The sequence below is a fragment of the Brienomyrus brachyistius genome, chromosome 3 (assembly GCF_023856365.1).
Source record: "Brienomyrus brachyistius isolate T26 chromosome 3, BBRACH_0.4, whole genome shotgun sequence".
In the NCBI taxonomy this organism is placed as follows: Eukaryota; Metazoa; Chordata; class Actinopteri; order Osteoglossiformes; family Mormyridae; genus Brienomyrus; species Brienomyrus brachyistius.
The window spans coordinates 20,695,576-20,839,754 of NC_064535.1; the positions used below are offsets into that span (position 1 = coordinate 20,695,576).

Sequence of the window (144,179 nt, forward strand, 5' to 3'; positions counted from 1 at the left end):
CTGTGTGTGTGTGTTTGTCTCAGTGGGGGGGGGGGCAGTGGTCAATGTCAAAGGACACCATAAGCCACGGCTGTTAATCCAGCAGTCATTCATATGCAGTCGTCCAGCACACCCAACCGAACCACCTCGTAACACGGATGGACAAACAACAGCACGTCTGTGAAAAGAAATGCCCCGAAGTACACACCCCCCCCCCCATCCGAACCTGACGGGTCGAGCTCAAGTCGGCTGACAAATTGCTACACTTACTGAGAATTCAGGTGTCCCAAAATCCACATGTAAAATTAATAACAGAAGATGGGAAAAAATGAAGGGAAATGAATCACAGGGAAACATCATCTGAATGGGTCCCTTCAGGATCACCTACAGGATCACCTGCAGGCTGTACAGATACTGAAATTGATTTAAATATAACAATGACTGTATTAAGTCAATTATGGTTGGAAATATTTCTTACTACTCACATCGAGAGTACATAAAAAAATGGCACTATGCTCTAATGGTCATATAAATCTTTTGTTCCTGGATTTAATCTGATAAGATAACTGAATATGATCACTGAACATCCGTCTGCAGAGCCCAAATTACCGAAACCACATCTTTTTTGGTCGGGACTCAGGTGTGACTGGGATACACAAAGGGAGCGAGGGGACAGGGCGGAGGGGTCACAGTAAATTTCTCACTGCTCTTTTTTTAACCGCGGTAACCTGTTTTGGTTCTCTTTACATAAGCCCACTTTATGAACGAGTCAGATCCCGTTACTACTGGAAAGGCAGACAATCCTCATCCGCCGCTGCTGTAAATACCATGCGACACTGACAGGCACATACAGCAGGACGGGGGAGGATTGATGCGCTGGATCCGTTTGTACGAAATTAGCCCAATAAGCGAGCATCGACCGTCATGTCACTGACAGCGCATGTTGTAGCTGAAGCCAGAGGCGTTTCAGCACCTCGCACATAAACGGTAAGGTTACAATGGGCTCTCAAGCTATTCTCTCATAAATCGGTTCTGCATAAAAATACACACGATTGCGTGCATGTCATATAACCAGAGCCACGCAACACACAAAATGAATATTCCCCTAACATGGAGACTTCGACTTCTGTCGAGTGTTGCAACACCAGGTGAACAAAAATGGTAAATTTGTATTTTTTTTTCCGGGGGGGCTCGTGCAGTTGCGCGTCGGCGTGCATGTCGGCGCTGCAGTCAAACTCGGCCGGCAGGGCCGTGGAAGGACGAGTAGATTCAGTCACCATAAACATCATCCACAGTCGCCATTCTCCCCACAGTCTCTGCCCGGCGACACGGACTGCGCGACCGCCGGACGCCGCCGTCGGATGAGGAAACGACGCTCAAACACGGAGTGAATTTCTGTCGCCGCGGTGTGCGACTGTTTCATGGGAGAAACGCCGGGAAATAAAGGCGAGTTTCGGACCCCCCGGGTCGGTGTTCAAATCTTATCTCCGCGGTTGCAGTGTTGTTGCCCTTGGTAAATAGGAATGGGGAGCGGATCGGCTCGACCACAGCTGACGGCTCTAGGTGTGAGGTTGTTACCCGCTTTAAATAAAACCGGATGAGCGCTACGGCGACTCGACTCCATGTGCATATTGAGCCGCATTAATCAGGAGGCTTATGCCGATCGTCCAGGACCACCGACAATGCATCTGGCGAGTTCAGATAAACCACAAGCCAGTGCCTTTGTATGACTGCGTAAACGCCTTATTATGATCCTTATTGTCATTTGGTAGCGTGCATGTATATTGTTATATATTGTAACAACAGGGATCTGTGGTGAGAATATTGTACCAATCCTCTCCCCTCCCCCTACATTTGCAGTACAGTCATATAACTCGCTCGATCTTCTTCAATCCAGGGAAGGTATTTTATGTATGAAAAGGTGGGGTGTCCATGATTGTAGAGGCTGATCACAAACCAGCGTGAAACGGGCGGATGCCACAGCCTTAACGTCTTCCTCCAGCGCAGTTTCGTTATTTCTTGTTTCGAAGAAGAAATGCCTCTCTATAAAAAGGGACGACCATTATCCCCCTCCTCTAAAAAAAGAGTTTTTTCCCGAACTAACGAAACAGACGGCTCCACGCTACGTAAACAGCAGACCTGCTGTTTGATACCAACGCCAGTCACCTCCTCAACACCTGACCGACATACTAATCATACTAATCACATTTCCGACCTGCAGCTAAACCTAAAACCAGGTGAGGAGACGTCAGTCAGCAGGCAGTCACCCCAGGCAGGTCGTCACTCTGAGGTGATGCACTACTTTTTACCTCTTAAAACCACACAGAGCAATGGGTAGTTAAAAGTGAACCCGATCGCAGGATGTCAGTTTATTAGTGGGGGGTTTTTTGAGGGGGGATCAAACTTAAGACCCATGGCTAATTGGGCACACACAGACATCCCACAAGCGTCCGTGTCCTAACAGGTTTCCCAACTCGCAGAGCTGTCACGTCGCCCGGGAATGAGGGGGCACTAGAGCCCGCCTGCCTTTCTGGGGACCCCAGGGCAGCAGCTCGAGCCGGCGGCTGCTGCAAGACTCACTTAAATATATGAAAAGCCGAAAGGCGTTCACTTTAGCGGGGACAGACAGCGGGCTACATAGCGAGCCAGGGGAAAACACTAGAATGTAATTTGATTAGGTTTCCTATTAACAACGTGGCATTAGGAAAAAGAAATAAGGCCGAATTAATAGAGTGTGTATGAAGGAAAGGTACTCACCGGTATGTCCAGGGTAGATGCTGCGGATACAGGACCAAGGGAGCCGGCTAAGACCCCCGCCGCTTGAACACAATCAAAACAATACTACTGTTTCCACTGCGAGGGTACAAGGAGGGAAGACACTCAGCCTAAGTCCTACTCCGCGGAAAAAATAAAACACCCCCCGACGTTCACACTGCCTTCTGCACGTCACCCTGATGTGGCTACTCTGTGTTTTTTATGAGAACATCAGAACCGTTTAATTCCCCTCCGTCCTATCCGTGATGAGTGTTAGAAACTAGATTCCCTCACCCCCGTCTCTTTTCCCTTTGCAAAAATGGCGGCTCTCTGGCAGGGCCGCTGTGGCTCCGCCTCCCCCCGCTGGCCCCTCCCCCACGCCCTGCGGGGTTCACGAACCCACATCTACAGGGGTGGCTTTTTTTCCTTTTTTTAAGCAGAGCGAGTTCATTGGTGGCGGGAGCGCGAACGGGGAAGCGGAGGCATGTTGCGTTACGACCAGGGCTTCGCTCGCAGCTGCTTTTCGCTTAGGATGTATTGGATCAAACGGAAAAACTGAGTACTCGTGGCCAAAATTGTTTCTTGGCCGAGTGTTGCCAGGGTTTCTTTTTTTACGAAAAGCCTAATAAAAAAAACAAGAGGAATATATTAAACTGTTCAGTGAGACTAAATTAATCTAGCGAAATCTGCAAACAGAAAACAAGTTATTCGAGTAACGTTACTCGAATTGGCAACTTCCATATACTGCTACGTATATGCACGTACAAACAAACAGCCTTAAGATAGGTGAAGGGAAAATCACGCGATCGCCGAAGGACCGAGAACGTTTCACTGCAAATAGAGTGGACGGGCGCATCTTTAAATATCCTTCACTTGTTCTTTGTTGTGGGCAGTATTTACATATTTAAACCCAAGTATTAGAAGCAGAAAAGACAGACGGTTTGCATCGAGTAAATCAAGTTAGTTTTATTTATGTGCTTCGCAGGCACGGTTGTCTGGCGCAATCTCAGCTTACAAAACTCCTTGACACTTACCAGACTCGGGGAACTGGTGTTTCTACGTAAACAGCGCATTTCCTGCCTACGGTGTGCAAAGCCAGCTTTAGTTTATTTCATTCGGCTTATAAATTTGTACAGCTGCATTAACACTGATTGGTGCAACAGAGGCAGGACACACTAAAGCCTCAAATCACTTTATTGCAATTTCAAATTTATTACACACGGGTTAACATAAAAGCTACTGGACCTTTTGCTTAAAAAATGTTTATATCTGTTCATTTATCCAAAGCTTGTTCACCTCGAAAGACACGTGAAGCAGATAATACAGCAGAAGCAGAAGGCGGCACACATCACAAACAGCAATTCGTGACAAGGCTGAACGAACTGAATAAAAATACTGTATAAACATCTGAGTCTAATGCTATTAATACCGAATAGACTGGATTATTTTTGCAAGTCAAAATAGCTAATGCATGCTCAGACGCTTATTTCCTTTTGCGTGTTTTTTAAGTAAATAATGAACTAACAGGTATGTACCTGCCATGTATTGTTGATGCATGAATGCGAGGAACTCGCTGGATTGTCTGCCCTTTCCGTCCAGTCTCACGTGACTTTTTTGAGAAAAAAAGTGTTCTAGTTATTTTACTCTAAAAAATCATTGGTTTGTGGCCAAGTTAACTACAAGAGCAATGCTAAGCGTCACACATTTAGTATTCTAATGTTAGACCAATGTAGTGCCCATTATATAATAAAGATATGTATATTTCGTGCCATTTATTTTCCATCCGTGACCTAAGCACTCATCCTGGATATGGTTTAAGGGGCACAAGGTTGGGGTATTTCCTCGAACGGCTTTTACATATTCATATCACGGGAGATTTATGATTCCTAGACACCCCCAATGCCCGTGGTGTGTGATAGTGACACCCACGGAGCCACAATATCCCAAATCTACTACTTAAATATCCTTTTTAAAATCATTTGTATGCTTTCACCCTTGGCCTAAAAACGGATCTTTCTGGATTTTACCAAGGTTATAGTGAACTGTGCAACACACACACACTGACTAAGCTGTACAAGCTGAATGTTAGTCTTCTGCTCAGCCTTACATAACTGTCTTATACAAGGGAGCATTCTTCCTCAATAGGAGGGGGCTCGGAGCTCCGTAACACTGACTGACCATCATACAAACACCAGCCTTCTGCACACGCAGATACGGAGAAACTGAAAAAGACACAAAAACCAAAGTACTTTAAATCTGAAACCTATCTAAAACGCAAGTATAAATTCGTTAAATGTGTATAGTGACGGTATACAGTGTACCGGAAAGAAAACGCCAAAAAAGGTACTAAAAGCCTTCACCTGGAAGACCACCAACCTGCACTGACTGGTTAATGTCGGTACACTTCCATAAATTGCTGTACGATAATATACAACCAATGTAAATATTTATGTAATATCTTGTAAAATGCATGGAAGCAGTTATCGCACACAGAGCAGTGTTTGACTTACGCATAAGTAATGCACATTACGAGCATATTTAAAGGATTTCTGAACTGCTTGCCCTATGAACACACTCCACTCCAGCCCCATCCCCCACAGCCATCGATCAGGCCGAGCCGCAGTCGCTGGCGCATGCGCTCTCTGCAACGCTGTATAAAGTCTCTAGGTTGCCCGATTTTCCTCGTCGATGGGCAAACAAGCTGTCCGGGGGAAAAGGAAAAAGATCAAGACGAATTCTGTTGGCGTGCCGTTTTTCATACCGGATTTCTTCTGCCGTTCGGAAGCAAAAATTATACCGTCTGCGTTTCATTAAGAAGTGCTACTAGTTAATCGACGTTTTCTTAACTGATCGACTATAAAACTAGGTGACTTTTCCCCCTGCAATGTTACTAATAAAATACGGTTCGTGGAACCTGAGTGTTGGATTATTCGAAAGTGAGAAGTCTGGGGATGCAAAGCTATCGTTGGAGAGTCTTCTAATTTTGCAAGATGACGCTTCAATGTCGGCAGTTTCTTTTTGTCTCCGTAGTGTCTGGCTTTAGAGATTGACGAAACGCCCTACCAATAATATATTCGCATTTCTGCTCGCCGAGCATTGATTGGTTGTTAATGCCGTCATCAGATGGATAGGCGGGCTCTGAGCTGCGAGGGGAAAGTGGTACGAGAGGTGTAACATACCTATTTGAGCGGCGTATAACGTACCTATTGTGAATATAGTTCAGACTTTATAAGCGTGTATCTGTAACTTCCATAGCTGACGTAATTAAAAAGGTTAAAGAACCGTGTAACTCCGACGTGGTTCTAGTTAGGGAAGGGACATAAAAGTCATAAGATGGCGTTTGATGTCAGCCTTCAGTGAGTGTCGGGAGCGTGCATTTATTACTGGGCGGCGCGCTCCCGACATTGGGAGCGCGCTTACTGTTTTGCTTGTATATTAAAATCAGGATACAAGTCATTTTAATCAAGGACTCGTCCAGTTTGCCCATAGTGTTTTTGTTAAACAGAAACGAAGCCCCATTTGTTAGTGTGAGAAGCGAATGGCGCTGGGTCTAAGTATGTACAGTCGAACTGGCTGACAGATGGACTCCGATGAAGTGTTTAACCAAGCATTCGAAGAAAACTTGGTCGGAGTCTTGAAAATCACTAACTCCAAGGTTGCATTGAAATTTGTGAGTTTTACTGTGGGTTAGAGCTTTGTGTGTTTCTGGTTAATTGGCGTGTGCACCCATAAGCGACTAGGTCCGCCATGTTGTCAGTGGCGAACGGGTGGAGGCTCTTCTGTCTGCGAGTGTTTTTTTTTCTCCATTATTTATATTTGGGGTAAATGTGACGACTGATTGCGTTATATTTTATATTAGTACACCCCTGTTTGCTGGGCGATGCGCTTTCCATGTGTTGATGCTGTAGTTGCATCGGAGTATCAGCACTTGGGGGAAAAAATGCATAAGATATATAATCAAAATTTTAACCTTAGGCTGCAATGCTGCGCATTGTCCCGGTTTAATTCATAGTGACAGAATTGCTGTGCATTTGTTTCCATTCAGCCGAATGGATTTTAAAAGATAAACGACCATCCAGTTCAGGTGCAGTGGGGGTGCTGTTGTCTTAGCAATGAGGTTTGACGTGTAAGTTTTTAGAAACAGCATAGAAGGCATGCAGGGAATACATGCAAGGTTATCGGGCACATACATTCGTAGGAGCTCTCTGCTACTGGGCTGGTAAACCTTAGCGAGCTGATGCAGATAGTAGCTGACGTTGATGCCCTGGGTGCAGAACCCCCCCCATCTGAATGGTAGGTGGGGCCTGTCAGTTAATGGGGATGCAGGTCCTTCTTGCATGATGCAACTGCAGGGACAGGACTGTCAGTGCAGCAAACAGGGTCTTTTCAGAGATGTTTACTTTACATGTGTTATATATTTAAAAAGTTGTGAATAGGATGAATGTACTGAGCAAGCAGGTTTTGACCTAAACTAACCTGTTTCTCCAGTTTAAATGACCTCGACTGTTTTGCTGGGATGGTCACTGTAGCTGTGCTGATTAGCTAGCTGCCACGAATCTGGCAAGACAGGCTGTCATGCGCTTGATTATTCCGGCAGATATTAGAAGTCTCACGCATGCATGCTATTTGATAGAATAAGTGACAGATGATGCCACAGCATTCAGTTGTAACCTAAAGGCACTGGGTCTTAGTCACAGAGAGCAGCTACTGAATGAAAGAGATCACCTTCATAACCATTAAGACAAAATAGACATTTTCCTGTACTCGTTCTACCTGTTCCAGCTGTTTGTCAGATTATGGAGCTTTCTTCTCAGCTCAGGTTGTTTTGTTGCATGATCCTGGAAAGCTTGCATTGCTCCGAATAACTCGATCTCCCTCTAGTGGTGAGACAGGAGCTTTTATCTGTTTGCATGGTGGCTGCACTTACAACCTGAGTCATTAATCCACTTGAATGCTCACAGTTTATAAACTATCAAAGACTGAATAAATGGGAGGTGTTATGTTTCACGACAGTCAAGAGAACACAACTGGAAACAGAGGTACTAAGATTTTTTTTTTTAATATGTACAGGCCATTATTGACTGCAGAAATTCAAAATATTCAAAAAATGCACTGCAGTGGATAAAGTCACAAGGTCTAAGCTTTTTATGTTTAAATCAAGTATGAAAATATCTTTTACGTCAAAACAATTCCAGGATTCAAGAAAAAAAGTACGACCATCAAAAACAGACCACAATTGCAAATAGATTTTTTTTTTTTAAATGCAAAAGCAAAATAAATACTGTACAATTAATAGTACTACAGGAAATCTCCCCTGCCTGTGGGCCAGCCATGAACACACATGTGGTGGAAGTTAATTTAATGCAAATATTTGAAAAATGTTAGTGTTACAGGAACATAGCTAAAGAGAAGCAATGTGTCTTTCAAGCACTCTGATGCACCACATTTGTGTAGGAGGACATAGAGACGTTTGGTTCGTTTTTGATCGGGTTTCGGTTTGTGTGAACCAGAAGCTCAAAAACAATCTCACTCTAAAGATGTTTTTAAAAAACATCTAACTGGCCAAGCAAATAGCCCTTTGATGCATTCAGAGCTTTATAGAGGTCATGTGACCAAGCTACAAATTGGATGCAGTTAGTGCAATGCAGCTCAGCAAGCCGCAGACCTCTGACTTCGAACCATCCCGACATTGGAGGCCCTCCTTTCCTGCCATGGAGATTTTTCTGCTCACTGCTACAAGCTCTGATTTAACTCTCATTGGTTTGCTTTATGCTGGTAAGGCAAGTGCAGTACCAGAAAGGTATAAGGAAGATTTTTTTTTTTCCCCCAGTTAAATCAAAAATTTCAAACAGCCTGAACTGTTCAGCTTATAAGGAAGCAAAAGGAACCAAAGAACTACAGAAGGTCAGAAGTCAACATTTCGGGGGGGTTCGTGGGCTTTCTATGGTAATGACAACTGAGAATGTTCCGGGGAAGTCCTACATCTGAATGTGTGTGAGGGTGGGTAAAATGTCATAAAATTAAAGCACATTTAGCAAGTTCAAACAACGTGGTTTCCCCCACGACTCTGACCAGGAGAAACGATTAGAAGATGGATGGATAGAACGTGGTTCCCATTTCCCAGTCATAAAACCTTAAGAGAAGCGCTGAAAAAACACAGAGGTTGACCAAATAAACGTCCCAAATACTATATGTGAAGAATGAAAGTTTGAAAACACATTTATAGATAGATGCCTCACTGCATGTTGCTAGTGGTGAAATAAGAAAGGATTTTGTTGATGACAGTGGCAATAATCCCTGAGAGACTGCCCCCCACACCGGTCCCAAGTCACAGTTTTGGCAATCACCAAGGGGGGGGGGGGGAGTTGTTTCCCTTATTTTTGCACCAGGAATTCTGATGCACCTGAGGTCTGAAGCCAAAATAGGGCAAAATCCTTAGCAAATTAAGGGAGATTATATATAAATAAACGTATACACAATCCCAAAGAGCTGGACTCCTCTGGAAGATGGAATGACATCCTGTTTGAATTTCATCTACGGTGGCTGTCATTGATGCTACTGGGCCTGCAAGGTCCCTATTCTGTTAATGCAGTTTCATGTGTAGTGCCTAGAAATAACATGCATTGTATCTGTGGATCTAATCAGACATTTAACCAGAGAAGCCACTTTGCCTATGCTATAACTTAAGAAATTGTTTTGCCTTGTATTGCCTATGCAATCATTTCTACTAATGTGTCCAGAACCAGCCTTGTGTCTTTAATACGAGGGAAAATCTCTATATTCAAATAGTATTAAACCCATTTAGCAAATACATCGCAGACACAGGCCGACACTGAGTTAATACGTAACAATATACTGCCGAGAACATGTGACCATGGAAGGTTAGTAATGTAAACAAGCACAGGCATGCTAGTGCTTTGTGCTGCCATCGCTACCGTCAACAGCTAACGCACCTCCTCTGCATTTACATGCCAGAACGCGAGTGCTGTGGGAGCCCTGGCAACATGACCATTTTCAACTACAAATCATTCATGCCCACAGGCCGGAAAATAAGTACAATTACCTTTTCATAAATAATCAAAATGTGTCTTACAAAGAAATAAAAACAAACGACTACAAAGGGGATTGAATGATGAAATAAAGCAGAGAAAATGTCTCAATACATTACATAATGCTTTAAAGTAAATTGTCATAGAAAACATTACGCTCTTGAAGTCATCTCGTGTCCTGTAGGTGGCGCCAAATGAGCTCATTCCAAACAGTCGTCCTGATTGGTCACGATCCGGCCTCCTCCTCTGCACTATTTAACCCTGATTTGGTTTCATCTGACCCTCGAAAATATACAAAGAAAACACACAGAGACAGAGCACTGGCTCCTTAAAGCACTGTCATGGAAATATGGCTTCCCGGTGCATATGGCTTTTCCTCACCGAAAACAACAAATCAAGGTTTCTGACGTGCGACTGCTCCTCGCTCATAGCCAGAGGGATGCGAGTGGACGAGCAGGCTGCACTGCGGCGCACTAGGCAAACACGAGTGACGACAGCTTCCCGGCTGGGTGAGGTGGTCAGGCTAATGGCTCCAGCCCATCTACATCCCTTCCCTACACCTGTTCCAGAGCGATACAAACTATGGGAGTAACAGGACACTCTGCACCTCCATCGACACTGCATATCAAAGTCTCCTGTATTACATGATATTGCTGGTGTGATTGTGATGGAGCGGCAGGCAAAGATAAAGTTTCAAGCACCTTCTTTAAGATTAGTTCAACACCATAGCACCCTTCTTCGTCTAAAGCCAGATATGTTCAAGAAGGACAGTCTTAGATACTTAGTACTGCAATCCTGGACCATCCATAACACTGTGTGTGCCCACACCGGCTTGGTAATGGAGTAATTATGCTGAGAGAACTGGGCAGGAGCGGTAAGTAGTTTCAGCCGTAGAAGCCTGCAACCAAAGTATGAACATCGTGGCATGAAAATACGGATTGGCTGGTTGCTTGTCATAATGCTCCTTGTACACTCCTATGACAGCACCAGCAGATGGCGCTCTTACGCAGAAGCAGCTGGATTCTCCGGAGCTCTGCTTAAAGCCTTCAGCTTCCACTGACCTGGGATTTCGATCCGGCGCGAAAACCGGCCACCACCGCAGTCAACTCCCTGAAGGGTTTCCACCGTTGAGGTGTCTTGCGTCTGTCTTTGCGCGTGTGTGCGTGCGTGCGTGCGTGTATGTGTCTGCGCGTGCGTGCATGCACCTGCAGGATTAAGACTGATACCCTGACATTTAAACTTGTGGCATGGGCTTCCAGGCAGAGGTCAACAAAGCACGAGCATCTCAAGACAGAGCGAAGTCCAGCTCTTCCCAGCCCTGCCTTCTCCTTCCGCTACACAAAGAAGCGATTGTGCCGGTTCAGCTTGAGGATCTTGCCCAGGCGCTGCTTAGCGGTGGCCATGCCTTTCTTAGGTCGCTTTCCTGCGGAAACAGCCACAAGAAACATAGACATCAAACATTACAAATCGAAACCATTACAAACGTGAATCTCGCTTCCATAATGGAGATTGGCAGCTGTCACACTGCAGGGCACGAAGACCGGGACGACCAAAACAGGCGGATTCTCGCAGACCTTTGGTGGCCTGGTTGCTGATTGGTGGTGGGTTTGAGGGAGGCCGCTTGGAGGGGTGAAGCGGCGGCGACAGTGAGGTCTCTCTGTACTGGAAGTCCGTCTCCAGGTGCAGGGGGCTGCCAGGGTCCAAGGATAGGTGCTGGTTGACCCAGGCCTCGCTTCTGCCGCCTCCGCTGTCCATGAAGTTCTTATTCTCCTGGATCCGCTGCCGGAGTTGGGCCTGACACTCCTTTAGCAGGTGCCTTGGAGCCCGCTGTTTGTCCTGGGGCATGAACACAGAGATTAGGGCTCAGAGTAAACCCCTACTCCTTTCCCAGAGCCCCAGGGCACCAGATACAGTGACTGAGCACAAGAGTTCCAGACATGGCCAGACTCAGCGGGCAGAGGCTGACTGTTACCTGATGACCCAGGCTGGAGCTGCAGTCCGAGTCTCCCTGGCTGTCCTCTCCTGAAGAATGTTCCCTGCCACCTGTGGGCAGAGGAAGGTCATGTGCTCGTTCACGGTCATTCACTCGCATGCCCACGCACACTTTTCAGCTTGTGTAAATACCGCAGTCAGGAGATGGATGGGCTGGGCTGGACCACCAGGGGTCTTGCGAGCCGGAGGTCTCTCCTTCGGGAAACTGCGGGTCCAGCAGCCCTGCCATGGACAGCATTCCCTGGATGGCCGCTTCAGTGCTGGGCGAGGTGGGACGTTCTCTGATGAGACACACGCATGTGTATTTGACAGAGATCAAATGGAATGTCAGTCTGACAATGACCGTGTGACTGAATCGAACACTACTCCTCCCTCATCACACAAATTAGTGGATCACTTGTTACTACTTCCTCACTGTTACATAATAAGCCATGACTCAATATTATGGTGGACGCATTTTTATGGAATTACACACTGTCAGCATCTCACCGTACAAGATCATTTTGTACAAGTAAATTCGTAGTTGGAATAATTGGGAATTTATAACAAATGAATAATACAAGTCAAATTTACTTGTTACTTAGTTATCATCTTTATGATTTGAATATCCGAGGATGGGTATTTTGTCATGAAACTGCTGAGCATCCAGAGATGCTGCAAGAACAGGGGACTAGATGGAACATGGTGACTTCAGAGAAGTCTACACGTCTACTGTACTCCTCCATCCATTTCCGCTTGTGCTAATCAGGGTCACCGGGGGTCTATAGCCCATTCTGGAGACTATGGGCGCAAGGCAGAGAACAATCCAAGATGGGGCGCCAACCCATTGCAGGGCACACTCACACCATTCACGTACACATGCACACGTATGGGCAATTTGGTAACTCCAATTAACCCTAGCATATTTTTTTATTTTGTGGGGAAACTAGAGTACAGTAGGAAACCCCAGGAACACACAGGGAGAACATGCCAGCTCCACACACATGGATCCATGGTAGACACTTCTACCCTGGTCCTAGAGGTGTTAGGCAACAGTGCTAACCACTGCACCATCGTGCCGCCCCAATATTTTGCACAAAACCTCTAGTTCAGGAAGATTTCCAACAGCAGTAGACTTAACACTTGGCCACCCACCTTTTTAGAGATATATCCTGCTGCCTGGACTCTGATCCTGGCTGCTGAAGGCTCATGAAGCCCACTGAGCCTCTTTGGGTTTGGTTCTGGGAGGAAACCTTCATCCCTGTGTCCTCCTCCTCCTCTTCCTCCTCAGAGCTCCTTGAGTCTTCCTCTGAAGAGTCTCTCTGCTGGAAAAAGACCTTAGTTAAAGCCCTACAGTCACACACAGCAGAATGGTCCTCCTCATTACTGAAGGACGTGAAGCTGCGTACCGGTGTACTGCAACTCTCCTCTGAGCTGGAGTCTGACGTGTCTGAGTGCGCCGAGACTCCATTCCTGAGTTCAGATTTCATGCCTTCGAAAAACCCTTCAAAAGGTAAAATTAACGACAAAATAAATGAACACAAACCACATCCCCTTTTATTGTGGTGTCCTATAAAGACAAGTGGAAACAAAACAGCATGATGCTTATAATCTGCTATTAGAATGTAACTTAATTCATCCCCATGGGGAACATTTTCACAAATCCTAACTTGCAGCTGGGGTTACGTGCCTTGCCCAAGGATTAAACAATCATTTGATCACTCTACCAGCCACAGGATTAGAATCCATGACCTTCAGGACACTCGCATTAACCCCTAACCAGCTAAGCCCCACACCTCCCACATGATTGGGGTCAGAGAGCAGACCACTCTGCAAGTGGTTCCCATTCCACGTCCCTCATGATTTCATGGGCGCAGCGTGACCTACCGTTGAGTGCTCTGGCCTTTTCCCCTGGCTCTCCGCACTCCAGCTTGACCTTGACTGCCTCCTTCTGGTGGGTGTCCGCTCTCTGGCCCGGCAATTCCCCAGTCCCAATCATTTTGATCCGTGGCCTCTCGTCTCTACATACGCACAGGAGCAAAAATCAGAATCCAACGCTCAGTTTCAGTCCTGCACAGGAGCATCACAGTGTCGCCCATGCAAACCTACTGTAGGAGCGGAGATGGCAAAAAGGAAGGGGAATTATTTTAATTTTGTCATTTGTTGCTACGAGTCCTTCAGAATCTCTGTTTGCAGGATGTCAAGCGTTGGACACAAACAAGGTCTGCCAGGCCCCAGAGACACACACACAGAAACACACACGCACGGTCCCAGACTGACCGAACTATTCTGCCATTGCACAAAACCAAGCGCAGGTTGTTGTCCAGAACTCGCTCCACTGCATCCGCTGATGCTGTGGATGCCTTGTTGAATTTCCCGTTGAACTGGCAGCTGAAAGAGGCATCCAGCTATACAAAAAAAAAAAGGTGTGGGGGAGGTGGGGTCATTAACCAAAAAGGGGCGACTGATTTGCTGCCCACCCTCCCTTCAGGAAGCCGATTGGCTGTGTGACCCACCTCCTGGAAGGGCACCACCTCCAGCCTCCGCAGCACCTCCCGTGTGTGCAGCTCCAGCACGTCCAAGTTGGATGGCGTCCTGGAGGCCTGCTGTTCTCGGAGATGCCGTGCCTTCCGCCGCACCCGGCAGCCTCGCTCCATTGTGGAACGGCTCGTGAGACAAGCCCCGCCTCCCGGAGGTCTGACCACCTTGCCACTCTGCTCCTCCTGGCAGGAAAAGCAGGAGATCAAAGGTGGGAGCCTGGGATGGCCAGGTTCTTCTGTGAAAACTGCACATTGGGCACTGGGCAAAAGTCTTCGCCAGTCAAATGAAAATGCTGAAGGCTGTTTATCTGGGTGGTAAATGTACATTTATGCAGGAAAAAAAATTGTAAATTCTATTTCCAAGAAAAGTCACTGATATCTCATTAGATGGCTAGAACAACATATCTTCAGGTGTCAAATCACTCCTTCGGGGTACCTCAGCCAATCCATGGATTCGGTAAATTTCACCGCTAGCCCAGTTAATTAATTAACATAATTAGTTAAATAACTGAGTGAGGTATTGATTAGCCAAACCAGTTAGGGCTGGGTAGTTAAATTTTAATTTCAATTTTGGCTTCCAACGATTATCAAAATAAAAGTAGAGATAAAATGATTACATTTCACAATGATGCTCCTGTTTTTAGCTTGTGTCATAAGTCCGGAGCCCCCTTCCCAGCCCCCTTTTTATTTGTTTCTCAATTGAATTTTACTTAGGTTTAAAGGAAATCTGCTGTGAAAAGTCTTCCCCCCCCCCCACAAAGCTCAATAAATGCATGATATTTCCAAAGTAAACGAGTGATCATATTAAATAATCGTGATCTCAATACTGACCAAATTAATCGTCCTTGTGATTTTTGTCATAATCAAAAATTGATGTATCGCTGAAAATACCCACAGCCCCTGGTTTAAGAATGTCTGACTCATGCACAATTCACGCACTACTTTGTGAGGAGTGTGAAACACTGCACTGCACGTCTTCCGCGCTACACCAGCGAGATACAGTACAGTACAATACTGCATGTAGTTACTGTTGATATTATTATTACTGTAAAATTCTGCCCGTACTGAGGAGACCAACATAAAGATCATTTAAACATTTTTTTTTGACTGCCTAAGAGTCTTGCACAGTACTCAACGTCAAAGTGCAGGAATCTGAAGAGGTAAAGAGAGGTAAAGGGTACATAATCAGCTCCTCACTCCCCCCCCCCCCCCCCCCGAGCTGTCTGAGCTTACCTCCTGGTACCGGATCTCCTTTGTGAGCTCCTTAATAAGATGGTTGGGCCTGATATTATCTGGAACCTCGCTGGTGGGTTCAGTGACCTGGGGAGACAGTGAGGGGTCTGTGTGCTGGCGTTCATTATGGGCAAAAACCAGTGTGCGCGCTGACATCTGCTGGCCACCAGGTGCCTCACCTCCCTCTTTAACCACCTCTTAAGCGCGGGGATTAAAGCTTTAACTCCCCCCAGCAGATAAGCGGGGGGTTGGCATTTGTCCTCTCGGGATTCTGGTTTAAAAAAAAAAAAAAAAAAAACACATTTAGGTTCAAGCAATGCCAACAACCCAGAGATGTGCGCCCGACTTGCTCCTGTGGTTCCTCCTCACCTTTAAGGGTTTCCAGCAAATTCTTGCCCACGTACCAGCAGATGGCCTCGAAATAGGGAAATTTGAAGAGGTCGGGAGTCTTCAGCCGTCGCTCCATCTCATAACACCTGGCGTGAGGAGGAAGTGAGGTCACACTGGGAGGAGGCGGGGCTGCGCTGCATGGAGCTGACTGGCTAGCAAGGAGGATCCCTACCTGAGCTGCATGCCTATGTTAAGGTTGTGCAGGAAGTTCCCGCCAAACGCCATGCAATCCTGAGAGGTGAGGACAGCGTGGATCCACCCTGCAGACAGCGACATCACGTCATCACCCTCTGACGCTCAGAAACGCATGCAGGGGCTGTGCTACACCCCCGACCACAGGGTAGAGGGGCTGGCCATTTGGGAATGCCGAAGACCATAACCAGCCACAAGCTGGGGGGTGGCACCAATACCACAGGAAATCAATGACAGCTTCCAAATGGTCGAAACCTCTTCTTCTACACAGGTGCCCCTGAAGGAGAAACAGCCAAGAATCTTGATGGTAGGGCACGAAATTCTGAATACAGCCCCTCCAGGGGCTATATCTTTTACTGTTAGCCCGAGGTAAGGACTTGAATTCCTGGACACGAGCAGCAGGTGCAGGACCTCTGCGGTGACCCTGAGCAGGGGGAACCATGTCAGAGCGGGGTTTCCTAGCGGGGGTGCTCGGGCCTGAATGCTCCAGCTCTACCAGCAGCAGCTGAGGAATGCAGAATCCATAGAAAGGCACATAAATCTCAGATACCGGCACGCTAACGCTGGTGTGTTAATCGCAGCAGGTGCCCAGACCGTCCTGTTCCACCAAACTGGCTGATGACAGGGCTTTCAAATCAGCCAGGAATAATTTATGGCTCAGTGTCAAAAATGAACCGGGAGAGCTGGAATGGCGACGGCGTGCCATTGGACTGGATTTCAGAGGCGGAGGCGGTTCTTGTTTAATGACAGGATGGAAGAATGTGTGTTTTTTGCCACTGATCCACACAGGGAAGAGTTCAACCAGACCTTCCCACGCTAATTCAAAGAAAGCCATTCCACACGTGGAAAACTACCTTTGTACAAAGTGTCCCAACACCCCTCCTCCGAAAAAGGCAGAGTACATGCCAAGACAACAGAAGCAGAAGTGAGTAGGCAATTTGCTGGTCTGCAGTAAAATATTCAGTTGTATAAACAGGTACTTGTCAGTTCAGCAGAACAGTAACACAACAGAAAGGGAGTTTCTGATCATAGGCATAGGCGGAAGCATTCAGGGGCGGGGCCACAGAGCCACAGTTCAAAGCCGATTGGTCCCTATGTGTCCCCTCCCCTGTCACTCACCAATAGAAAACAAGTCATTGGCTAATGATAAGTTTGAGTCATCTGTATGTATTATGGCCCTTGGGACTGCCCCTTCCTGTGGCCGGCACCCCCTACCTGTGGGAATCAGAAGGGTGGTGCCCTGCCGCACGACGCACTTGTAGCACCTGTCCACCTTTTCACCAAAGAACACCTCGCTCTGGTTGGGGGACGAGCTCCACTCCTCGTACAGTGCAAGGTTCGCCTGGGTCGGCTTGATCAAGTAAAAAATCTTTTCACCCTGTGGAAGAAGACAGAAGGAGAGATGAGCGCTAGAAGGGGAACTGCCCCACGGCAGGCATCGTTAGGGTTAGGGTTAGTACCAAGGCAGAGCTCGGGATCACCAACAATCGCATGTTGGATGTGGATTAGTGCTCGGACCGGAACTGGGTCACCACATCACACCTCTACTGTTAACTGTTCATTGGGCACCAAGCAGAGCCCTTACCCAGAGTACGTGGTACCACACGGACGTGCCCCCGAAGTCAATGTGGAAGTCAGTGTAGCTGTCCTTCACCCCCATCAGGCAGTACTTCTGCACAAAGGGCTTGGGGAAGTAGGAGTCGTCAGGCCAATAATTCTCCACCCAGGACATCTTCTGAGCAATGTGGGGCACCTCCACCAGCTCTGCCATCCTGCCCAAGATGGAAAAGCGCAACTGAAGGTTAACTGACCGGAAGCTACCTTCTACTTGCCTGTACCTGATGGCCATTTAATATGCCACCATCTAAATCCCACAGTCTGTGTACCAGGCTTCCACATTACATCATATATTAGATCAGTCTTTGTGTCAAAACTCTGAGCCCAATACTGTGTGACACGAGTTTCATTTTTGTACAACTCATACTGAATCAATCCAAAGCCAGTAAGATCCCTGTGGCGATGGTGGTGAAGACGTGTCAGGCCTGGGGGAGCCAGCCCCGCACTCACTTTGTGTCGGAGAATTCGAGGCTGATGACATTTAACACTTTCGGCCGATGCGGTTTGTAGTAATACTTGACGAACTCGCCAAGTTTTATTTTACTGTCCGCCTGTCTGGCCACATCGATTACATCAATGATTTTATCACTTCCTGAGGAGAGAGGAGGGGGAAAAAAAACAAACACACATAATTAGCTCATTGTCAACTACGCCAACTACGGCAACACACACACACACCCACTAATTATGTCCAATTAGGCAAGGTGGAGCACACAGGCATGGTGAAGTACACACACGCACACACGCACACACGCAAGCCTCACAACTGCAGCTGCTTACTCCATTTACTGCATGGCTCCCGTGACCCTCCCCCCATGTCAAACATCAGGGCGGGGATCAAACACCCCAGGTAAACTAAACGCTACACCAGGCCCATCATCTGACAAGTGCCATGTGGGAAACCCGCTGAAATTCTCACCAATTCCCATCAAGTGTTTCCATTAATCTATCACATCTTCTTCAACATATAAACCGGTTCCCAAACTGTTCCCCAGAGAACTGGAAGTGGCGCTCGATATTTCAGTTTGAAGACGGTAAGTGAACAAAGCTGCCTATTAAGAGACCATATGTATACCTATGAGGCAAATGAGGACATGGTGGACCTGGGGTGATCGCTGCCCACCAGCACTGGAGAGGAAACCACTGCAGTAGGATGCATGAATCCACAGATCCCCCCCCCCCTTCCACTGTGTGTTCACTGCCTTCTCACACACCGATGCAGGGTCACAAGCGAGGCTCCCCCAGGAAACACAAGAGGTATTGTGTGTACTGCATATTTTTCATGAAACAGGGGTCAAGTCTGCATTCTGCTCCCCAGCTGAGTACGCATATAGCTGGGGGGCAGGGTAGTGTGACACTATTCATTTACACGTCAAGGCAAAGAAAAGCCTGGACTTCTTAAGTTGTCTGGGGGCTGCAGAACCCATGGACAACATCGTGACAAAGCATCCTTCAGACTGGCAGAACGCCATCACAGTAAGTACTGACGGTCCTGATTCTGGAGGGAGTCACATTTAGAAACAGCTGTTGGTAAACTCTTAAGGAACGGTCACATCTGAGGTTATTCTGTAAGGTGGATGACCGGTTAGGGGACAGGTGGATTGGTGTGACTTCCTGTGATGATTGGCGTGACTTCCTGTGATGACTGGTCGGAGTCACACAGTGGTGTTGCAGCAGTGGCAGGAAACGTCCTTCTTTGTCCAGTCAAAACTTTGTCCCCCCCATGCCCCCAGACAGCCACGCCCCGTCAGAGCTGATCTGTCTGCCACAAGACCAGCCATAGTGGAAAGACCAGTAATTTGACCCGAGGGGACATACTAAATGCTCAGAACACGAGACACACGCAAACTGGCCTGTAACAGGACCCTGTAAGTACCAGACTCTCAGCGGTGGAAGCGAGCGTGCCCTGTAAGCAAATCTGTTCTTGTCGTTTACTTATTGCTCGATTAAAGTTGGTTAAACAGGTGGATCCAGTGAGTCTGGCAGCTTGGTCACCCGACACAGCCCCTGGCCCCATTCAGAGCCGTAACGGAGATCCGGAATGAGGAGATAAAGCTGAATGAAACGCTGATAGGGCCCCTTAGCCAACAAAGGGCTGAGGCACAAAACAAAGTAAATACTCCCCGATTAGGATCTGCTCCTCTCATTTACAGAGCATCAACGGAGCGAGGATTCTCCGGTACACCGACCCACTTATTGTGATTGTGGTGGGAATTCGCTGGCAGCAACAGCGGCAGGTATGCAGGTCACACAGGGCCCTCACCGACATACTGCTCCACGTCCTGGACAGAGAAGGAGGGGGGTGGCAGCTCGAGTCCCAGCCCATCCAGTTTGGCCACCGCAATGGGGTGCTGGAAGCCGTGCTTCTCCAGGTAATGCTGTGTCACCTGGTGCCCCTGCATCTTGACCAGGATCTCGTCGGCACTGAAACACAAGCAGTCAGACAGGAGGGATGATGAGGGGGAAAGATAGTACAGATATTCATGACACATTTTTAAGCAACAGTGATAACTACCTTCATATTTTATCCTCTATTCTCTTTGACCAGGGTGCGGAGAACAACCTTAAGACTGAAGGGTAAGAGTGTGCAGGCATCTCATTGACCGAGGGAGGTCACATGACGTCATGTGACTTATTACAATAATACTGGTTCAGGCATCAATAAACGGAATGGATCCTTTACAAGAAGAGTAAGCCTGTAAGCCTTTTGAGAAAGCATCAGCCTCACTGTCAGAAGGCGTGGTAGACGTCACCGAGGGTCGCTGCATGTACCACCCAGGCACCCATCACCTACCTGGGAAAGGTGCGAGCCTGCAGCTGTCGCACAAACACGCAGGTGCCAGCCTGTACTGGCTTGGTGCCGTCGTCGGGCTCCGTGTAGTCATGCCTGTGCCAGTTATTCCGCTTCTTCACTGAGAACGGAGGGAGAGAGCAGAGGGATCGGACCAAAGCCACTTAAAAATAAGATCTGGGTTCCATGACATTTACTCGCTTAGAATGATCGTCCCATGAATTAACATGGACTTTATGCCGCAGATTATCCCCAGCCTGGTTCAGAAGCTCATAAAAGCCACCCCACCTTCCCAAGGAGGACAGAACCCGACCTAAATGTGATGTTTAAGCTACAATTTTATTAACCTGCTAATACACCTGCAGTACTTACTCAGGGAGGGTCCGTGTACAACATCACAGTTAGGGCAGTGGTAGACATCAATGTCCACTGCATGGTGCTCCTCAACTTGGACACAACTAAAAGGGACACAGATGGCAGAGTAGATATAACGAGACCAATGGAGAAGATATGCTGCATTCTATTTACCTCAGAGGTGGGAAGACCAAGCTGGGAATGATGTCACGCTTGAGTTAACCGTACTCCAGTATAACTACTCGACCTGAAAGCCATTTAGCGATACCACTTCTAGCCAGGCTCAGTATTAGCCACTGTCAGCAATACTAGTTGATAGCAATGCATTACATGGTATTTTGTGCACACAAACACCATAGCAATGTGTCCACAGATAAAGGTTGGACAGTACTGTGCATACGAACGATTTAATAAGTCATAAATAAGACAGAAGTGCGAATAAACAGTATATAAGTACAGCTTTCACTTCTCTTTATGAAGGGCACAGCCATCATGAATTCTGAGGTGGGACTTGCAGAGGTTCCTCCGACTTTCCCAGTCAAAACTCCGACTTTCAACTGGTATGCCGGCTGAAAATTTCGACTTGGAATTTGGAAATTCTGCCTTCTGAGGTGAAATGGAATGCACCAGTAGCATGCTTCACAATAAGAAAATGGCCAGTGTGACAGGGATCATGGCAGCCAGCGGGACATCGGAGGCATCGGAAATGTGCGACGAGAAGCCAAGGACCCCAGCATCAGCAACACACACACGCACCCTTTTCTTGACACACAAACGAAGACTAACCAGGATACATGACAACTGTAACAAGCACAGAGTGATGTGGTAACCATCACTTCACCTGCAGACCTGTCCACAGGCTTCCGGAAACCACAACGCCTGCACCGTCACTGGCAAATGGTTGTACACAAGGGACACCACATGACAGGCTGGATGACAGATAGCAAGAAACTGACATTTAGCGTGCCTTACACACAGCTTATGTACAAAGAAATCTAGTGTGCGGTGCCCTACACATCAAGTCTTCCCCCAATTCCATAATGCTGCACTCTTAATGCCTTCACACAAAGCGCATCCACTCCTGTGCATTTTCGGAGGGACCTGCATTTATGCGCCTCTGATGACAGCTGAGGCATGAGTGAGGTCCATGGCAAAGAGAGAGAGGGCTTCAATTACAAGGCTGCTAATCCTCCACACACACATTCCAGCACAGCAGTGCACGCTACGCATGTGCTAAAAACCTAAAATTTGTGTAGTAGGTCTAATGGCACTTTAATAGACAGTTGGCAGAGTGAGTGTCTAAACAGGACGAATCCAGTAGGGTCCTTCAAGCCACGGATCTGCTGAGAGAGGCGATCAGCAGGCATGACAAGTGTCCCGTGATTAAGATTGACGCTGGGGAGTGTCATTAGTCCTGCCACAGCTGGGGGGGGGGGTATCCATGAAGTGCTGAGAGAAGCCGTTGTGTTGACCACAAGGCAAGAGCATCCACATTAAAAGGTGCTACCCCTCCGCCCCCAGCCAGTAGGGGTGGGGGGAAGGGCAATGCTATGGTTTACACAGCAGGAGCAACTTTCTGAAAAACAGCCCCATTCTTTTTCCTCATGGAGTGACTCCCAGGAGGAGGTGCTGAGGAATCTATTGCCCGTTACAGGCTTTGATCTTAGCATAATTGCAGGAAATAGCTGGGAGACCGTAAACAAAACAAAGCAATTAACTCATTGGGGAATACGCTGCACTCTGTGTGACGGACAGCCACCAGCGCAGACAGACCCTCCGGAAAGCCGTCTGCAGTCGGCCCTGTCCCAGTCCCCGATGCCACAATGCCATTGTGCTGGTTAGTCAGCACAGGATGATGAAAACACACGTCGTATTTGGCTCACACGGAGTCTGGTTACACGGAAGTGTCCGGAACAGACAGCACTCCCGCCTCCTCACGCTGAGCTAATTATCTCGCCGCCGAGACATGTCATACGGATGCGCAGGGCTCATACGACGCCGTCTGCCAATGGCACCTTCCAGGTACCTGGGCTGTAACCCCATTAATAATAACTCTCTTACTAAGACACAGGCTGAAAAGTGTACAGGAAATAAGCCACTGGTCACAACAGACAAAGCCCAGAGCAAGCCGCTTACAGACGGCCGGGCTGGACAGTAAAACGGGCAGCATGTGAGGCTCGATCAGGATAAGGGAAGGCGAGGCTTTGAGTCTCAGGAACAGTTAATGAGTTTAAAACCACCACCTGAACAGGAAAGCGGACCCATTTGCCCCCGGCATGTGGGGTGGGGGGCAGGTGGTTGTGGGGTCGGCTTTAACCAAAAGGGTGAATGATGGGGCCCCATCAGCATTTACACCCTCTTTCACAGCCCCCCCCTCCCCGTCATGGCCCATACAGAAGACATTCAGTACACGTTCTCTACCTCACGTCGTCTGCGCTGCTGGACATGCCCCGATGCAGCTCGATGCCGCCGCACCACAGCCGTGTTACTCTGCTCGCAATTCCACAGCTGACCGGAGAGGCGGAAGCCACACCGACAAAAAACACCATACTGTGTATGCACACATTTAAATGATATGCAGATTTAACTGGATTGCATACAGTATGTACAAGCGGGGGCACAGGATTTATATAACAGCTTTATGTGGCAGCCACAGGAAGCTAAATGTAAAAGCAGGAGAATCTGTGGGAGGCTTATGGCTCCTATTCAAGCAGAGCAGATCGTGCCAAACGGAGAACGGCGTCCCAAAGAGAGCCACCCCTCCCCCCGCCCGATGAACTGAAGTCTCTCTGTGCCTCTCACTCCAGGGGTCTCAGCTGCTCTCCCCACCGACTCGTTTATTTTTAGACCATCTTTCTGTTGAGGAGTTACTCCGGGCATGAGCACCCTGCCGCAGGAGTTAATGACGTCTGTTTGGGTCTGGAGGGGGCTCGGTAGCATTGCATGTGTATTGCATTCTCCTGCAGGCCTCAGACAGAGTATTGCACTCCGATTGCACCTCAGAGGGAGAGACCTTCCCAGCATAAGCAGGATAAGCCTCGTTTTGCCAACATCCACATCTGAGCTCAGAATATTGAAACTGCGTCAGAAAAAAAAAAAAATCAGCTTTCTCCCTCGCTTGTTAGAGAGGATAAGCCCAAAGCCCACTGCCCCATTGTTCTCAGATTTGAGGCAGAAGGATGAGCTTCTCCACCCAGGATAACAAAATATAACAGGAAGACATGTCTCGATCGTCTTGGCCTCTGGCATCTCCAGGCAGTAAGAGGCTTAATTCTCAGGAATGACAGACTGCTTGTGTCTAAAAGTCCCACGTGCAGGGGAGAGAAAGGAAGGCGAACTGCCAAGAGGCAAACACACGAGGACTAAAAGCGGCCCGTTTCCAGACAAGGGAAGGCTGACTAGCTGGAGGGGGGCGGCGGTGGATACTCTCTTCACATAACCCACCGGCACATTGAGCTCGTTCTCCTGTGTCTGTCCTTTCAGACTTGCTATCTGCCTTAAGTGGGGCTATTCATTAATCAGCGGGCCTGTAAAGGAGCATTGTGATGGAACAGGAATGGCAAAGGCAAATGATGCGACTGCTGGAGGGGGGGGGTCCAACAAGAAATCCTCAGAACCAAAAACGGGAGCCTGAACATTTCTGATGACCTCAATGATACTTCGGCAGTGTCACAGTAAGACACATACCCCCCTCCACTGCCGTAACCGTGACGCACCAGTGGATCAGTGGGGCCCCCGTTAGGCGGGCCCCGGTTAACCGAAGGCAATCGGGCAATAAAGCCAACGCTGTGGCAACTGCAGAAACCGCAGTGGAGGCGACAAATCGCCGCCCATGCAATTTCCAACCCACGTCTTGCCATCTACATCCACTAGAGCTGTACTGCATTCCAAAAACAAACACAGAAAACATTCCTCCATTCGCACAGATGCCATTTACTCTATTGTTACCGTGTAACTTCAAGTGTCAGGTCCATCGGTACCACGTTCTCGTTGCTCTCATCCTCAGAACCACTGCCTGCAGTTTTAGCCACCGATGAACTGAGCGAATGAGTCTCATCTCATAAAGCAAACAAGGCGCAAAGCCTTCCAGAGCCTAGAGAGGTTTCAAAGCATCCACATGGCAACCACTCTTAAGGTGCCCATAATAGTCCGATATAATTCAAAAGTACAACCAAAGCGGCAATTCCAGACGACAGCAGCAAAACCACAAGCTTGACAGAGAATTCTCGGCATGGAAGGCATTTCACGCCACGAAAGGTCAGAACACACAGAGCTGTAAAAACAAAGGGGCAGCAACCCAAAAGTTGACGCTACTGCTTCACAGTTACATTCTGCCTTAAAACGCTTCGAATGACTAAACACGTTTTCTGTACTGATCGCATAAAAACAAAACGGGCTGCTTGGGAGGCACCGTAATGGGCTGAGGTTTCATCTGAGACTGTTCAACAGCATCGCAAATCCGAAACGAAACATTCACATTCACAGAAAACACAAAGCACCCAATGGAAGAATGAAGCTGGTCAAAACCAGATATCCCCAAAAATGAAGGTCCACGACAAACTGGCCTGAGCTGAAAATAGAAACCGAGAATGCAAGCATTCCCAGTCTGCTTTTCAGGCACACACAGGACCAAGAAAACAGTGACCCTCAATGTGTCTATTTTAAAAGCCTGTGAAGACAGACTGCCAAGAGGGTCACTTCTCATGGGCCGGCAGAAGCCTGGAAGCGCACTGCTGAGGAGCAACGGGAATATGGCTTCCTGTTCCCCCTTCCCCCAGCCCCCACCATCTTAGCAGCTTGTGGTGGTCAAACACTTGAGAAAAGGAAGAGGAAATGTACCCTTCTCCACCCCCAGAGGAGGAAATCACACAGCCCTTTGCTGTGCCCATAGCCCTCAAGGCCTATGACTGTCTGTCCTCACAGTGTCAGCTTCCTGGTACAGCATCCATCAAGTAAAAATGGCTGGGAATGTGAGAAGACAGTCAAGGGGGCTGCCAGGATCCCCATGCTAAAGTCAGGGCAAAACAGAAATGTCAATATTTTCACACAGCCGTTTTTGTTTTTTAACAGAGCATTTCTCACTAAGTACTCAGTATGCACTCACTAAATACAACTGAGTACAACTGGGAGATGCATCCATAATGTCAGTATTCTACTTTATTATTCTTTATTTTATTCATTGTATTGTTTGGATTTTATCCCTATGCTATTGTTGCCTCTACAGCAGACCCGAGTACCTCAATTCATTCCCTTCATGTACAGTATGTTTTGGAATGAGAAGAAAACATCTTTATCCTCAAGTACCTTCCCTCAGTATCTGAATAAAAGAATATTTTGCTTATTTAATTAACAGTTCTGTAAACGAGTCTTTATAAAATTCTTAAAACCAAGCCAAGCTACAGTCAGTCATTCACCAACCACAAGACCACAAAAAGAATTTACAAGGACAACCTTACTATTGAATTTAAAATTAAAGACGTATACTTTACAACTAGTAGCAACTGGGAGGTGAATCCATAAATGTTACTGGGCTAATGCATATGAAACCAGACACTGGATCACAAGCATCTGGACTGAGAAATGGATCAACACAAAGCACATGGAAATGCAGACAGTGAATCCACAAAGTTGGAATCACTCAGCAAATGAATGAGGACAAAACAACGATTAGGAATTACTCAGCCACCAGACGAATCCCACTTAAAACTTTAGGGTGATGACGAAAGTCATTTATCTCTCTTAAATATTTTCATCCAGAATGGACATTGATTAATGGGGCGATGAACTTGCAGACAGCCAGAGGTGCTGCCATCGATCTTCAGGACTGTCCCCTCCCCCAACCCCCCCGTTCACACAGGACCCACTCAACAGCTTGCGCGCTGAATATGAGTTGGGCCAGATGAGCCAAACTCAGTCCCAGTCCTGCAGTACCATACAGTGACTCAGACAGGCAACTCAGAGGTAAAAACCTCTGATCATGGACAAACAAAGGCCACTGCAATGCTGAATGATTAAACAGGATTGATAACTGCATGGTACAGAACGCATGACACGATTTGAACAGAGGGGGCTGTTCTGGGACAAAATGCTTCAAATACTGGTACAGACAGTGGAGAAATCAGCTCAGTGCACTAAACCAGGATCACGACACACCCCACAGAAGACAGAAACCAGACAGAACACTTTGCTGAACCTGCCCAAATGAGTCCAAAGTACATATAGGTCTATGAAAGGTTGTCACCAATGATGTCACAGGCTACTCCAGACCAGGTGTAAAGCAAATTTGCAGCACTTCTGCTTTCTGCTCAACTGTTAAGTACCCACCCCTGTCTTACCAGATCAGTAACCGCAGAAGCTAACCAACCAGTGTTGAGGCAACTTCGCAGCACTCACATCCAGCAGAAATCCTGAATGAGGAACAATTACATTTTGTTCCCCTTATTTTGCTGGAATGATGCAATGATTTTAGACTCAAGCATCCCATAATTCCCGTCTTCTAATTCTTGGCAGTAAAATGCAGTTACATAAGACCTGAGTGTCACCACATACAGAAAGAATATTTATAGTAGTACATCTAAACAGAGATGTGATGTGAGGAAGTAAAATCAATGACCATTTCCAGGCTGTGCTTGTTGTTAGTCTGCTTATGTGGGATCAAACTGCCTTTTTACCTGGAAAGGTTGACAAGCTTTTCTAACACATTTTAAAGCAATAACAGAACTCCCTGTGTAGAACTGCCTTTTCACGTGACTTACTGAATCGTACCTTTCAACGTCCATTCAGCGCATGCATTTCAGAGCAACAATCCAGTCGTATATGGCCACATAACAATGCGTCACAGCATCTAGTTTATTCAAAAAACAAACGTCTCTGGAATCCGCAGGATTGAGCTCTGTCCACCACATTCCTCCTGAAACACAATGAACGCTCAACCCGTCCTGAAGGCTACTAGCAACTAAGCCTTCTAATCAGTGTGATTTACTTGACTTAAACCCTAATCAAACATTATCATACTAACACTGCGGAAAACATACAGCTGTAACTGTAAGCTTGAAAGTACTTTAATAGATACGACTGCTTTAAGACTCCATTGATTTCTGATACTGGGATACTGCTCACGAAGTAAAGATGACAAGAGGCGCACAGCCCACTTCCAAAGCCTGAATACTCCTGATGTTATGATGTACATTGTAGTTTACAAGTTTAAATGCTTATACAACAAAACTATTTATATATCCTTTATAAAAAAAGAGATATACAAGTACACATGCAAAAATAAGTGTCACAAGGTTCATAAGCTCAATCAATGATGTGAAACTTTCACCAACATAAAGGTAAGAACCCTTATTAGTTTAGTCATAGCTACACAGGTTAAAACATTCAAGTTGTAAGTGTCCATCTGTCTTTAGATTCTATATACAAGGATTGCAAAATGTTTAAGTCATCCAAGCAGCGCGACAAAAATCGTCTACAGTAGATGTGGGATTTCTACAAAATTATCCCAGAGGAACAACTCACACGGGATGTCCAAAAAGAAGACCTCCGATGCTACAGGAAATACCCATGCTCATAGCGTTAAATGATGCTAGCTGAGTGGCAACGACATTCACAGGAGGTAGGCCAACGAGAAACTTCAGCTTTCCTTTTGTTTGGAAAAAGACCCCCAGATCTTGCAGATGAGCCTATGGATGGCCACACAAACTCCTTTTAAAGAGATGACTATGAAATTGATCTTTATGACCACAATGGAAAACACCACCTACCATAAAAATAACCCCATTCAACAATCAAAAGTTGCGGGAAGGTCAATTTTGCCTGTGTACCTAATCAATTCACCATTAATGAGGGAACCGTGACTTAACACAAATAATCAGTAAAGGAATATCAGGGCCTTTGTCGAAAAACTATAGCCGTGCTGAAAACAGGTACCACGGTACAATAACTATTACAAACTTTCTAGAAAACAGGCAAAAATTATATATCTTATGCGGAACACAAATAAAATTCATACAACGACCCAACAGAAATGCTGTGTCTAGACCCAACGCGGGCTGTTCATGCAATACAGCCCACTAAAGGAAAAAATGAACAGTTGAAGCAATTCTCAAGGCGAAAATGGGCAGAAACTCATCAAAGACTGCGTGGGAGACCAAGCGGCAACTACAGGAAACATTTGATTTCAGCCATGGCTGTACAAACTCCTAAAACCGGGCAGGATCACATGGGGCCACTCACTCCTGTGTACAGGGGTTTTGCTTTTGTTAGTCATTAATGAAAACATTTTTACCTAATAAAAACAACAGTGAGACGGTCTGTTTTTCATGCAATCCTTGTCATACGATGAGTCAGATAATCTGCATGTACATATGAAGCGTTTGCACACTTACAGGCAGCTTTGGTCTTTAAAACACCAGTTTAATTTTGGTTATGAATCATAGGCAAACCGCTTTGGCAGCAGATTAAGGCCAAGCCTCCAGAACGTGATAGGACTGGTTGTAGCAGGAAAATTCAACACAAGCTCACACGTCAAAGCTCACACGTCAAAGTTCAAGGAAGGACAAACGGGGGATGGCGCAGTTCCCGTGCGAGGAGCGTGCGTGTCCCTTTAAACAGCCCTTCTTCGACTCGCTAGGTGGCTCCATCTCTCCGCCTATCTCTGTGAAAAGGGGGTATTTAAATGTACAACTTCGCCCGTCAATCACAAGAACCAACCGTCTGCAATTTATTTCACACGCTTAAAAAGCCGGCCGAAACTTCCTTAATGATTGCCCCCCCACATCTGCCAATGCAGCGGTGAATAAAACCTCGGCACCACACTACATGGGACGGGGGGGGGGGCGAGTCGAAGCTGTGATCCCAAAAGAAGGCATCGCGTATTCTCCCTAATTATCCCTCGCGTAACCTACAAGAAAACTGAAAAATACCAATAATATCGATGTCACAACGTGTATATCGCTAAACGTAAATAAATTAAAACAATTTTAAATTACAGGAACAGAAACTTTCACTGGACAGACCGAATACTGTCCCTTAATACCGCGTATTAACGGCACATAAACCACAAGAAAATGACTTTATCTGGGGGACAATTTGACATTTTTTTCCGCAAAATGTCGGCGACCTACGGCAAGATATGAAAACGTTTAGCCATAAACCGGCGACTAGCAACGCCGATAATAACCTGTCACCCAACTGTGGGGTTTGGCGACACGGTGCCGCCAAGTTTGACAGGACTTTCTCCGCTGGAAAAGTTGAGCACCTACGGGGGGGTCGGCTGCCCGGTGACAGCGCCGGGATTCGGGGCCGGCGACTCAGGGAAAAGCAGCACGAAGCCCGGAGCTCCACGCCGATCGCATCCGCACTCCAGATTTGACCGGCGGCTTCGGATCTCCCAGCAAACTACACCGACACCTCCGCGCCGACACGCCGTCGTAAGGGGGGCACAATCGCGGACCACAAGCCCGCTCGCCCTGCCGAGCTGCCCAGACCCACGGAGATTAAAAGTGGAAATCAGGGCAAATTAAATTGTAAAAGGGAAAATGCCCGTCCGACCGTGGCCATTCAAAACGGCTTTCGGTGTCCCGCGACGGGCGCACCATCCACGGACATTTAATTAACTAGAAGCGACGAGTGACAATAAAGGCACATGAAGACCCCCCTCGAGCCCTCAGATCGCAGCTGACACCGCGTAACCCCCACCCCCCCGGAGCGTCCCGACACGGATTACCGGTCCGCCGGTAAGGGACGCCGCTTCGAGTACCGCCACAGAGGAAGAAAATAACCTCGTACCTGCCGTGGAACCAATCCTTACAAATGTCGCATTCGATCATAAACCGGTTCACGTCGTAGGGCTGCCGGCAGACGCAGTACAGCGGGACAGCCGCCGCCATCTTCCTTCTGTTCCCAAAACAACGCAACGAACGCAGAGCGGGGCGGAGACTCTTACGGCGGAGAACGGAAACAGCCGAGGGCGGTACGAAGCGTAGACGAAGCAAAAAGCCAATCGGCGTCGGGTAAAGCAGACTCCTGACGTCAGTCTTACCACATTCTTTAATTTAATCCGGTCGTAAACAAGGACGACGGAACAATTGTATATAAAGAATCATGACGTTTCAGAATTGCATCATTAGCAAATGTAATGAAAGAAACAGGAAAAAAGAAGAAAGCACAGAAAGTCACATCCCTGTTATAACCCACACATTCACACGACAGTGAATATATTTTCGGGAACGCTAGCCTTATTACTATTTGAACATCCAATATTGTAAAGTGAAAGACCATTGTGGCTGATAGATCACCTTGTATAAACATACTTCCCATTGGCGCTGAGCTATAATAGGAATGGTTGTAATAAACAGGATGAAATAGTGTTCAATAGAGCTCAATTTGCAGAGAGGTATATCTATATTATCAGCCTAATATAAAGGAATTCGATGTGTAAAAATTACGAGTTTATTTTCTGTGCAGTAATTGCTGGGTTGTCGCGTTATTTGACAGCGCAACAATTAACTAACCGCCAGTACTATTGTTGCTGAAACACAAGCTGTCACGACCCTATAAACAAACTGATATAATCCCAGATTGAAGTTATCTGAAATTCACATTTTCAGAGTTCTTTGCATTGTTCTTCCATTGTGTGCAATAATCCAGGCTACTTACGTATTAAATCCCACTATGCTGTTGGCCACCATTAATATCAGTATTTTGTGAGTCTTTCGATCGAGTTGAATAATTCCATATATTAACTGTACGTGGTCTATTATACATTCAATTATATATTGTAAATGAAGACGTACAGATGCCCCCCATCTGCAGGTACTCTAGTTCCGGCTTTCTGCAGTAGGCTGTGTGTCACATTCATTGGAGCAGAACGTGGTTGACGTGTGATACGTGTCTCCGCGTGCTGAATGGAAATGCCATACGGAGTTCCCATGCATTTCTCCCCGCGGCCGCCAGCTGTGACATCTTCCGATCCCTAAATCTAGCCTCACACCCCCGACCGGCCGATACGTCTTTATAAACCTTTAAAACACCATTTTGATTACTCATTGGCCAAGACATAAGACTGTCGGTGTATTGTGCAAATGCGTAATTGAAACCAGTTTTTATATTTGATCTTTCTCCTAGCGATTGAAACTGGACATCAGAATTTCCACGTGTTTAGGTAAGATGGCAAAAATGGAAAGGACGTCTCACTACTTCTGAGCAAATAAAGCGGCTGGTGGGATTCATGGAATAACACGCCATTTAGGTCTGTCTGCGCAGGCATCCCCTAATAATACGTGTCATCAGTCAAAGTAGAGAAACCAAACTCCCTGGAAATAGCAACTTGATGTCGGTACAAGAGAAAACCTAAGTGTTAGTCATATTTGGGTTTTTTCCCCTCAGGAGTAAAACCGAGTGATAATAGGCTATTACGTGTATTTAATTATATAATTCAATTATTCATTATTTTTCCATTTGATATCAATCGCGGTGAGACGATTTCCTGGTAGGTTTTCAATGGGTGGCATCCAGAGCAGGTCTCATTCAGCGCGCGCAGCGTGTCCTACGTCCCGTCCTTCTGGAGGCAGAAGCCACTTAACTACATTTGTACAATTATAGATATGGCTGGTTCAAGAAATTGATCCTCTGCAGGCTAGGATCAAAAGATCAAGAATCTAATTAGGCTAAATATGGCATTATAATGATGGTCATTACTTTATTCCAGTGTTCCCGGAAATAATCTATCTACAGTGTAATTATTTTCTTCTAAATAAATGAATAAATAGACGAATAAATGAATAAAACAAACACCGTAATGTAACTCGCGCCATTGCGTGCATCTCAGGTGTGTGAATTTGGGAGAAAGATCAGCATGCAAACTAGAAACGACAAAAAAAGAAAAATGAATCCAAGTAGTTCAGTAGGACACAGCCCTGACTCAGTTGTGACGAAAGATACGCTTCGAAAGCGTGCCGCTCGATCCCTTTTATTGTTATTTATTGGGTTTTACCGTTTTTTTGTTTAGAAAGTGGGAAACGGGCGCCACCTCGTGGCTGCGTTTTAGAAGTACAGGGTTTAAAAGTTCAGCAGCAACGAGACGCGCAGCGCCGCAGCGGCCAATCAGATCACAGCGGCACAAAACTTTGTAAACAACAGTTCTGCACGCTGCTCAGAAAAGACGCGTTTTAACGGGATTGTATAACTGCACTAGGACGCCCGGGTGGGACGGTCCTGCGCTTTCAAGGTTTGCACTCTTTTTCATTATTTACGACTTTACATACGCTGGGTGAACGACGATTTATGATATTTGCGGTCCGACACCCATTGTTGCTTCTGCTGAATCCAAGAGTAAGTAGGATGTTGTTAAACATCCGGGACGGTCAAGACAGAGAGAGTATGGTTATGTAAGTATTTTACAACACAGGGACACGCGATTTTATCCATTAGTCCGTCGTTGACATTTATCATGGATCCCGCCGCCTTCCGCGAACCAGATCAGCTACGAGGAACCGTTTAGTGTAACGTTGTTGCGTAACAATTCCGCATTGGTGTTATATTCCGAAAATAACTATAGAAATCTGTCATATTCTGAAAAATCCTGAATACGGAGTTATAGAAACCAGTCGTTGGTCTTTCACCACTCACTTCAACTAAAATACATTTTAAAATGAAAACATGTAGCTTACTGTATAGTTTTACTGTATACAACACATGAAACTCATAACGTGGTCGACAATGATTTGTCTCTACGCGTGTTATATATTAATGCTAATATTACTTGATGAATTGTTTATTTGTATTCGAGTATTAACGCTGGTAATCTGTATTTATGTGTGTATATGGGAGTAACTAACGTTACTACAGTGTTTTTTGTCGGGAAATTATATTTCCTTAGCCCGTTATACGTTTATTGTGACTAATGTAAGTTTTTTCTTTTACCGCTTTGTAAATCTCAGATTAGGGCTATACTGTGTTTTGTGTATTTTCCTTATGCGATGTAAGTCATTACAGGTATTTCCTGTCACAAGTACCGACTGTGATTCAGGCGTAGATGATGAGCGCGAGACACATTGCAGTTACTTTTATGGAAAACGACTACGTCCAAAACTTATTAAACCAAGAGATAAAAACAGTGCGCTTGAGGTGATTCATAAGTGACTAAATTCGTACCAAAACCCATGCAGTTCTAGAAACGGTTCTGCATGTTGGTAAACATTAAGTCTATTTCTCGGTTTATTCTGAATCACTTCTTCTGGGAAAAGTGACAGTGCCGGTCTGTTCCAGTGACTCCTACGATGCCGTGACTGGGCATCCCTGTTTTGTGATGTTTGATGATTGTTGCTCTCGTGATGAGAAACCATCAGCGTTTCACAGACCAGGGGGGGTTTCCCTCGAAGCAGGATTTCTTTCTTAGCCAGACAACTTGATGGATTTAAGGTAATCTAAGCTAAAGCTTCCTTTAAGGGGCTTTCTCATCATTTTTCTTAACAGAAAAGTCTAATCGCAATTCCATCAACAAAACCAATTTCGCAGCACAGTTACCAAGATAACCAAAGCTGGGTGTCATTAATCGGTTCTGGTGACCCAGTTATTTCCATCTGCAAGCTTTCCTTTGTTATTCACTGGCATCTTCGTGGAGAACAAGCAGACGCACCAGTCAGGTGTGACCTTCACAGAAAAGGGTAAATAAAGAGCTTGTCAGACAAGCCGCCTGCAGAATGGACAATGAGGTGAGCTCTTGAGGAATGGTTGTCACAGAGGGATGTCTCTCATATAATCGTCACCTGACCAGCAGGCAGATTTCCTGTCTGTTTGCAGGAGACAATCCTGTGATATAAAGGACCACTAAGAGGTCTGTTTTTAACCAATACATCTTAAAAGATGGTGTTTCCATTAATCCTACGTGAACTGTTTGGTTTTATTTTAGAGGCAATTAAAAGGAATAGCATACCATCCAATTAAGCCATTTACAGGAAGTTTGTATGTCTTGTGATGTTAAATAAAACTGTTTAATTCTCAGGAAGCTTTCTGTTGATTAATAGATTCATATCAACATATATTTCTCAGAAACAGACTGGTATTTTCCTGCATATCTCGAAATTCAGGTAACATGAGCAAACATTCTGAGAAGATCTTTTGTAAAAATGGCTTTGTTGTTCTTTACCGCTGACAGCGGACACAGTGCACTGCGTCATCAGGGCACTTGGCGTTTTCACGTGAAGAGTAGTAGTATTCTTACCAGTTTGTTTTAACTTTTAAAATGTCCTTCGTTCAGACATAAGAGAAGTTCAGCAGACTCAAAATCATTTTTCTTAGTAGATTTTATTCTAAGAATTATTCTAATGCCGGAAAGTCTTGGCTGGGTGGGGGGCGAGGGGGGGGGGGTGGGTAGGAGTTGGGTTCCCGAACAGGAAGTGACACGCTATCACAAGCTGTTTACAGGCAACTCTTTGCGGCTTAATCAAACTGCAGCAGAAGCTGTCCGACGTCATGACTTCCGGCAGCAGGTGTCAGAAAGGAACAGTTACTCAAAAAAAACAAAACAAACACCACATAACAGAGTAGCTGCCATGACAATAGCCTTCATGTCTGCTGTATGAAGAGGTTTAAATCACCTGACCTGTTTCTCATAATGAATTCTGGGTACTATTGCCATATTATAATGGTCACCAGTCACCTGTCTTTCATCCTGGCATTTACTCTGTGCTGTTTGTTCTTCAGTCGACCTCCTTTTCTTTTTGATAGTGGTAACTCATTTACCAGACTTATGTAAAGGCTGATTCTCCAACTCCTCCCAGCCGTGTAAGTACCAGTGCTGTCGGGAAATCCACCATTCTGTGCAAGTCCCGTCTTAAAATTATCGGTAATCGTTTTACAGATCTGGATCCCCAACTTGCTAGGTGTTTCGTATTAGCTTCAGGGCCTCTGCGCTAAATGTAGGACCGCGCAACATCCAAGGGACAGCCTGGCCTTTATTTTTTATTAATTACTTATATAAAATGTGCAGAGTTTGGGGTGGGGGGTGTGGGCTCATTTGTTTGCGATGGCTTCATGAATAACAATCATGCATTGTTTCTTATCGTGAGATTGGCTGAGTTTATTCACAAAAAAAAATCCAGGTCACTGGCCTAATTCCTAAAACTGTGTGGATAGTTTTTTAAACTATTTTTGCCTGTTAATAAGACATACAGAGTTAGATTGCATAAGAGAATGTTACATTTCATTTGGTAATAAAGTGTACAAAATCCTGGAAGAATACGTTGATTCCTGAAAAGGATCTAAAATTGTTAATTGCTTGTAAGCGACATTTGTGCATGTGAACATTTAAGTTTTGATGAACGCTAGTTTTGTGCGATTAATTTCATGAGAAACTACTGCCATCTGCTGGACATAGACATATTTGTAAGTAAAGCATAAACTAATACATCGGATGGGTCTGCAATATGTAATAATTAGATTTAATGTGTTATTGCATGGCAATAGAAACAAAACACGGTTCCATCAGCTACATTGACTGCACCTCCAATATTAATAATAAAACTGGAGACTCGTTTTGTGTGTTATTTTGCATAAATTGATGGATTGACCATTATCCTTCAAATGTGGCAGCGAAAGAAGTCCACTCTTTGAAAACTAAAAATTGTTTTATATGTCCGTGAGTTAAGTCATTTTACCCAGGGATGGATCGACCTTTTCAGGGGCTCTAGGGTGCCCCCACCCCCCACTAAAAAAACTGACTATCAATATCGTTTTTAAACAAGTTTCAAACTGATTTAAAGATTTATATTATTACACAATCTTGGCCTGTACAACAGAATTTAAATAGGGAACAACGGAATAAATTTAGTGACTGTGATTTTGAAAACATCTTGCATCTGTTAAACTTCTTCAGTCACAAGGTTATATCTTTATCCACTAGGCTACTCATGGCAAGTACCTTAATTGTTTGGCTTTTTCTTCCATGAGTTTATCGATTTGCACCAGTCAGATAACTGCTCTCGTTCACGCATTCCGGATTTATGAGTTGTGCATCGCCTATGCGACCGGAGAGCGTTAACCCCCATCCAGGTGATTTGTGCACTATAGTATGACATACCTTGTTTCAATCTGACTTTTAAAGCAGTAAATCAGTCTGGGCCAGGACAATGTCACCTTTTCTATATAGTGGGGTACCTGACTCAGTGTACTGAGAAGTTGATATTAGCGGGGCACAGAGAGGTTTAACGTAATAAAACGGTTCCCCTACTGGCCCAATCGCGTCATTGCATTGGGCTGCGAAGCATTTAAGGTGGACCGGAAAATCCGAAAAAGGAGCTGCGAATAAGTAGCCAACTTCAGCCTCGTGTTTATACTCCACCCCTGCAGCCGCCGGTAGATCTCGATCCACGTCACGTCAGCCGCAGACAGACCTAAGCCCAAGTCGAACGCACCCTGCTTTTCTGAGTGTAAGCAGCCAACATGTACTTCTGCGCGCAAACTGTTTAAGGCGTCGCTCGACCACCGAATATGACGTCGGCATCACAGAGATCATGAAGGACTGAACTTAATCCACATTTAACATAATTTGCGAGAAATTTAGCAGATAAACTTTAAAACACAAACGTACAATTCGTAGTATTAAAAAAAATCTTATCTTTAATACCTCGTAAATTTGCGTGTAATACCTTTTAATACTTTTTAATGGCCTTAATTTTTGCTTATGTGATTTACTACCTTTTAATATTTTTTTAAAACCCCGCGGACACCCTGTGCATAGCAGAGTCCATGGTAGCTAAACCAAACGAGCCCCTAATGTGTGTAATGTGTTATTGCTGAAAGCGCATTTCCAATCCGGCATCCCCCTCAAAATGATGCCACGCTTTCCGTTTGCGCAGCTTCCCAGGAAATTAATAAAATGTATTAGAGTGTTTGCAGATCCAAGATTCTCGTTAGGACGCACTGCCCTCTGGTGGCTGGAAGGAGTCATAACAAAGCCTAAACAGAACATGGAAAGATGGTTAGCGCTGCGTTACAACTTTTAGCCTGAAAACGCACAAATTGCGCATTTTTGAGCGTTCTGGCGCATTTTATGATTATTCTTAATGTTGAAGTGTTTATTAGAAAAATCATTTGACCAAGCTGAAATTTATCTTCACACTCTAAAGCTCGCCATCATATTTTGCATGAAATACGCAAAACTACTTATTCGCAAAGATTTGGGACATTGGTTTTTATAGCTGAAGATATAAAATTAAATCACAGTTTGTTATGAACAAATGTTGCGTCTCCATTGAAGTTGCCATTTTATTTCATTCCACAAGGTGACAGCAAAGACGTATTTCATGGCGCTGTTACGGTAAAGGAACCTGCAGTACGAGTAGGACAGGCTGGATAATACAACTGGATAACCAAGTTAGTTCTGAAGTGGAAGCCAGATTATGAAAATGATACCAATTGAAACGTCACGCCTTTTTTCTTTAAGATGCTTAAAACAGCATAACTTGCCTCAGAGAATGTGGGGAAACATCTGGTAGTTTCAGCTTGAGTACATGTAAGGTTTTGGGCAGCTAATTATACTGGCTAATAATGGCAGAGCGGGACAAATAAGATCTGACATATTATAGAGCAGAGCTTCTCAAAGTCTAGATTGATCTGCAAGTTGATACAAGCCCCGGCTGATGATGCACTTCATGATCAATATGGTTAACATAAAGTACAAAAATACAACATTGAACCACCAAATCTCACACACACACAACTCGTCACAATCACCCCCCCCCGCCGTATGACCGGATCCAGGCCAGGGGCACCAAGAGGCTGGTACAGCGCCATGGAGAACCTGTTCCTGTTCGATACACAACTACACAGCATGGGCTGCGTGACAGATGCCAGTTCACCCAGTATGCGTTTGCACTACTTGAGGAAACAGCCAGGGAGGGAATCAAACTCACAACCCTGGAGGTCTGAGGCCTTGGTGCTGGAGTCCACAAGCAGAAATTTTCTGCAACCGCTTATCCTATTCAGGGTTGGGGGGGGGGGGGGGGGAGCTGAGCCCATCCTGATGGCTACAGGCAAAAGGAAGGGGACAACCCAGTGTGGGGTGCAAACCCATCGCAGGGCACACTCACACACCATTCACTCACACAGGTACACAGCGCATTTTTGGACCATGAATTTAAAAAGTGTTCAGAGGAAACCCCACGGCGACATGGGGAGATCATGCAAACTTCATTCAGGAGTGCTGGCACAGAAACTCGAACCCTGATCCTAGAGGTGCAGGGCTAACCACTGCACCATGTGCCACCCCTGAGGTTTTCCTAAAAGCGAAGGCAAAAGCCAAAATCAAAGTACAGCAAAATAAATGCACACTCCGCGTAACAGAGAGCGCACAGTGTTTGAAAGACAGTCCCAGATACACAGCTTCCATGACAGGTGGTTTGGAGATGAGTTCTGATTCAGCTATTATGGTAAGGGGAAAACTGTAAAAGGCAGATAAAATCATATTCTGGGGTGATTGTGATGACACATCGAGAATAAACGTTAGCAACATCTGCTGCAGCAATGCTGCTTACTGGGACATCAGATGTGACCTGAACTCACATTCCAGTGAAGAGGCGAGGCAGGGCGGCTTTATTTATACAGCACATTTCATATAAAATTCCGGTAAACTGATGCCTTATTCTTACTTGAAAAGCGTCCCTTAGTCCCTTAGGGGTGTGAAGACTGATTGGAACCTGTTTGGGGTGCTACCAGAAAACAGTCAGGTTGAGAACTCAAGGCCACCTCTGAGGAACGTCCTGTCCATCCTAATCCTTCCAGAGAAAATTGGTAGCCTGAGATGAAAGAGGCAGATGGGAGAAATCCCCCCCCCCCACGTAAAAAGGCTCACACAAGGAATTGTCACACTTTAACATTTTCCTGGAGTCTGTTGGGGGTGCACTGATTGGAGCCTGGAACCAGTGGGGGTGTGACAGGGCTCTTCCGCAAGTGCCGGCTAGCCGTGTCCGGGAGATAGATGGAGCCGACTGGGAAAAGGGGCACAAGATCCGAAACAACCATATCATGACCAGCATGTAAATGCAGCTTTCTGTCACACGAACAGAAATTGGAAGTGTGTAGGCTGACAGAACATACATTTACAGTGGGCCTTAATGCTGGTGCTTCGATTCTACTCCTTGTGTGTGTGTGTGAGTGTGTGTGTGTGTGAGTATACCTATCCTTATGGAGACACGATAACGTGATATATATCAGTTTTTTCCCCCTTTCTGGTCCCCATAAGGGAAAACTTAATTTTATAAAAATCAGTGACTGCCATGAAAAAACTAAAAATGCAAAAACTCTTGTATTTTGCTTGGTTACTTATGGTTATGCTTAGAGCAGGGTGGGGGTTAAGGTTGTCATAGTTAGCATTAGCATTTTTCCCATAGAAGTGAATGAGCGGGCCCCATAAGGATAGGTATACCCAACATATGTGTGTGTGTGTGTGTGTGTGTGTGTCTGAAAGCCCCAGACAGACTGGGATCCTCTGTTCACTCTCCTCTGTCCCGCACTCCCAGTGCTCTGCACTTCACCCCGGTTTCAACCAAATGAGTCGTAAATCTGGCGGGCGGCAGCGAGAGGACACCGGGTCCCCAGGACGCCAGTTAGCCAGCTCAAAGGCTACCATTGTGCAGCAGGTCCTTCACGAGGAAGTCTCGTGTTGAATATTTTCCCTTCCCTAACGACTGAGAGACGGCAGTTAAACTGGATCAGAAACGTCAAGCGTTCCCAGCTGAGCACTGCACCATAAACTGAGTTGGAAAGAAAAAGCTGACACCCACAGACACACGCATGCATACGTACACCCACGCACACACATGCATCCGCATGCATACACACACACACGGACACACACACACACATGCATACATACATCCACGCACACACATGCATCCGCATGCATACACACACACACAGACACACACGCATCCGCGAACACACACACAGACACACACATGCATACAGACACACACACACCTGGATGTTATCAGTGCTCCATCAGTGGTTCAGCAACTTCCAAGGAACATGGGGCTGTGAAAGAACCTAAAAAACAAGTCTATGGAGACATTCGCATGCAAAGCATGACCCTGGGGGGGGGGGGTAATGAGAGATCACAATAAGTTAATATTTTTTAGTCGCTTAGTTGATAGATGGAAGAGGAACGGGTGTTTCATTGCCATTTTTACTATACAGGTATGGTTACGGTAAAGTTCCTTATTGGTAGGTTGTAAAGCAGGGCCTTTGTAGAGGAGCAGAGTCCATGTTCTCACCTCCGTCTTCCCTGAATAGGTGGCCGAATTCTGCCCAACTGGCCATCATATTTTTTTCTCTGTTATTTCAATAATTCTGGAGGCTCCCTCTACTTTTCCAATGGAGATGATAGCTAGGTCCAAATGCACGTATTCTGGCAGAAGAAGATGTGATATCATGCAGCCCTAATATATTTATGTTTATATATATATATAGAATATATCGGATCAGAGAGCATACATCAAACATCTATGTGTGCATTTAGTTGAATCTCCTTTGATCTGTTGAGTTGATCATTAACAGCTAGAAAAGTGGCAGTTTGGCTGCTGTAATTGACGCATACGATCTTTGACACGGCCGGGCTTGAGCGTGTGAAAAATACACCCTTTGTCCATCCGTTTGGGTATTTGGATTCCTGCGGCACGGGTCACCCTGCCCCCAGAATGGAGAGTGCTTTAACTTGTCAGAAGACGGGAGGTATTTAGCGATGCTTCATGCTTGTGCCTATCTTTGCCCTGTCTGTGTTGGTTCCCAAGGAAATGTGTGTGTGTGTGTGGTGGGGGGGGGGTGCTTCCCTTTGTCTGGTATTTACCGGGATTACAGCACCATATCAAGGATACACCAGAGGAATGCAGTTGGCAGATACAGGGAAGAAGGGCTTTGCATTGACTGCATGCTTTGGCTATCCAACGTCTGTCCGTATATGACATAAAGAGCACAAAAACGTAACAAACAGGAGACTTAAAAGGCCAGCCGTAAGCAATTGAGCTGCGGTGGGTTCAAGTCCTCCCATTTCCTCTCTAAAGGCTGCTGACCTCAGCTCCACAATGAAAGAATTTAGTGTCTGGCTGGTGAAGAGGTAGAGCGCCCCCTGTAGTAGGGGTAAATGCCAGCCCAATGACAAGCCTTGGGGCATCGGTGTTTGAGTGTCTGGGTCTTCTTGGTAATCCCCAAAAGACTGGCAGGTACCCTTCCACCTACTAATCTTGCCCTTCTTAGTATGTAGCTGATGATTGATGGCTTCCGAGCTTCCTGTGCCAGTTAATCATGTTATATTGATGTCCCTGGAAGGCATTATATAAGTCAGACTGAGGCATCTTCTATGCAACCAGCGATCATTGCAGACACAGGGTGTGTTACAGTATGTTCAGGTTAGGATTTCACTGCAATATAAAGGGGTTACACTTTACTTGACAGGGCACAGATTCTTAGAAGTAACCCACTTACTACTGAAGTACAAGTCACGAACAAATATAGTTTGAGCTAAAAGATGCATTGATGTTGAATAAACTTGAGATCAGTATTTCACTTACAGTATTCATTATTTGTTCCGTCAGTATTTACTTAGTAATTCATTCAGGAGTTTGTTCAGTAACCCAGAAAGAATTACAGAATTAACCGATATAGTAACAAATATAGTAACTGTTTACGATAAATTTGCATCATGATTCATTAATGATGAACAAACATGAGATCAGTATTTCATTTGTGTTGTTCATTAATTGTCCCTTCAGTTGTTCCTTCAGTAGTTCACAATGGTTTACATAATTAACAGATATAGTAATTGCTTGATAAAACGTCACAATTAATGATGAATTAACATGAGATCAGTATGTAATTAAAGACTTAATACATAAGTAATAACACAATGCTGTATAAAGTGTTACGACTGAAGACAGGGTTTTCCCAGAGAGATGGTGACCAGGCCAATCCACCTCTAAGCAGCATCACACAGTCTTTGGCCATTTCTGCACAGGATGCAGGTATTGTTCCATCTGTTAATTGTATAACCAGTCTACAATTTCAGGCAGTAAGACAAACAGCTCCTACTTTGTCTAGCATTTGGGTCCATATTGATCCTTTCCATGGATTTCCATCAGCTCTGGGGAAACTAACTGCTACTGCTTTTCTGAGGTAGCTCGTAGAGAACCACTCGTTTATGTGAAATTGGTCCATTTTCCCAAACTCCTTTTGCATTTTTTCCCTGATTAATGGTACATAGTCATGGGGGGGGGACCATGGAAATGAAATGGGGGGGGTTAATTGTGTTAAAGTAACAGCTGCTTCATGCAGACTGAAAGCCTCTTTTATGGTGATTTTGGTGACCTGTCTGCCGTCTGCAGTTTTCTACCAAGTTTAGACTTTGTCAGCAGAAGTTTAGTGAGGGTGATGGACGACGTGTGTGGGTGGACAGGGAGCCAGGAAGTCTCATACACGCTTTTTATGGGGAGCCTTCCCATTCTGGAGGGACTTCCCCAGGCGACTGGACCGGTAGCGTTCCTCTGGAGTATTGTTAATTAGTGCAGAATGGCAGCTGTGCAGCGGATGGGGGTTCTGGTCAAATGAGAAGATAGAGGAGAGAAAGGGGAAGTGCTGATGAGCAGACTGCTAAACCGACGCTCCCGTCTTAGCGGGAGGCAGGACGGCCATATTGGTGCACTCTGCTTAGATATACTAAAGAAAATAATAACTTTAGCTGTACTTTAGAGTTCCTCATTTTGACCTTATTTAATAGGTATGTGCTGATATCTTTAGTGGAGTTAAAAAATGTTATTTGAAGTCTTCTAAAGCATATTTTAAGGCTTATTAATAAATATGCAGAAACGATTAGCATCGAGATGTTTCCTTTGCATCATCTGGTAAATGAAAGTGTTTGTGAGTAAATGCATTTTCATTAACAAATGCTGGACCTCCAGTTTGGGGGGGTGTATTTTGTGTGTTCATGGCTTCTCATGGTGGATTTCATGGAGTGACCATTCGAGTGAGATTGGTTTGGCGTCCGGTGTGGTGCCTGGTTTCTCCTAGGTCTCGCTGTCCCAGGAACATGAATATTCAACACTAGAGTCACCCTGAAGAGGCTCTGACGTGGATCCCTGGTGACCTCCTGGCCCCGCAGGATGCTGGGGAAGAGGGATGCTTGACATGAACAGTTTGCTGAATTTTTCTGCCCTAGCAGAGACACTGATGACTAAAAGTTGGTTGAACCTCTTTGTGCTGTCAGGGGATATTAACTAAGGAACCGCTGTGCTGCCTGACAGACATTGGTTTACCATATAAGACTGTATCTCAAGCATACTCTTCGTGTCCACAGTGAGACCACATTGTGAATTCCCGTCCCTGGCCCTCGTGAACTCCCGTCCCTGGCCCTCGTGATCTCCCGTCCCTGGCCCTCGTGAACTCCCGTCCCTGGCCCTCGTGATTCCCGTCCCTGGCCCTCGTGAACTCCCGTCCCTGGCCCTCGTGATTCCCGTCCCTGGCCCTCGTGAACTCCCGTCCCTGGCCCTCGTGAACTCCCGTCCCTGGCCCTCGTGAACTCCCGTCCCTGGCCCTCGTGATTCTCGTCCCTGGCCCTCGTGAACTCCCGTCCCTGGCCCTCGTGATTCCCGTCCCTGGCCCTTGCAAATTTTTCTCCCTGGCCATCGTGATTGCCATTCCTGTCCACTCCTCTATCCTTTTTGTTAACTTCACAAACCAAAAGGCCTCGCGTTGTAGGTGTGGATCTGCCAACATGATTGGCATCAGCGTGTGTCCTGCTTGCGTGAGTCTCAACACAGCTTCAAAGCTGCTTTACTCATACTTGATTAGGGGGAGACCCATGGAACCAGCAAAGCCCCAAATGGAAAAAGAATTTATTCACATACACATTCGCACATTTCCCCGTCGGTCCTCTGTTCAGTGACTAACAGGTGCCACTCATGTTCCATAACCTATAAATAAAAAAAAGTAGATGACTCACTATGGGTCTAAGGTTTGCCTTTGTTCTGTTGCACAGAACTTTCACCCAACAAAACATCATGTTTTTTTTCCATTTGTCTTCCCATTGTATTCTTTTTTTCACCGCAAACAATGCAGGCTCCACCTACCAGATGTCACCAGGTGCCTTGCTGTGTCCTGCAGATCCAGGGAGGCCAGACGTGTGGTGTGTGCCACAGGTTAGACTCGCATGACCACCTGGTGGGATACATGTCCCCAGTCTGGGACATGCCCCTGGGGTGGCGGAGTAGGGGATGGATATGTTTGAGGCGTAACTGACCCCCGGGACAGTAACATAGCCATGAGGCACGTATCCGACATCCCAGTTGTCCACATGACACTCTGCCCGGCACGTGCCCTCCCCGTAAGGGTAGACGTTTCCTTCAGCCCTGCCAAAGAGGACGTTGAGGTCACATGACACGTTCTTTTTGGTTAAATTGAAAAAGTGGATCCCTTCAGAGGATAATGCTTAGCAGACGTCGTGGTAAGACAGAATCTTAAATAGGGTTCCACTCCTCTTTGGGGGTGGTACGCATGTGCCAGATGCTGTGGCCTCCGTGATGTATCAGTGTCTAGGCGAAGCCTCTTTAATTTAGATTTCATTCTTGGATTGAACACAAAATGGTTAATCACTTCACTGACCTAAAAGACTCCGTCTCTTCAGGTTTTTACATTTGTCAGTGAATTTAGCTTCTGACCCTTATTTAAGCTCTTAATTGAACTGCGTGAAACGACAAGGTGCTGCTGTCTTTTCAAATCCCGGTTTGCGCTAGTCTCAGGATCAGGGTATCTGTACAGGAGGTAAAAGCAGCTGCTGGGATGTGCAGCAACACATCCTGGAGGTGAGACTGACTGCAGAGAGCTCTCCACGGAGCCAGGGGCAGAGCTGCAGCCCTGCCGAAACCCTTCCTGCATTTCTGGGGAGGATGTATTGGGTTTCTGAACGCCAGTTTCACCCATCTAAATCACAGCCAAATGGGAGTCTTGCCTCTCATCTCCCATCTCATCTGTCTCCCCCAGGTCAGAGCCGCAGATGTGCGGGGGAATTCGCGACGGCCTGGTGCTCGTCTTGCCCCGAGCATTTCAGCTGATGAAGTGTGACACAGACTATTGCTAAAATGGAGAGGGGTGCCATTACCGTAATGTTACAAGTGCCCCCCCCCCCCACTTTCTCACTTTATTCCAAATGTAATATGCGACTCTCCATGACTCCGTAACGTGTCGTGCAATAAAGAGCTCAGGAAATTAAATCTCCGTCTTCGTTCCTCGGCACCATATCACGTTTCATAAATTGCACGTGACCTCATTTGGCCTCAGGCTGGCTTGTACCGAAGCTTCATGCTCAGAACTCTTGATTATTAACATACCATTATACCAATCAGAACAGAGTCATGGCTTTAGAGGGGCTTAAAGTCATTCTGTAGTACAGACTTCAGGGTTCCCAACACACGAAAGAAATGCAGGAAGGTATCTGTGTTTTGGTCTATGTTTTGCTACCTGGAGCAAGTGTGGGGTCTGGTCTACATTAGTGTGCTTCTCGATGGTCAGGAGAAGAGCTTCATGAGGAACCTGCATCTGGGGTCTGCCCAGCTAAGTCCTGAATGAGGGCTGCAGCATTATCAGCAAAACTGGCCTTCAGCTCCCCGGTCCACAGCTTTTGGCAACAGAACCTGGAAAATAAAAGGAGATATTCTCAGTCTGAAGGAGGACAGGTCTGTGCAAGTGCACCAGTTAGTGCCAGGACTGTTGTAGGCTAATCAGAAAGCACAGCCCTTCTCTACGAGATCTTTATATCATGGTCCTACCGGTTGCAGATCAGAGTTGTTGTTGCGTTACTGTATTTCAAGCATCTGGCTCTTGTGTTTTTTTTGTGTTATCTGGGAAAACAGAATTCCCTTTTGCCCTTAAAAATACTTTGGCTCAGTCTCCCTCCACAGTTGTTGCATATAAAGTATGCATTCAGAGCAGGAATTTTTATGACCGTTGAATGTCTTGCTCGATGGCAGTTCTTAGCCGAGAGGAACAGTCTTCCGCATAGCTACTGCTCAGCTTCCTAAGAAGTCTTACGCTTAAACGGTCTTGGGACGAATGTTCCAGAAACACCTGCTATAAATACAGGGGACATACTTGAACTTTGATAGATGTTTTTTTCTTTCTTTCATTTTTTAAAGTTTGTCGCCACCAGGATTTACAGTTTAATTAGCATCTATCGCATGATGTCTGCCTTAATTATACAAAGGTATTTGCATCCAGATTATAGGGAATTGCGGTAGATTATATAAGTGTGTAATTTAATTACGTCTGTTTTTCTTTAGCATTGAAATATTGATTGTTAATCATATAATCACACTATATAACCAGGTGGTATAAACACAATAGCCTGCAATGCTTTATGTTACACAGCTTGGGAAGAATTGTCTCATTGCCTTGTATCTGTTTGCCATTTGAATTTTATAGAGACAGCCTGCTTATACTGAACAAGATTTAATTGGTGGGTGAAATTGGAATAATATGGCAAACAGAGCTGACTAAAGCACAAGGAATCGGCCTTATTTTGTTTTGATCCCATCCGAGCAGTGTTCTCAGATCCAAGGGCCAAACGCGAAGCCTGCAGCTCAAGTCGAACTTTCCACGGAAATCAGAGAGGCGAATGGTGGGCACGTTCTTGTTAGCGAGGCAGCGAGAACTGAAAGCAAAATGCTGCCCTGCAAGCTGAAGGTGTGAAGAGTGCTGTGGTCTGGCAGTCGGGGAAAATCAGGCATAAGCGTTGATGCTGGTCCCACACTGTCGCGTTTCCCCTTGTGCATCAATAGACTGGGTGCCTTGAAATAGTCCTCAACCCTCGTGTACTTTTCCACCACTAATGATCATGCAGCCCGGATTTCATTTCATTTTGAATAGGATTTATTTGTTATCTGGTAAATCTATGCTTTGGCTAAAAATAAAAATGGTTATTTCATGGGTTTTCACCTGCTCTTTAGGTGTTGCAGTAGCTTCTGTAGACCAAGCAGCATGTTCTGAAAGGGTCGCGAAGCAGAGCTGGAAATGTAAGCATTTTTAAAACCAGCAAGCTCCTACGCTGATCCAGGATCAGATTTACCAGCCCCAGTTCTAGAATTAACCTATAGAAATGGGACTTGGGTCTGCAAATGCAAGTGCAAAACTAGAGAAGACTCAACCAATCCAAGACGCCAAAACCACAGATGCTTAATTTAAAATTCGCTGGCACATCCAATCAAATTTGTTCATTAATGAATTAACATGAGATCGGTATGTAACTAAGAGTTTGTGGTTAATTAATACATAAGTAATAGTATAATACTATATTTGTGGCCCGTCAAGTAAAGTGTTACCTAGTACTCATACTTTATGAGTACTTTGTATATGAGTACTTCATAAAGATACTCCTTTGTGTTTTATTTTGCATTGGTACATGTATTTGCTTTTGACATGACATTATATAATATTTTGAGGATCATCCACCCCTCCATCTTCTAACCACTTATCCTAGACAGGAACACCGACTGCCCTCATCTGTGATTGCTGTATTCTAGAATGCTCTTACTTTAATTAATCTCGTTTTTAGCTCTTATTAGGTTCTTGGCGTGTCTGTAGGGTATCGATTCGCTATTGCTCCCATGCCACCCCTCATTACTGGTCATTGATGGGATATCCAACCCATCAAAGCAGCAGTTATGTCTGGCTGGCTGTTTGCCAGACGTATGCCATGTAGGTTTGTGGTGACACCCATGCATCTCATTGCTGGGGGTGGGGGAGATAAGAATAGAATGCTTCAGTCGCAATAAATGTAACGGGAGAGACGGGAACTGAGTAGTTTGCCAAGGCGCTGAACGTAGCACATGAATTATGATGCAAAGCAGAGAAACAGGATTTTTTAATCTGGATGAATCTGAAGACTAAAGCAGGTTGGTAGTCCTGAGATTAAATGTGGTCTGTCTGCTCCAGAACACAATCAGGCACAGTAATCAGCCAGATAACTTTCCCCATCAAAAATAAAATGTTTTGAAGCTCATCCTTTCAGGGTTATCATGTAAAAATCCCATTTCTTCTAAGAAATCAGCCATATTTGCCTTCAAATGGACATAACTGCTTCACCGCCCAAGAGAATAAGTCTGTGACGTCCATATAAGCCCCACCACAACCCAAAACTGGAGGGAACCGACTGTGGAAGATGGAGGGAAGGCTGTTCTTTAAATCCAGAGTGAGATGTGTTTACCATGCCATAGCTTATAGCATCCTCAAACCAAAATGTCACGTTTGGTATTTTGGGAGTTTTATTTCTTATGGAAATGGTGATATGCCCCCCCCCCCCCCCCCCCCCCGCCCGCCCCATGATGGGAAGTCTAGAGGTGGCAAGAAATGTGATGTTAATTCATCTTTGCTTCATTAGTCTGGATGACAATGGTGTGAAATTCTGCGTGTGCGTGGGGGGGGGGGAGGGGGGGGATCTTAGGGCTCAGCAAAACAGCCAGCCTTCGATCACCAGGAAACCATAGCCTCCTAATGCTGCTCCCTCCCGCCTTATTAACACGCTTTTACTGTTTAGCGGTTCGGAATAAACGTCTGCTGTTGTTTTATTTTTTTCCCCATCTTTTGTTCTCTTGGAACCGGGATGCATTTCCATTACAGGCAAAATAAGCTCAGGGTCCCTTAATCTTCATCCAAAAGAGCATCTGAATTTAATGCTGATTTCTACCATCTGTTTTGAATAAATGCACTATAGCTTGTAGAACAGAATTAAGCAAGTATGCTGCATGTACGTCATATGCTTTATATACATACAGCATGTACAAATCAATGGTCTTCTTGAGTGAGGAAGTCATCTAAAATAAGGGTGGAACCTTCTTAGATGAGGCCTGTCATCTCGCTGCTGCACGGTAGGAAGTGAGGCATTACCTCGTCCGTCCGGAGCTGGTAAGCGACGCCCTTTTCCGTGAAGCGCTGTCTTCCTGGCCTGTTGGCTGATTCCACCCCCAGAAGTGTCAGTTTCGTATACAGTTCCAGAGGCCTCAGAAGGGGCGTGCGACACTTTACATGCTTGTCTGCTGTTGCACATCCCCTCCAGTGTGCTCAGTGCTGTGGCCTGCCTAGGTCTGAGTCCCCACCCCATTAACCTGCAGGGCTGTCCCCCGACGATGGGGCCTCGAGGTGTTTTGACACCTCTGCAAGCTGACGACTTCAATGGCACCTGACTACATGCAAACTAGCGTGCCTTTCCAGCATGCCTTCAGTCACCCATTTGCCATAGTACAAGTGTGCAACTTTATGTCATAAAATATTATTTTGATGTCATTATGCGTTAAATGTACAACGAGGTATCAAGACTAGTATCTAATTGAACATTGAATCTTTGAATCCTAAGCTTTGTCTTACTAATAGGACTCCCATTTAAATGCGTGAAAGTGATCGAGTCGTGTCTGTTAGTCTGTGATGAACAAATGCAACGGGTCCCATTGCATACAAGGTGTCAGGAGCATCTTTCCTCTTTTCCTTTAAAAGAGGAATTTCATTATAACGTTAAGTGAATCCTTTTGGAATGTCTGTGGCAATACCGCTAATGGAAAATAATATATATATATATATATATATATATATATATATATATATATATATATATTTTTTTTTTTTTATTATTTTTATTTTTTTTTTTTGATCAAATCAGTTCTTAAATTTCTTTTTTATGTGGCTGTATTTCAAAAAGCCGCTCTCACATTTCCCTGCAACCCGCAGAGGGGGCGTTGTGAAATGCCCAGAAGGATCCCGTCAGCAAACGCGCGTGACCGCGTTCTCAGTAATTTCCACACCGGCCCCCATGGCCGGCACCCTGCCCTCTTTTCTCACCGTCTTACAACCGCAGCACCGTATGAAGTTAAATCAGTATGCTGCAGTCCGAGAGCTTGCAGGTTTTGGATATCGGACGATTGTATGATTTTATGCTGCACTAAGTTTTTCAACTTCACATGGCCGCAGCCCTTTAAATTCACAGTAACGCTTATCCTTTAAACCGATTCAGTAAAAACGCATTTGGAAAATGACTCCCTTATAAATCCAGACTTTTCCAGAAATTTGCAAAAATAAATAAAAATCTAACATAATAATTAGAACCTTTTTGAGCTCTTTTTTTAACGTCCTATAGGTCTACATGCAGTAAGCAAACTTATGCATCGTGAAATTGAAATTGGCTTTATGTTTGAGTCGTCTAGGCGATGATGACTGATTGATTTTCTTTTTTTTGTCCCTTTGCTTGTTTATTTTCCTGAACCCGTTAGTCTGTGGTGAAGTGATGCAGGAGCTAAAGAGGGCAGCTGGGCGTGGAGGAGAGGCTCTGCAGCAAATTAGAGGACTAGCGGGCGATGCTGAGAATCACAAGCGCTTTCTGCCAGCTGTTTTCCTAGTGCGCTCCATGGGGGGGGGGGGACTCTGTAGCTTAAAAACAGCCACTCAATTTTTTTTATTCCTTATTTATTTTATTTTTAACCTTTTATATCAGTATGTGTATTATTCTTAGGTCGGTTTAATTCTGAAATCCATCCTCATGCCTTCAAAGGCACCTCAAACATTTACTCTTCCTCTTAAAACATTTCAGCTGTCCATCCATTTTCTTTACACGCTTGTCCTATTCTGGGTCTTGCCGGTCTACAGCCGATTCCGGAAGCTGTGGGTACAAGGCAGGGAATAACCCAGGACAGGGACACATCCACCATCTGACCACTCCATTTCACCTTAGCATGTTTTTGGACACGGTGGCGGGGGGAACGACATGGAGGGACCATGCAAACACTGCACACATGCAGCCACCGCTAACCACTACACCACCGCTCCGCCCCGCGTTTCAACCAATTTACTGCCTTTCTGGCAGGACCCAGGGTGTCTGGCTTTTCAGGAAAGCCCAAGTTTTTTTAAGTTATAGTAACGAGTGATAAATGACGTTATTTGTGGGCCAAGCATTGATCGTCCTGCAGTAACAGTGCGAGTATGGAAATTACTGGCTGCTGGGGTTGGGTGGTTTTGCTCCAATGAGTTTCAGGGGAAATTGGTCTATTCTGTGCCAGTCACACAGGTTCACTATCTGTCCAGACTGGTATAGGACATCTGATATTTACAACTGACACTCTAGGCTCTAAACATCAGATAAGCTGGGTGCATGTCTACTGCATTTATTTTTCACATTTTTTATGGGAGTACTTATAAGAAATTAAATTGTATATGAATATAGTGTAAGTATTAAATTATACGATTATAAGTCAGTGAATTAGGTAAAATAGTAAAGTTCTAGAACAGAGTTTGGCTCCCTTAAACTCATGCTAGTTATGTACTTATCTGAAGAATCAGTAACTGTCCTCTAGGTGGCACTAATGCACTCACTATCACAGCATTTACCTGCACAGGAAATTCACCACATCGGCTGCTGGGGTCCAGCTCTGCTTTCATCATGAGAGCCACACATGTGCGCCACACTTGTGCACATCTTTGGAGGCTGAGGACGAATCACACGCTTGCCCGAGGCCTCCTCGCACACTCATTGGTCTGTCTTGTTTCAGCAGAGCTGAGCCACTTGAACTTTCATTGAGAATTTTCCAGGGAGGCTGGGCTGACAACAGAGAGATTACTGATGCTAATGGTGTTACGACAGTGCTTACCAGTCACTGGAAGTGCCTCTTACTGCACTGCTTAGGAAATGGGATGTTCTTCACCCTAGGGGATGTGTTGTTTTCAAGTAACCAAGAAGGATGTTTCTCTGGACTTCATTAAGAATCTAAGGGTTAAATGATAGAGTTTAAGAACAAAGTAAATATGTTTTCACACAGGGCAGGGAAGTGTGTTATGGATGGCATTTTCAAATATGCTTAATGACAGGGATACAGTGTTGCATTTTTTGTTAATTATTGTTAACAACTGGGGTGAACTGCTGTTTGCATTAACAAAGGGTGTGCAGATATGTGCTTGAAGAAGAAGATGCGTCATTGCATTGTTGTTAGTTAAAGGGGGTTTGCATGGCTCCATTTTCACTGATGAAGGGGGCACATCGCTCTGTTTTCATTAGCGATGGGGTACATCGTGGACGGGGGGCAGCGTATGGTTCTGTGGGCTAAACATGTGTGCCTGTAATCAGAAGATCACAGGTTCAAACCCAGCCTCAGCCTGTGGGTCCTTGAGCGAGGCCCTTAACCTCCAGCTCCCTGGGCGCCGCTACGGGTGGCAGCCCTTCGCAGACAACTTCCTCTATGAAAAAAGAGCAAGTTGTAGGTAAAGACAATTACCCTACGGGGATCAATAAAGTATCAATTATTATTATTATCTCTCGGTTTTCAGTAAGGAAGGTGGTGCACCTCTCTCTTTTCATTAACGAAAGGGGCTGCTTCGCTCTGTTTTTGTTAAGGAAGGCGCTGCATTGCTCTATTTTCGCTACTGAAGGGAAATTTTTTTGCTCGTTCTCGTGCTACATTCTCTTCTGCTTAAGGCACTCCGATTCTAGTTTAGTAAGTGCACTGACTATGGCCACAGATCACTCAAGACAACAGCTGGATTCCTCAGGGCAGGATATCAAAGCCAGCCATGGTTTTTAAGAAATTAAGAAAATGAAAAAAAATTGAAAAAAGAAATTGAAAAAAATGCTCTACTTTTTACACATTAAGAATTGACTCAACGGTCATTGTTTTGTTTCAAGAAGCAACAAGTGCAATAGTATAGTACCGCATAGTACCTCTCCCAAAACTGTGAGGCTGTTTGAAATACTGTTTGATAACTCATTTCCTAATTAATTTCCTGTTTGGAAGGAATATGGTGTTTGAAGGGATTTTAAACTCCCCTTCTGGCCACAGAACACCTGCCAAATTGCTTTACGTCAACAGGATTGTTTGCAGTGGATCTCGGCAACAAGAGATGTGACGGGGCCTCTTTCCGGTGTCCAGCCAGTCGGCTATGTCCTTTCAATCCAGCGGCTTATATCCCAGCAATTCCAGCCCAGCAGATCCGTTTGTCTGGCGAGTGGCACCCAGGCAATAAAGGAAGATTTGGATTCTGGCGGAGCGTTGCCGCCTTGCCCGCCCCCACCCCAGATGCTTTTGCCATCTGTACCCAGCCGTTGAACCGACTCCATGGGTGTCACTCCCCTGTCCCCCAGCAGCAGAAAACCCAATCACTCCCTTTGATCAGGACCCGTTAGCCACAGCGGCGGAGAGGGGGGGGTGACTTCCTGTTACTCCCCCCCTTCTTTCATTCGTCTTTCTCAAGCTCTCTATTTTTTCATGTTGATATTTTTTTTGGGGAGGATTAGCTCACTTTCATGACAAGCTCCATTGGACTCCTCAAAGCCTCACTCCCTTGCCATGGATGGATGATACGGAAACGAGGGCACATATGTTAATGGGGGTAGCAGGTGATCCCCAAACTGGGTAAGAGGCAGGGCTGAGTGCTCCTTCTCCCACAGATGTGGAAGTAGCCAGCAGGATCCATCCATACCTTACAAAGGGCATTTAGGGGAACACAGACGATGCTAGACCCAATTTAAGGTGTCTTCAGCCACCCTAATTCTTGTGTCTTGTTTTCTTAAACCCTTTTAGTGATTTGTAGCAGCCCCCCCCCCCCCTTTGGGTCAAATCATATAATTGCACCTGTGGAGGACAGTATGGCAGGCAGCAAAGGAGGCTGTGAGCCCCCCCCCCGGGGCAGTATGCTCCCCCAGCCTCCTGTTTTTTCCGTGACGGCTCTGTGCATTGTCGACACATCCAGCCGCTGTAGCCTCACGCTGTGGCTTTCTTCTGAAGCGGCTGGCGCAGGTCTGTCTCTCGGTATCCGCGGCTCACGTGTAGAGATAGGGGGCCGCTTCCTTTTATTGGCTACATACTTCACGAGAACCAGCCACATGAGGCTGGGGTGTAGCAGATGAGGATTGCAGCCGGCACAGGCCATGCTTGCCACATGCTGCTCATCTTCACGCTTTGCTTGCTGCAGACCACCATCTCCTAGACTGCAAGTGGCCTCATTAACGGTCACGGGATCTGAACCCCGCTTCTCACGCCATCAATAGCTGTTGCTCTCCAGCGACTTCGAAGGCTGCCCTGTGTGGAGCTCATGATTTTCAAAGCATAAAGGGCCGGCGAGGCTCCCGCAACTGTATGGGAGTCACTGCTGTACTCGCAGAAGAGGGTTTCCCACAATGCTCAGCACCGGAGGCCAGTGCATAGAGCGACCCACTTGTTAGCGCCCGTGGGCCATCTATCGCGTGCACATCCGCTGCAGGGGTGCTACGCCGTTTTCCCAAAGGTCAACCCAAAATGGTTCACTCTTCCGGTTGTCACAGATTCTCCTTCTAATAACTCCAAATATATTTGTATAAATATATCTGTCACTCTTTTGCTTTTTTTTAAAAATTGTTCTTCTTCTGCATATTTTGTAGTCTGCTGATTCGTAATGGGCGTCTCCCGTGGGCAGAGCATATACTAAGGAAAGTGAGGTGACGTCCTTAGCTGGTGTTGCGTGTATCTATCAACAGCGTGTCAGAGAGCAGATTATGTCATTGCCATTCTGGAACAAAGTTATTTTTTAAATTATATCATAATATTGTATTAAAATGTATTTTTTTATTTCACCGTTTAGTGCTTTCATCTTGACTGTGGTGTCCTTTTTTATATCATCACTTTGCATCACCTTTTTGTAGTAATTTTAATCCTTGTCTCTAATTCTTTACTCTGTAAGCCTGTTATTTTTCCTTCTCGACTTACACTTTGAGTTGCATTTCATGTACGAAAGGTGCTATGTAAATAAAGACGATTAAATTATTTTTGCGATGTTCCTGTTCATTCATAACTGTACAAACATGTTTATGTTTGCAATGTGAAACAACGGATGGTTGCTGATATTAGAAGCCCTTGAGATCATTCAAGTGTTGACCTTGCTGGGTGTGTGACCCTTCAGGGGTGGAGGGTCACATGACTGGGCTCACACCCCTGACCGCCACATGCGACAAGCCGCAAACCCATCGCAAAATTTTCCCCACGCGTTTCGCTCTCTGTTTCTTTTTCTTCGAAGTCTCGAAAGTATCACACATAAATCTAAATTTCCTATTTCAAGAAAATTCTATATTTATAGAACAAAATACATTCCTCTCAAGTCATTCGTCATAAAACCATAACAGTTATATTTGTAAATATTAAAAGCATGCATTAGCTTTTCTTTTCATGTTTTCTTTATTTAACATCTGATTAAAATGACCGGGTAATTTAAGAAAATGCTATGCGAGATTGAGACACTCAACCTTTGAGCTGTGAGGGGGCAATGTAACCCACGGAGGCTCTGTGCCAACAGCGATGATGATGATCGTAATGGAGGACATTTTCCACATTAGCCAAGGAAATTCAGCATAAGTTAGATGTACTGGACATGAATGCTAAATGCTAATATGACTCAGCAGTATGATGTCTAGAGAAAACAGAACAGCAGGATTATACAAGTCGGTTCCAGAAAAATCTTAAGTGAAAGATATTACAAATAAATTAGATTATGGAGGGTTGACACCTATTGGGGTGCCTTCAGCAGCTGTGATGTCACCATCCTAAGTGTTCCCTCAATGGATATGATGCCAGCTCCTAAAAGTTTCTCAAAGAAGCAGATTTGCGTTGTGTTTTCAACACATTCCTTCAGTTCCTTCAGATGGTGTCTCTGAAGCTAAGCATCTGGAAGGTTCTGTAAACAAAATCATTTGGTGTAACACGTTGCATTGCACAGCCTTTGATTATACCCAAACAGACTTTCAGCACATTTCAGAAATCCTTCACCAGGACATTAGAAATGTTGATGTATGCCTGGATATAAATAAGACCTGGAAGTCTACGTTGCATCGGTTTTGGGCTTCAGAGGACAGACCAGACCCACCCACATTATCAGATATCGTTTTCCATGTTATTGGCACTGATGCAGTTTCGTGAACGTAGCCGTGTCTTGTAATGTCCTGTAATATAAGGCATCCGTTCTCCTTATTGGTGAGAGAACTCAGATCCAGACCAAGATTTTGTTTCAACAAACCAGTTCAGTACTCTGTCACTGTGACTCTTTATACTCAGCTGATATAAAGAGTCATCTTGGTCTATACTTTTACTCACTAGAACTGAACTACCCACCTCTGGATGTGTCGGAGATGCTCGCAGTGCCTGCCTCAGCACCCTAGTCTGACCGTCCGAAATGCTTCCTGTCATCTTCCATGTGCAGGATCGTTTAACGGAAAGCAACAAAATAAACTGCACAAACGTGGCCGTGTGACTCTGGCAGCGTTGTGACGTAGCGTGCCATAGATTTTCAGTGACCATGGGTTACGCACAAAAACACAAAATAACAAATCTTGTGCATCACATTGAACCTTCGCTGAGAGATGAAGTCGAGCCCCAGCGCATTTCAATCTGCAAAACCACACTGACTTAGCGCAAATACAGAGAAGGGATGGAGCTCTTGGTTTCTCAGAATGTGCGTCAAAGCTTTGCCTGTCCTCAGCAGCATGATGACCTCACACGACGAGTGCTGTCTCTCCCTTACACCCGAGCTTCCTCTCTGTGCGCTATGGAATTTTTTTTTTTCTTACGTGAATACGAGTATGGGGGCGGGGTGTGCCTCAGCGAGTTAGGACTGTAATCAGATGGTCACTGGTTCAAATCTCTGGGTCTGTATAATGATGTCACCGTTGGGCCACTGAGCAAGGCCCTAAAGCCCCAATCGCACTGTCTGTCCCAGCTTTCACAAAGAATAAATGCTGCTTGGGGTAAAAGCAAAATAAACAAAGTGCAAATGTACAGCGTGTTTTTTTGAGTGTCATCTATATCGCTATTTCATAATGCCATTTTTGTTGCCCTGTCTGTAAGCATAACTCTGATGCATTTGAATTTTGCTAGATATAATAAAAAATATGCTTTCCTTTAAACTTTTAACAAAATTAAGCATGTGGTCTCGTGTGTTTCTCTTTCCCCCAGGAAAGGGAGAGCGAATGTGGATCGGACATCCTGAACCCAAGGATAGGACAGGATAGGACACGCTGGACCCAATGCAGAAAGTAAAGATGTGAGTTCCCTAAAAGGCGTTAAATCTCTTCTGTTGGTTTTCGCCAAGTTGTATGAGTTTATCTGAGGTGTGGCTATTATTTGAGTAGCTGTCCAGTTGGGATTCATGAAGATGCTTTTTGTTTAGCTTGGGCTGGATGTCTCCCATTGGGGGGGGGGGGTTTGCTGTCATCTGTAGATCAGCTCTCCAGTTTCTCTCCAGTCTCAGCCACTGGTCATGAAGCTGTTGGGTCATCTGGAATACGTGGGTCACGGAAATGTCCTTTTCAACCATAACAACCGCAGGAGCATTTAGCCAACTGGCTGAGGAACTTCTGCTGAAGCTCCAGTCTTCAGTGCACCACTATGACTTTGGTGCATGACTGGAGACAGTCAGAGTGGAAAGTGATTCTGCGCCTATGGGGTAGAGACTCAGAACTGATGGGAATTTATAGAAGAGACCAACTTTTTTGTGGCATTCGGCATCCGAGGCTTGCTGGCTAATGCTGCTGTTCTATTCAGCCAGATTGACCTAGACCTAACCTCTGCTAACTACAGGTCCTTCCTGAAATTTGTTGCAGGTATTCCAAAGAATTACAAGCTGGCTTGATTTGATTCTTGCTTCATAAAATCATTATAAATTTGTTTTTCCCTCAGATACAGGTATTTAGATATTTAACTGCAGAAGGTTTGAGTGCTGCCAAACGGCCATATCAACTATAACATGGTTTTGAGTAATTTTATTCTAATTAAAAAATAAAATATAAAACAGAAACATTCAGATTCTGATGGTTTCTTTTCCACATTATCTAGGTATGTTAAATAAAACCACTCTGAAGTTTACTGCTGCTGCTTTTGCATGAGCTCAGAGACAATCATAGTCATTCTTATATTTGCTGCTGGACTCACCCATAGACCGTGTCGCACGTTTGTGAGAAATCAAGCAAAACTGAGTGAAAAGGAGAAAATCGAAGAAGAACTGGTCACAAAAAGACATTCATCTTCTGCTGTTTGGAAATATTTTTGTATTCCAGAGAGACCATATTGAGCAAAAGCAACTGATTTGTCGGCACTGTTTTGTGTCTGTCGGCACAACTCAAGTTATCAAAAAATTCATATTAACTGATTATTACGTACCATGTTATGTAAAATGATGCAGCTAAGCGACGGGGCTAACCCTAGTTAACAAGAATTATTTTGACATATGGAAATCATAATAAGCAAAATGATTTGCGTCAAACTGATGACAAAAACAGGCTAGGCTACTACAAGAAGCTAAATGGTTAAATGGTTGGACAGGCTACTCTGGACCATTTTCACATTTTAGTTTTATTGTAAAAAGCAAGTTTCCTAAATAACGTAGAAAATAAATAGTCTGCACTCCTTGCTAACAAAATTAATTACAGTGGAAACCACTTATATTGATCAAGTCTGTCTGTGTGAAATTGATCATAATTAGCAGGTAATCATTATAGCCGATTTTTTTCTTTTTCTTTATATCTCTGGCAGATTACCATCTAATTTACATTTTAATATATATTACATGAATATAAGGTAATAAAACGGACAGCGTCTATACTGAATTTCATGGACGATTTCAAAATACAGTGAAGCTGTTTCAAAACGCTTTTCAAAATTACAGTACTGTACAAATTAAATTACTGAACTGTGTCAAATACGTTATAATACAATACAGTACTGTACATAACATGCAACTTCGCTACTGCAGCTCAGTGGCTCGTTTTTGTCAGTTTATAATAAGCTTTGAAAAGTCTATATTCGTCACTGAGAGAAAATGACTCTTTTTTTCCTGTCATGTTTTCTGTGCGCGCAGCATTAGCCTCAGGTAGCTATAGCCAGAAGCAGACGGGTTACTGCAGTGCAAAGTAGGCAGATAAAAAAATAAATATTACCGTTAAATATTTTCCCCAAATGTTATGTGTAAAAACACCCTAAATGAACGCTGTAGGCGGACTACTTGATTACTACAAGAAAATTACATAAATAGTTTTGTACAGGAACGATTCTGTCCCAAGCTTTTTGATCCATATAGGCGGTTCATCACCATAACCACGACCACTGTATGCGGTTTACGCTTTAAAATATTGCTAGTGCCGACCGATTGGCGGTATTACCTTTGGTCGCTGAAGCTGTTCTTCCGCAGTGTTCACATTTGACCTCTTTTTGTTCCGTGTCTCTTTCACTAAAGCCACAATGTGTCCACACGACGGACACGACGTTTTTGTTTGGTACAAGCTACTGGAGTTGCTCAGACGGATTGGCGTTTCATTTCGCCTCCATGTCGCAGACTGCGCGGGGCGGAGTCACGTGAGACCACGCGCGGTAGTATGTTTTGAAGGGGACAGTACACGAACACACACTGGGGAAAGTATTAAAAGTTTTTTTAAGTATTATAAGAACAAAAAAAAAGTAGTAGAGAAGATTACGTCAATTAGAGGTTTTAAATTGCGGTTTTTGATTATTTTTCGATGAATTGCCCATTCCTACGCATGCCTGGTTCACATCACCTTCCGTTGCCCCAGTTCCAACGCTAATAACTTAAGTACAGAGGACAGTAAAAAATCCCCAGATATCGCCCTTGCCCCACCCAAATATGAAGAACGCACAGATTGCATCCTGGCCATGATTCATTATCGCCCCAAGTTTGTTATTGTTAGGCAATTTACCAAGGTAGCAGGTAAAAACCTAAAATCAGCCCAGGTTAGATTTAATAAGTTTTATTAAATGTTTTATTTTCTTACCAAATAATGACATAAAAATGTATTTTTAATTATATTTTAAGATACTTACTTTCATTCACACCAATGATCGTGGGATTTCGGTATGAATCTCCAGCAAAACATCCTTCAAGTTTTATTTTGGAAGCTTATTGGGGTTACTTGTGGGTGTGGCCGAGAGTGAAATTGACCGATATTTTTCATTGAACTGTTGATTTGGTTGAATCTTGACTTTGATCAATGGAAAAAATCAGTGTGTTTTTTTTTATGGCAATGGATTGATTGGCAAAAAGAGTAGGAATTTTGTTTTTCTGAAAAATATTTAAATGTGGCATTCTGGATACAAAGCCTGGCAGCATGTGGCTTAGTGTGGAGTGGGCGGGCAGGGAAACGGCCTGGCAGCGTGTGGCTTAGTGTGGAGTGGGCGGGCAGGGCCACGGCCTGGCACCGTGTGGCTTAGTGTGGAGTGGGCGGGCAGGGCCACGGCCTGGCACCGTGTGGCTTAGTGTGGAGTGGGCGGGCAGGGCCACGGCCTGACAGCGTGTGACTTAGTGTGGAGTGGGCGGGCAGGGCCACGGCCTGGCAGCGGGTGGCTTAGTGTGGAGTGGGCGGGCAGGGAAACGGCCTGGCAGCGTGTGGCTTAGTGTGGAGTGGGCGGGCAGGGAAACGGCCTGGCAGCGGGTGGCTTAGTGTGGAGTGGGCGGGCAGGGCCACGGCCTGGCAGCGGGTGGCTTAGTGTGGAGTGGGCGGGCAGGGAAACGGCCTGGCAGCGTGTGGCTTAGTGTGGAGTGGGCGGGCAGGGCCACGGCCTGGCAGCGGGTGGCTTAGTGTGGAGTGGGCGGGCAGGGCCACGGCCTGGCAGCGTGTGGCTTAGTGTGGAGTGGGCGGGCAGGGAAACGGCCTGGCAGCGGGTGGCTTAGTGTGGAGTGGGCGGGCAGGGCCACGGCCTGGCAGCGTGTGGGTTAGTGTGGAGTGGGCGGGCAGGGCCACGGCCTGGCAGCGGGTGGCTTAGTGTGGAGTGGGCGGGCAGGGCCACGGCCTGGCAGCGGGTGGCTTAGTGTGGAGTGGGCGGGCAGGGCCACGGCCTGGCAGCGGGTGGCTTAGTGTGGAGTGGGCGGGAAGGGAAATGGCCTGGCAGCGTGTGGCTTAGTGTGGAGTGGGCAGGCAGTGCCACGGCCTGGCAGTGTGTGACTTAGTGTGGAGTGGGCGGGCAGGGAAACGGCCTGGCAGCGTGTGGCTTAGTGTGGAGTGGGCGGGCAGGGCCACGGCCTGGCAGCGTGTGGGTTAGTGTGGAGTGGGCGGGCAGGGCCACGGCCTGGCACCGTGTGACTTAGTGTGGAGTGGGCGGGCAGGGCCACGGCCTGGCAGCGTGTGGCTTAGTGTGGAGTGGGCGGGCAGGGCCACAGCCTGGCAGCGTGTGGCTTAGTGTGGAGTGGGCGGGCAGGGCCACAGCCTGGTAGCGTGTGGCTTAGTGTGGAGTGGGCGGGCAGGGAAACGGCCTGGCAGCGTGTGGCTTAGTGTGGAGTGGGCGGGCAGGGCCACAGCCTGGCAGCGTGTGGCTTAGTGTGGAGTGGGCGGGCAGGGCCACAGCCTGGCAGCGTGTGACTTAGTGTGGAGTGGGCGGGCAGGGAAACGGCCTGGCAGCGTGTGGCTTAGTGTGGAGTGGGCGGGCAGTGCCACGGCCTGGCAGCGTGTGACTTAGAGTGGAGTGGGCGGGCAGTGCCACGGCCTGGCAGCGTGTGACTTAGTGTGGAGTGGGCGGGCAGGGCCACAGCCTGGCAGCGTGTGACTTAGTGTGGAGTGGGCGGGCAGGGAAACGGCCTGGCAGCGTGTAGCTTAGTGTGGAGTGGGCGGGCAGGGCCACAGCCTGGCAGCGTGTGACTTAGTGTGGAGTGGGCGGGCAGGGAAACGGCCTGGCAGCGTGTGGCTTAGTGTGGAGTGGGCAGGGCAGGGCCACGGCCTGGCAGTGTGTGGTCCCGCTGTGACAATTACCCTGTAACGTACACCTCCCTCTCATTTTTAAGCCTCAGCTGCCACTTGGGTCCTACAGCCATCTGGCAGTGCATCCGGGGGGGCGCCATGCATTGACTGGCCTCGCAGCCAACCCCCCTGAGTGGCTGCCACCAATGATTGACCTGCGCTTCCCAGGTTGCGACCTTCATCTCACTCCCACCCCCTCCCCTGTGGGCCGCCATTCCCACAGCAGGGTGAAGTTTATATGATACCCTCGGCAGGCATTGCAGGAAGAGGCCAAGTTTCTAGTCTCCATGCTTGGTGGGCTGGATGCTCTCGTTTCTGTCTTGACCCCGCTCCCATCTGGAGAGGTCTGCACCAGGCTCGTCTTTCATCCCTCCCTCCACTCTCCCCGTTTCATCCTTCTCTCTGTCTATACTTCTCCCTGACGCGAAGATCATGCGCTTCTGCCGATTGACGTGCTCTCATTGCTGACTGTAAGCAGAAAGGTCTGTCACTCTTTGTAACAGCTTGTCACATGACGACCGATGCTGTATTATACCTGAAGGTCTCATATGAGTCTTCATCATCAAAGTAATGATCATCACCGCCATCATCATCATCGCCGCCATTGCAACTGCAGCCCATGTGTTCCTAACCCTTTCTCCCCATGCATGCGTATGCCCTAGACAGCCATGAAGCTTGCACAAGGGACAGCGATGTGGGAGGGGGGGTGCTCTTCAAGCTGCGGGCCCCGTGGGGGTCTTCACCTTTCCTGCCTTGATGATATGTCAGGAAATGACCCCGCGCGGAGACCATAACCAAGGCCGCAGTCAAAAGTACTGAAGTGAAGAAAAACTACTTCATCACATAATCACGCAGTCCTTAATCACATCTGCCATTTAGACAGTAATAAGTCTGTACAAATACAAGTCTGGTTGTAATGCAGTGACCCTGTGCCCTGTGTGTAACCCTGTGTCTCCAATCTCCTTATTGTTATGGGCGGGGCTCCTGCAGGAAGGGCGGTGACACGTCTGTTTCACAATGGAAAAGCCCCACCCCTCAGCACACGACCACACCTGCATGGTCGTCTCCCAGCATTTGCTGGCAATGAGAGGAAGTGACAGTTTCTCGGGCGGCTCCTGCTTTTACACCCCCTAACCTTAACCTTCTCGCCATATGGGCATCAGCTGTCTACCAGACTTTTTTGACAAGAAATGATAGCATGGTTTAGGCGTGGTCGTGAACCCACATCCCCCTGGTTAAAATCCTAGAAGTCTTGACGCTCACATCTTCTTTGGCTAACTTTGAAGCAAGTCATCCTGGCTCTATCAGCCTGCGATGGCAAAATTGGTGCTGTGTCAGAAAGGCATAAGTCTAAACTTTCAATGATTTGGGTTTAAAACTTCAAACAGACTTTGTGTGTTTGAGGATCCTGCCCTGGATCAGTCCTTGGTGTTCAGGTACTGAAGGATTGTGATTTCCAGTATCATTCTGCTACAGGGAATTAACTGGACCAGGGATGAGCAAACCTCACCCGTAACTGAGGAGACTCATGGCAGTCATCCCCTGATTTCACTCTGATGCCCCTGTGAAACGTCTGACGTTCACGCCAGTGCTGGGGGAGAGGCTGACACCTTAACAGACGTCTAACATCAGTATCGGCCACCCTTAAATGTCCGCTTAGCCTATATGAAGGCTTGAGTCAGACAGTGACGGACACTGTGTAATAAAATCCCTGCATCAAACACACCCACTCTGTGGCAGCGTAAAGAAGCCCACCCCTGCGACTCAGTCACCACTGCAGCTCAGTCACCACTGCGGCTCAGTCAGCCACCCAGTGTTGATACACTGCGCAGTTTGTCTGTCAAAGCAGAGAAGTGGAGCAGTTACTCACTTCATTTTTTCCTATTTTTTCTGCTTTTTGCTTTCCACCCACAAGATAATGCTGTGAACTGGTTCAACACTGGCCATAAAATGAATGCTGTTATTTTTCCAGTTTAGTAATGAACATAACGGTCATATCATAATTATCTGCTGGCATTAGTCCAGCACATCTGTAAAACTTTGCCATTCTCACAGCAAATGTTATGTCTTTAAGAGGGATGTTAAATATTATGAAAATCTTTGTTAAGAGTTAAGTTAGGCTCTAATTTAAAAGACTAGCATTAGTTTGAATAGGCTGCAGGGCTACTCATTAAATACTATATCCTGAGAGATGAGGAGAAATTCTCACTGGACCCTAGAGAGCTTCCAATCACAAAAGTTTACCACAAAGATTGAAAGAGCACATGCAGTCTTTATTTAATGTATACCAGTCTGTAAATATAAAAAAAATATATATATTTTAATGTCTGAAATAAGGCTGCCCATAAAGTGGAAATTCTGCTGTATAGGATATACTGCAGTTTTTGCATCAATTAATGTGACAGCTTGTAGTCAAACTCTATGGATGGGGGGGTGGGAGGGGTGGAAATGAGTAGCAGATGGTATTAATGTATTTCCATCTACACTGGTGGTTGTTTAATCCGCTGTGATAAACCATGAAAGATGCAATCTGTAAACCTGATGCTGCTTAATGATATGGCATTGTTCACTTTAATGTGGATGTCATTCTTCACTGCCATTGGCTGGTAGAGGGACGCACCTGAGATTTGTCATCTTATAATGATGATGTAATGGATGGTGTGAGACCCGCTTTAGTGCATTTGTTTTGAAACTAACTTTCAGTAGATTGGTTAATTTTAATAATAAAAATGGAATTCTGAGGCTAGGCATCCTGCAGGATACACACGGTCGGAATACAGGAAGGAAATGGGCAAACTGAAGGATATAGCACACGGGGAAAGTGAATGGGGAAAGTACAACAAAATTAGTTTAGAAGAGAATTGCCTTAATACTTAACTGTTTAATTTGAGCTTTTGCGATGGTTATGAAGTGGTTCTTCTGCTAAATCGATTGGGATCCAAATAAAATTCATTTAGCACCAATTTATGATCCAGTTAGAATCTACTTTGCATTTGAAAACACCTTGAATACATTTTAATACTCACCTTTGTCAGTGAGGAAAGATAAATGATCTTTATCATAATGCAGAGATGATGGGACTGTCGTCGTGATGATCCTGTCATTGGTTGGATGAATTCAGCCATATTTGTTATAATCCATCCAACCATTGATCCATTTTCTGTACCCGCTTATCCTACTCAGGGTCACAGGGGGTCCGGAACCTGTCCCGGAGGCTACAGGTGCAAGGCAGTGCACAACCCAGGATGGGGTGCCAACCCATTACAGGTCACACTCACACACCATTCACTCACACATGCGCACCTATGGGCAATTTGATAACTCCAACTAACCTCAGCATGTTTTTGGACTGTGGGAGGAAACCGTTATTTGTTATAATGTAGTTAGGAATTACTATTCAGTTGGGCTAACCGTAAATACAGCCTAACCGTAATAATAACTCATCCCATTTTCCATCAATCCAGTGCTGCCGTCCTCTAAGGGCATGACTGACGTCTGCTGACTGGTTCTAATCCCATGTGGAGTTTGTTACGCCTTTCAGAAGGTGTTACACTCTTTACCAACGCTGTAGTATTACACACCCTGTGAATCGACTGCCCCACCGTGGTACCTGGCGCCGCGGTCATACGAACTCGCCGTCACTATGACTCACGCCTTCTTTATTTCACGGAGCGTTATCATAGTCAAACATTGTGCCTCGGTGGAAGGCTCCATTCCAAGAATGTTTGGAATCCGCTGTTCCGGAACACGCCTTTTAAAATTCCAATTTGTAAGGTCCTTTGGAGGAAATGTGACCCCTCTGCGGAGATAATACTCTGGGATACATCGGTCCAGTACAAGGCTGTGCTGGAAGATTATCAGAAAAACGGGGAAGACGACCCCCACATCACTGCTCTCCGATTTGGCTTTTATAGTCCGTGAAAATCCACATTCAAGAGCATAATAACATGGGACTGTGACCTCGAAGCTGCTCTGGTACCTTACAGGAAAGTGCTCAACCTTAGAATCATAAAATTACTCATGGTAGGTGCTGAAATATTACCTGAGAAATAATAATAATCAATAATATTAATAAAAAGGAGAGCTTCATGCCACTTGGGGTCTGCTTAATACTATAGCAGAATGATCTCAATCCAGCCCACATCTCACTGGTACTCAGTCATACTCTTGATGGCATGGTCAGTAAAGGGAGTATGGAATGCATTCAATTTTATTTATTTATAGATAGCGGCTTTCAGAAGACAGTTGCCTGAAGTGTGTAGCAATACAGTACTGCATGACTTACACGTAACAGTGGAAGAAAGAAAGAAAGAAAGAAGGAAGGAGAGAATCCACAGGGAACAGGACCTCTACCCTTTGCCATGTTACATGTGCAATGCTAGCCCTGCAAATAAGCACCTCGCTACTCTCAAATGATCCTGGGTTTAGGGGGGTAGAGTGTCATTAGGGAGCGGCTCAGGAGACCAGAGCAGCACTTTCCCCTCGATATGCTGCTTTCCGCTCAGGCCACGCCATCTTCTCCTGCCCCCTCACCCAACACCCTTGGTGTTGCAGGAAAGACGCGTTCATTGGAAGCAGTGCCACGTGCTACACAAATTAGCCTGGCGCCTCTATCTGTACTGACAGGGAAGCCCCCCCCCCCCCCCACACACTTTCAAGTTTCCATGCTGCTTTGGCTGTGCAATCCTGGAATTTAGCGACCCCCCCGCCTTACCGATTTAGCCCCTTTAATCCTAAAATGCAGACTGCTCACACACTGAGATTAGGGGTGGCCGTCAAATCCGTGCCAAGGCTGCTGGGGGGGGGGGGGGGGCGACAGAGGCAGCGGGGGGGGGGACACCTCGTCGTTGTGGGTAACATAAATCTAAAGAAAGGTCCTCGGATGTGCACTGGGGTGCGCTGAAGACAGTGCAGATATATTACCCCGTCTTTGGTCACAATTTAATTAAGGATCTCAGCCCACTCCTGGTAGGAGTTACTGGGGGGAGGGGGGTCTGTGACGCACGTGAACTCCTGCATGACAACACATGGTGGAGCAGCTTTGGCGGCAAGGTGCCCACGATGTCAGGTCTTTTTACAGCCTACAGGAGACACTGCTCTGTGCCGCCAGCTTCCCTCGGCGACTCTGTCCCCGAATTATCCAGGGAGCCACTTCACAATCCCACACTGCCTGTGTGTTCCACTGAGCGCTATAATGAGGCTCTGTAATGTGTGGTTTGAACGCACTTCAGAGAAGTGCGTATGTACAGCACCATATGGTCTGGCTTGGGTTTCTCTGCCGCACCATATTTCCAGTCTGATGAATGTAGGGCTCATGGTCCCGTAGCCAAAGTATAACACAAACTGCCATTTGAAACATAAAAAAATTGTTTTTTTACATTTGTGTGTAAAGAGTGTTTTGATTAAAGGAGGAGGGGGCTCTATTTCTCAGAATCATAAAAACAATATCGTGTTTCCTCTCCTTTATGTGGTTGGTAGCTATTTCTGCGCTGTTTACTCCGGTATTCAAACTTTTACCTGTTTCAGATGAAACTTTTAAGCTCATGGGTAAATGACTGAGCCCGTGTCTGCATCTGAAATCATGTTTTTCCATGCAATGGGAATTTTAATGGGATTTTGGTGTGAACAAAAAGTAAAGCTTGTGCAGCCTTCGAATGTGTTTTTTATTTTTATTTTTTTACTATTTTTTTGGTGCCTCTGTGCATTATGGGATTGTACACTCTCCATGTACAGGTAGTCGAAGCTAGTTTACAGTCAAAGAGCACAGAAGATATTCAAAAAACAAGCTGATGATGTTAAACAGGGGTGTTTTGGGAATAATGGCATAATCAGGTCCAGTGTCTGCTTTTTTACGTGAGAATCATTCGAACCCGGGTCACTGCTGTTGTTCTCTAGTCCGGTTAAAAATTCCAGTGTTCCCATTGAATCCCTGAGTTGTTACTTTTTTTATTCAGAACCTTCCAGCACAATTGAGCCCTTACATCAACTAAACTATAAGGCTGTAATGAGATTAAATAATGTTGTTCTATTATGGTCATTATGTATCTGGCACTGGAGGCAGGAAATGCAGAAACTGGACTAAGCGAAATAATTACGAGGCATAAAGCATTATTTCCATGAACGATAACATTTCCAGACATCGCAATTATTTAAAATAGGAAATAGAAAACTAATACAGATTGTCTTGCTAGATATATTTATTTTGCAGTGTTTTCTTTTCCGGTCAACATGTTGGTAACCTTTTACAAAAACATTTGTGCCATATGTTGATCATTACGGGTGATATGAGTCTGGGATTTTCGGTGTCCTATTGTTATCTCAAGAAATTTGCATATATACGTGCAAATATGACCACTCTGGCTACATTTTGGTGATAGGATAGGATAGGATAGTACTTTATTGATCCCACAGTGAGATATTGAGTATTGAGTAAAATATTGAGTAAAATATAATAATATGAGGAAGGTCTGCATAATAAAATTTGTTAGGAAGTTAGGAAGATTAAATACAAATCTTAGTTTACAGTATGATATTCTTTTGATCAGTTTGATATTTATTCATTGAAAAATACCAATGAAATTCTTTTGTGAGTTTTGTGATTAAAAACATCGTTTTTATTTATAATCTATTTTATAACATATATTTAATTTCATAATTTTAATTTATATTTTAGGAAACACAAGTTGAATAAATTATTGATTACGTAGATCAAGATTTAGGTTCGAAGTATTCGAAGTAAAAATGAATAATTATGTATGTGAATTTAAAACCACTGGACAGAATTCATGGCTAAAACAAGGAGAACAAAAGGAAATAATGGTTACCATAGTAAAAATGTGGTTTATTATTTTAGCTTTTATTAAATTGTATAAATTTCATTACACTGTTTTTTATGTTAAAGAATATTGTGATTAGAAAAATGTTATTTTGGATTGAATACATTCATAATCTCTGATTTCTCTTGAATGTAACTATTAGATTTTAACATTAAGCTGGTGTGTGAACTTAAATGTTTGATTAACCAAGGGGCTAATTTTCCTCCGTTGTTTTCATGACATTAAATAACTCCAGTAACGTGAGTTTCATTTTACTTAATGTTGCAATTTTACTTAATGTTTCTCATTTCTGCAGCCATTTGTTTCCATTTAAAATTTGTACAATTTACATAGGTCTCGTATGTACAAGAAACAGAAATCTGTGTTTCTTTTGAAGGGAATTTCAAGGTTTGACTTACAGTTAACAGGGAGAATTCTCTCAAAGTTTGCAAATCTGGGATCGACTGGTGAAATCAGAGTGAAACATATTAATTGTTTCTTTTTAATGTTGTAAATAGACCCCCAATGACTGTTTTTAAAACTTAACTAACTTAACTAACACGGTTTTTTAAATTAACATGGTGAATTAGCTGGCAAACCTCTATAAGGCCCCCTACTTCCCTTTTTATGTTTACTTAAATCCAGCTGAAATTTTAGGGGATTTCTGAACCGCTTAACCTATTTAAAGAGGTATTGTGTGCATTGAAGTGTGTGTATATCTGTGTGTATGTGTGTTTGCAAACTGATGTTTTCATGCCACTTAGACGAAGGCATGATTTTGGTCCAGCTGTGTGAACAAGCCATGTCAAATCTTGACGGTTATTTCTTGGTCTGTCAGTCGCGCGACGCTCGCAGGAGTCCTGGCGGATGAAAGTGACAAACTTCGAGCTGCTGACTGCTCTTCCTGTCTCCTCCTCCTCCTCGCTGATAGCTAGACATTGAGCAGCTTGGCGTTAGGGAGCGTGTCTCTGGGTCCAGGAAATCAGGAATTCTGTGTGAGAGTCGCAACAACAACAACAACAAAAAAAAAACGTAAAATCCAACCTTGTCCGGTTACCTTGATGCAGCTTCTGGGCTTCCAGCTGTGCCGGTTGATGTATGCAGACGACTTCTGTTCTCGCAGACAGGAAGCTGCTGTCACAGGCCGTGCTCACTGAGCGGCGCTGATGTCTGTGCTGGAAGCCTTCGTGTTCTATACCGAAGAGATGATAATGCAGAGATGACAGGGTGAAACTGGGGGAAAGTAGCCATTTTGTCACCATGTCAGAGGTTAGTTCGGTTTAAGGTGTGGCCCTGGGGGCTCAGGGCTTGGGGGGGGGGATTGTAGTTTAAGGTGTGACACTGGTGAAGGTTTAGGCCGGCAGTAATGGATTTGTAACCCCAGGACCACACCTGTAACAACACACATGTTCCTTTATTTTCTGCACAAGCCTATCCAAACATGCATTCTGCTTGGCATTCAAAAGTGCGAGCTGGTGGGCAAAGTTGTGCTTCACGCGAGCTCTTCATAGAAGCAACCTCAGACAAGACCTCAGGCAACCTCGAGGGGAAATTGTGCTTGCTACGGGAAATACAATCTTGATCTCCCCCCCCCCTTTTAACTCTTACAAATTATGATGCATTGATGCAGCCATAACCGGCTCTGAGTAAAAATTAATTTCTTAAATGAAAATCAGTTTCAAGACGCAGCAGTCTGATAGCCGTGGATAACTCTGGGCATGCATCTTTGCATCCTGCCTGGACACCATGCGTCTCTCAGGTCCGTTCTTTACATTTACCATAAAAGGAAACCTGAAAGTGAAATCTAGCTAGAGCTGGTATGAACTTCAGTCATCTGTATGAAAAAGGCCTTTGTTTTCAGTTTATCCGATGGAGTATTTTATCTGAATTATTTATGTTAAATAATCAGATATATGGCAATAGAGCCACTTCTGAAGCACAATACAACAGCCCTTAACTAACAAGCACACACCATTAGCCACTGCATTAAGCAGACACACCCTTTTACTGCATCTGAGCCCTTGCTGCCACACCTCAGGCCTACAGAGGGCATCTGTTGCAGCTGAGACTGCTGATTGGCTGCTTGCATTAGGCTAAGCTGAGTCTCAGTCTCTAGAACCTCATGCATTTTGAGCTTCAGCAGGAATGTGAAGACCCTTACAATGCTGGGGTCAAATGAGGGGATGGCTAATCTTAGACATTACGCAAATAACCATATTAGAATGTTCACGTTTCCTGCTTTTCCTGTTGTATAGGATCCACTGCTTAGGGGGAAGAGGACTTTATATTGGGTCTTCCATCCATCCATTTTCCAAACCTCTTATCCTACTGGGTCCAGAGTCTATCCCGGAAGCAATGGGCACGAGGCAGGGAACAACCCAGGATGGGGGGCCAGCCCATCGCAGGGCACACTCACACACCATTCACTCACACATGCACACCTACGGGCAATTTAGTAACATACTGGGTCTTTCCACAAGTAAAATGAAAATGAATGTTATAAACTATATTGTTTTCGCCTTGTAAGAAAACAATGGTAGCCGAGGAGGGATAGCAATTCCAAGACACCAGTAACGCTAGGCGAAAAAGGTCATAGACCGGCTAATTGCCCAAATGGTCGTCGTTGCTCATTTTTTTTCTTTTTTAAGAACGAATTCAAGCTGATTAAGGCTGCCTAAACATAACCGGTGGAAGATGGTCACTGAGTCACCGTCACTGTTTAAACAGCATCAGACCTAAATGACTCTCTCTACTGCAACAGTCTACTTTAGCGATAGCAGCTGTTCTCCACCATTTTAAAAGACAAGAATGAGGGAACCAGTGGAACGTGGTCAATGCTCGAAAATCTAGACATCTTCAAAGCGGAGTGAAGCAGGGGGGCGAAAGCGCACCCGGGGGGGCTCCCCGTCTTCCTTCCAGAGCGTCTCAGGGTCACATGTACAGCGGGATCTGACGGGGAGCCCCCCGCGCCTGGCCCGCTCACCATGACGGCACCCCCTTGGAATTTGCCTGCTGGTGCACAAGATGTGGAATCAGGAACCTACCACAGCCCCAAAATATCTGCTGCCCCACCACAGATAACCAGGACCATTTGGAGCTCTGTCCGTATTCAGTCATTTTTTACTTATTTTTCCTTTTTTTGTTCCAATTCCAGCTTTATATGCCTGGGGGGGGGTTGTAAGGTGACGCGGCTGTGGGGTCACAGTCTGTGTGTTCCGGAGATGCAGGGGGGGAGTTGGTGGAGGGCTCTCTTGAGGCCTATGAAGGGGGTCTTGGCCTCGCCTGCAGGAACGGGGGGTCTGCATGACGGTGGTGTGTGTGTGTGGGGGGGTGGTCGTTCATCCATCGCAAACTTTGTTTGGACTTTGCCGCAAAGGAAAAGGAAGCCAGTGGTAAAACAAGAAAATAATAAAAAAAACAGGCCCCTAAAATATCAGAGGGGGAGCCTTGGCCAATGTATGAACAGAAGTCTGTTGTCACCTCTCCCCGTTTACCACCCCCAGCCGGGGCCGGAGATTAAAGAGAACGTCCCATATTGATAACTTCCTGTGTGGAGAGGAAGCAAGGAATCATGGGATACATGACATCAAGATAATATGGTCCAACGCCTAGACTTGGACAAAATAGCTGATGTGTCAGGCCTGTAAGAGTGGTGGTCTATGTTTGACTCTAGGGATTGGACTGGTAACTGGATTGTCATGTCCCAGGAGAATTTTAGCCGGTGTCAAGATACACAGACTAAACATGTGTGTTACAATATTTTACTGTACAGTCAGTCCTGCTACAATGTGTGTTATCGCACCGCAAATCTGTGCTAACATATGACATATTGGCACAGAAGTCCAATACAAGGCGGAATTGCATTCGTATTTTTACGCAATTTTCAGCCAGAGAGAAAAGTTCTACGCAGACTACATTGTGATATGGTCATATTGAGAAACGCTACTTGAATGCAGAAACAGCTGTCCGAGTGAAGGATAGTGATGTCCATCCGATTCATGAAGGAATCATTCTTTTTAACCAGGTCTTTTCAGTGAATCGGTCAAAGCAGTTTTCATATGTAACAGAATTGAACTTTTTGTACGTGTACACATTGCGCAGGACAGAGTCTTAGATTCTGAAAATATTTTATGAATTATCATATAGAAACCTTTGAATTCACTTACATTTGCTTTGTGTATACTCTTCGTAGCCATGTTGCCTTCAGTGCCCCTCCTCAGGCTGTAATCCAATGTATTTGTTCTGTGTGTTTGCCCGGCTGCATGTGGGCTGTGGTCACTACCCCCCAACTCTCGGCAATCGACAAGTTAGCGAGTTCGGCATGTTCAGTTGAAGTTACTAAGCAATTTTCTTGAGACTCATAAGACCCCCAGGAGATATTTATTATACAATTTATTAATGTATTATTATTATTTCTCATTTAAAATGCATATAATTACATTATTGGTCACTGGTATCACTGTTTTTATAATATAATTAATCCTGTAAGTCACTAAGTTTTGAGGTTGCATTTCCCTAACTGTGTTTTTCTTATAGTATATGTGCAATTTAACATGGGATTATAGTGAATGCACCATTTTTCAGGAACGCATTAGTTATGTAGTAGCAGGACTGACTGTATTTGTAGGTAAATTACACAGAAATCGAACCAAATCTGTCCCAAACAAAGTATTGTGAGCAGTTTAAAGATTTACTCTTACCAACTTTGAGCAAAACCCAGATATGCTTTCAGTTCATAAGAGTGTACTTGTCTAAATGTTTAAATTGTCTTCAAAGAGTGAGCTGGCTGTCAGCAAAAAGCCAGCTTTAAGGATAATTTAAGTCAACTATATAAAAACGGAACTGACATTCGACTTCTCAAGCTGCTGAACACTTTGAAACCTTGAAGTATTTGTGTCATTCTTAAAACATATGCTGGCTACGACTCTGCAGACACATTTCACATCTGCTCTGTGATCTATTATTCCATCCATCTTCTTTTCTCTCTTCCTGGTCAGAGCAGGGGTGGACTGGTAACAAAAAACTGTCCGGGAATTCGATGTTAGGTGGCCGAAATTCGATATTTTGCTTCCTCTGTATATTTTTCCACTTGTGATTATATTATGCCAGTTTTGGGGACGAAAGGTCGGCCCTCACAAAGTTCCCCAATTACCTGATGGCCAGTCCACGCCTGGGTCATGGCCTCCAAGAGACCTGTGGCATTTTACAGCATCGGCACAATGCCGGGATGCCAGCCCACCATAAGGCACGGGTGATGCGTTACAAGCATTGGCTCCATTATCATTATTAAGCATGTTTCTTTCTATGGGTATGTTTTTCTTGGGAGCATTTTAGCTTTGGAGATACAGAAAATCCTTCCATCCATTTTCCATACCCACTTGTCCTATGCAGAGTCCTGGAGGTCTGGGTCATATCCAAGAACCGAGGCAAGGGATAACCCAGGATGACCAATCCGGCAAGTCCAATTAACCTCAGCATGTTTTTGGACTGTGGGGGGAAACCAGAGAGCCTGCAGGAAACCCCACGACGACATGGGGAGAACATGCAAACTCCACACACGGAGCCAGGCGGAGACTCGACCCCTGGTCCCAGAGGTGTGACGCAACAGTTTTAAGCACTGCGTCACAGAAAATCTATAACTCTAAATGTACATAATAAACAAGCTATGGCTATGAAATCAAGTGGGCTGTTGCAGCCTAGCTGTTGTCAGACACTTTGGGTGCTTTTCCACCCTACCAATACTGTACTTTTGGTATGATACTTTTGATATCATCCCTTTTCCATTTTCCAGTACCAAAAGTGCCAAACCAGCTGGGGTACTTCTTTGGTACTTTGGGGTGAGACTTCTTTGTGGATTGCTCATGTAAATATCCTGCTTAGCTGTTGCCAGAAACTCTGAGTGTTATTGCTGTTTGACAGTGAACCCATTAGTGATGAAATTGTTGAGCAGTAAAAGGCGATTCACCACTGAGACAATTTTTACAGGTTTTATGCTGACTAACGAGAGCTGATTATGATTATTTATTATTTTACGTGAAGTCTGATGGAGATGCTGTGGGGACCGTATGAGTGGCGTGGGGGGAGGGTGCAAATCTTTCTGGAGGAGACAGTTTGGGACACAGGCCCCTCCACTCATGCGTAACCAGTTAGTGAGGGTACAAAGTTGACTGATTAAATGAGCGAGATGAGCAGTGACAATCCTACTCTTGGGGTTTAAGTTCTCCGTGATTTAGCTAGTGAGCGAAATGGGTACTTTGTGTGTTTCAGTGGTCTCGACTATGCCATCATCTCCAATCCACGTGTCTCATGGATCTGTTCGCAGTCTGGAAGAAGCTTCCGGAAGTTTTTCACAGACCGTATGAAAGAGCTTTTTTTTTGTTTTAATGGCATTTCACATGACGGGTGCCTCAGCTACTCGTGACGGCCGCGCCAGACGGACGAACCACCAAACAAACGAAAGCCGCCCCGGATTGTTCGCCAGATTCCAGCGTCATGAGGTTACGGCGGCATGCGGGTCACTCTGCGTAATTCAGAACAGCCCCTCATTCATCGTGCCCAAAGAATGTCCGCGTGTCGCTCAAGGAGCGGCTTGTGATCGGGGACACGCGGGATCATTCTGCTGCTCCCTCTGCCCAGCTTTTTTTGCAGTCTTAACCACAAGGGAAAAATCTACTTCAAGAAATTAGTGCGCGGAGACAAATCCTGCACTTTTAAATTAGCAGTTAGATGCAGCTCAAATGAATTTATGCCTGGCATACTGCAGGTGCAGACCGTCAGATATCGTGTTTGCAGTGTGGTCCAGTTTTCACTGGAGGCACTAGGATCCATGCCGCCTCCACTGGAGGATCGTCTTGCTGTGTGAACATCAGGTTCTCAAAGAAGCCACACCCCAGTGAGTCACATTAGGAAGCTGGGCACTGCAATAACAATGGCCCCCGCCCTTAACACCAAAGAGCCCCTCTCTCCCTACAGCCATGCCCTGTCCCAGCCTGTACTCCTTATAAGTGCTTAATGAACTTTTTCTCTGCCTTGGATTGTCTGGATATCAGCCACTGTCATTCAGGGCCTGTGGGATTCTGATCCCTGGATGACACCCAAGTCCGCAACATCCGGCCGCGGAGCCTGTAAACTTCATGTAAAATATAGCATTTTCACACGCAAGTACTTGGACAGCAGATTAGGGCAGAGATTCAGAGGTAGGCAAACAAAACAGCAGCACTCAGTTTACCAGGATACCATTTATAATTCATCTATTGTTATAAACTAGCCACAAGACATTCTGGTATTTTTATGACAGGAATTAAATTTATTTTCCGAGTCCTTTCTCGAAACCTTGTTAGAGAAGGTTCCGCCAGGCTCTATACAACAGGATATTGTATTTTGGAGCAATGCTGCTCTGTGCTCAATGGCACTACCATAAGGTCTAGCAACAAGCGACCTTAAGGTGGTGAGACCAGTTCTTAATTAACCAGCGTGATGCGCGCAGTGATAGTTATCGCTGCTGGTGGAGAAACTCCAGGTGCCCCCCCCCCCCCCCGCCGTCATCTGATATGACTCAGAAAGGCATGGCGGACCACATGTTTTTTTGGTGGTAAGGCTAGAATATCAAACTTACTTGGCTAAGCCCTGATCAAGAGGATGTTCTTCTGTGAGTCAAGCCCACTGGCAGCTTGGGGGTTTTTAATGGCATGCAAACGTTATCATGTGCTGGACTTGCGTTTTAACTGCTAATTAGCAAACACTTCCCTGACTCCTCGTCTTCCTGTCTGCTCATTTTGTGCTTTTTGATTTCAAAATGGGTCAACATGGAGGGAATTTTGTCGTATGAAAGGAGAGAAGGTTAGCAAGGTCGACTTGGCAAGGATGGAAGATGCTGTACTGACCTTCAGCATTAAGGCATTGCCAGCTACTAGCCCAACGTGGACTGGTGTGAAGCACAATGGGTTAAGATGCTGCGATGGAAAGCTCTCCGGTTCGAGCACCAGCAGAGCGTGAGCTGTGCCTTTTAGCGCCGATCGCTCCAGGGATTGTCTGACCCTACTCTCTTTCAAAAATGCACATCGCTAAATTAACAAAATGTAAAATGAGTGGCTGTATACGTCTGGATTGTGTTTCCCGTGTGAGGTTAGTGCTGGCTCAGCCTTCAGAGTGGGCGGGCAGGGGGAACGTCAGCAGGCAGCTCTGAGGCTGGACCCCGAGGTGTGTGGCAGGGCAGTACCGTAGCTCTGCGTCAGCCTGGGAGAAGGCGCGGGGCTGAGGATCCAGGTGCCTGGATGGCTGCAAACACATTGTTTATGCGCTTTCACATCTTTCTCCAAGCCTAGCCAGCGGTCAGTGCTGATTTCAGCCAAAAAATGCGTAGCACAGTAAATACTTTGAATATCCACATGCCTCTTCAGATAAGCATTCTAAACAACATTCAGACAGAAGGTAGAATGTCGAAACATTCTGGTCTTGTACCAGTTTCATATGAATGTTTCCCATGGTTGCACTTTCCGTTATAGCTGACTTAAGCCAGCCGGGGACATTTACGTATCTATCTGACGCTTTTATCCATAGTGATTTACAGTTGAGGGAAGGGGTTAGGCTTACAATTTACGTCTGCACCCGAAGATTCAAACCCATATCCGTTGCCTTTTAGCACAATGCTCTACTTATTGAGCCACACAATGCAGGCACTGACTCCGTCTGCAAGACATTATGTAAGGAATTTATAGCATCTTCTTATACAGTGTGTCACACCCTGATGCGTAGAACATAAACATGAATGATTGGTCCTTTTATGAAGGTGTTTCCAAAGCAGTAGCCACATTTTTAATCTCCATTTTTTTGTTATTGAGATATTGGGGAGAAAAACAGCACCTGGGTCTTTGTGATCATTGAAGAACTGGCCGTTCGAATGAAGATGGTAGCGCAGTAGTGTTTATAAATGTTTCGTTAGCTTCTCGTCATCCCGGGCCGGCGATCTGGACTCCCCATCTTTCCTGCTCCCCGACAAGCTTCTGCTCATGTCTCCGGCAAACGGGCTTCTGAGATTCTGCGGCCGAGAGGAAATGAGTTTTTCCATGCTCTTGCACGCGGGAACTTTATCACAAAGATCGCTCTGAGTTGCAGAGAAGGATAGAGTGGCTTGGATGGAGATCTGACAGTGGAACCGCTACATATATGTCACTGAACTATGCTACCGAAATTGGGACCTTCTGTTTGACTGTGGGAACCAGGCAGCCTCTCTGGAAATAGGCTGGGGGGTTTTCATGTCCCCCAGAATTTGGAGCAATAATCTCCAGTGTGTTGTGTATAACTCTCCCTTTGAAAAACCAAACAATTAATATGGTTCTATTAAATGGTCACATTTTCGGTCTAATTTAGACCCAAATCCCTCTAGTAAAGCTTATGTTACAATTTCAAGATTGAACATTTTATCTGCTGCATACACAGTGACAGTGGCACAGTGAACTCGCAGTGAAATGAAAATATGTTTGCATGATAGACTACAAGTCATTTGAGATTCTAAGAATTAAATTCATCTTGTATTTTCTATCTGTCTCTGTTACACCCTATTTGTTACTTGTCACGCTATCTAGAATAGTTGCCAACAAAGATTCCGATTGTGAAGTTTTACTGCTCACACGAAGAACGTTTTTAAAGCCTAAAGTGCTATGTGGATGGCCTGGTGGACCATCATGCTGTCTGCTGAGGAGCCCACCTCATTCAGTGCATTGGTCTTGTGCTCCATTCCTGCTCTCCTGATCCGAAGGCTCGAGATATATGAAAAGTAGTGAACAGGATGTCAGCGTTTGTATTGTACTCGCTCTGGACGGCTTTCCAGAGGCTAATAGAGCGTCCAAAATGTTAGCTAGGAGGCTAGAAGCAAGAATTCAATCTTGTATGAGAAAAAGTTCAGGGGGTCCTGTTTTGGTGCTGCGCTTGAATAAAACCGGACATCCCAGAAAGAGCATAAGTGAATGATACAGTGTTTGGTTCTGGAAGTGGGGACAGGGGAGAGGACAGTCTGCCCTTCAGGCCTTACAGCTTCGGGATTGGTGGACTCGGGAAGCCCTGGTGTCACATGACCTTGAAGCCTGAGTCTCAGTCCACCACACAATTGGCGCTTTTCTATTGACATACAGGGGACGACCCGTATCTGAGCCGTACCCCGATGAGAGACAGAGTGCGATTCCGGTTCTCACCATCAGTAGCCTCGTGTTAACCCTACCTGTCACTAACAGCACTCCTGGCAGACCTTGGGGGAGGGGGGCGAAGTCCCTGGAAGATCTGTGCAGCGGGGGGCAAGGCACAGTGCTTACATATGCTGAGCCCCCTAGCATTGGGACTCCCTCCCGTAAAGGCCCGCCCACGTGTGGCATGTGAACAGCTTAGTGAGCAGGAAAACGGCACCAGCGCTGCCCCCACCGTGGTGAGCACACCCCCTTAATGGCTCAGAACTTCGACTTATCGCAGCCATCGCCTCACGAAAGAGCCCTAATTGTCGCCGATATAAACTGTGCCCCTTGATTGTTGAACAAATGAAGCATTACACTGTTCCACATCGACTGCACTGCGGTCGAGACCCAGAGGAGAAAAAAAAAAAAAACACCCATTTCACCGATCAATACGCGGGCAAGATGGACTGGAACAAATTATCCACGTAATTGTATTTTAAAATAAGCTCTGCTGTTCTTTTTAGATATTTATTTCAGTATTTAAATGTTTTGAAATTTTCCCGGAGTGTTTTCTTTCTGTGTGACTTAGCGTTGCCGGCTTGTGAGGTTTTGCTTTATTTAGGTTCAGACATTGTTGTTGGCGGCCTTCTGCAGCTCGCCTCCTACGCTGGACTGGCCGCTCTCCAGCCAGGCCGAGGAAGCCTGGCATTCGCCTGCCGCCCTCAGCCAGGCCGGGCAGCTGCGAGCTGGGGGAGCTCCCCCACGGCGCTCCCACTCCCTGGCTTTCACTTGAACCTCTAGTTGTTTCAGGGAAACATGGAGCTGGATCGTACCTCTGAAAGCACATGCTGAGGGTAAATATAACACAAGAAAACAATCCTATTCCTTGTTTAAGCGACTACACGACTCCAACTCCCTGTTTTTCAGCATTTATTAAATGGAGGGATGCTGTGTGGCTGAGCAGTATTGGGTGAGTCCTTGTGAGCAGAAGGCTGTTGGTTTGAATCCCAATGCCAGCTGTTGGGCCCCTAACCCCACTAGCTCCAGTGACTGACCCTGCTGTAAATAAATAAAAAGTTGTGTTGCATAACATTTGACATGAGTCCAGCATATTGCAATAGTGGCTTTGTATGGCCGCCCCCTCTGTTGTGTGACGTGCACGTGTCCATCAAGCCCAGTGGCACACCATGATGCCCCTTTGTGCCCCAGTAAAGCCCAGTAGCTCCAGCCCTCTTGACCATACTGGCTCCGAACTGGCCGTGTTGATGTTTTATTGGACGGTCCCGAGTCCTCGGCAGCGATGAGGCATGAAGAATAACAAATCCTTTTAGCGCCACCTAAAATTACTGCTTCCCCACCTCGCCGCCCTCTTTCTGCTGTCTTGGCATCTGCATTGCCCCTGACTCGGGCCTGGTGCTGTTCCACCTGGCACTGCTACCATAAGAGATGCTGCAGCTCATTCGTGGGAAATGTGACTCCAGCGCCCGCTGACATAATAAGGGGCCATGAGATTCGCTCACGTCGCTGGGTTGGAGGAGGGTGCTGACCTTTCCGACGCCCCCACCCCCCTCCCCTATGCTCGGACGTTCTACGGCACAATCGGCCGTATTGTTGTGCAGCTCAAAGTCGCGGCCTGCAAGCTGTTAGACTGGCCCCCGTCCGTCTGGTACCCCGTCCAGCCCTGGCCGGTACAGGCCGCATCAGTGCCAGTGTTGCCTCTGCTGGGTCACCAACCCCCCCATTCCAGGGTCACCGCAGCAGCTCGCCTGCTTGGGGGTGGGGCATCTAAGAGCTCGCGGTGTGTGTGTGTGGGGGGGGGGGCTAAATGGCAGCTGTTCCCACATGGCACTCGTGGGATGTCCTACCCAGCCAGTACCAGGGGTCTCCTACCCTATGCTTTTTCAGCGAGCCGTCTTCGCTCAGTCTACCCACCAGCCCCATCTAAAGAACTCATACTGCAGGACTGGATGAGGCAGCCGAATGTAGACAACTTCTACACAAATACCCGCGATCGGCTGAGTGTCCCCAGGTGGGCATTGGTTTGAAGCATTTCACCCCCACCCACCCCCGTCCTTCAGCTGCCATCTTTTCAGTCTGATATGGGCATGGGTGGAGATGATAAAATGCACAGGCAGGCATGATGAGGGGGTGGGGGTGAGGCCTTTTTGGGAGGGGTGGTACCCGGATTCATAGGATGGTACTGAACACAAAATCCCAGCGACAATGTGGAACCGGATCCCGTTCTATCAAGGTAACTTTGTCTGATGTGTGCAGCTGGAGAGACGTGGAATCTTCTGTAAAGATGGAAAAGTCAGTCCTGTACCTGCTGGAATGGCAGAGGTGACATCATGCACTGTCATCCCCTCCTTTAATATGTCAGTTAGGCAGGTACCAGAAACTCCTGCTTCACATTAACGGCCTTTATGGTGCATCGCGGTTCCGGGCCCCTGCCCCGTCTCCACCAAATGCGTGGTCTATTGGCACGGTGACCTCTACCTGAGCATTTGCAAAGGCTGACTCAACAGGCCCGTAATCTGCAGTGGCCCGGCTCGTGTTCTGCGCGCCTTAATCACAAACTCCCCCAGCGCATGGAATGCACTTTCTGAGGGAATGAGAGGACGTTTGGCTCAGATGTGTTCCCAGTGCAGTAGGTCTGTGACGTCAGGCGCTCTGCTCCAGACGGCTGCTGGAACAGGCGTGTGGATCTGTGGGGAACGGCTCCTCACTCCCAACCTCGATAACCCCAGTCCGTGCGCTGATTGGGGAGATCGAATCCGGTTTGCTGTTCGGGTTTCGAGGCTGCGTCACGGGATGTAGTCGACACGTTGGCGCTCAGAGATGCCTTTTCAAAAGGCCCATGTCTCACGTTGCCAGACTTTACCGGTTCTCTGTTTCTCTTATACTTTTGCCGTCCCAGATTCTTCGTGCCAACTTAGGCCGAGGGTGGGGCCGCGATGGATGGCCGTGCCTGCCATGTAAATCAGTGTCGCTCAGCTTAAAGAGCGTTTTACGCTCTTAATCGTTAAAACGCCAAGCGGTACCCCATATATCTGGCTGTTTGACCCGCTGCAGAATTTGTGCCAGTTGCGGTCGCGCCCGCTGCACATAGATCAGTCTGGACCGTAAGTTCAGCCTACATGTCTCATGAATTGTAGATTTTTTTGCTTAAAAATCTAACCGAAAATGAAGATTACTTTCCCAGACGCACTAACATGCGCGGCATGACAAAAGGAAACCAAATATTGTAGCCTGTGAAAAGTGCTATTTGTACAAGTCTTTAATTAGCCAAGTAGCTCTAGCGGGGCAGAGATAATATTTGCGTTAAGCAATTCATATTCCATTTTTTTTTTTGTGACAGTAGCGTGTTAGAGTGGGAACGTGAGCTGGAAGAGTGGAGGTAAACAGCGGAGTTGTGGGGGCAGCATCCGAAGGCAAATATGTCAGAGCGACAAATCGGAGAATCATGTCATTTGGCGAGGGTGCGGCAGGAAGCTGGAACAGACGTCAGAGCGCGGCGACAATGGAGCACCAAGCCTGTTCTGCGTTAGGGAAAAATGGTCATTAAGAATATGTTTCATATGCAGTGTGCCAAGTGTAATTTGCAGTTTCTTTGCCACCACTAAGGAATGATGCGGCCTCCCTGAGCTCTGAATTATGACACGTCTCTCTGTACATGCAAGATGGGATCACTGAGCATTACAATGAGATGCCCCTGACCCATGCCTCATCTGTCCTATTCTGTACTATTTGATTGTCATTCAGGCTGGAGGATGTGGGAGGGGCCATAGGAAGAGGTGGGGCTTATCTTCAATATTAAACGCCACCCACGTTCGTACATTATTAATTGTAATCGAGAAAACTTCCACTGGTAGTTTAAAGTTAATGTGAATTAGGAACCAGGAACCAAAAAATCTCTTTTTTGAAAGCTATAGGAGTGTATCCACCTCTAAATTAAAATGAAGTGACTTTGCTAAACCTGGGATTTGAACCCGTGACCTTCCAATCACTGGCACAGCATCCCAACCCACCAGGCCTCCCTAAAGTCAAGAATGCTAGGAAAACACCACATACTTACACTCCGGGTGAACACAAGACACACCCTCACACCCCCGTTTACCCAAAGCACGCCCTTTTGCAAATTAAACTCAGATTCATTTCAGAGAGTGCTGACATCTCCATCTATCTTCTGTAACCGCTTATTCAGTAGATGGTCACATGCAGCTTATAGCCTGCCCCAGGAATCAGAGGCAACACCCAAATGCTCACCAGCCGATCAGCAGGGCAAGCCCGGAGTACCCAGAGGACACCAGCATAGCACGGGACGAACAAGCAAACTACACGCACACACCTCTAAGGGTTGGACCCAAACCCCTGAACCTGGAATATGCAGGAGACAGAGCTTTCCTCTGAGCCTCTGTGCAGTCCAGACATGGGCTTTCACATTTGGTAAATACAGAATACAAATATGGTGTTCCCAGGCAATGCTAACAAGTCTTATCCCTGGGAGCCATGCACAGATGTGATGTGCCATGGATGAACAGCGTTTGGGGGGGGGGGGGGCACTGGGAGACCCAGGAATTTCTGGGTACTTCTGCAAACGGTCATCCCGCGCATTGACAGGCTGGGCAGGAAGACCCCCCCCAAGGTGTCCTCTTTGGTGTGGACAATGTGAGGTGCTATACGGGCCCGAATGTGGGCAAAGGGGATGGCGGGGGGCAAACTGGCCCGCAAACGGAGCGGATTTTGGGAATCAGTGAGGCTTTTTTTTTGTGCTCAACTTAGTGGGGCCTGTTTTAATTTAATTTAATTTTCACATAATTTGATTTTAATTACACATTAATTACTTATGAATTATTCAATATTAGCTATGTATTATTAATTACTTGTAATTGATTACTTATAATCAGTGAGCTCCACTCAGCGCACTCTGCTGTTCTTATTCTTCCGCAGTATATGGAGCACACCTGTCGCGTTCTGTGGACCCGGTACAGCACACCGCAATCCGGCGGACCTTATCACCCTGGTGAATTCAGCCCGGAGGGGCGGCGGTTTTGATGATCACATGCCACGGGAGCATGACCGCTGTGGCGAAGGTCGGTCAGCGACGGGGACCGTCAGCGCCGTCCCCGGCCAACACTTTGATCCGTGTGCTTAATTAATTTTTTATATTCTAGCAAGTCTGATAAGTGTAAGTCCGGCGTCCACTCTGGGCAGGGGCACCCCACCCCCCCATTAAACTGCGACGTTAAACTGCCAATATGTTTTCATCCCTTTGCCTTTTATATCGTTATCTTCCGCTGCGTTAAACAGATTAGGTGGATGCCAAGGGCTCAGCGGAAAAATCCGCACCTTTCGGTCCGTCCAAAACAGGCTGCCTCTCAAGGGCATTTCCCCAGCGCCCTCCTGTGCTGCTTCTCTCCCTCCGCTCGGGAGCACCACGGTTTTGCACATAACATTCTCATGGGATCTCCTCTTTGCCTGTTTTTTTTTCCACCTGCTGGGGGGTCTGATGTGGCCCACCCACAGTCTGGCCCGTCCAGACGGTATGTGACCGTCTCTCTGCGGGGTGCCACCTGCCCGCACCCAGCCCGGCCTCTTTAATTGGCTGTCTTTTCTACCGCCGTTCCCCCCGATCTCCACGGCATATGCAAATAGGGGTCGTGGAATGTTCCTGTTATCGTCCTGCGAGGGCCACTGTGCCCTTGCTGCCGTGGGGCAGCCATTGATAAGGCCAAAAGTCCAGATAGCTGCAGACGCCACGGACACTTTTTAATGTCCCCTTACAAAGCAGCCGGCGTCCTTTCATGTTGTTTTTCCCAGCCAAGGACAGACAGGCGCTCCCCACCGGCGTGGGGGAGACTTGACTAATCAGTAACCAAGGAGTTACGGAGGCCAGCAACCTGTCAGATGGGATTCTATTCAGAGTGGTGATGCATCATGGGAGAAATCTGTGACCAAGGAATTGGTGCTATGCTCTCTTCTCATCTGATGCATCCATCATTCCCTTCTTCTCCTAGGTCTTCTCTCCTCTTTCCAGAGATGGACCAGTGCCCCTCCCCCCTCACCCAAGCTTGGCAGGGAAAACAATGAGACAAAACAAAACTAAAATATGCACCGCAGCCCAGAGTGACTTAACCAGAAGAGCTTTTTGGCATTTTGCGCTGGCCAGTTTTAATAGCATCCAAATAAGATCTGAGAATAGTTTTCATCAGTAACTGCACGTGCCGGAATTCCTCAGAATACTTATTTGAAAGACACACCCTATCTATGCTGATCAGGAAAATATCATGAATAACTGAAGCAATGGGGAAGCGTTTCCGACATGAAACTGCGCTCCTGTCAGTGTTGGGGTGCTGTCACGCATTGGGGCCCTTTACACGTTCAGTGACTTCATGCATAACTCGTCCCCATGTCTCAGGGCCTCAGTGGGAGGGTCCTGTACCACTATCTCCAGATATCCGGAGACAAGTTTTTCTGAGCGATGTCCAGTGATTTTGCATTTATTCATTATTATATTCATCTATCACATAAGTGGCTGGTCATGGAGCGTTTATGGGTTTATGGCTGCTGTGCACCCAAATGGGTGGCAAAAATCCAGCCCAACTTGAGATGCATCTTACCTAGGGGTGGGGGGAGGATGTCCGGTCTCGGCGTATCAAAACGAAAGTGTGGAAATGCAGTGGGGTTAAACTCACTCCCAGCCTCACTATGAAATAGCTGAAGGACAGGGAAAGGAAACCGGCATGTGGGCTGATTGGAATGGAAAACCCGGGTTTCTGGAGAGATCCTTGAATAGAAAAGAGGACAATCTCTCTTTTCCTCACCTGTTTTCCTGTTTTTCCACGTGCTGTTTGAGTGCTGAGTCACTCAACTCCACTGCCAAGTCAAACAACTAAAGGATTTATGACAGAATTAGAAATACAGAATAGTTTTACGTATGAGAAACTTATTTATGGTTGTGATGCAAAACTGATCGATCGATCAGTCTATCTATCTATTTATCTATCTATCTGTATATCTGTAAGCTCATGCAATGACCACAGTTACTTGGCAACAGGGAACATCATCCCTTTTCTCTGTTCTGACTACCAGCCTTTGGCATTAGGATGCCCAGAGTCTTCCTTCAAGGGAATGTTGGTCCTACTCAAGGAGGTTTTGGAAGCTGCTGTTGAGGATCGGGCCTGTTGAATTGTGTCGGACACTGACCCTGGACGCATGTTCCTGGGGGTATAGCTCTTAGTCTGGATCTTCATGAAATTTGTCATGGCAGTGCTATGCATCTTAGCCACCATTTGTTTCGACCAATATTTGTTCATGTATATGTACATAGGGGGGCATTTACCTCAGAAAGGGTGATCAGTAGGTAGCATGAAGCTGCTGGGGTTGTGGGTTTAGGGTGGCTGTGGGTGCTTGGTTTTCTCCAGGTCCTACAGCTTCTTCCTGTAGTCCATGTGGTTAGGTCACCTGTTATCTTGAAATGGTGTGTGTGTGTGTGTGTGTGTGTGTGTGTGGGTGTGTGTGGGTCCTGTGCTTCCTGGGATAAAGTACAGATTCACCGTGACCTGTGACTGAGAGGTGGACCGAATACCTGGTTAAAGTTCATCTGCAATGGTGTTTATGGTTGAACTTGTCCAGAATCTGAGTTGGCAAATAAACAGTAGATGAGTAGGTTGAGCTTCGGGCCTAGCTGCGAGGTCTACCCCGGAGGTCTTTCAGCTGAGTTTTGATGGTTACACAATAGGGGCTGAACCTGTGGCCATTTCTCTTTCAATTCCCCAATTCGGGGCCCGATTTCTACGAAGGGAGAACATTTTTGTCGAACGACCGCTTGACCCACAGCCGCAGCTCCTCCTTTAGCCCGAGCTGTCAGCTGTGGTCCGCTTCTCATCTGCCTGCTTGCATGCCACCCTGGCGCTCCGGTGCAGCTCATGGTGTTCAGCTGCTATCGATCTGCCATCGATCAAGATTGAGATTGCTGATTATTCTTATGGCGCATCATGAAGAAGGAGCAACATTCATGCACACCAGATTGACCATTCTCATAAATTCACACCTCATACGACGTCTACCTTAGCTTTCAATTCAAATACAATGATCAGCAGTCTTTGTGTCCTCCAGACTCATTGCCTGTGCCAGTGTCCACAAGCAAACATGCAGAAATCTGTGCCTGCTCTTTGGATCCAAAACACTTGTAGCTTCCTTTGCTGTTGTTCTTGTAATTCTAGTTTTATTTTTTATTTTTCGCTGTGTCAGACTAGCCTGCGCCAAAAGCCCAGTATAGATGCTCATCGACTTACGATGGGGTTAGGTTCTGATGAACCCGTTGTAAGTTGAATAAATCTTAAGTTGAATATGAATATGATATGATAAATAAGTAACCATTCCATCTGCTGTCAAACACTGTATAAGATGTTTATGCTTGTGATTACTATAGAGATGGGCCGCATGACTGGATGGATGCTGCCATCACTCGGCTTGAGTAGAAAGTTAGCCAGGGTATCGTTAGCAGGGTATCGTTAGCAGGGTATCGTTAGCTGATCAAAATTCAAAGTTGTATTTATACTGAATGTGTATCATTTTCGCACATTGTTATCGTAAAGTCAAAATATTGAAAGCCAGACCATAGACAACAAGGACAGCTCCACACCAACACTGGGGAGCAAACATACTCCACAACCACGGAGGCGCAAGGTTGCAGCATTATCCACCGAGACACCGTACTGTACTTTCTTGGTCGTCAATTTCAGAAATCTGGATATTGGGAAAACTTTGGAGTCTTTCAGGACACGGGGCTCCTAGTTTGATCTTCCCCCATTTGCTTCATATTGACCGTCTCAGCCGAAAGCTGCCCAACACTGAATCTCTGCCTGCATGGTCATTCCTCACAGATTTCTGGACAGAGACGTTTGCACTTCACTTAGAGAAAGGGAAGCTCCTGAACCAGTATGTTGGGTCCGTCTCACAGAAATGACACCTCTGGTCTGTACTATGAAGCGGGGTTACTGGCTTATTGGGGTAACTTGTCGGATTTAAGGCGGTCTGGGCAAAATGTAAATGAACGAATATGAAGTCCATTTAAACTGTGGTACCTTAAATCCGACAAGTTACCCTGATAAGCCAGTAATCACGCTTCAAAGTACAGACCACTGGTCTCATTTCTTTGACAGTGACCTATTTCACGGCAACGCAGCTCTGTATTGAACATGTCCCCTCCAGTACTGAGATTTCTCTTACATTTTCTTCATAAAAAGAAAACATTTTGAGCAGAGCTTCTCTCATTAGCCAAAAGAAAGTTTCAGTTTGTGCTTTTGAGCTCTTGGAATATTCCGCCGCGCTCTCTCTCTCAAAAGAACACAACCCTCAGGGTCTTTTTTGACTCAGTGAAGAAGAAAGGCATAGAAAATAACAGGTGTCGAGTTTAACACATTTTTTTTCCGAGTTCTCAGTTAAGAAGAAGTGGAGTCTGTTGCTGAATTGTCTTTTATTTAGCGTGTGTTTTACCATTAGTGCTAAGAGGTGTTTGAATGCATCTGAAGTCCGGTTGCCCAGAGGCTTCAAAGCACAGGTTTTTATGTGTGGGTGACACATTCCAGCTGGAAGCCACTGAGCAACCCTATTAGCGGTTCAGTTAACAGTAGCGTACAGACTTCCAGCTGAAATGGCAGCCATTCTGGATACTGTTTGCGTTGTGTCTTCCTGCCACGGACAGGGCAGAGGCTGATATGAGCGTCTCACCTTTTCAGCAGGATATGTGTACCTTATTACCTTAAAGCGCTTTATTAGAAGCAGAAGTTAGTGTTGCTAGCGTTAGCATTAGCATCTAGCATCTTGGCCATTGTGGCCTGATTGGCAGGTGGTCTCCTAGTGACCAACGTGTCTGCCTGAGATTGAGAGCTTCTTATATTCAGCTGGTTGGCTTGTTCCTTGTTGTCTCTGCTACTGTGAGAGTCATTACAGATAATTCTAGTGAGGGTGTGGCTTTGACGGGTGTGACCTGGAAGAACCAGAAGGTAGACACTGTTATGGGTCATTTTTGCCGGACTATTCATACCAAAGGGGTAAAAACTGCATTTCATAAAAACGTCCAATGAAAAGACAATGTATTTCAAATAATTTCATAATTAAATTGCATAAATTATTGCCTTTATTGATCAACATTTGACACCTCCATATATGAAATCTGATCTGAATAATTTCAGTTTGGTTCAGTGTGAAACATGTTTAAATAATTATAGTATTGCTTCACTGACAATTTCTTATTAATATGGAAATAAGATCCTGCATGATTTGTGATGCACTAATTTAAGAGTCATTTCTAACTGCATTATGTTTCACACACAAGTGCTCTTTTACATGTCATAATGTTGACTTACAGTACATAGTCGTTCATGCTATTACTGTTTCCCTGGAACGGATCTGAACTTCTGTGTCTGAATTGAATTTTCAGCCACATAAAAATCCCCACCTACCTGTTTTCTTTGAAACAGAAATGTTTTGTCACCTTTGAAGATCTGCTATTTTTAGTAATGAAGGGAATAACTATATCAAAAAACATTGTTTAAATATAAGCCTGAAACTTGACAGGGAAAAAAAATATATCTTTAAAAAAAATACTACATGTACTGTTTGATTGAATGTTGTCCGTTTTCATAATTGTTATTCGTGTTTTTGCGGAACACTTCCTGCAAGGGTTTAACACAGAAGACTTCCATCACACAGGGCATGTGGTGAGGATTACTCAAGTTATTGTGCATTGTTGGCTGCTGGGGGAGAGTGGGTGGGCTGGCTGTTTAAACACGCCCGCACTTCAGAGAATGCACAGCTAAATGTCTGACGCTTTTAAAAAACCCCGCCTTGAAAAAAAAAAGGTGACAACTGACACGAAGAACCTAATGGATGTTCCGGGAGGGTGGGTGGGGGGGGAGGTGGGGCTGTGTCCATGTTCGCTTATGCCAGTCACATGACAAATAAGAGGAAGCGGCGGAGAAAGAGAAGTCGCTGTACAGGGCTTTCCAGAAAAGAGGGTGGGGTGGAGCTTCAGGAGGAACCCATTTCAGGTCCCACCCGGCCAGCAGAACCGCCTCAGAGCAAACCGGACCTGAAATGACAACACAGCAGTCCGAAGCAGCTCTGAAAACACATCCCTCTTTAAATAATCAGGGAAAAGCCACATGCTTGCCGTGGGAAGGGAATTCAGCTTGTCGGTGGCCCTGCCACCCACAGAGGGCGCAAGCGAGACGGAGGGATGCGAGCACTTTGTCTTGCTGCCGCGGGCAGCCGGGTGAGAAGGGACTCCCGTGCACAGAGTCAGGGATGCAGGAGCAGCCGAAGTGCCTGTGGGAGCGTTCGGAGCCCCACCCTCGGTCTCGGCCCCGCCCACGTCTGCTGCTTTCTCCAATGGGCACTGCTCACAATGTGAAAAAAGTGGTAAACTAGTAAAACAGTGACTACATTTTCCCAAAGTATTCACTTATGTAATATTTTTGGGAAAAAATACACAATGCCGTCAATTCTTATGCAATGAATTTTATTCTTATATATTCATAGTATTATTACTGTTATTATTGTTTTAAGTATATCATTATTTAGGAGTTAATATACTGAGTGCATTTGCTTGTGAGCGCAGCCTTTGCGATGTTCCCCTTAATGTGCCTGGCATACGCTGACTTGCGTGACGTTTCAGAGACCGCAGAGAGATGCTGATGGACATTACGGGAGTCCTGGCGGTTTTGTCGGGGATAATTTGGAAAGGGAGCTTGCTGCTGAAAGATGGGGGGGGGTTTAGTGGAGAGAAGAGGTCTTCTGCATAGACTTGTGGGTACAGGAAGTCAATTCAATTATATTTGTGTAGCGCGTTTTCACAACATTACATTGTCAAGTCCGTTGGAAGCCATTACGGACTTTCGGGCCTCCTAATGTCCGCGACCGTCTACTCCTGGCTTGGTCATTTGCTACATTTAGCGGCATGAGGACTGAGTCCGGCTCGTATGGTGGACCAGTCTCTAGGTCCGGTGAGCTCCAGCTTTCTATGGGACCTCTAAGTGGCGCACATCTGCTGGCCCCTGGAGCACCACGCGAGAAGCCTTTTGGTGGTGTGCTGCTTGTTGTGGGTGACTGGGGTCCAGGCCACGCCCAGGTTAACCCACATAGTTCTTTTGCCGGAACATAATGCTGCAGGTTTCTGTTGTTGATTTCCTGAAAATGGGGCTTCATTCATTACAGGAGAATGCCTAGAACCGGCAGCATAGTGATGGGGTTAGTAAAGCGGTAGTAGTTAGCAGCTGGTAGTTAGCAGTTAGTAGTTAGCGTTGAAGGAAAGGATAAGAAAGGGGTTATATTGTCAAGACTGACACTCTTCGTTTTAATATCAGCAACTCATCAGGTTAGGAGTCCATTCCAATGTCTGGACAGTCATGGGTTCAAATCCCATGACCAGCAGCGTAATCACCATTGGGCTCTTAAGCACAGCCCTTAACCCAAACTGGTGTAGGAGCGCTGGACACTAGCTCATCCTGCTCTCTAACGCCAAACTGGTCATTGTCTGTGTGTGTACATGTGTCTGTCTCTGTCATGGAGAGCAAGATGAGATATACGGAAACTACCCAGTTTCTCCATGAGACCGAACAAAGTACCTCTTTTGTCTTAATTTGATTCTGATTCAATTTTCAGACGGTTTCTTGAGCTTAAACACATCTTGTCCTCTTCTGTTCTTCTCCTCATGCATTCCACACTGGCGCAGAGGAGAGGGTCGAAAGCGGGGACGAGGGGCGCGCCTGGCCCTCCGCAGTGAGCGGTGACTCAGAAGCTCCTCACTCTTCTTCTGTTCCTTCCCGTTCGCAGTCTAAGTGTCTCCTGCCACTGCCGCCCTTCGCGTTAGTTTCCGCACCTCAGACGGAGATCACCTGCCTGGCAACGGCTGGCCGCGGGGGGATCAGCGGTGGCAGGAAGGGCAAACAAACAGCGGGCCGAATCAGTATGCCGAGTACGAGCGGCCCCCGGTGCCCAGTGAAAGGGGCCCACCCCCTCCGCTTGCACCGAGACGTCTACAGCCCAAATAGGCGGCTTTGCGCTGACTTCCTTCAGCTATGGGGGCTTGACAGCGCTATTTAGTTTGCTTTCAAAGGCTCCCAGTCAAAGCAGCTGTGTGGGAGGATTAGGGCCCCATTGAGGAGAGGTTTCTACCTGAAGCTGTCGCTTTTTCATCCGAGTCCACCTGGACGGCACTGGGTAGTCCGACTCCCCTTACAAATGAGGAGAGGTGCATTCCACTCAAAACAGGACAGGTTTTTTCTTTTAAAAAAATAAAGAGACACTTTTTGGCTTTGTGGGAACCACCTGAAAAAAGGGCCATTGTTTTCATTCATGTAGACTCTCTGCCGTATCGCCTGGACAGAGATATTCCCTACCGCTCTTCACGCGACATGGAGCGGCTATCGATTGGCAGTACAGTGGAGACACAAAAACACAGGCTGGGCTGAGGCGTTAGTAGCGCCCCCTGCAGGTCGGGGCAGCACGTAACGAGGTCAGACGGCACAAGCTTTACCTATAAACACCAGTACTGTGCCGTTTGTTATTTAACCCCTGACCTGCACACCTGCCCAAAGAAAAAGAGCCTAACATGGATACTGAACAGATAGGTCGAGTTTAGTATGATCCAACTTTGCTTTCGCGAGTGAGATCCTCTGTGTACTGAAGATCTAGCCTCTTGTAATAGGCCCTCATGTAAAAACTGGCAGAGATCACTCCCTGTTTCTCCCACTGTACCTTTGATCATATCAAAAAGAAAACTGAAGCTTTTCCCAGACTTAAGTCAATTAAGAAGTTGTTCAATAATGCCGGTTAAATGGACATAATGTGTGTAAAATCACCTTTCATCATCCTAAGTGTTTAGGTTTCAAACAACAAAAGAGAACAATGTTTTAAAAAGGGTTTTTATCCTGGAGCCCCTCCCTGACTTTGATTCATAATGTGAGGAGGTCTGGCTCCTATTCAGCTCTCCCATTTTCGGGACTCTTCCCCCGCTCCGTTAAAGATGGCATGGCTGTTTTGACAACGTCACACCTCGCTGGCTCTCACAATATCCCGGCTCCCTCCCTACAGAAATCCTTTCAGACTCGTTGCATTCCTTCTAGGTGAACTGAACCTTATCCCGCTGTTCAATTAAACTTAGGTGGATTTGGGGAATTAACTTTCGGAAGTCAAGGAAGCTCTTTGACCTGTTTTTCTAAGAGCACATGACTCCACAGGTTCACCTCTGATAAGACCGAAGGGGAAGCTGTTTAAAATAAAAGTCCTCTTGAATAGAAACGGATTTACTAAACATAAATGAAAGCAGGTCTTCATACTCTGGGAAAAAAAAGCAGAATAACAGTCATTCTCCTTTTAAGAGAAAGTAAACATGTAGCTTTATCGTGGGAGTGAGTGAAATTCTGCCACCTCTTTTCATGTCAGCTCCTCACAAGATTTGAACTTACAACCTTCTGGTCAGAGTTCATTGGTTCCTTGAATCAATGTCCTGCCTGGTCCCCCCACCGTATGTTGGGAAACGCGTTCCCACGCGTGAGGTTTATATGATAGTTTATATCTTATTGCGCATGGTTTAGAGGCAGCTGTTGGGAAATTCCAGCACAAAAGTGAAAGAGGATCAATCGTTTTAGGACTTCCCCTGACGTACCTTCTCAGAATCCAAAGTACCGGTCAGACTTTGTGGGATAGTAATAACTTAAAGTAGGCTTAATTTTGCGAGGAGGTTGAGGATGAATCCAGGGTGTGTTTCGGGGATAATTAAGTGCTGTGATTCCATCCATGTTCTGCTCCACGGGTGGTTTTGAAATTCTGGAGATCCTGATGGAACATGCCTAGGAGGTAGGTCCTTCTTGCCACTGACTAGTAAAGGTAGGGTTCTGTCGCTGGCCTTTTCAGCAGGAGGGGGGGGGGGGGTTATGCTCAATCTTCCGGGTGGATTTTTAGCACCGGAAGCGCAGGTGTCATCGTTCTGGTTTTGCAGTGTTGTAATTGACGCAGCTGCTCAGACCCTTGCCCAGATGGGAGGGCACCATTCATCTGTGAGAAAGGGAGCCTTTTTAATGCAAAGTAATGCAGATGAGGCACAAGTATTAGGGGGGGGGGAAGAGGATTACTGCTGGACTATTGCGCACCGCCCCTCTGGTGGTAGGTGTGAGAGCCAAACTCTGCAGACTGCTTGCCATTCATTTGCTAAGATTTCCCCACCTCACTCTGGGCTACCATGTCGTCCTCCACGTTGAGTGGTAACGTTCTGGGCTGTCCGACGGTGGCGCGCCGCTCGCTTCTGGATCGGGGCAGATTAGCTAAACTGCTGGCCAGATTCTCACCCAAGGGTCTCTAGGAAGTCGACCCCACGGGACCTTAGAGTGAACGAAACAGACAAAGAAACAGTGAAGCAGACGAATAGCCGGATTATGGGGACGTCAGGCCGACATGACGCCGAGCGAAGTTACTTCAGGTGGAAGGAGGGTGGGAAATGTTCTCTCTGTCGGAGGAGTGATATTAGTTTGCCGTTTGGCTGGTTCAGATGGACTTTATTTGTTTTGTCTGTGGATTTTCAGCCTTCTGAAACTTAAAAATGTAAAACTGAACTGAAGCTAAAAGTAAATTTAAATGTGATATCCATCCATCCATCCATTTTCCAAACCGCTTACCCTACTGGGGCGCGGGGGGTCCGGAGCCTATCCCGGAAGCAATGGGCACGAGGCAGGGAACAACCCAGGATGGGGGGCCAGCCCATCGCAATGAAATGAAATGTGATATTTTAAGACAAATTTATTTTTAAGTTTAAATTTAAAAATAAGCCGATTGGTTCACGGGGCACTGGTGAATTTTTTTTAGTAAATAAAAGTTTCAAATAGCCGACCATGGCAGTTAAATAATGATATCTGAACTCATGATCTCAGCCGCATGTCTTAACGCGAATATACAAGCTATTTTTAGTTATCTTAGAAGGTCAGATGTTTCTGCCGTTGTTCATTATTGATCTCCGTGTAGTTTTATCATTTAGATTCCATAACATGTCTCATGGCTTATAACGTATGAAGTCAGGGGATGCAAAAGCGTATGGAGGCCGCATCTCTCCGCATGTGTGGATGGAAATTGCTCACAATCACCTGCATCAGAGGTTGTGCTCAACATGTAGGTGCCGTGTTTTTGGACGCTGAATGACTGCACATGACGATGAGAATCTCTTACTCATGGAAATTTCACCTTTATAAAAGAAGAAAAAGTGAAAGTAAACCAGTCTAATGAAACTTAAACAAAATAAATAGGTGTTTGTAGAATGCATATCAATACGCAATATATATCCCAGAGCCCACGCTAAATGACCATTACCTCTACTCTAAGTCGCTTTGGATAGATGTGTCAGATAAAAATATAATAATAATGATAATAATAATAATAATAATAATAATAATAAATTGAACAATTAAAAATAATACAGTTTACAAGACCCCTTGCTTGTAACCATGATTTTAAAAACCACTGAAACCAGACAGAAATCACCGGAAAAGGAATGAAGTTGAAAGGGTTAAGTGTCTTCACCCCGGCTGACTCAGCATTTCTTGGGCACGTCGTTCACTTCATGTTTCTTCCGCAGTTACAGCTGTCTCACCACAGGACGCTGACAGTGGGACGGCTAGGTCCTGCCTACTGCTAACACAGTGCTGTGTTTCATTTCCCCTTTCAGGCCTGGATCCTATGCCACTGGACTCGCAGGCAGCGTGTGCCTTGCTGGGCTGTAACCATGTGCTAGTGATGGGAATAGTGTCAGTTTAAATCCCAGGATCAGCACTGGGTCCTTGTGTAAGGCCTTTAACCCCCCCCCCCCCCCCCACAACTGTTCCATAAATTACCTGAACTACTTTCTCAAAAATATATATCACTTTAGCTAAAAGCATCTGTGTAAATAATAAAATATAAACAGTAATATGTTTACCAACAGTAGGTCCATGTTAAATTGAGCTGAGATTGACTATGGTGTCACACGTGCTGTTTGCCCTGTGATGTGGCTAAATGGGTGCACAGAGGGGCCTGTTTATGATTGGGCTCCGATCCCCAGTAGAGCAGGCCCAAAAAAAGACTTTAAGCAAATGTACAGCAGCTTCCTGTTTTGTCCGCTTTCAACAAACAACATGCAGTGGGGCTGACTTTTCTCTAGCCTGGCTGCTCTTCCCTTGCGTGTGTCACCAGCAACTAAAGAAAGGAACATAGGAAACATCTGGTGATCCACATCAGTGGCCAGATAATGTAAAGGATGTTGGACGAATGGTCTCTCACAATCTTCACTGACTGGACCCGTGCATCCTCTGAATGGAGATGCATCTTCACTGACTGGACCCGTGCATCCTCTGAATGGAGATGCATCTTCACTGACTGGACCCGTGCATCCTCTGAATGGAGATGCATCTTCACTGACTGGACCCGTGCATCCTCTGAATGGAGATGCATCTTCACTGACTGGACCCATGCACCTCGAATGGAGACACATGTCTCCTGACTGTGGCAAGTAGAACTTCTTCAGCATTTCGTGCTAAGGACTAGGGATTGCATGATGCCACTTTTTTGTGTCCGATACCGATATTTTAAATTTGGATATCTGCCGATTCCCATACAAATCTGATACGGTTTCTTTTTTTAACAACAAAGCAGAAAATTATATACATAAAAAATGGATGCATTTTGCATACCTTAACATTCAAATATGAAAAGCATAATTTTTAAACTGTGAAACTTTTTTTTTAAAAAACACTTGTATTGCAAAAATTGTCCACTTGCCGACAGGTCTCACACACAACAGAAACTCTTATCACTTTTATCACGTGACACATCCTATGTGAAAATGCAATGCATCTATTTACGGCATGTCGTAAGTTTTATCGAGCAGTTCCCTGATCTTTAATGGATCGGATTACATTTTTTTAATTCCTCCCTCATATGTGATCCATTTATTTAGGCCAGGATCGCACAGATAACGATACTGAATATCGGATCGGTGCACCCGTAATGGGGACCATGCTGTCGTCATTTATGGGAAGGCAGAAAGCCTCCTGCCATTATAGAAATTTTCCTTGTGGGGGGTTAAATGTTAATAGAAACTGTGAAATGACAGTACATGGAAGAGAAGCTAACCACGATACTAGCCTGCTAGTTCACTGGTGTCGTCCCGCATGACCTGATGTCGTTCCTGGAGTCCCTCCAACTCTCCACTCATTAAGTTAACGTCCACTTTCCCACTGAAAAACAACAGCAGCAGTGGACCTATTATTACGTAGTTAAATATATCGCAGTAAGAAATGTCGAAAATGAAGCTTGCAGGCCATTTAGAAGCATGTTTAGAGCCAGACTTTCAAGCTCCAACAACTGACATAATTTGACTTACGACACATACATAGATGCTGCGCCTGTTAACCTCCTTGCAGGACACACGGTACAGACTGTTCATGAGCAGAGCAACTTATGGGGTGGCAGCTCAAGGCAACGTGTCCATGCTAAAGGCAATTAAAAGGAGATGGACTTTAACAAGGTCTGTAGGGAGGGGGCTATGGTCCTGGGAAATAGTGACCTATGAATGACTGAACCGCGGAGATCTTCTGCACAAGCAGACTATGACCTCCCCTCCCCATTGCTCCCCCCCCCCCACCGGATACAGGAATAGCTTAATGTACACTGCCTCTCGCAGACGTTAAAATAATAACAGTGTTACCAAAAAGAAAAACTGTTGCTCATTTCTCGGTCCTTCCCAGAGTTTGTGGTGGGAAGAATCGATGGCTTCCTCTCATTATCTCCAGGGATGGGGACAGGAACGTCCCTCCCAGGGGAGATGGCCTTTTATTAATAGTCTCTCTGATAAGCCAGCAGCAGTTGGGCTTCATGGCTATGAGAACCTCTTATTATAGGCAAACACAGGAGTGCGGAAGACATGTATTTCCCAGCCACTGGTCTTCGGATGAGAAGGTCACTGGGGCATCCCGATACCGAGTGCCGTGCTCTACGCCTCCTTCTCTGTGGTCAGGTCTGATGGTTCGAGTCCTGGCTCCTCTGCCAATTGAATCGAGCGCTTGGGAAGCGAAAGACAAGCCCACCAAAGCCTAGGGGCCCGCCTTTGCTTTGTCTTTCATTGTGACTCCGGTCGTAGCACTGGCAATGACTCTGAGTTTTACCGGACTCCTGGATTTGTCGTAGGAGATCCGCACCAGAACTTGCCGCCCCCGGCTTTGGGTTCCCTCAGGTCGTTATGGTATTAACCAAAAAATGTCATGGGTTGGATTTCAGCTTATGTTTCCAGAGTGGCTATGGAAATAAAACATTATTTTAAAGTTTCTAAATAAAGCCATTGTTCACTGGGCCAGAAAGCTGAAGCAAAAGCCAGCATAAGTAGGCTGGCGTGCCCTCGTTGGTGTGTCCTCCATGAGAAAGACACCATGGGAAAATGTAGGTACAGGAAAAACAGTGATGTGAAAATGATGGATGTAGGCTGTCATATCAGAATGAAGACTCTGAGAGCATGTTTTCTTTATTAATGTATTTCTTATTTTTAGGAGAAATGCAGGTAAATTGAGCTAAGCTGTAACTGGGCCTATGTGAAATGCAGCTTTGCTATCATTGCTTGGCTTTTAGCCCCTCCGGCGTCGAGTCCGGCGTTGTGTCCGGCTGGGTGGGGCTGTGGTCAGGCGGCAGGGCACGGAATCTCTCAGCACCACTGAGGGGAGGGGCAGATTACATACCGACATACCAGACTGATCGCGGTGGGTCCCAGTGTGGCCAGCAAGCGGGGAGCCCACCCAGGTCAATGGCCTCACCCTTACCACCTCCTAACGTCCCGTGGGCCATCACAGGCTTCATCATGAGAGGGAGGAGCGGGAACGATGGCCGGTCTACTCCATCGTAGCTTTCATGCCCCTGATCAAGAATGCAGTTTCGCTCGTGCTATTTCCTGCAGATAAGGAGAAAATTTAGTCTTTTGCTTTGAGGGTGGGAGGCAGGAGGGCAAGCTGAGATGTAATCCTGAGGAGAATGTTTGATTTCCAGCTCTCCGAGATGTAGAGAACTGTGTTTAGTTCACAGAGTTTCGGCCTTTCATTGGTTGCCTAGGATTGCTCAAGTAAAGACCAGCACAGTTTGTGACACTTGACCAACATAATGTTCAGAAGGGGGCGGCATGGTGGTGCAGTGGTTAGCACTGTTGCCTCACACCTCTGGGACCCGGGTTCGAGTCCCCACCTGGGTCACATGTGTGTGGAGTTTGCATGTTCTCCCCATGTCGTCGTGGGGTTTCCTCCGGGTACTCCGGTTTCCCCCCACAGTCCAAAAACATGCTGAGGCTAATTGGAGTTGCTAAATTGCCCATAGGTATGCATGTGTGAGTGAATGGTGTGTGAGTGTGCCCTGCGATGGGCTGGCCCCCCATCCTGGGTTGTTCCCTGCCTCGTGCCCATTGCTTCCGGGATAGGCTCCGGACCCCCCGCGACCCAATAGGATAAGCGGTTTGGAAAATGGATGGATGGATGGATGTTCAGAAGGTGTTAACCAGGAAGTGAGTCTGGTCCTGTTCACCAATTGGCTGCATTGGCAGTTTGGCCCTCTGGGCACAGAGAGAAGCATTTAATCAACTCTACCATGACTTTAGTCACCCAAGACCTCCAAAATTGTTTCCAGCTTACAAGGAGATCAGTTAAGGAATCAATTAAGATAGTTAATAAGATGAGAACGGCTGACTGTTGGCTTCATTTTGTTTCCACTGCCAACAGAAAGCAGCTTGTCTCCACGCTGTTGTGCTTCAGCCTGGTCGGTGTGTGACCCGACATACATTCTTACTTTCGTGTTTATAAACAACAGAATCCAGAAATACAGTAAAAAGAAGAACAAGAGTGACTAAGCTACTCCGGGTCATTCATTTTCCAAGGGAAATGGCAAGAACATGATTTGATCCCAATGGTTATCTTTCATTTCTACCAGGTTATCGATACCTTGAAAATGCTAGTCAGACATAGAAGTACAAATAGCCATTATATGTACATTAAAAGCCAACAAAAGCTAACCAACAAATTTCAGGCTTACTTTGCTTGCGGTTAGCAAAGGGTTAGCCACTCAGTGTTAGCCTTCACACTTGCTAACTTGCTTCAAACTGCAGGCCTTCTTGGCATCTATATTTACATTTCTCTATAAACACTTCGGTGTGCCAGAAAGTGCAGGACACCCAGATATGACAAAAACAAACCTCCTCTTAGTATTTACATGTTGCCCGCTTGTCGTTTTCCAACCATAACTTAATGTTTTTGCATGGGTGCTATAGGACAGGGTCCATATTGACAGTGAAGTTAGTAATGCTGATATGGAAAGATTTTTTAAATTTAATATATAGTGAATATTATTAGACGAAAAGCCTGAGAATGTGTTCAGGCTACAATTTTATGCACATAATCTTAATGAATGATTACAAATAAAACTGGTCATTCGGAATGCAAAAATGTCACAGTGTGGTGACCTCACATTGTTCTCCTGTCTCCCGCCTCTGTTACTGGGTTCTGGGCTATGGGGGATTCATTTGCCAGTTAGCTTGGGGCACAGGGAGAGGCTTTAGCAAGGGTAGTACATGGGACATTATCTTCCCAGATTACATCCCGGATAATTCACTCCAATCACAAGCAACACCAGAGAACGATGTGGCCCAGGCTGGGGATTGGAGCTACCGGCACAGACAGGAGGCATGTTTCTCAGTAGCTCCTGTTAGTATCTTACACAGTTGGACCCATTCAGTTGCATGGTTCTATGTAAGTTGCTAAACTAGTTAGCAACTATGTTTTTAGGAAACGCACTCTGGGACTGTTGACTTATTGAGTTGAGCGTAAGGCTGAATTTCCTCTCCCAGTCCCTAAGCCTCGAATTACCCCTCTGCCCCTTCGAAAACAATGTAAGGGTTTTGTGGTCGATGTGCGTCTATTGGTCTTTGTGACATAAGAGACCTGGTAGATGTGATATTTTGCAGCGGCATGGGGTGTAAATGATATTAAGGCATCTCGCCGACGTGCGCCACGTAACCTAACCGCCAACCGTTCATGCTGCCGCATGCGTAACTTCAGTATCCGTGTTTCACACCCGTCGCTTTTGGTAAGGCTTGCGCCACGACGTGGGAGGGATTGCCGGCCTTGCGTCTCCCCCCTTTGTAAGGCACGCTGGTGTCAGCGGCATGAAGCACACAGCGCTCCGTACAGGCAAACAATCAAATGACTCAACAAATTTCCACTGAGCTAGGCTGTTGTTTCTGAATAACCGTCAAACTCTGCGGGCTAAAGCAAATACGGTCACCCGGTTTCAATTGTTTTACTTTCCGCCCTGTGAATGAATGGTATTTGTAATGCTATATCCATGATAAGGTGTTTTTAGTAGCTCCTACTTATTGATCATTTAATCAGGAATTGGCTATCATTACAAACTCAGGGGCTTCGCTTTGATGATCTCTCAGGTGTCACGTCACGTACCCTTGCCATGCTCTCAACAGGTTTTCAATATGCCTGGCTCACATCTCATCTACTAGAAGGGAACCAAAATACCCTGAATCATTCCTAACACTTCTATGTCTGACTTGTATGTGCTAGCAGGGAAGTAGGATGGGGTCATCATGGCTCCCTACCTAGAATCTCTCTGCCCCCAGGTAAGTCTCTTTTCTTTTATAAAGGACACCGCAACCATAAGCGATACGGTTGGATCTGCCACACATCAGTCTCTGATTGACTAGCACTCTTTCTGCGAGCAAGGTTACGAAGTCTCGAGACGTCTCTTTGCATTTGCGAATCTTCTGAGCAAAGTGGTGAAACTGCTGCAGTCGTTTGATTGAGGCTTGACGTGCATCTGGTTCAAAAAGATCTCTGCATGTCTTGCTGAGGTATGAGCCCTGGGGTTTTGCATGTATGCTCACAGGAAGGCCCATGAAATGCAAGCCAGCTTCACCGCCGTGCAATGCTTGCAAGCAGTCCTTAGACCTCAAACTCCCGGCCCCGTTAATTTCTGCTTTAAAGCACAGCTCTGAGAGACACTGTCTGACATGGGTTTCCTTCTCAGTTTCTTGCTGTGAACGTTAAACCTTGGTTGGTCCCCACACAAATATAGAGCGTGGTCCGGAAGGGTAGAAAAGCAAGTCAATTTGGAGTCTGCTAAGCCGGAATTGGATGTGAAACCTCTCTGCCCAGGCGGCAAAAAAGGAATTGCAACGAGGAATTTGTCATTTTCTTTCCAGCGGGGGGCGGCGTGAGGCTAGCCACACAGTCCTCCATCCTTCCTCTGTCCCTGTGTCCCCTCTGACCCACAGGAAGCCGCACTTCCACAGCCAGTCAGCTGGCCCCGCCCTCTCCATTCACAGCACATCTGCCACCACAGTTGACCGTGGCTTCCTACATCACTTTCTTTTTTGGTTCTTCCTTCCTAGAGTGGCGGAACGTGGCCCCGGGCTTCCCATTGACTGACACTGTCCCTTCCTGCCCTGTTCTCCTCTCGTCTCTTCTCTCCATCTCTCCTTCTCGCTCCTTCTCCTTATCCATCTGCTCCACATTCACATGCTTGCAGCCCCCACTACCCCCCACTTGCTTCATGGTGCCTTTTTTTTCCTGTTCTCGCAGATGTCGGCAAAGGGGGGGGGGGGGGTATATGTTCTGTTCGCGCTCTGTTTTCCCTGTTCCCAGACCACCCGCCCCCCAAGCCCCTACCCCCAACCCGCTGAGAGAGGCTTCAGGCAGATCAAAGGCCCAGCCTGTAAGATGATATCTGGGGGATTGCACTTTAACAGCCATCGGGGTACCCTGAAAGCGCTCAGGTCAGGACACGGGGAGTGTGAGGGCCCCCCGAAAGTGGAACGCAGTCTGGCAAGGTTGGGGATGGGGGGGGGGGGGGGATGGGGGCTGTAACTAACAGGCATTTCGACGGGGGGGACGACATACAGGAAGTGTTTCAGGCGGTGAGAGATATTCCCATAACACAGTGGACATTTTCTCTCCATTCTTCTGAGGCGTGCAGCCCGCATGGGTATACATCTCCATCTGTCTGCCATCTCGATAAGCCCAACAGGTCCTGAAGCTTCCCCCCCCCCCCCAACACACACACACGAGAGACGAGGTTGTGTCTGGGTCTGTTAGGGAGGCGTGAAAGTAAATAAGGTTTGTTTGTTTACCTGTGCTTGCTCATGCAATAAAACCGAGGATGTTATATTACCTAATAGAATCTGCCTGCTGATGCTCCAAGTTAGCCAAGGACTATTCGCCACGATATGTAGTTTGGCTTGTTTTCCATTCATCCAATGGTATATTCTCCTTGCATTCTCCATGCTTCCTGTGAAATGCTGTCAGTTTCGGTCAGTCCGATTTCCTACACGACGTTTTGTACGCCCACGAAATAGAGGCAGGTTCCGATGCAGCCCAGGCACCAAGCATTTGTTCCAAACTCACATTCTTGCTGGGTTTAGGCAGGTCACCATTTGTTATTGTCATTGTAGATGAAGGAAGGAAAAAGAAAAGACAATCCTTCGTCTTAAACTGACCTCCTAGGACAAACACTAGTTCTGTCAAATGTTGGCACCTTTTAAATACATGAGCTGGGAGTCGACGACCTTTGGAGAAAGGGAATATCCCAAGTTACGTATTTAGCTATAGCCCGAAGAGTTACATATTTACCACTGATATGCGTCAATATAATATATTTCAGCTGCTGTATATATGTCACATTTAAACTGTTCTGGAGCCTTGTCTGTCTCGTTTTCCCGGTCACTGTGCGTGCAAGAGTTCAGTCGTTAAATTCTTGCTGGCTGAATGGGTGGAGATGCATGAGCATGCACTGTTGGGGGGGGGGATCATGACAATGATAGCACAGAGGCCGTGATGGGGGGGGTTGTAAAAACAGGACTGTGAGGTCCTTCTTGAGGAGGAAGTACTGGCTCCCTGTATGTCCTCAGTATGGTTATGTAACAGCCTGCTGGAGGGACACACCCTCTGTACACTCATGTACACCCACACTCATTTTTTTAATCTGGCTTTCTGCTTTAGACATGTGACTAGAATATACCGCGCTCACAGCCGCGTGGCCGCTGTCCCAGTACCGGATGCCCCCTCTTGGGAGCACTGCCCAGTTTGGGGATGAGCTCTTCTGCCTTTCAGGAAACAGGATGTGATCTCATCTGCTAAAAATTCAACCTATGTAGTTTACTGCTCGTGACTTAATCCAGGCTTCTCTTTTGTGCTGGGATCCCCCCTCCTCCCACCCCCACCTCCTTGCAGGGTCTCCCTCATTCTCCCTCCTTTGCTGTGGACTTTGTGAAACAGAGGAGGCTAATGTTCTTCGAACTCCACGTGGGCTGTGTGGGCCACAGGCCACAGGAAGTCTGATGGGGACAGAGGAAGTCTCTCAGTTAAAAGGCTGCCCTCCTGTCTCCAGCAGGGCGGCACTGCACTCGCCTCTGTGTTTCCTGCACTCTAACTGCAGCCGCAAGCACTGCCTTTGATACGCACAAATTACACTGCATGCCGTCAGTATCGTGCCACGTACATTCTAAGGGCTCAGCATACCATAACCTCTAAGAACACCTAAACATGCTTTGTGCTGTGTAAAACCTTATATATCATAGTATATCATTTTAGTATAGTCATGTGAAAAACAAAGTACATCTTTCAATTCTACGGCTTTACGTATCTAGACATAATAAAAAATCATCTGGTCCTTAGCAGGTCTTAAAATTAGGTAAGTACAACCGCAGATGGAGAACAACACACGACGTATTACACCGCGTCATTATTTATTTAACAAAAAAATGCAAAATATTCAACATAGTTGCCAATCTTCCCAGGAGTCCCTGCAAATTTACCACAAGGGCAGACTCAAACACAAACACAGACACAAAGGCAATGCTTAAAGAAACTGCAAAAAAACCCCAAGAGCTATAAGTCTCTATAAGACTCTATAAGTCTCAATTAGCATGTTAAAAGTTCATGACGGCACAATTAGAAAGACTGAACAAGTATGGCTTGTTTGGACGGGTTGCTAGGAGGAGGCCCCTAGAACAATATCCAGATGAGACCAAAGTGAAGATGTTTCGCCATATTGCAGACCACCACCTTTGGCGAAAACCAAACACTGCATATCGGCACAAACGCCTGATACTGGCTGACAAGCACGGTGGTGGAGGGGTGATGATTTGGGTTTGTTTTGCAGCCACAGGACCTGAAAATCTTGCAGTCTTTGAGTCGACCATGAACTCCTCTGTATACCAAAGAATTGTAGAATGAAATGTGAGGCAATTTGTCCGGCAGCTAAAGCTTGGCCTAAATTGGGACATGCAACAGGACAGTTACCCAAGCGCACCAGCAAATTTACAACAGAATGGCCAGAAAAGAATGAAGGTTGCAGTGGCCCAGTACAAATCCAGACCTCAACCTGACTGAAATGCTGTGGTGGGACCTTAAGAGAGCTGTGCATAAGCGATTGCCCTCAAACCTCAATGAACTGAAGCAACATTGTAAAGAAGAGTGGGCCAACATACCTGCACAGCGATGTGAGAGACCAATGAAGTCATACAGAAAATGATTACGAAAGTTATTGCTGCTCATGGTGGTTCGACAAGCTACTGAGTCATGGGGGTACTTAGTTTCTCACAAATGGCTTCTCCATTTTGGCTTCATTTTTGCTAAACAAACAATGATACGGTGGAATACGGTGGTGTGCATCCTACGGGATGCTAAGTATGCTATACAGCAATATGCTATATAATAGTAAGTATACTATATGGAGTGTATTCCGCATAATGCTAAGCATGCCATATAGCAATATTCTACATAACGTTAAGTATGCTATATGGAGCATATTCTTCATAATGCTAAGTTAGTCATACACTTATCTGTTCCTTGATGCTCAGTGTACGACATGTTGAGTACCTTACAAACTGAATAATACTTTTATTATTATGTGTGCAGGCTGGTACAATATGGGTGGAATATTCTGTGCGTACAGTATGCCAAATACTAAGTAAACAGAAAACACACCCAGCCAGGCTCCGTAACCAACAATGTGGCATTAAGTGCAACAGACCCGTCAGGCCTGGTCCTGGCCACGGCTCTGCCAATGGTAAATCACAGAAAAACTGTCACTTTTCCAGTTCAGCATGTACTGACATTTTTTTTCTGAGTGACTCGGAGTTTCGGTCCCATGGCTATGTCCAGTTTTTATATAGGTGGTTATTTTTGTCATGCCAAGTGTCCTTTGCTATTAAAGATGCGGAAGGCAGTGAGGCACTGTTCAGCATGTACCTTAATGGGTCAAAACCACCAGAAACAGAAGGTTTGAGATCCTCCTAAACATTTGTACCTGAGGTGTTGGGTAGCATTATGGGTAATTTGAAGTCCGTAACTTTTATGGCTGTGAGGGGGAGCCATTATACATTTTGGGCCCCAAGAAAGCATATCATGTGAGGTTTTTCCATTGGCACTAAGAACCGAGTCGTACCCGTGAGCTGACTGTCTTCCATTGCAGAATATCTGAGCCATACCAACGCTGCCGTGGGCCTGTTTACTAGCAGGATCAGAAGCGTAATTAAACCAAGCTGATTGTGTCACCACCATCTGATAATGCACAGAGATATTAGTGAACTGAGTCAATATGCGTGGATTATTTGAAGGAAAAATAGGCATATTCTATATGTTATTAGTTATTAGAAGTATCGTGCATTGCTATGTATCGATGTGCTCCTGAAACTCAGAACCTGAAATTTTCCAACTACGTACTTAAAAAGTAGTATAACAGCTGAATGAAATGGATTTGTAATGCAAATTTAAAGAGCCAAATGCTAATTCCACTAGCGTTTGATGCTAACATAAGACGGCGATTCTCGCAAATGTGCTAGCGGGAATTAGCACGCAATGAATCATGATGAACACAATGTGAACGGTAAATAAGCTTTTCTTTGGTTTTAGGTCACTTTCGCTTTCCGAACCGCGTTGACACCTTTACCGAGCTGACCCTTCTGCTGTCTATCTGGTCAGTACGGTTTATACTAGTGTTGTAGTCAAGACCGCCTAAACTGAGACCAAGACACTACCGAGACTTGAGGGTACCAAGATCAAGACCAAGACACACTAAGGCGAGACCAAGACCAAGGCTGGTCGAGACCAAGACCAAGACGAAGACCGAAAGCAGACTAGGGCTAGAATCGACATAAAATTTCTCAGATCAACTGTAGAGAAAAAAGACATTGCTGTAAAGTGTCTTTACTCGTTAAATCAAATTCATGGTATCTCTTCAATTATATTGTCCATATGTCTCATTTAAAATGTCCCAGATCTGTCATAGTTACGAGGCCTGATGGAAAATAATATTCTCAGCAATCCTCTCCTATAACCATTTTATCAGACCTCGTCAAGGGAAAGAGATGGGATGTACCAGAAAGATGTTCATATTAAGTCTCTTATACCAGGGACAGTGGCCTTGGTAAGCTATGAATATGGCTATGTAATGATCCCTTGCTTGGAATTGAAGAGAATGAGCCTCCAGATTGACTTGCACCTCCAAGACTGTGTTTTCTAATGAATGTAAAATACCTAATTTATTTGAATTAGAACTATACTGTAGACTATGTTGTATCCATTAATAGATAAACTGGAATTGTCCCACTGTAATCTTTACACTTCGATATCAACATCACTAAAATTATTTACCATATAGCATAGTTTGACTGCTTGCTCAACACAATGCCCATAGACAGATGCTATATAAAATCAATGATGATTTATTATGTCAAATAACACCACTGTAATAATTAAACAATACACCCACACAGCAGTCTCCGTCAAGGTGGTTCCACAAAATCAGCATACAGCAGAATGTTTCTTTTTCTGGGACATTTTGCAAATATACTCTTTGTGCTCTGTAAAGCCAAAGTTAATTACTGCCGACTTTGCGAATGTTTTCGGACATTTCTTTGCCGACTTCGCTATGATGCGATGTGTATGATGTGTGTGGACTGTGAGGCGCTGCTAGTGTCCATTGAGAAAATATATAAATAAATAGATGCATCTGACTGGTTGCATTTGAATTCAGGCGCGAAATAAATGAAACTCTTCTGTGAGGATGCACTGTTTTCTCTTATTTTTCCCCATCCCATTGAGATTGCTATGTCTGAGACCAAGACAAGACCTAGACCAAATAGAGTCGAGACCAAGACAAGACCAAAACCACAAAAAGATTGGTCTCGAGACCAAGACCGGTCTCGAGAACTACAGCACTAGTTTATACATGGCTTGGTTCCTGTATGTCAGTGGAAAAGCACTGATATTGGGCCCCCAACCTAGAGCAATCCAATTATGTTCTAAAGCTTTCAGGGTCCCTTTCACTCAGGGGCCCTTGGAGTTGTCCTGACTCCCCCACCCTTTACGGCGCCCTGATGACTGTGATTCAGTTTGTCGGACAGACTGTCCCTTTCCAAGTGCCTGTCAGCCTACTCGCAGCTACCGATGAATGCTGAGGGGTTACACAGGCGTCCCTGGCCCCCATGCCAGGGCAGGGTTGCCACGCTGGGACAAGTGCCTCGGTGTGCCATGTGACCGGAAGCCAGCGGGGGAGGGGCTCCATTTGAGCACAATGGCCACAGCGCCCCCCAGACCCCACAGGCTCCTGGGCTTCCTGGCAAGACCTGCTGCTCTGGTCCTACATAATAAAGGCCCCCAGTGCGCATGTTAAAGCACGGCCTCTGGCCCCTCCCTCAGCATCCTGCTGCTTTATTGCCCCCAGCATGACTCCATGCTGGATTTATGGTGGGTGGCCGGACAGCGGCCCATGGGAGGGTGGAGCTGCGAGGTTACTGTGCATTAGTGGCTTTCTCCACCAACCGTTTGCAGCATTTCCGTGCATTTCAGGAACTGAACCTGATAAAGTCACATGCTTGATGCATCTGTTTTATCTCCCCACTCCTCTCTGTCTGTCTGTCCCCATGTCCCCACCCCCACCCTCCACATTCAAATTAACACAAAACCCTTAGTGTGGAGATTATCTGTCAGGCATGTCACAATGCCCTTGATGTAGCCTCAGGTGTGAATCGAACAGCCTCCCTCTTGATGACTTGTTCTACCTGAAATAGCAGCCCTCCCTCCTTATCCCCTTCTGTCCTAGCCCCCCCCACCCCCCAGCCCATGCGAGTTCCGTCTTCCTGAGAAACAGCGGTGCTGTAAATCCACAGGCTGTAATGACAGCTGTCTGGCCGGGTTCTGCAGCAGCGCGAGGCGTGAGAGCTGTTTCCCTCGAACCTTGGATCCGTTTCACCAATGACGTACTTGGTTTTTTCCCGAACAATAATAATAAAAAAAATTCTTCACTCAGCATTCAAACGCTCATTCTTTGCCTCCCTATTATTTATTTCTTTTTTTTTGCTTGCACTTCCAGATTTGGGTTGTGGTTCCTGCTCTGAGGCTCCATTAGGGTTCATATGGAACGTTCACCTTCCTACTCTACAGAAACGACTCTCTATTCATTTATTAGCAGCACAGTTCTGTCACCATCATGTAATGCAACATCTAAACACCAGTGGTGTTCATTTGTTATTTCATCCCAGTTTTTAATACTGCCAGGGGCGCATTAGTTGCATCCCATTTTGCATGTGGCCAGTACCACGCAGAGGCGAGGATAACAGGCATGCCGGAATTGTTCACCTGAACCCCTCAACACCGCAGGACTTGAACACACTAATATGGTCATATAGTAACACTAATAAGATAAGCATGTAGCAGATCATATAAAATTCTTGTACAATCTCGTTGAATTAGGGTTCTGGAATACTGGCCCGGTTTTATCTAAAATGTTCTCCTAACATAGAAACCACTGGGACATATCAAGCTGGCTGACTCACAGATTTACAGTTAATCTGCCCCAGTTGTCCCAAGACAGCACAGATCAACAAGAAGTTAAATACGTCGCTGGGAGCGGTAGATGGTCAGGGCTGATGTGTCTTCTAACCGGGGGCAGTTTCTGGCTCAGCGGGTTTGGATGATGTGCCTCTGATTGGTTGCTGGTTCAAATCCCAAGGTCGGTAAAATGATGTCACCGTTGGGCCCCCTGTGCAGGGCCCTTAACCTCGAATTGCTCCCGGGAATGTCTGATCCTGTTTTCTCGAAAATGTACATCGCTTCGGATATGAGCATCTGCTAAATAAATAAACAGTAAGCCAGCATTCATGCAGTGCTGAAAAGGCATCTTTCACCTGTGCTTTCTCGTCGGCAGTGTCTCCCAGCGGACCTGACTTTCCTGTGCCGCTTGTCGGTCTTTCCGGCGTGCCCCTGTAACAGTGACACCCGGGGCGAGCTCCGACTTGCTTGCTATGGATTTCTCATGGAATGCACACCCCCCCGATCCTGCCAGCGTCGTGTGACTTTTAATAAGCAGTGATTACTGTGGGGTTTTTTTTATCCTTCTACCTGGGTGTGGGAACCGATCCTGCCGGTACATTGTTACTCTCAGGTCAGTTCAATCCTAAGTGAATCTTCTCTGTAGAACTTGTTTCTCCACTATTCTACTTTGTATTGGTACAGGGCTGCACTAGGGAGTCCTGTGCCTCTGTGAACGACGGTAGAAAAAAACGGAAAGGAGGATGAATAATCGAGGTGCTATGCAGCGTTTGGCAGACAGGCCAGCTTGCAAAACAGACGGTCCCCCGCAATATGCAACTTGCTAGCGGTGACGACGACGCTCAAAAAGCTAAACCTGTGGTTGGAGACACAAGTTCGTGGTATGTTCTCACACTGGGTCAAGTCGGCAGAACTTCTAAAGTCAAACGTCAGGTTCGGTACCAGAGTTGCCCATAGATGACACTGATATTAAGAAGATAATGTATAGTTTTGTTTTTGATGCACAACAAGATTGGGGAGCGCGAGTGGAAGTGGGTGTTAAACAATAGCAAAGAGTGTTCAAAAGTGCACTGTCAGGGTGCACTTTTATCCGTAGAACATTTCGGTAGAACATTATGTGTCATATGGATAATGTTTGCCGATATCTAAAACCGGCACATTGAATTTCAAAGCTTATCTACAGCGTTTAATCTCTGACAGAAGAACTGGGTATACTGGGTATAGTTTATCTGCCTGGAATTCTGGAAAGGTCAGGAAGTCCTGGATGTTGATGAGAGTTCAATAGTGTCACCTAACTCCTAGAAAGGACAGGGTTAGAGAGACACGTGGTCAAACAGAGTGTTTGTGTGACCCTGCCAGGACATTTCAGGACATTTCAGAAATGTCCTTTTGAAGAGACTCCTGATAATTTCTTATCTCATGATCGGCAATGAATATGAAATTTGGCGGGAAGGTAGGCTGCACGGAGTCAGCTGCAGAATGCACTCTGTTTGTTACTTTCATTGCTACCCATTTTGCATTGTTGTCCATGGTCATAAATGCATGCAGTAAGAGGTGGCCTTTGAAAGCTCAATCAAGTACTTCCAACATTCAAGCTGTATTCTAGTGGATATATGCATTTTTCAATCAGTGTCTGATGGGATCTGACAGGTTAACGCAGATTTGTCATTTGTAATGCTTGAATTAATGATAAGCAGCAGTAAATGCATTTAAAAGAACTAGTTGTATTTTTTCTAACGGGATTCTTTCCGTTATTTTTACTGAAAAGACTTCATATTGATTTGCAGGCATTCTCTGGAATTTTAGCAAATTCAAAGCGATCTATAGAAGCTTAATGATTTAAATGATTATGCAAAAAGCAAAATGTGCAATTCGTCTATACATTTTGTTTTTTTCTTTCTGAATAACAGAAAGCAGAAAATTGCTTCATAAGTGTGTTGGGATTCTCAGAACCAAGATAAGGCAGTGAGCTGTGCAGGTGCAGCAAAGGATGGAAAGTTCTGCTGTCTATAAATGACTCCACCAGCCTACATCTCCTCATCTTCTCTGCTGCACATGACATGTGTTTAGGCTCCTCCCCCCCCTCCCCAGGCTGACTGGGCACTGACATGATTCCTCATCCATTCCCTGTTCTCTTTCTTGGGGGAATGATGGAGAGGAAACTCCTCTGACATGCTCCCGTTTGACGACGTGCTAGAACCCGCCCCGCGAGTGATAATGAAAGAGCATGTTAAAAACTGATTACTTCCACACAGTTGGATTATTATTTTTTCATTAGTCTAAATTCACTTTTCAATAGGTGTCATTGGAAAAAGAAAGAAAGGGAAAACCTGCATCTGATTGACTTTTGAAGGGTGTGCGTTTCCCTCGGCACGGTGGCGTACGTTGAACACCGGGCTGCGTGTTACGATGTGTCTGATATATGGCATCTAATTTAACTTTTATGGCTTCCATGTTCTGGAAGGTTGGGTGGCCAGTTGACCTTGAACCATGAGGTCTTTCTCCCCCCCTCCTTGTTCAGCATCAGCTGTTTTTGTCCCTCTCCCATGCTGATCTCTGGCTTTTTTTCTTGTCCACTGGTGCTGCGTACGTTAATATATTGGAAACTACACTTTATGAAAATAAATTGGACCGTGGAAGCGACAGACCAGGGCTGCTCTTCGGGAATTTCACATTTTTGCTTGTTCTTTTTTTCCATATTCTTCCTTTTTCTTTTCCATCCCCTCTTCTTTTGGACCGTGCACCTTTCGATGTGCCCACTTCAGCCGTCTGCCTGCCTGAGCCCCGTTCGGGGAATCACTGGATTGGAATCCCGTCTTTTAGAAGAAAATGGTTCCTTGCTTGCTTAAGGCCAGGTTCAGCGAGGACGTGGCATGATACAGGCAGAAATGTTGGACGACCCACTTGCGGCTCACCGGGACAGAAGGGGTTTACTTAACAAAACAAAAAAAAAAAACACTACAAACAAAAACAGACCTCGAGGGGTCAGAACTAAAAGGGATAAACAAAAACTAATTTCCAAACCAGTCAGGGCAGCAAAAGGTAGGTAGGCTACAAATAACAGAACATCGAACTACATACATCTACAGCAAAACTTCAACAAACAAAAAATGAACCACTGGGGAACTGAACTCAGGGAGGAACGTGAATAGGAAAACTGAACTGGGTAACGAGACAGCAGGAGTGAGCCGTAGACAATTAACCAATCGGGGAGGGCGCAGGACAACGAGCAATCAGGGAAACACACAAGGGCAGGCAACAGGTGAAGCTAATAAACTAAAACATGAAACAGAATCTAACAATGGGGAAAACTGACAGGTAAAAAACACAATCAAGGGCACAAACCAAAACCGAATACGAATGACAACACAGGGACCAGAAAAGTGATACATTTGAAACACAAGGAAACAAAATCTACAAAAGAGGAGGTGGGATTCAAACATAAGACAGAGGGGAGCACAGCCAGCCACATGCTCAGTGCATTGAGCCATGTGGCCGACCAGGAGCAGGCAAAAACACAAAGACTGACAACACGAGGGATGGGACAAAGAGTGGAACAACAGCAGCTGACCCTGACATGGTTTTCTTTCAATTCTCCTGTAACTCTTGCAGTCTGCTACAGGGACCCCCCCCCCCCTTCCCCCCACTCCCACAGGCATGTGGGGTCAGTCAGAATGGCAAGTAGACATGTACAGGACAGCATCCCCGGGGATTCTTGCAGGTATGGGCTCGCTTAAACAGGTAGAAGATGCAGAGACCTATAAGTTGCAGTTCGGAAAGTCTAATAAAGTTCTAAGGGTGGTCTAATTAAGTTTAATGTCCTCTAAATAGTGCACCTATGGCGTTAGAGTGGTCTGCATGGCAGGTCGAAGTCCAAACAACACAGTGACCTCTAATTAGAACGTTAAATGCTTTGGATTACGAGGAAAGCATGTCTTATATTAGATTGTGTGTGTTATATCCCGTCAACAATCTCATGGATGCAGTTTGATGTCACAGTTAATAGGAAAATCCAATTTTCTTGTGGGTTTGTCCAGTCCATCCATGTTAATAAGCCTTTTCGAGTTTCTTCAGTCATACCTTGTGTCTCAGTTGCCCCTCTACACCACGCAAACACTGACAGGCTGTATGCATGCTGCTGAAATGCATGCTGGGAGCCCCAGGGACCTGCCGGCAGATCTCTCTCTTTTGCACTTTCCCGCCTTCATCATTGTTTTTTTGTTTGTGTTTTTTTTTCCTAGCAGGTGGTCGCCGTGGGGACAGGCGAGCTCCTCTGTAGTTGGTTGTTGTTGTCACATGTGCAGAGCAGGAGACTGGGCTCTGCTGGAGAAGCCGCTCACATACTTCCCCTCTTCTCCGGGCCTCCTGTTTGGTGACAGTTGATGTTTTGTGGTTATTTAAATTTCTTATATTACATCTTTGTTGGGTCGGCCTTGGCTATCTTTAGATGGCGGTTCTTTGCACCAGGAAACAGGGCCAGGGTGTAGAGCATAAACCACCATTCAACGCGCCAAAGGCACACCTGTGCCCTGCGGCTCAGCTGACTGTTGCTTCCCGCCAGAACACCTGCCGGGTTTGACGATCTAACCCCGCTCTCTGCTTCTCACCTCGTATGACGCTGTATCCCGCGAGTCTGCAGAGCCCCCGGTCTCCTGAATCCCGCCGTTTCCATGGTTGCATGCTTTGCTCTCCCAGTACAGGACTGTACTTCCTCCCCTTGCTCACTGTATTTTTTTTCTCTAACATCTTTTCCAGTGATTTGATTTACATTTAGTTTATTTCGTAGACACTACTGTCCAAAGCGATGCACAAGCGAGGCAAATTAGCACATTGCAAAGATTCATGCTGTCAAGAAGTAGCTAGGCAGCTAGGCTGAGCTTCTAATGAATGCCCAGGTAGAAATGTATTCAGTTCTGGAGCAGGAGCTACACAATGTGTTATAAACACAGCAATAACGAATATTCCATGATGAGAAGTGCAGAAATGACTGCTGTGTTTAATTACCTGTAGGTTTTATCCAAAGTATATTTTTTTGCTTGAGAAATCAGGGTCCTTAGAGCAATTGAGTATTAGGGCCATGCTCAAGAGTCCAATTGTGAAAGCATCCATTTGACCCTGGGATTTGAACCAATGACAGGTAACTTAACCCACTGAGCCAAACACTGCCCACATGTTCAAAAATGAAAAGTGTATCTTTAAGTAAATGTCTATGCAGACTGGTATATTTACACAGCTGTACGCACGCGTCGTCTCGGCTGATGGGCTCCGTATCCATAATCGGAAAGCAATCCGTGGAATCGCAGGAATAATACTCATTCTTGGAATTCAAATAACTTTGGTTAGAGTTGTTCGAGAACACGCGGTTGGTTCTAGCAGACGTTCCGCCATCCCTACTTGTGTGAAGTAAGGGATCAGGCAGACAGCCGGGGAGATACAACACAAACAGATTCTTTTCTCTGGCTCAGACTGGTTGCAGTTTGACAGCTCATCGATCATAATACCAAGAGTAAAACAATACACTGGTATGGAGTTAATGGTATAAGCCTTGTCTTGTCCGTCTAATTTGACGACTGCAAAGCACACCATCGTCCCACACGGTAGTCTTTTGGGTTTTTTCTTGATAATTTTCAGCAGACAGTCAGAAGGGCGAGCAGAATCTTTGGTGGGGAGGGGTCACAGTCCATAATCATACCGCATCAAGCATGTAGCTTAGCGCGGTCGTATTCTTAAGTAATGAGGGGATGGAATGAGAGGACAAGAGATGGGGAAAAAAAGCAGGGCCCTTGAGCGCTATCAGCAAACAGCTGTTGCGAGAGTGATGAGGTCAAGGGCTGCAGGAACGTCTTGGGTGTTGTGGGGGTTGGGGGTGTGGTCTGGGACTGTGGGAACAGCAAGAGAAAAATGCCCACAGAATAACTCCTTCGTGGCCTGGGAATACCTGAGCGGAATGCTGCAGTAGCTCCCCTCTGTGATGTCCTGCGGATGGCTTTTGATGGGAGCACAAAAGGTTAATGGCGAAGTCGAAAGGGCTGCTTTAGATATATGCCGATGACAAAGGGTGGAGGTTAAGGAAAGGTAAATGAATACCAGGCTGGGGTTTCCCCACTGGAGGTTCTCCTGGGACGGTTTTCCACAGACATGTTGTGTAGCTCAGTGAAATGGGATTTGGCCCCGTTCAGATTTTCCGAATTTTTTGAATATTTTCAGCAGTGAATGTAGGTCTTTATGCGGGGCCTTTACAAAGAAGGACCTGGAAGAAGAACCTAGTGATCCAAAAGCCTCTCCTGGTTTAACTAGAGTCTGTGTTCATGACTTCAGCATCAGAAAATTACCAGGTTAAAAATGGGACCTATGGAATCTATCCAAGGCGAATCCATTGTCCTCTAGACTGATATGAGGAAAATCCATATAAGCAGATGAATGAGATATTATCATTTTTTTGGGGGCGTGGGTCTGTCAGGATCCCATTGTGTCTGCAGACCACCAGACCCTTAATGGCAAAATGGTTGTGCTGGTTGTATTGCCATGGTTTGGGGCTGGTTTGCATCTCAATTGGGTCTTGCACCAAGAAAACAATTTCAAACATATGCGTAAGTCTGTAAAACAATGGGCGAAAAACAAGAAATGCAGTAAGCCAATGTGCAGTCCTATTCCACATAGCAATGTGTAGCAGTTCCTTAAATTAGCAGTTCATTTTGGCTATCCCTCAGATGTTACTGAAATGAGCAGTTTGTGATTGATATCCCTCAGATGTTACTGGAATGAGCAGTTTGTGATTGATATCCCTCAGATGTTACTGAAATGAGCAGTTTGTGATTGATATCCCTCAGATGTTACTGAAATGAGCAGTTTGTGATTGATATCCCTCAGATGTTACTGAAATGAGCAGTTTGTGATTGATATCCCTTAGATGTTACTGAAATGAGCAGTTTGTGATTTATATCCCTCAGATGTTACTGGAATGAGCAGTTTGTGATGAAAACAAATGTGATGCCTTTAAATGTTACTGCCCAAAGTTTGTCATAGAGGAATCTGCCAAATTCTACACTTCAAGTGATGCAGCCATATACCGAATCTCAAGAGGCAGTTACCTTTTCACTGTTAATTATGTTGTTTGTGAAGTTAATTAAATATCTATCTATCGAATTTTATCATTATTTGTTGACTCAGATTGCCTTTGCATATCACTATGCCCCGAAATGTGGAAGCTTTAGTATTTTTCAAGTATTCAGTGTTAGAACCAAATGGTTATTGTAGAACCATAAAACAATATTCAGTAAATCTTGTACCCTAGGTTTAGAGGGGCAAAGAGGTAGGGGGGGGGGAATAGTACTTTTATTGAATTACTGAAATAACAGAACCATGGTTAAAGTAAGGGCTGAAGAGGAGTGTGAGGCAACCATATCACAAAAAGAAAATCAAGTACTCAAAAAGCAAACACATAACGAAAAGACAACCCATCCATCCATCCATTTTCCAAACTGCTTATCCTACTGGGTCGCGGGGGGCCCGGAGCCTATCCCGGAAGCAATGGGCACGAGGCAGGGAACAACCCAGGATGGGGGGGCAGCCCACCGCAGGAAAAGACAATCAAGTGCTCAAAAAGCAAAATAGGTTCTCATCATACATTTGACTTTTAAGGAGTTTTTCAAAAATGGGAAGAAACCAACTGAAATATGTACAGTACTGAGGAAACAGAAGAAAATTGTCATGGCAACAAGCAGCTAAGCCAAGTAGAACGAAGTGGACGCTGGGAAGACAAGCAGCTTTAATGTCTTTGGTTCGGCGTCCCTGCAGTTCTGAGCATTTCATCCAAATGTGTTCGCCTGGTTTGGTACAGCCAAGCCCTTAGCTGTGGATTACAGTCTGTAACAAAGCACTTCATGCAGTGTTTGGCTGTGTTTGCCCATGCAGTGTGTTTGGCCCATAAATACTGTGGACTACGATGTCACTAAAATACAGAATTTTGGAGTAACCATTGAAATAATGTTGGAAATAAACAATGAAGGAATGGGGATAAAATAAATGAAGATGTCATTCGGGGATAAACGGGCACCAGTGTACATGAGGAGAATTCAGCAGTAAACCCACTAAGGTTTTGGAAATGCTGGGTTGTGGAACGGGAGACCTGGAAGAGGAGCTGGAATAGGGGTCCAAGATAGGGCTTAGCTCTACTTCCGAAAAGTCTGTGAAACGGGTTAGGCAAAGGCACAGAATGCTGTTTGCGTTCATCAATGGCACCACAGCGGTTGACATCTACCTTTAAATTTGTTTATGAGGCGACAGTTAATTCGATGCCATCTTAGGGGTTATGTTGGGACACCCAATGATGCATTGCTTCTCTGCCATTGGTGGATGGAGGGGGTTTTGACTCTTGTTATTGTTCAACTGTAACATCTGCAGTTGCTCTTTATTCCGGATCTAACTGCAGCCAGCTGAACATAGTCACTGTCTGTTAGGACTGTGGCAGGGCTTCCACTGAAGGACATCCTCTGTGATGCTGGCTGACCTGCAGACTGCCATGTTTTAGAGATGCTTTTCATAAGGGCATCATCCAAAGTCACACCGAACTGTTCAAAACATCTGCTCCACATATTGAATAGATGGACAGCCTACTGTTGCTTGCACCAATGGGAATCTTTTGCCTCCAAAAATAATCTATCAGAATAGACTGGTAAAGTTAAAGAAACAGATTCTGATATCTGAGAGGTTTTTTTCCAACTTGAAATAACATTTAGATTAGTTTTAAGTTCTAATGTGCTTTTATTTTTAACATTTTTAATACTTTTTGCTCATTCTGGAAGTGTAAACATCTTGTCATAATTCCATTAATTAAATGTTGTTATTTTTAATTATTGCGGCACCAAACTCTCTATTATACCAATAGTATCATGTTTAAAATTGTTTTCAGTTGCACCATGAAGGCTAAAATAGCCTGCAATAAAAGCAACATCTTTGCCTGCTGCGTTTATGAGAAACAGAAGGATAGCTTCATCTGATAATCTTCACGTTTGTGGAAATTCACAGTGTGAAGAGGGTTCTGGCACTTGTTATGTGGTAACTGTACAGACTGCATATTTCAAAAGCAAATAAACAAAAATGTATAGTAGAAAACTGTAAAATAAAAAAGCATTGTTTATTAATAATAATAATAATAATAATGAAAATAAAAAAATCATTTATATGATGCATTTAATCATTTGTAAAATATTCAGAATTTGGATTAAGAAGAGTGCGCATTAAATTGCAGTAAATGTGAGAGCACATTGCTATAGATGCATACAGACAAATTTATATATGCCCTGGACAGTTTAATAGATGGGACTGTATGAACCTGTAATTTCTTATCCACTACAGGTACTGATGGAACAAAAGCTGCAACCGAACTGCTTAATGTGAGAAAGTATGGAGGTTTTGTTATTTTTTGTGGTTAAAGCTATTCCCTCATTTTATCCTCTGCATCAGTGAACTAATTTTTCCCTGCAGCTGTTGCAGGGCTGGTTTCCAGGTGTGATGTGTCACACACGGTGCCTATTTTAACGAAAAAGCATTAATACTGCTGTCAGCTCACTATAAATGGGGCATTACATTTTTTTACTTAAATTTAAATAGTGACTTTTGAAATTTTATGCATATCTGATAACATTAATAAATATTTATGATTAAAATTATTACATTATTTTCATTCATTTTTGGAGTTTTAGTCTTTAAAAACACAGGTTCTATGAATATTTTCAACAGAAAACATGAACTTTCTTGTTATTAAATGGACAACGGAAAAATACACATCAGCGAGTCTTTTTATATAAATTTATATTTGAAAACATGAGCCTTTCAGTTCACAACATGCACATCCAGTTATTTCATGAAATTCATTTTTCAATTCTCTGTTCTTGCCATTATAAGACATCTCCGTCTCTCTCGTTTTATCTCACACACACAGCCAGGTGTTCATTTAAGGCTTAATTCGGGGCATACGCCCAGTATCAATCTTACTTAATGGGGGGGCGGGGGGGGGGCACTCCTATTCCGTTTTTAAGATGTTTATATATACATTTTATAACGATGATTTGAAATTAGGGAGTGGCATTTACAATCCGATCTAAGTGTACTGAGCTATTTTGGTTATCAGATAGTAATAGCAAATGTTACACATGCAGTTTTAAATTACGAGAACAGACACCGAGCGTGTGAGGTAAATCCCAAAAACGATTAATTTAATCTTTCGGTTATATGTTTCACTCACATCTTCTTTGTAACCCGTTATGCCTGCAGACATTACAGGAAATTTATGGGCGCATATGAAAGACAGTTTAAATGTTTAGTAAGTTGCAGTGTACAGTAAATGAGCAATATTATGACCGTATGCACTGCTGAATTTCCCTTTCACTCAATTGGCAGCCACCGACGCTCAGAATTAATCATGACGTAATTAATCCGCGAAAATGCCGCATGTTCTTTGTCTTTCTTGTTTCCCCTGTACTAGACAACTTTAGGTATTACGGCAATATAAGCAGCCGTAAAATGACCGGATATATATCATTGTGATCTAGTGATAGTGCATTTGGTTAGTGTACGTGAAGAATAAACCGGTGCACTGAAAAGCGTCTTTTATTTAATTCTTTTTTTTGCACCACATCTGTTCTTCTTACTTTGTTAAAATGACGCTGTGTCATTCAACCCGATATGTCCACATATGAAATAGATGCGCTCATTTTTTTCTCCGTTTTTGTCGGAGGCGTAACATATGGCACACTTTTTTCTGTGACTCTTAAAACATCTGTTGTCCCAGAAATGTCATTAAATATGAAAAAACGCCAATTCAAAGCCCTCGGCGCGTCCATTAAACGTAGACTACAACAACAGGACATATTCGAGCGTCTGCTTTTGTATAAAGAATGACTTAGACGCACGGTTTAAAACTTTAATGCACTTCTGAATGAAAAACTCGTGACTTCGTTCAATAAGGATTTTGAAAATGAAATAAATGGGTTCTAACTTCACCGTCTGTTCATACAGTAACCACGTGTGCAGGAAACGCCCGTGTTTGGTTTCTAAGAACTGGACAAAATTAACGTGCCTGTTGCATGTTATTAGATGCATAGCCATTTTTCCTATGGAATGGATCGAAATGGATCAGGTTTACGGAATTTTAAGTGGCACTTAGGATTTGTTTTTTTTTTTTGTTTTTTTTTTTAATTTTTGCTTGCTTTGGCGGAAAGGGTGGGCGTTTGAGGCAATCCGCTTTCAAGCTATCTATAGACAACCTGTACAGCAACTAGCGAGAAAGTTCAATGAAACAGTGGGCAACTTTCTTGTAAACATGTCCGACAACTAGCTCAAAAAAAATCCCAGGAAATGTTTTGATATGCTAATTAAATCTGATAAACTATTAAGTATTGTAAGGTACTATGTATTTTAGTTGCGTTTGCAACCTATTTATTGCCTGTAATTTTTCAAATTCCGGCGGTGCTATTATTTTGAATATGTCAGTTTTCTTGACGCGTACCGTCCAAAACAATCTGCATCCTTTATCAAAATTGCAGTGTTTCTCAAATCTCTTTGCTGAATAAAAAGTAAACCTGTCAATATGTGGTATTTAATCTGTTTTTTTTAATCACTTAGAAACAAGTATGATTGCCTGTAACGCCAACCAACTACTAGGCTACTATGTTTTGCTATACAGTCGTATACTGTGGTTGTATACTGCGGTTTTAGATATTCAGGTCTAGAGGTATATAGACATACCGTTTGGATTTAATTCTGCCTGGTTAATTGTCAGACGTCACTAAATAAGGGGGCGGGATAGTAATTTTACGTATCTACACTGTAATTCCTAGTACAAACTGGCATTTCAGATATCTCTAATTCCATTCTTACCAGTACACATGAGCATTTGAGACGTTCGTAATTCAGTTCTTAATAGCGGGAATTACGTCATTCTTTTTTGATGTCTGCAATAGAATTATTACAAGGCACAATGTCCGTTTTAGATATCCAAAAGGCAAACTGGTTTAAGATATCTATAATGTAGTTATAGACTTCACCTTCAGCAGATAACCACAATTCATTTATAATATAGATAAACGGGGAAAGTGACGTCATTCCTGCCAGTAAGAAGTTAATTACAGATGACCGAAATGCTCATTTTAACTCGTAAGAACTGAATAAGTATTTCTCTGTACTGGTAAGAATTTCAATGCAGATATCCAAAATTACTATCCCGCCTACTTATTTAATGTTAAAGCGGCCACTTAAATTTCTTAAAGTTTTGAAGATATCTTACATAGAAATTTGCCTATGAGAGTCTAAGTTCTGTATCTTCAAATACAGTTTTTACTAGTAAGAACAGTTTTGGATATCTCTGATTTTCATTAAGACACGTAAAAATACAATTCTTACTAGTAGAAACAGAATTCTGGATATATGAAATATAATTACAGATAGGAAATGGATGTGTTTAATATTAAAATACTTCTTTGCTTATATAGTGTGCAATGTATTTAATATCTTTGGAGTTTATTGATTGGCGGAGAGGGGGGCGTCCTGCCGTTCAGGAGTAACAGCTTGGAGAGACGCTGCAGGGAAATCTGCCCAGTAACAATCAGCATGGACTCCATTGGCCTCAGCAGTGCATAGCAGATGTATTGGCTGCCAGGGGAAGGAAACTATCTAGAAAAAAAAATCGTTGCAAAGCGACGTTTTACACTCGTGTCAGAAGTTGCGGAAAGGTTCGGTCACTCGTGTTGGTGGCAGGCGACAGCTCTTACCGTGCATCGTGGTCTTTGCACTTCAAGCAGGACAGACTGCTTGTGAACTGACAGGGACCTGACTATATACACTATTTGTTTGACAAACATGTTAATCGATAATTAAAATACTGTGCATGACATTGCGCGTGCACTACGTTTGGCATTTAAGCGTTCTACTTTTAAGTAGGCCTATGTGTAATTGGTGTTAGCACATTTTAATGAGATATTGTTATTTATGTAGGCGTTTACGTTTTTGACGCTTTGGAGAACACACTCATGGACTGCTGTGGTAACGTTGAAAGGCTTGGTACTTCTCTGATACTTTCTGATGATTGAGATTGCATCCAGTCCAAAATACTACAAACTTTCAGCTGTAAGTTTTAAACGCACGTTCTCTTACTAACGCAGACGAGTATCTGAGAATTTTCTCGGAGCTGCATATTCTAGAAAACGATGTTCCTCTGACCGCAGGTTGCTATATAAAACATAGGTTTGGTTAGACCTCTTTGTACTGGGGGTGGTAAAAAACTAAGCAAGAACTTAAGCGGGCAATGCATAGTATGGTCACGTCAGAATGTCCTTTAATCAGCAGATGCCTTATGATGTCACAAGTGAGCTTAATGGAGAATAGAGTTGATGAAAAAAACGTGGTATCATCAGATATGTGCGTACTTGAAACCAGTTTTTACGCTTCCACCATTCCATAACTTTAAGTCAGTGTAACGAAATCCCCACCCCCACTTCAAACAGACATACATATAAACCTTGAAATTCAGAAGTCCAGTGTTTTCGGTGCAATAAGCCCAAATCGTGCACATGGCAGCGTGTATGTGATTCCTTTATGACTCTTTCGTTAAATTATACTGTAATCCAGATTGTTCCCAGAGAATACATAGCTTTACTCCAATTTCGTATATGTACGCATGTGCTCGAGGGGAATTCTAAAGCTGTATCTGTGTGTGCGCGCGCGCGTGTGTGTGGGGGGGGGTGCCTGAGGGTGGTCGCAGTTAAAAGTAATATTTATACACGCAAAAATTCGTAGTTGCACAGGACGTACGGTATTCTGGGTCTGCATTAATGCACTAAATCATAATATGGACGAATATGAATTGGGGTCGCGAGACGTCCGATGTGTGCGCGCGGTGTTTGGCAAACTGTGCTGCATAATAAGCTCCGCTCTGTTAGCGGCTTACGTCACTTGCTCGGGGACCTCATATGAAGTCCGAGAGCGCAGAGGAAAGTTCAGAAGGGGAGGCAGGACTACCTTGGATAGCCCTGCAGTCTCACTTATGGTTCTAAAAAGACTGCGCTTCCAGCTTTCGTATTCTTTTTCCAGTTGTTGTTATATACTTCAAGGCTGATTGTATTTGACAAGGAAATAACCGAGACAAACATGGAACTTCTTTGCCTCGAGGTGGACAATATCATAAGAGCCAGTCCCGACCCGAACCTTCTTTACGATGACAGGGTTTTACAGAGCCTGTTAACCATTGAGGAAAAGTTTATACCCCAATACTCGTATTTTAAATGCGTACAGAGGGACATTCAGCCATATATGAGGCGGATGGTTGCAACTTGGATGCTGGAGGTTTGTATCGATAATACTTTTAAATACTTGCTTTGCGTACTTTCCTTTCCTTTAAAGCATTATAAAATAACTTTTCTCGCTCGTTCGGGTAGACTTATTATACCTCGTGCAAAAACCGTATGCCTTTCAGCCAGATCGCAACTACACGTTGCCGATGTCGTGTTTCTGTAGTAATTATTTCAGAAGATTTCGGAAGTCATGCTTGTGTCTCAGATAACGTGAAGATGGCGAGAATCGTTCAAGTAAATGGTGTGTGCTTTTTTAAACAACTGCTACCTTGCAAAAAAGAGATTTAATTGTGAAATATAATGTCCATGCACACGTATGCGGCACCTCCATTCTATAATGTAGGCTAATCCTAACGCCATGTTGGCTTCCTAGTTAGGCTGTGGTAGTGATTGTAGTCAGACTAAATGGTCTCTTAAAACGTCTTAACAGGCATTCTAAGAGTCAGTTTTGAACAAAATGGCATTTATACAACAAAACCTAGTTAAACTGGACTCTGGAAACGTAACATGTGTCTCACAGATTATTTTACAAAGTGACCGTTCACGGAAGAGACAGGGCCGAAGTGCTCTTCCCACTTTCTGTGCACGAATCGGTCTCCAAAGAATTAAATTCTTTAATTAAAACCCCCTTTGACATTTCCTGTCGGAAAATAAAGTAGACAATTTAAGCTTTATTTTCATGTTTAAATTGTTCACTTGAATTCTTCGTGAGACTGAAAATAATTTTTCAAAATAATTTATTTTCGATCGGAGGTGACGTAGTCGTCTGAAACAGATAACCATTCACTTTTAATTTGTGTATTTTTTACGTAAAACCTAGGTTTACATTTGTATCAATTGTCGGGAATGATGTTAAAATGTCTGAAGAACATTTTAAGGTAAAAATCTTGCCCCTAGATAATTTTTTAATATTTTAGAATATTTTATGAAAAAATGACGGATTAAGAAAGGTTCCATTACTGTACTGCCTGTTTTTTTGGCTGGGTGATTGTGACTTGAATTCGGTTCCTAGTGAATCAACTGATGGAATGCGAGTCTTTTGACATATTGTGTTTGATAAGATTTCTAGCTCAAAAAATCTTTTGGAAACTAAATTATATTAGGCTGGATAGAGCAAGTTCAGAGGCTACATGTTGCGGTTTTTATAGTATGCCAGCAACTTCGTTTCTTTCACCTTTTTCTTTGGTGTTTTAATAAAAGCTTTGAAATCTTTGAATAGGTATATGGTTCATGTGTGTTTAACCCTTTAACAAATCCTGTCGAGGCGGAACGTGCCACTTTGCATTTCATTTAATGCACTGATGCCTCTCCGCAGGTTTGCGAAGAGCAGAAGTGCGAAGAGGAAGTCTTTCCTTTGGCGATGAACTACTTGGACAGATATTTATCCGTGCAGGCGACGAGAAAGTGTCATCTGCAGCTGCTGGGAGCTGTGTGCATGTTCCTTGCGTCAAAATTAAAAGAGACGCGTCCATTAACCGCAGAAAAACTGTGCATCTACACTGATAATTCCATCAAAACGCAAGAGCTCCTGGTAAGAAACAGCCGTTTCTGCGGGAACAAAACGAGGTAGATAGAATAATGGTACGAGATATATATATATATACACACACACACACACACATACATACATACATACATACACACACACACACACACATATATATATATATATATATATATATATATATATATATATATATATATATATATATGTGTGTGTGTGTGTGTGTGTGTATAAGAGCAGGATTGATAGTTTATATATCCTTTTAAATTAATATACATGGATGGTAATGCAGAGCAACATATCGTGATATCGTGTTCCAAGCTGTTTCAGGATAATTATTATTTATTTTGTAAGACTGGTATATGGAGCTTTGTCTGTTCTGTGCATCGGTATACTGCTTAAGTAACGCACAGTAAATTATCATTTAAGAATTGAAGTACATTATTAGCATGCAACATGCCTGAGACATTGCACACAGTCAATAGGAATCCTATCCCGTGAGTCATTCTTTGTTAAAACAGTCTCTATTGCCACCTAGGGGTAGATATTTGAGGCGGCAGTGAGGTGTCTTTCAGACAATGGTTCTGGGGTGTGAAGGTAAAGATATCCATGCAATTAAATAATAATAATAATAATATATGTACTATCTTGATATTAGATAAATCAGTGTTTCTTTGGCTAATATGAATTATATGAATATATATGAATTATCTAAAGTCTTAAAGTAGCAGTCGCCCCCTTAAAGTTAGTTCAGAGTTGTGAATTCTCCTGTACCTGTTGAAGACTCGTATATATTAAGTTACTTGTCACCCTTAACAAAGGGCAGCAAAAATAAGTGGATGTTCCTGTTGCCACAGCTAGTTTGAGATGTCGTATGTTTCTCTCCAGTAATGTAATGGTTATTGATCTTTAGCTATTGGCCATAGAGTGGACACCTGCTTAGTTCCTCATGAGTCCCTCCACCCCCATGTAGATGCATGAAAACTGCAGTTCAGACAGTAGAATCCACAGCTTCATTCCCTACATGATGGGTGATGGTGTATAATGTCTGCAGAAAGGGCTTTTCCATTGTTTCATTCGTGCTGCATTTACCTGACTCTCTTAAGGGTTTTTTTTTTGCGTGTGACAAATGTGGAAGCGACGATTAACACCAATCATTGTGGGTTTGGGGAGGGGGTGATGGATGGGGTTTTACCCCAGGCAGCTGTACTGCAAGCTGGCAATTCAATGGACCCACCCCCCACTTCCTCAGAAGCCCACCTAGCCATCCCAGTATATCTTCATTCATGAGGGACTTTAATTTTAGGATCTGTTTAAACTTTGCCTGTCGGCAGCTGGCCAAGGTCTGAATCCCCCCCCCCCCCCAAAACCCCATGCGATCAGCATAAAACTGTAACTGAGAGTCACAGGAGGGGCTGTCCCTGGGCCTGGGGTGGTTTCATAATCTGGGTGTTCACATCGCTGTTTTTCATGGTGCCTCTTTTGGTCAGTCGATTGAGAAAAGGAAATGGGCAATCAGCTGAGCAAGTCATATCTGCTGCACTCCCCCCTTTTTCTGGTGACAAATTCTTGTAAAAACCACCGACAGCGATGAAAGAATGTGATTATTGCCCCCCTCCCCCCCCCCCGAAGGAGTTGCATGACTTGAAAAGATGTGCCTGCCTCTACTGTACATGATTTACAAGACGGCCGCTTGTTTGAAGGGTTCTCCGTAGCCCCCGGTGTGGCAGAAGCTGGCAGTACAACCTGAGGCTCAATCTGTGGGAGTTCTGTGCTGGAGACGTGAGAGAGAGAGAGAGAGAGAGAGAGAGAGAGAATAAGGCAGGCTGAGAGAGATGTAACCTTAGTCAGATAGAGAGAGGTTTCATTTAGAGTGTGACTCGATGGTAATCATAGGAAAGTCTTCCGCACTGCCCATATTCACCGGGGTAATGCAGGTATTATATAGCAAAACAGTGTGCTTATGTTCCCTGAGCCGAGCTTTAAATGCTCTACTAGCAGATGGCAGACGGCTGGTGACTTTAAGAAGGTAGTGCTTCAGATGGCAGAGGAAAATTACGAGCAGAGAGACGCTGAGCAGCGGAGCAGTCGCCTGCAGGCACATGGCAGGGCCGATTCACGCCTTCATCGTGGTTTCTTTTCCAGAAAATCATTTATCATTTGTCGTTACAAGTTTCTGCCCTCGTTTCATTTCCCACTTTCATGTCTTGTCCCTCCCCAACCCCCCAAAAGGACGAACACGAGGTGTGGTGGGTGGCCACACTGTGGCATCCCATCCTAACTGACAAGGGTAGCGTGTCATCGCACCTATCTTCATTAAGCACAGAGGGCCACTCTCCCGTCCCGTATAGCACTATCTACAGATTGGGGGTGGGAAAGGCTCACCATACGTAACACAGATTGAGAATCAGCAGAATCCACAGCACTGCCGCAGCAAAAGTCCCCCCATTCCTCTAGATGCTTGACACCGATTTGAGCAAGCAGGGTCAGGCAGACCCTGGAGCAGTTGGGGTTTAAGGGTCTTGCTCAAGAGCTCAACGGTGAGATCACTCTACCGACCCTGGGATTGGAGCCAGTGACCTTCCAGTCACAGATACAGCATCCTAACCCAGTGAGTTGCACACTGCTCACCCTGGCTGATCGCTGACCAGGATGCTCGGCATTCCTGTCCGAGTCACAAGCATCTAGAGCGGCACGTCTCACTTGAGTCGCTTGCCAAAACGCACCAAGCACTGTCCAGTAGCTGTGTCACTGGTAGCACAGACTCCAGGGGCAACAAAAGTGAGATAACTTCAGGCACCAGTGTGAGATGAGCGCAGATCACAAGTCAGCTGAGACACACGTGATGACCAGTCATGTTTACGGATCGACGGATTGCGCATGGGCTCTGGATTCATGCTTTGTGGATGTGTTCATCTGTGGTCAGACCCATGCAAAGGCATTTTAGGGTCTTCATGTAAAATGATGGCTATACTTCCTCACAGTGGATTGAGTAAAGAATGCATGGATCCCTTTGTGTGGCTGTTATGACTGAGAGGATGTTCTGATATGGTCATGATCTTGGCATTAGTATCAAAGTCTGCTTCAGGTTAATTTAAAAGCATTCGAGTAAATAAATGACTGCGATGACTAAAGTAACTGATTACTAATTGCTAGTTGCTGAATAATTGTGGGATATCTGACGGCCTCCGAGTTCTGAAAGGTGACCTCCTGAGGGAAGTCCCAAATACCAGAGGAACTCATTGGGTTTCCCCTGCAGATGCGAGGAATGGAGGGGGCGGGGGGGGGCACAGTTTGTTCCGGATACAAAGCGGTTGTTTATAAGTGGGGGCAAATTTGCCGCTAACAGGAGGGTACCATGATCACAAGCCTGGATGCTAGCGGGCCACAAGCATAAACACAGGAATGAGGTAAAGCCAGTCTCACGCAGACTAGCATCATCAGGACATGAACAGGGAGAATGTGACCACAGACGTGGAAACAAGAACAAGTTAACGTGACTACAGCCGCAAGAGCGACGACTGCGCATGTGTCCGGTTGGGCCAATGGGGAAAATCGCGAGGGATGGGGCTGAGAAGAAGAGACGATCTTTATTTGGGGGAGCCGGTGTCCTTCTCAGGGAGCAGCCTCATAGGACACAGTATGAAAACACAAAAGAGTGGAAAGAAACCAAGATGTAAGGGTTGAGGGTGGGAAAGTTTGGACTTTATGAGGGTTACAGCTTGTGTCCAAATTCCTACACAGAACATTCTAAAACATACAGCAATACTCAGAGAATTCCAGAGAACAGTGAGCAGGTGTTATTTAACAGCACACCACTGCTGGTCACCTGACTGTCCTTCTCATCCAGTGCCACATAGCATAGAGGTTTGGCTGGAGTATCCAGGTGATGTTGCTGCTCTTGAGATGCTTGTAGGATGTGAGCAGCATCGGCCTGCAGTTTCAAGAGCCCCTCTCACCCTCCCTATCTGTGCCTGACCCCCCCCCCCCCCCTTCAGGAATGGGAGCTGGTAGTCCTCGGGAAGTTGAAGTGGAACCTGGCAGCAGTCACCCCCAATGACTTCATCGAACACATCGTCCGGAAGCTTCCATTGCCCAAGGACAAGCTGGCGCTGGTCCGCAAGCATGCCCAGACGTTCATCGCCCTGTGTGCCACAGGTGAGGCTCTTCATCATGATCTTCATCCTCGCTGATATTGCAGAGAACAATATCGTCTTGCATTAAAGAAGAACAGACCCAGTTATGCCTCACACCCATACCTCAGCCACTGGTCTTGCTGGTACATAGACTGTGCCAGTTCCTGCTCAAACACTGGCCTCTCTGTCTCCAGTTATAATACACCGGCACTCTGATTCCGTCGCCATAGTCGTGTGCAGAAAATAACAACACTGCCACATTTATAACCATAAAGGGGAGCATTTCCCAAAAGCATAGTCACTAACTATGTTACATAGTTGGATCCATGCAACTGAATGGCTCAAACTATGCTAGTTGGTAATGGGAGCACTTGGGAAACCCGAGGATGATCTGAGACCAAGGCCTGGCTCATCTGCCTGGTGCCACTCCTGCTCCCTTAATATGTATGCTGGTATTTAGTAATTTTGCGTAATAAATATTTCATGACCGAGTGCAACGGCTGCAGCTGTCTCGCATCAACATCTTGGACCTAGTTGCACAATCCATCCCACGAAAGTGGACTTCTTAGAAACCGTCGCTATGGCAATTTCAGTTGACTGGTTTTTGCGGGTCATTCAGTAAACACCACATATTATAACCGCAGTGAGATAAATGACCACGTGCAGTGTATATCACCGGAAAGAAAGGATGTGTGTGGTGCTCCGTTGTTACGCTTGGCGTCACTGACCCCCCCCCCCGGAGCTGGGTGTCGGCATGGACTGAGACCAAGACCGGTTTCGAGAATGCCTTATATAGCATGCCTCATATGCCTTTTATCTCTACAGTTGATCTGAGTAATGTGATGTCGATTCTAGCCCTAGTCCGTTTTCGGTCTTGGTCTTGGTCCCCTCAAGTCTCGGCAGTGTCTTGGTCTTGATACCCTCCAGTCTCGGGAATGTCTTGGTCTTGGTTTAGCCGGTCTTGACTACAACACTACTATGTTGTATCCATTAATAGATAAACTGGAATTTTTCGGACATTTCTTTGCCGACTTGGAGTTGGGCTGTTAATGGCTGTTAATGGCACTCCATCGATGAAGCAGTTTTATTGGTGGAGCTCTGGGCATGTGCCGCAGGACAGTTCGCATTAATTGCTAACATGGATAAGGCTTTCAGGGCTGTGAGAATGGGGGGGGGGCACAGAAACAAGCATTTCATATGCAGAGGAATAATGGAAGACAAAGAAGTCTGTTAAGGGAGAGTACTGCAAGCCCCCCCCTCCCCCTTGGCCAACAGTCCTTGGAGGGAGTGGGGGGGGGGGTCTCCTGGCCTGTCTGTCTGACCAGTCACATCCAACCTGTCCAAACATAAATGGGTTCATGGGTTGTACCCCGATGGTACCTGGGGTAACCTAAGGGGGGGTTGGGGGATGTTCTGATGGAGGTTTCCGGAAATCTCAGTCCTGCTACTGGGCCACACCTGTGTGCAGCAGCGGGAGGAATTTCAGCTGATGGGAGGTGCAACCGGGGGGGGGGGGCTTGGAGATCAGCCCTGAGAGGTTTTACATTTTCTGGATTTTTTGGTGAATTCCACCAGTATCCAGTACTGCTCCTGAGCGGTACGCTTGAGAATATTCCAGAGAAATGGCCTGGGAGAGTGGGGGGAGTCACACTCACACAGGAGGCTGGCATTTGTGTGTGGGGAGGGCTGGGGGGGTCGCCGTGACTCAGATGCAGCTGGGCCAGCGTGGGAGGGCACCCAACATGGGGTTTGTTTATTTACAGAGGGGATTCTAATTTCTGTTTCTTCCTCTCCGCTGGTCTCGTCCCCCGCTCCGTGTCTGCCACTCGCTATCTGGCTGCTCCAACATGCCCCCCCCCCATGAGGCCCAGGCTGCTCCGTCCGGCTCGCTCTCTGGACCCACAGTCGTTTCCGAGTGTGAGCCCGGTGGGAGTAAACATTCAGGGTTTTGGAGGTTGGCGCTGGGTCCTGTTACCGTGTGACGCAGACTCCGTTACAGCTGGTGTTTGGGTTGGGGGGGGGGGGCATGTCCCTGAGGTGTTTACATCACATTGTCACTCTCATTCTCCCACAACCGGCATGTTGTCACTCAAGCGCTGCCCCCTCCTAGAGCTCTGGGAGATGGCCAGATGGATTGTACGTGAGGGGTAGGCAGGCGGCCGTCTGGCTTTTGTGCAACTGTACGGCAGAACGGCGTGGCGCCAAATCGCCCACCCACCCCCCCACGTTAGCTCATCCAGATGCCCACTCACCCACGGTACCACAGCCCAGAAGCCAGCACGGCCTCAACTCCCCCCCGGTGGGTGCATGCTCTTTCTCTGAAGGTAGCATTCGAGATGCTGATGTTTTGCTGCGTGGACGGCAGGCCCCAGGCTGAAGTTCTCTTTGTCCGCAAATGAGCTTCACCTCCCCACTCCCGGTGGGACCCACGTGGCCAGTTGATCAGCAGGTTCGGCAGAGTTCCTGGACCTATTTCAGCCTTCTGGGTCTAATGGACCTGAGGTTTTGACATGCAGAATATTCGCAGATATTACCCACCATCCAGGAGCAAGCAGGGCATGGGGTGGGGGGGCAGAATGCCAGTGCTGGGATTTTTCCTGGCCTCATCTTCGGGGGGCATTGTGGCAATCTGGTGTGAGCTTCCCGCACCCACATGCTGGGGGGCGCGCCCCCCCCCGGGGACCCCGAGCCGCTTGCCTGCTGCCCCGTCTGCTCCGGCGGGGGGGAATAATGACCCCGTTTATTTATGGGAGCAGGGCTGCATGATGAGGGAGCCCTGCGAATGTCAAAAGGCCCCTGAAGGGCAGCGTCAAGCGCTATCAAAGAAGCGGCTGCTCAGATTCCCCCCCCGCCGCTACCACTTCCCCAGGAAAAAAGGGGGGGGGGGGCTCTCTTAGAATCACTGCCCAGAGTTTGCTTTGCAATTGAATATGGCGATATGTTAATGTGGCAGCTGGGAGCCCATGATGCCGTCTTTAGGCCCTCAGGGGCCCGGGAACAGAGGAATGCCTGTGGGGGTGGGGGAGGGCACTTTTATTTAAGGGGGGGCAGGTCATCAGCAGCTGGCCACAGAGGAGAGGACGAGGTGTGGATAGGATAGGATAGGATAGGATAAGCCACGCCCCCCTCCCTAGCCCCCCGCTGGCCCTCCCCCTCGTGTCAGCAGAGAGCTGTCGCTACATGTCTCCCGGCATCACGCACGGGACGAGACCCCCAACAGACGGAGATACGCTTCACGGATGCCCGCCGCACTCAATTATCACGGGGGGGGCAGGAAGTCTGCCTGTCGCAGGCAATGGAGGTCCAGCATGCGGGCTTTTCAGAGCCCCTCTGGGGGACAGGGGCGGGGGGGGGGGGGGGGGAGCGAGGCTGACAGCAGGTCAGGTTCCAGACCCGTCCGCAAGCTGTCCCGCTGCATTTGCACTGTCGGGGGGAGGGGGGGGATGGGGGGGGCTTTCAGGCGCACGCCCGCCGGCCACACGTGCAAAGCAGACCTACAGCGCTGGGCGCTGGCAGGATCACTGTGCCTCTTTGTTCCGAAGCTTTCCAGCGCTGGCGGGGGGGGGGGGGGGTCCTTTTCAGGGAGCTTGAGATTTACAGGGAGGGGGGAAGAGAGGGGGCCTGGACCAGGGGTGACGACATGGGCGTGTGGCAGGGTACAGCGGGGAGGGCATGGTGCTGACCCTCGTCATCCTCATTCAACAGAATGAGTGATGCAGTAAATACCAATTCATAGTCTTATCATACAGGTATCGCCCCCTATTGCCCATAAAAGTGAATTAATATGGAGGCACATTTTTAAAGTTCCTTAAAGGAGTATGTCCAGTTCAATGCTCACCGGCATCACTGTGCTTGTTACCCTCAGAGTTTAACTTCGCCCTCTACCCTCCGTCCATGATCGCCACGGGCAGCGTCGCTGCTGCCATCTGCGGGCTGCAGCTGGACAGCGTGGACCAGGCCCTGCGGGGGGACAACCTGACGGACCAGCTAGCTAAGATCACCAACACGGAAGTGGTGAGTAACTAGAGAGAAGTGGACCGTGGGCTGTCGGTGACCCACATCCACCTTCCTGTATGCTCGCTCAGAACTTCCTGCCCAAACGCAATGGGCACCTTTATTAATTGCACAGGTCTGGGGTAGATTTTTGGACAGTTCTTGGACTGCTGGGTAACTTTAGAGATGATGAACGGGGCAGGTTCATCTCAGTCTGGAAAGTTCTGTTCGTCCCACCCTGCACATGCAGCCGGGAGCAGCATAAAGTCTCAAAGCCAGACTTCCACAGTCTCGTGGACTGTGGCCACCGCCCGGGGTCTGTCGCGGTCGGAGTGGTCTCGAGCCCAGCGGCCAGTTCCCGGGCAGGACAGGACATCGGCGTGAGACCTGGGCAGGAACGTCTGTATGCAAGTCCCATTAAACCACCAAACCTAAACATGATCGCGGAGGTCGCCAAGCTCACCTCAGAGAATGTCCTACACCTTCCCACAATCCCGCCTGTTTGTTTGGGAGGGAGGGCGCACTCTCAGTTCACATCGAGGGATAGGTTTTCCTTTAATTCAATTTGAGCACCTTCAGTACTGTAACTGGAGCCGCTATTACAGAGGTCCTTCTAGGGACTCGACCCCACGAACTTCCAACGACCAGGTCACAAATTGTACGCTGCAACGGTGCCTCTTAACAAACGGTCAGAAATCTTCTGAACGGAGGAACACAGTAACCGAAACGATTCCTCGCGGAGAGAAAACCAACTAGCACAAAGACCGAGGCCAAATTTGAACCCCACAGCCGTACCTGCTGTCCTTTTGCCCGCCATGAAGGTCAGTAAATTTGCATGGTGACACATGTTCCCTTTCTGACGGCTTTCACAGAAGATTTCATTTAAGTCGGTGACTCTGGCATCTGGCATCCATACTGCCGACAGCGAAGGAAAATCACTGTAAGGTTGGGGCGTCACTGGGGATGACACACGGAATCATCCGGAATCCTTTTTTTCCTTCTTAGATGGTCTTATTATGTCTACCCCCCCAGCTCAGGGACAGTGCGTGCCGTGATGTCCGTCTTACTGCTCCTCGAAGATGAATCCCCTATGTGGCTTGTAGAGTGGGGGGAGGGAGGACATCTGTAGCCACGCCCCTTTTTAAATAACACCCCCAGAGCAATATGAAGGGGCTGTGGAGTGTATGGCACCAATACCCACTGGACACCAGCTTAGTGGACATCCACACCATAGCCAGGGCATTGAGCCCTTAAAGGGGCATGCATTATTTCTGTCAGGGACTGTGTGTGTGTGGGGGGGTGGACAGGCTTTGGTTTGGGGGAGGGGGGGCTGTTTTGAAGATATCTGCATTTTTGCGGTAGCACGCAGCCAGTTCCTTTACGAGTTCGATGTCCTGGTTAATTTTCTCTGAGGAATTTTATTTTCGCGTGACTAATAGAGCAGGTCTCAGCAGGGGCGACATGATGATGCCGGTCGGGCATGGTGGGGGGGGGGGGACCACATCCTGCATGGGAAATGCGTGGATTCACAGACGGACTGGCGTTTCAGAGACCGTCTCATGGCACATTACCGACGAGCTACTCACGTTTTCGGACCTGGGAGAGGGGGGGGGGCGTTTAATGCGGATTCCATGTGCTCTGGACACACTGTTTTTTCTCACTTGCTCACAGTTATGCCAGGCACTGGCAGCTGGTGAGTATTATTCCACATGTAAACGTATAGCTATAGCTTTGCTGGCTCGGTCTCCAGTCCCGGCGGTCTGCGGACCCCGTGTGGTCTGCTTTCCACCACACTGCTCTCATCTTGCCACAGCAGTCATAATAAAGGCTCAAATTAGCTGTGAATTCCAAAAGAATGCTCACCACTCCACAAGCCTCTCTTTAACTCGGGTGGGGGCTCATGGGGAGCGACACCTTACAGCCTTCTAATCTAGATCTGCAGTGCGAGAGGGAGAGAGCGAAAAGGAAAAAGGGAGGAGGGAGCCTATTTGTCTGTGTCTTAGCTTGGCTGCTGCAGTTCGGCATGTCTCCACCAGGGGGCACACCTTCCAATATCACTGCATCACACCCGCCTATTTTCCCTCTTGTACCCAGACTCTGCATTTTCCCACAGGGTCTTGGTCTCTCCAGATGGTTTCTGCTTTCCCAGGACCCTCTGTAATGGTGCAGACTGGGATGTGTAAAGTAGCAGGGGGTGGGGGGGCACTCTGGGGGGGTTCTCTGTTTCTCCTGGTGGCCCTTTGAAGCTGTAACCTAACCTTGACGGGGCCCAGTCAGGTGGGGGCCCTTCGGGCAAAGGCCCTTCTCATTAAAAACACCCCCTTAATGGTCCCAGAAGTCATGGATATAATTAACATAGTTTTGGTAATACCTGTGTTTTCCCGGTCGTCAAGGTGACCGGCCATGTTTTGACGGGGTTCAGTGGGGCTGCACGGACATCCTGCTGCCGCCCTGGCATACTCATTAGCCTGGCATGCGGCAATAACTGGGCAGCTACGATAGGCTGGCACCTGCAGCCCGTGTCGGACCAAAGGACAGGCGGCTGGCCGGTTGGCGGATTGGAGGGCGGGGTCGTGTGATGCTTCCTAGCCAGCCACTACACATTCCGCTGATGCGACATCCGCAAAGGCAGGTGACGTGGCAGGAATGACCAGGGATCCCACCAGCTGGCACCCTTATGAGATGCCCTTTGCGCTGATTCCACTCAATCTGAGGGAGCAGCAGCGCTTTTGTTTTGAGGGTCGTCCTGTGGGGGACCGTAGGTAAGAATTGGGATGTAGACCGTAGGTGAGGACTGGGATGTAGACGATAAACGAGAATTTGAATGTAGACTGTAGGTGAGGACTGGGACGTAGACTTTAGACCAAGACTGGGGTGTAGACCAGAAATGAGGATCGGTATGTAGACCGTAAGTGAGAATTGGGATGTAGACCATAAGTCAGGATTGCAATGTGGACCGTAGGTGAGGACTGGGATGTAGACTTTAGACCAAGACTGTGGTGTAGACCAGAAATGAGGATTGGTATGTAGACCGTAAATGAGAATTGGGATGTAGACCGTAGGTGAGGACTGGGATGTAGATCGTGGTGAGGACTGGGACATGGCCCCCAAAACCGCAGCCACCAAATCAATCCTCCTGTCAATCTGACATTGTTCCCTTTCACCGTCACTTGTGAACAAGATCCCGAGATGCTTAAGCTCCTTCCATGACCACTAATCCAGTGCTAGGCTTCACCACTGCCCTGTGGTCTGTGTTACAGGACTGCCTGAAGTCGTGCCAGGAGCAGATCGAGCGGGTGCTGGTGAGCAGCCTGCGGGAGGGCCGTGTCGCCCGGAAGGGTCAGGAGGAGCAAGACCAGTCCAGTACGCCCACGGACGTCAGGGACGTGAACCTGCAGTGAGGCCAGCAGGGGGCGACTGGCAGGGCAGACTGACAGAAAAAACTCAGACAAAAAAAGAGAGGAAAAAAGCAAAGAAGAAAAAGAAAACAAGCCCAACGGAACCGTTTTCCGTTTTGTTTTACAAAAACCTGCTCCCATATATAAAATATATATAGATATATATATATATTACAAAATAAAAGCTATTTTATATACAAATACACATATTTCGATTACAAATTTATACAAAAAAAATCTCTATGGTGTCTCGAATTTTTATAAGGGAACCCTATTTTTCATACATATTTCTATTGTATATGCATAAGCTATATTTGATAAGATGATTATATATGATAAACAGCTTCTGAATTTAGTGGGCAAACTCAGTCTTTGCGTATTACGTGCAGTGGGGGGGGGGTTTATCTCGCGTTTTTTTTTCTTTTTTCGTTGTGTATGTGGGTTAAGCCTCCCTGTCGAAGGAAGGCGGGGGAGGGGGCTGTTCAGTGGATGGGGCTGTGTGCACCCCCACAAATGTGTCTATGGAAAATGAGCAGCACGCCAAGAGTAGGATTGGGGGGGGGGGTCACCATTCACTGCGCAGTTAGGAAACGGCAAGCAAGCAATGCAGAATGTCATTTACTATTAATTATTATTATTATTATTATTATTATTATTATTATTATTATTATTAGAGTAGATTAATTTTGTTTATGGTTTCTTATGGAACCGTAAAATGCTCATTTCAGCCTGTGTGCTCAGTGTGTCTGTGTGTCTGACGTCAAACAGGAAGATGGGGGGGGTGTCTGGGGGTCACACATGGCCACCCCAGGATGAACGTGTGTCCCTTAAAGCCTGGAAAAATGAGAGGGCTGGTCCCACTCGTGAGAGAGACAAAGGGGGGGGGGGGTTGGAGTGAGGACAGTTAGGCAGGTCTCACTGCGAAGCTGCCATGTCGGGGTTAATAGAGAGGAGGGAAAGGGAGGTTTTATCATAGGGTACAGCTTTGCTTCACTGCCAAGTTACCAAACAATACTGGCATGTATTTAGTAGCCTGTATTTTATTTTATTATTTGGTTATTTTAGTGATTTTAACTTGGACAGACTGGGCGATTCTGAGTGATGGAGATGACTGTGCCCACAAGGGGGTGCTAGCACGTGAGTATGAGATAGTATGAGAGGTAGGTGTGGCTCTGTGAGGGCAGGTAGGAGGCAGGGCAGAAGGACTGACTGGGCAAGTTGGGCAGGAGAACATTTATTCAGTCAGGCCTCCGGAAGGCGAAAGCAAGCTGCTTAGCATGGGAAAAGGTCCTGGAGGCTAGAGGACTATGGGCTTGTTGGGGTTTAGGAGCACAGGGACATTACATGTGCTACCATCCCAGAAATGGCCACGCTGGAGTTACAGACGTGTCAGTCACGTGATCAGACGTGAGAGAGCAGTTTGGGGTAGAGCGGTCATGTATTGATTGTTGCTTTCGTACCATCTTGTGGATCCTCATACCATCTTAGATGCTTTGCTCGTTCCGAGCCCAGTGATGGCAACATACTCCTCTGGGAACGAGTGCGCTTATCACAATGCAGCAGTAGCTGTAGACTGATTCATGGGCGTCTGTCTCATTGTTGTTGTACCATTGGGCTGGATCCCTGTGTTCTTCCAAAGTCAGCAGCTTGTGGATGTTGATGTTCACCGTAAATGTCCGTAGTGGGGGTGGGCAGGGGAGTAAGGGGGGTCCCATTGATAACCATTCCAAATAAGACAGAAGGTGGTCTGATTGCTTAATATTAATGTTATTTAAAAAAAAATTAACTAGAAATATGCCAATACATTTACAAAGAAAAGGTCTGCAAAATTTTCTTTACGTTTGTTGCTTTCTGTTTTTTTTATTATTAAGTCATTAAATGTTTGTTTTACTTGAATTTGTTTTTGCTACATAGTAAAGTCACTCGGGTGATGTACAAAAACGGAAAAAATCATTAAGGCTTGTTCTGTGTTCGTTTTTGCACAAGTTTTTTTTTTTTTTTTAATTAATTAAAAAGTGTAAGCTGTTATGCTTCAACGGACGTCAGTCGCACGGAGTTGTGCTGCCTCCTGCTCGTGCGCTGACACACCACAGTGGACATTCTGCTCTGGGACAGCGTTGGGTTTGCCTGGCCTGGTGTCTAGGGAAGAAACATGCTGCTTGAAAGGCTTTCGATGCGGGTTCTTGTAAAATCCCCCTAACCTTAGCACTAGAGCCAGCCTGGCCCCGTCGTAGACACACCAGCGGAGAGGACTGGTCTGCGGTCGTTCGGAAATCGCCTCAACGTGCTCATGAGAACTTCTTTTGATTTGAAGAGCAGGAGAGGGCGTGTCCTTTGCATTGGACAACAGAATAGTTGGGGGGGGGAGGGGATGCATTCCTTACATTTATACGAGTGTGTAGTTGTAGTGTCTGTTTTTTTCCGTAAGAATGACATTGTTTGGCAGGTAACTCATGTCGCCCAAGTTCCTAGCACCCTGAGGAAAGTCATTTCCTGCCTGTCATTCCATGTACTGTAATTCAACCCCAATCCTGAAAATCAACCACGACACTGAAACGTACTCTGATGGTGAGTTTTAGCGATTACTTGTGAGCAGAACAGTGTGGGTACAGTTGTACTGTTGTTGGTATTTTTCACGGGGGGGGGGGGGGGGGGGGGGGGGTTGGGGGGGTCATTCATACAGTTCGATACTGTTTTCCAAAAAAGAGTGTTATGACCTGAATTTAAGTTTTTTTTTTTTTTTTGCGCTGCTAAAAGCTACAATTTTGTTTCATACTTATATACAAATAACGTTACAATAGGTGTAATGTGTCACGTAAGTGTGCTGCTATTTTATAAACCTTTGTACCATAGTATAATTGTTATAACGCTTAGAAACGTTCCGAATACAGAAGCAGAGGGAAAGAAAACGTTAGACGAGTGTGTGACTGGAAACGCTTTCTGTAAAGTTTTCTCGATTAACGCGTCTGTCCATTTCCTGTCCTTTCCCTGCGTCACACCCTGCAAAGGTGGGCTTTTCACGTATCGGAGGATCGCGGCGATGAGCTCAGCAGGGGCGTATCCCAGTATTTCACAATATCACGGTCATTCAGGGGGCAGGGGCTCTGGGGTCCATGCAGGAAATGACAGGTTTCCCATGTTGTTGCCCCCCCCCCACTAAAACAGGGAACAAGTGAATCAAAGGTCCCAGCATGGACTGCGTAGTTAGTGGGGGGGTCACCAAAACAAAGAGATACCCATTGAACTTCAGTACTGGGTTTTTACAGAAATTTATCAACCAGTCAGATACTCATAAGCGATGTCGCCAAATATGAGACTGTGGGCAACTTATAAGGGTTTTACAAACACAGTGTGACCCTTTTGTATCATCTTCCTATTATGTCTGTGCAACGGCAAGTCGGTTATGAAGATGCTGCCACAGCTTATATCTACAACAATTCTACTTTCCATACATGAAAAATAACGACCTCCTTCTTAGGAGGTCTCAGAGATGAACTCTGGTCAATAAAATTCATGTGTTCTCCTTATGAAGTTTTAAAAAGGGGTTACTGTTTTATTTTCTTCCACTATAAACCACATTGTGTACCTCAGTATGTCAGTTGCACAAACTCTGTTCAATAAACGTCTGCTTTAATGAGTGTGATGTCATACTGGCTTATCGTTACTATCCTGTCTGTCTTCTTAAATAAAATAATTATTTTTGCTTGAAACTGAGCAGTTTGCGGCCTGTCAATGTGTCCTGGAGCAACTTCTAGGAAGGGGACTGGATCAGAAACTGGGTTGGAGGAGACTGGGAATATGTATCCTGCTGGAAATTGAGTTGGGCAGAATCGGAAGTGGAAAATAGTGTCCATTGAAGAGTATTGGGCATTTGCAAATTTTTTATATTAAGATGCTAAAATGAGCTTTCCCACTTTGAAAGTGGGAAAAGACACCGGTGCCGATTACAGGGCTGCTTCTAGTTATTTAAAAGATCTGGGCTAAGTCAAGTTTACCTGGGGCTTGACTTGTTTTGTTTTTGGAGGAAGATTGGCGTTGGGGCTAAAGTACTCAGGGCTTAGCTTAAAATACTCAAGGCTATAGCCCTGAGTAGGGATGCCAAGCGGTCAATAACCTCACCATGAACAAAGTGTTCCTGCTGTTGTTCTGTTAAGCACACACCGTAATCCCAGTGTCCTACAGCAGCACTTCATGGGATGATGGATTCTGCAGTACCTAATGTTTAATATCTGTGCAACTGAGATTGCCAACAAGTAGTCAATGTTCTGCATGCATGCAGTCAGGTCTGATTGTTGAGAAAATCACAGCGCTTACTAACTTTTCTCATGAGAAACACTAGATATCGTTTCTGAAAATGAGGAATGTACCTTTTGTAACAAGAGTTATTTCTTCTGGAATTGCTAAGCAAGCCAAAAATAGTATGAAAAAGAAATACAAAAATGACAGTGTGCTACAGTACATGAGATAAAGTTCAGATGTTAGGGTGAGATATCAGATTCCTGGAGGTCAGAGGAAGTAACTTCCAGTAACTTCAAGATGTCACCAGTGACTTGGCACCACAACCCTGAGCATAATTAGCAGTCAGAAGATTAATGGATGGATGAAATACTGCATGGTAGATAGGGCTGGGCAATTAATCGAAAATTATTCAAAACCGACATGCAGAACCTCTAACCAACGTAACCTTGCCCATGTCAGTTACTTAAGTTTTTTTTTCATTCCCTTAATACTTAAAGTACAGTGTGTGTTCGCATAGACTGTCGCCTTAAGAACACACTGCATGTGCTGTCATGTGACTCCACCCCATCCAGTCTGTGACATGGAAGCATCATGGTAGCGAACTCAAACACCGACCCAACTGAGCAACGTAAATAGCAGCGCTTTCTGTTTTATTATCTTATATGCATGTAATAAAATATACAAAATGTCAATTAGATGGAAATCTGCCTGAGAAATAATTTTTTTTTTTTTTAATCGGTTATAATAATAATAAGCTTATAGCAATCAGTCTCACACAGACATGATCACTATATATAAACAGTTTCCAATGTAATTTATTTTGCTTGCAAGAAATTATTTTCTACATTTTTAGGGAACCTGCGTTTTACATTAAAACTGTGACTGTTTTCGCAGGATGTTTTTCATCTAAAGAGATCTGTGCTTTCAATTCAGTTGTTGGCCATAAGTGGTTCATTTGCGTGTTTCCTTCAGTTATTTTACAACCATTAAGATGTACAGCCCTCTATTAGAAAAAATAGCCCAGCTTTAACAGTTGAGCATATTTACAGCGAAAACCTTGTCCCTGAAATACGGGCAAAAGAATAATTGTTCATTAATCGTAATCAAAGTAAAATGTTCAATAAATCGTGACATTGATTTAAGGTCATATCACCCAGCCCTAATGGTAGAGATATTGACAATGGGATGTTTTTATTGCTTTTCAAAACAATCGATGAAAAGTGAGTCAAAACACTTTGTTTCAAATCTATCATTGAACATCTAATTTATTGTGCCTGGTCATGTGACCTTAAGGGAAACAGAAGTTTTAATTGACCACTTGTGTCATCCATCCATTTTCTGTAGCTGCTTGTCCTATTCAGGGTCACAGGAGTCCAGAGCCGATCAGCACAAGGCAGGAAATAACCCAGGATGGTATGGAACCCATCACAGGGCACACTCACATACCACAGGGAGGACATACAAACTCCACACACATAAAGCTAGGGTGGAGACTTGAACCCTGGTCCCAGAGGTCTGAAGCAACAGTCTGAGCCACTGGGCCACCCAATCAGTGCACCTGGCACCAGCCCTCACCTGCTCTGACTCTTATTCGTCCATATGCACAAATCAGAGGCAAGAGTTTCCACGTATCAGGTACCTTTATATTTACATGTGAAAGAATTAATTAACTTCTGCATGTCTTTTTGTAGGAACTAACCATTTTAGCGCAGACCTGAACTACCAGTGTACTTCGTAATCGCTACAGCCCAGTACACAGAAAATGGTGACGCAGCGCTACAAAACTGTGACGCAAAAGCGAAAGCGACGATCTAGAGAAGTCGCAGTCGGGGCGCCGCTACCATGCTCACCTTCGGCTTGACCATAATCCGGCAGTAAGTAACGACGGAATGGGGCCATCTGGGTCCCTGAAGGTCTGCCGGTGCATGTTAGCCTTTAACCGGAGGAGGGGCGGCGGAGACGGCTCACCGCAGAGGCGTTTTGAGGCAAAATACCGCTACCGAAATACGGTGATTCGGCCGCCTCGCATGCGTCCGGCCGCCAGTGT

General features: G+C 45.8%; 4 protein-coding genes, 2 long non-coding RNA genes and 1 other non-coding gene across 12 annotated transcripts in view; 4 read left to right on the top strand and 3 right to left on the bottom strand.

The window, feature by feature from the left end:
• The window catches only part of LOC125738945 (inactive histone-lysine N-methyltransferase 2E-like), a 14,202-nt gene extending 11,123 nt beyond the window's left edge, over positions 1-3,079 (bottom strand). Inside the window, 1 exon segment of the mRNA XM_049008494.1 lies at positions 2,737-3,079. The gene's annotated coding sequence lies outside the window, so the exon portion shown is untranslated.
• Positions 3,080-7,773: 4,694 nt separating this feature from the next.
• LOC125738944 (lysine-specific demethylase 7B-like) lies at positions 7,774-30,817 on the bottom strand. Of its 2 annotated transcripts, none has more exons than XM_049008493.1 (20): positions 30,660-30,817; positions 20,889-20,974; positions 20,520-20,637; positions 19,989-20,149; positions 18,176-18,317; positions 17,694-17,880; positions 17,324-17,486; positions 16,089-16,176; positions 15,896-16,002; positions 15,706-15,797; positions 15,527-15,613; positions 14,270-14,476; positions 14,034-14,161; positions 13,641-13,774; positions 13,163-13,257; positions 12,909-13,078; positions 11,907-12,055; positions 11,755-11,825; positions 11,357-11,618; positions 7,774-11,205 (listed from the first exon to the last, which is right to left on the bottom strand). In XM_049008493.1, exons 1-20 carry the CDS (start codon positions 30,758-30,760, stop codon positions 11,117-11,119), a joined length of 2,637 nt encoding a protein of 878 aa, XP_048864450.1. In that variant the 5' UTR covers positions 30,761-30,817; the 3' UTR covers positions 7,774-11,116. The 2 variants fall into 2 exon arrangements, with proteins under 2 accessions (XP_048864450.1, XP_048864449.1); XM_049008492.1 differs by having other exon boundaries at positions 12,909-13,075; positions 30,660-30,793.
• Positions 30,818-32,970: 2,153 nt separating this feature from the next.
• Positions 32,971-86,117, top strand: LOC125738948 (uncharacterized). The gene is made up of 3 exons (XR_007396941.1): positions 32,971-33,099; positions 57,857-57,944; positions 84,569-86,117. It is a non-coding gene; the product is annotated as an uncharacterized LOC125738948 (long non-coding RNA).
• On the bottom strand, positions 44,756-60,863 carry LOC125738947 (uncharacterized). Of its 4 annotated transcripts, none has more exons than XR_007396940.1 (4): positions 60,058-60,863; positions 52,278-52,653; positions 44,987-46,546; positions 44,756-44,830 (listed from the first exon to the last, which is right to left on the bottom strand). It is a non-coding gene; the product is annotated as an uncharacterized LOC125738947 (long non-coding RNA). The 4 variants fall into 4 exon arrangements; XR_007396939.1 differs by lacking the exon at positions 44,756-44,830 and having other exon boundaries at positions 44,885-45,265; positions 46,374-46,546; positions 60,058-60,858; XR_007396938.1 differs by lacking the exons at positions 44,756-44,830; positions 44,987-46,546 and adding an exon at positions 50,546-51,552 and having other exon boundaries at positions 52,278-56,582.
• Positions 77,273-77,401, top strand: LOC125739587 (U6atac minor spliceosomal RNA). Its single transcript, XR_007397210.1, has one exon. It is a non-coding gene; the product is annotated as a U6atac minor spliceosomal RNA (small nuclear RNA).
• A 38,340-nt stretch (positions 86,118-124,457) lies between the features above and the next one.
• On the top strand, positions 124,458-140,529 carry LOC125738946 (G1/S-specific cyclin-D2-like). The gene is made up of 5 exons (XM_049008495.1): positions 124,458-124,854; positions 126,178-126,393; positions 130,365-130,524; positions 134,368-134,516; positions 137,756-140,529. The coding sequence occupies exons 1-5, from the start codon at positions 124,660-124,662 to the stop codon at positions 137,894-137,896; spliced, it is 861 nt and encodes a 286-aa protein (XP_048864452.1). The 5' UTR covers positions 124,458-124,659; the 3' UTR covers positions 137,897-140,529.
• Positions 140,530-143,450: 2,921 nt separating this feature from the next.
• Positions 143,451-144,179, top strand: part of tigarb (TP53 induced glycolysis regulatory phosphatase b) — a 6,148-nt gene continuing 5,419 nt past the window's right edge. Inside the window, exon 1 of one of the 2 annotated variants that reach the window (XM_049009243.1) lies at positions 143,451-144,006. In XM_049009243.1, the coding sequence (XP_048865200.1) occupies position 144,006 (1 nt within the window). In that variant the 5' untranslated portion in view covers positions 143,451-144,005. The remainder of the gene's footprint in view (positions 144,007-144,179) is intronic. The other variant, XM_049009242.1, reaches the window with a different exon arrangement.

What these genes read in the sequence shown, in the direction of transcription:
- LOC125738944 (XM_049008493.1), bottom strand. Translation starts at nt 30,760, where the DNA reads ATGGCGGCGGCTGTCCCGCTGTACTGCGTCTGCCGGCAGCCCTACGAC. An exon ending in CACCCTTCTGATTCCCACAG is followed by an intron (nt 16,177 to 17,323) that starts GTAGGGGGTGCC and finishes CGCTGTCTGCAG; the next exon opens with GGTGGATCCACGCTGTCCTC. An exon ending in AGGAGAGTTGCAGTACACCG is followed by an intron (nt 13,079 to 13,162) that starts GTACGCAGCTTC and finishes GTCTTTTTCCAG; the next exon opens with CAGAGAGACTCTTCAGAGGA.
- LOC125738946 (XM_049008495.1), top strand. Translation starts at nt 124,660, where the DNA reads ATGGAACTTCTTTGCCTCGAGGTGGACAATATCATAAGAGCCAGTCCC. An exon ending in TTGCAACTTGGATGCTGGAG is followed by an intron (nt 124,855 to 126,177) that starts GTTTGTATCGAT and finishes GCCTCTCCGCAG; the next exon opens with GTTTGCGAAGAGCAGAAGTG. An exon ending in CATCGCCCTGTGTGCCACAG is followed by an intron (nt 130,525 to 134,367) that starts GTGAGGCTCTTC and finishes TGTTACCCTCAG; the next exon opens with AGTTTAACTTCGCCCTCTAC.